The sequence below is a fragment of the Cydia fagiglandana genome, chromosome 3, assembly GCF_963556715.1.
Source record: "Cydia fagiglandana chromosome 3, ilCydFagi1.1, whole genome shotgun sequence".
NCBI classification, from domain to species: Eukaryota; Metazoa; Arthropoda; class Insecta; order Lepidoptera; family Tortricidae; genus Cydia; species Cydia fagiglandana.
This window is the reverse complement of record NC_085934.1, coordinates 15,259,506-15,403,684: the sequence shown is the minus strand read 5'-3', so window position 1 is coordinate 15,403,684 and position 144,179 is coordinate 15,259,506. Positions and strand designations below refer to the sequence as shown.

Here is a 144,179-nt window from a genome sequence, read left to right as displayed (position 1 = left end):
TACCTTATGTCTAAAATATAAAAAAAAAATACTTCTAAGCCAGTTCAAATTATCCAAGTCTGTAGAATTAATAATAATTGCGTAGGTATTTCAAAATAAGCTTTATTAATTTGATAACCGATTATCAGAGGTAGAAATGCCAGTAAACAATCTTCCTCCCCATCGCCTTTGTCAGGTTTAAAGCTAATCCGAGACCTTTTTGCAAGAGAAGGATTTCGTTAACACAGCTTTCATCCCACTAAGCCTCTGATACTGCCGCTGGCTACAGCCAGTGGCCTATTTTATAAAGCTACAAATTACAATTTACAAGCGGAAGTCTCGTTCTAACACATAGGGTTAGAAAGAGACTTCCGCTTGTAAATTGTAACTTGTAGCTTTATAAAATAGGCCACAGATGTTACTGACTTGATAGGTATAACTCAACCACAGAATAAATAATAGGTACAGAAAACTCACTCTCTAACAAAACGCGTCTGTTACGATCAGGACAGATATGACCGCTAGGTGGCGACAGCGCCACGCGCGGCTTATGGCTAGCCACCAAAATTGGTGTGGAACGGATGTACTTTTAGCTACCTGTAGCAAAGCGACGAAATCGCGGAGTGAGCCACGCCTGACTCAACTAAATGTCTCCACAAATGTTTACTGCTGCCATGTGTGCGGTGGAATTTTTCAATCTACGTAGATATGCCTAAAATTGCAATTGCAGTAATCCTGTTGGATGGAAAATAGCTGAAGTAGCAACGGTGGTGCAGTCGCCAACGGTCGTGAGCGAGGGTGCAATGTGCCATGAGGGACGTCAGCTATTTCGAGATAGGCACTTCGATTGAATCGTACGGTGAATGCTCACATTTACCTACGGATTCCTGATCTTATCTTTTTCGTTCGGCAGAATGACTGAAATTGTTTTATATTAATACACCCGGAGAATGGAATTTCATTAGTTTCAAATGCATGTATGTTAGTCCAAATTGTTACGTAGGTACTTATTGTTATTATGTATATTTATTTGGTATTGTGGAAGCCAAACGGTTCCGAAGTAGGTACGAGTAAGGACAGATTTTATTGTAAGTACTTGAATTTTGTTTCTTTTATTGTTCTTTCTATGAAATACTTAGATATCGCTTTACAGCAAACTGCTAGATAATTTTTATTTTAACATATACAATGTGTTTATATTAAACAAATCAAAAATGTATTACATTAAAACTATCATAAGTACATAGGCAAAGGGTTAGGTAATACATATGTGGGTAGGGTAGAAAAGTGGTTTCAATCGATGTGTGGAAGGGCGGCACCGTCGTCGAACCCAAGCCACCTGGCGGTCGACTTAAAACGGTGGCGTGTGCCTCGAATACACATGCTGGTGGCGCGTATAACGGCGATACTGATCCTACATCTCAGCCAGCCCAGTATGTGTTTATATTATATTAATATTACTTTATCTTGTTGTAAATTAATATAATATATTTACTTATGTAGGTACTTTTTCTAATTCTATTATATGTAATATCATAATCTCATTATAATAATATGGTTTGAGTTACATGATATAATATTTGAAGCGCTGAGTATTTAATATTACATTTATAAAAGATAAAAAAACTTTGTCTAGACTAATATAATAAACAGTTAAACACTCGTTAAAAATTAATTGACATACCTACTCGTATTTGGAAGACTGAAAAGTAATATTACTTTGTTTTTATTTCACTATAAACGCCATTACACGCGGCCGTCTAAAATGTGCGTGAAATCCAAAAATTATTCAACGAAAACACGAGAAACATTCACTTAAAGACAAAAATGCGCTCTTTATGAGAATAGCTCCGGCCGCCAGATTCTTGAATATATTAGGTAGGTATACAAACAAATACTTCACTCCACAATATAGGTGCCTTCATTCCAGGAGGTGCTTACGTTTTTTCGTTCCTTTTTTAAGCCGGCGTGCGAATAACTTGATTCACTTACTGAACGAAAATGTGTATTTATAAATGCGTATAATTATATGTATTTATAGATGTGGTGAGCTGGTGAGATTTGATGAGTTTCTAATTTAATGTAAACTTCAATATAGAGACTGGTTGTCCACATGTAGAGACCCATTAGAACTTTAATAAATGCAATTTGATTTGATTTTGATGTTCGATATGATGCGAATCAAATTGGGAAGACATATTTATCAGAATGCCGCTTGAGTAAGAGTAGAATAAAATTACGCGTACAGTACCATAGACGTGATAGAAGTGAAACTTTTTAAGGAGTATTCTACGAACTTGTCTACCTACTATGTAAGTACCTACCTATCCCAAGCAAATACGATTTTTTGTGATTGAATTAAAGGTTCAAGTTCATTTCCCAATATGTTTTACCGTTGTTTTGCGAGGTTAGGCAGATTAAGTATACTACCTATCTCTCTATCTATCACTTCTGTAGTAGGATGGGTCCTAGCCTAGGCGTTGGTTTTGGTAACACGTCTAATAAGTATGTACCACCATTGATATGTCTGGTTTTGTTATTCAAAGGTACACTGGTTTGACGACTGGACCCCTATTCGACAAGCGACGTTTGACGTATCGTGTTGATATCCCGTTGATGTGGGAAAAATCATAAGTTCTCGAATACGTACAATGTCAAAATTTGACATTAACAATCCACAGTTAGGGTGACAAGCAAACCAAACCGAACCACCCTTAGTTTAGAGTGGAGTTTTGGTTGTACCAAATGATATTATCCACCGTTGATGGAATCATAACTCAGTATGCGATAAAATCAACTGTTGATTTGACGTGGATGCGAAATCTGACAGTTGTACGTGTCGAATTTGGCCCCTGGTCTGGCCTAGTGGGTAGTGACCCTGCCTGCGAAGCCGATGGTCCTGGCTTCGAATCCCAGTAAGGGCATTTATTCGTGTGATGGACACTAATATTTGTTCCTGAGTCATAATGGGTCTTTTCTATATATATAAGTATATATTTATCTATATAAGTATGTATTGCTTAATTTGGGGCTAGGTTGATCTGTGTAAGATGTCCCCAATATTCATTTATTTATAGACAAAACATGTACAAGTAGATTACCGCCGATCCAATGCGTTTCGGAAGTCGAGGAACATTTTTGCCTATTCGGACAACCGAATCACGCCTGACTGTCCCACTTCCCAATATAATCTCGAGCAAACGCTTTTCACCTTTTTCCTGTTCGAAAATTGCCTTCCACAAACATCGTTCCCTTCGAGTTCCATGCCAATCGAGTTTCCGAAAGTTAAAATGAGGTTTTCCGGCGACATAATTATATCAATATGCTGAAACTCGCCCAGTCATTAACAGCTCGGCCGCGATAAAACTTATTTCTAGTATAATTAGGGTCTCGGCTAAGCGGTCAGTGCCAAATGAAACAATAGCCTGAACTTTTAGGAAGGATAGTTAATGAACGTTGTAGTGGTACGCAATTAAACTAGCTGCCATTAAGTACCTATTTGAGCATGTTAACATGGTACAGTCGATGTCAAAGATATTTGCGTGAAGATATGTAGTTGTTTACTTTTGCGCCTTATTATAGTCTGTTTTTTTTAGCATTAGAAAGAACTTCGCAGAAGTAAGCTTATGGTTCCAAATCGGCCACTTTTAGCGGTAATAATTTCAAGTAAATTATATGTATTGACCATGCTACATTAGATAATTCAATAATTATTAACAATTAAAGAGCCTGATAAAAACTGCACGCTTGCTTCTGCGGAGTTCTTTCTAATGCTAAAAAAAACGAACTATAAAAGGAGGAAGGTTCGACTGTACCAATGTATTACGTTTTTTTTATTATTTTGACCATTTATTAAAATTTTAATACTTGGACTCGGCTAAGACTTCAGGTGTACAGCAGTATTCTTAAATCAGTTTCAGGTTAGGTTTCAGTTATTAATCTAGAGATACAATTTTGAACCAACGAGGCCGGCTCACGATTGTGTATCGGGTGGAACGCGACTCCGATGAGGTATTGAAGTTTCATCTACGTGGCGGTTTGTTGCAAGTACCTACCCGTATTGTGCTGCGTTGTGGCCCAAGAAATGTGAGAAATTATTGTGGATTTTTATAGGTGAAAAGCATAACAAAACCATGATAAAATTAAGAAAATTATGTGTACCTAATATGCATTACGAGTATTATTATGGTAAAATATTAAATATATCTTGCTATTAATTTTTACTTTGAGTTACGTTAAGTTAGATGTGAAGACGGCGACGAGATAGACGTGTACATTTCTTACTGTATTGTGCAAATTACAAACAAATAATGCAATAACACACCAAGAAATCTTGTGAATTTCCACTTGAAACCTAAAAAACATTAAGACAGGTGAAAGTAAATTCTACTATCAACATTTAGGTAGGTACACCTAACATTATATAATAAATAACACTTAATTGATAAATAACAAAGTACATAAAGAAAAATGGGTTTTAAAATCTACTATTCAAGGCCTTTTTATTACTTTATGCACGGTGCGGTGCCAACCGTATCTGATAAAGAATGTATGCAGTAAACATTTGTTGACATTTAACTTTCCAAGAAGCAATAAAAGAAATGCAACTTTGTGCCCGAGTCTCGGCTCGTTATTCAAGTAAACCTCTAAATTATATACTTATAAAGTTTGTATTAAATTAAGTTGTTATTGAATCAACAGTTGACCTAAGTATATTTGAAATGACTAACAATAGGTACATTTGTAAGCTATTGTTGCTTATGATTTTCTCGAATTTATAATTATTTATTATGAAAATATCTAATACATATATATTTATGACGTTTCACGTTACGTTAATTATGCAGTTTTTATCATACAATAAGTACCTATAGAAAATTAAAATTACCTAGGTATTACGTTTTCTGTCGTGGCACTTTCAGTTTTCAAAGTGTGAACTAAACAAGAAATTGGCACTTTCTATTTTCAAAGGGAAACAGAAAACAGAAAGTGACAATTTAAGTTAAATAAGGTTTCATAAACGATACATTTCTTACTACAGTGTGATTCATTTCACCTGCACCGTACATAAAATGCACGTGAGTCGGTTTAATCTAGGGACGATAAGCTAGTACGGACTGCATTTTGCGTCTTTTTTGTATGTGCTGTGGATAATATAATCCCACCAAAAACATAAATGTAAAAAAGGAGAGCCAAGTTCAATACAAAAATTATGCTTGGCTGTGGGGCTCGCCGCAATAAGAATGGAGATCTAAATGAGTGCCAGTGCCAAGTTCTATGCAAAATCCAAATATGTATTTATAGGAACAAAATAACATTATAAACAAGTATTAAACTCTATTTCTTTGCTTTATTGGATACCTATAACAATTGCTGTTATTTAAAAAAATGTGAGATCTTAAAGTAGGTTAGATTTGACTTGGCCAGTTTTCATTATATCAATCATTTTATATATATTGTAATTCTGATAAAACCTGGCCAAGCCAAATCTAACCTACTTTAAGATCACACATTTTTTTAAATAACAGCAATTGTTATAGGTATCCAATAAAGCAAAGAAATAGAGTTTAATACTTGTTTATAATGTTATTTTGTTCCTATAAATACATATTTGGATTTTGCATAGAACTTGGCACTGGCACTCATTTAGATCTCCATTCTTTTTGCGGCGAGCCCCACAGCCAAGCATAATTTTTGTATTGAACTTGGCTCTCCTTTTTTACATTTATGTTTTTGGTGGGATATCAATACTTTTTGTAAAGAAAACTAGGCAGGTATTGAGATTTAATGTTTTTTCTTGTGTTTCCGCTGTATGGTTTTTACTTCTGTTCTTTGTATAATTATGTGGTGCCGCGCGCCGCCGACGACACACCGTTGGCCGGTTGTTTAGAGCGTATTACAAGTTTTTTGTATGGGGACACCACTTATTTTTTGACTAACTAAACTTTATTTTAATATAGCAAATATAATAATACATATATTGGGGTAGTTTCAAATATCTGCTTGTAACGGTTCCAACGCTACAATAAAAAAATATTTTTTTGTATGGGGACCCCCCCTATTTTATAACTTTTTTTTATTTTTTGATTTTTTCCTACGCTTACACACAATAACCGAGCTGGATTCCAAATTTCATCCTTCTAGGTCATCTGGAAGTAGGTTAGGTTTAGGTACTTATATGTCAGTCCCAATAAAAATGGTTTTTTTGTATGGGGACCCCCCCTATTTTTAAACTTTATTTTATTTTTAGATTTTTTCCTATGGTTACACACAATAACCGAGCTGGATTCCAAATTTCATCCTTCTAGGTCATCTGGAAGTAGGTTAGGTTTAGGTACTTATATGTCAGTCCCAATAAAAAGTGTTTTTTTTGTATGGGGACCCCCCCTATTTTTTAACTTTATTTTATTTTTAGATTTTTTCCTACGGTTACACACAATAACCAAGCTGGATTCCAAATTTCATCCTTCTAGGTCATCTGGAAGTAGGTTAGGTTTAGGTACTATAAGTCATAAGTCAGTCTTAAAATTTACGACTTTTTGACCTTCATACCTTTATAACCGTTTGAGCTAGCTTCATGAAATTTGGGCTTCTAGATATCCTTATGGATATAATTAAACACACGTAGTTTTATGTGTTTACGTCAAAGATGTTTTGAGTTATAGAAGGGTCAAAAGTGGCACCAAGTGGTTCGTGTAATATTACACTCGGCGCTGGCTAGCCAGTTCCTTTGCTTGAACTTGGCTTGACACGCTGCCGCGTGTCTAGATAGTCTAGTCAATGCCTCCACTGGAACATTTCTCTATTGAGTCAATACTCTATTGACTCAATAGTCTACAAAATAAAAACAATGTTAGGTCACTGTCTGTAGAGAAATGTTTGTTTTGTAGACTCTATTGAGTCTACAAAATATTTTGTAGACTCAATAGTCTACAAAATAAAAACAATGCTAGGTCACTGTAGGGGTATTCCCCCTCTCTTATTAATATAGTATCAATCTCTCCTTCTCTTACACAGATTGTGCCCTTTAATATAATCAATTTAAAAGCCAGTAAATAGTTACAAAGCTACAAGGAATATTTAATTTAGCCAACAATATATACGCGGAGACAATACAGCGCCAGTTATTTAAGAGTCCCTCCTGGCCATTAAAAACATAAATTTCTTTGTTAATAGGTTCGGCGTTTTGTTACTTAAATTAGCTTTGGAGATTTCGCTATAAATTGCTACATCTCTTGTATGTTTGTTTATTTTTAATTTTAATCGAGTAAGTACCTATATTATCTACAACTACGCACCTAAGTACTTCCTTTGTTTATAGAGCCTACTTAACCCTTTGAGGTGAGGAAGTCTGAAATCAAATTTGAATATAAAAGATATGTAACTCCTAAAATTGAAATTTTGTGTTAGCTGCCTCGCCTCTTAAAAGTTGAAAATGATTTATTCAACCAACAGAAACATTGTAACCATGAATAGCCGTGATGGCAAAGTGCCAGAGCCCTTATCACTTACTAGGGCTCTAAAGCTGCTGCCAATATGTTTTAGATTTCACATATAATAATAAATACATTCTAGAGTATGACATTATATCACATTTGAGCATGTTTGGTCAAAATTTTAGAACAATGGAATTAAATTTAATAGTAATAGTCTACCTTCTTCTATATCCATTTTTTTTATAACAGAATAACTTTAAATAATAACTTAACTACATACATACAATTTACGCCAAAAAACACAAATCAGTTATTGTATAATTTCTAAGAAACAACTAAAACAAATATAAATATACCTACCTCCCTTCACGAATCACAAGACATGACACAATGGCCAATAGGGTGTGAAACATGCATGTGTAGAAGTGAGTACCTGCGTAGGTTGTCCCACAGAAAACATTGATAGCAAACGAGTTTATTTGAGGTTGTTTCTATACTTAATATAAAAGTTGTAGTAAAGTCAAGTGTAAAAATATGGGTGTAGACAACTTACTCAAAAATATGTCCCATAGTTCTTAATTCACTGACATAAGAGCTATGGGACATATTTTTGAGATGATTTATGCACCCATATTTTTTACCTTTGACTGTACAAGTAAGTATAACCAGGTAAATTGATACCTCTCAGAGTATGAATAAGTAGTCGTTGAAGAATTCTGTACCTTAAATATACGATTGCAATTGGAAACTAATATTAAATAATTATATTTAAGTTTTTAGTAATTTATATACTCGATTGACAGAATCCAATAGAAAATGTTACTGTTAATATGTTTACAATCGTTAAAATTGACACAGTGTAAGAATATAAACATACCTGCGGCAGTAGTGCGGTCGCATTTTTATCGCTTGTCACCATGCCTGTCACATTCTAACAAGTATGTAAGTGCGAAAGTGACGGGCATAGTGACAGGCGATAAAAATGGAACCACGCTGCGCCCGCTGAAGATGAATACACTGCCGTATTCGAACTTCTAGATATGTATTCACAAGAGACTACACGTACTAGATCCGGTTTACCCTTGAATTGCCGACAGACATTTCATCGAATGTTATTTCGAAGACAACGTTTCAAGTATTTTCATTTCATCGACAAGTCATTGCGTCGAAGAATTGATACTAGTAAATTTAAATCTAGGACTTTTAATTGGCACTCGAGTTATTTCGTATATAGTTTATATCGTGGTATTTCTTTACGGGTTTTCTTATTTCATTTTGGATTGCATTTAATACAATTTATTACGCATAAAATTATTTCAAAATGTAATATTTGACTTTGATAGCCGTGCGTTTGTGTGTGGGGTCGCAGTTCTAACCTAACCTAAACCTACTTTGAAAGACGTTCGTTTCTGTGTGGGGTCGCAGTTCTAACCTAACCTAAACCTACTTTGATAGCCGTTCGTGTCTGTGTGGAGTCGCAGTTTTAACCTAACCTAAACCTACTTTAAAAGCCGTTCGTTTTTGTGTGGGGTCGCAGTTCTAACCTAACATAAACCTACTTTGAAAGCCGTTCGTTTTTGTGTGGGGTCGCAGTTCTAACCTAACCTAAACCCACTTTGAAGCCGTTCGTTTCTGTGTGGGGTCGCAGTTCTAACCTAACCTAAACCCACTTTGAAAGCCGTTCGTTTCTGTGTGGGGTCGCAGTTCTAACCTAACCTAAACCTACTTTTAAAGCCGTTCGTTTCTGTGTGGGGTCGCAGTTCTAACCTAACCTAAACCCACTTTGAAGCCGTTCGTTTCTGTGTGGGGTCGCAGTTCTAACCTAACCTAAACCCACTTTGAAAGCCGTTCGTTTCTGTGTGGGCTCGCAGTTCTAACCTAACCTAAACCCACTTTGAAGCCGTTCGTTTCTGTGTGGGGTCGCAGTTCTAACCTAACCTAAACCCACTTTGAAAGCCGTTCGTTTCTGTGTGGAGTCGCAGTTCTAACCTAACCTAAACCTACTTTTGAAGCCGTTCGTTTCTGTGTGGGGTCGCAGTTCTAACCTAACATAAACCTACTTTGAAAGCCGTTCGTTTCTGTGTGGGCTCAGTTCTAACCTAACCTAAACCCACTTTGAAGCCGTTCGTTTCTGTGTGGGGTCACAGTTCTAACCTAACCTAAACCCACTTTGAAAGCCGTTCGTTTCTGTGTGGGGTCGCAGTTCTAACCTAACCTAAACCTACTTTTAAAGCCGTTCGTTTCTGTGTGGGGTTGCAGTTCTAACCTAACCTAAACCGACTTAGATAGCCGTTCGTTTCTGTGTGGGGTCGCATTTCTAACCTAACCTAAACCTAAAATTGTTACACCAGAAAAATGTATAAATGAGTAGTACGACATATAAAAATGTATTAAAGCAATACGTCGAACAAATGAATTGCAATGTTTAGTAGTTGTGCCAATTAAAATAATTTGAAACGAATCAGCGATCAAGTAATATTCGTTGAATAGTATTTCTACGCAGTAAGAAAAATTGAAATAAATAGTATATGAAACAAAATAACGCTAAACAATATTACTAGTACTAACCTTTCGACGAATCGTTGTCGATGAAATAATATTCGATGAAAAGTTTGTCGGCAAAACAAGGGTACACCACTAGATCCATTCTAGATACGTTATAGTTTAGATATCAACTAGTTCCCTTTTGCAGCGCAATTCGGGCAACCAATGTCACTTTTACGTTAGATAGAGTAAGATATCTATTAGATGTGAATTGGATCTCTAGTCATATCCTGTGGAAATCGTTCAAGAGTACTCCAGAATCGCGCAAATGTCAAATTTGACAGGTTAGATCTTAAACATATCGTTATCGTATCTTGGTGATGTCTAAAAGATGTCTAATAGATGTCTATTTCAAAATCCGAATCGGGCCCACAGTCCCTGTACCGAAAAAGGGATTAACGACGTTCATTCACATGACAGATCTGGCTGTAAATTGAAACCGGCATCCAAATGAGAATTCAACTCGACACAACATTACAAACTGTGCGGGCAAATTACTCCCGCCACAATTACACGCAGGTACTTAACTCTTGGGCAAAATAAACCAGAAGTAGAATGTCGACTCCGATTTGTAGGTACTTAGGTAACGACGGTGCGTCTACCTACATTTAAAGGGAATATTCAGTTTTTAATACCGCGAAAATAAGAACGTTATTGTTGAGTTTATACCTTTTTTATTTATTAATTTCCATTTAAGTCGATGTTACATTGAAAAAAAAAAACATTCGGTAAGTAGTTCAATATTTGGTTTATGATACTAACACGATTTTTTAAAATTCGGATTAAGATAATTTCATATAATAATTATCGAAAACCCTCACATCAGGCCGGTAAGCGAACGTGTTTAATTTGTAAAAAATCAGGAGGTAATTTTATATTTATAAGTATTTAGAGACTGAAATCTATTAATATCTTATTTCAATTTCCTACATCGAAAATATGTTATTTAAATATTTACACACGCCGAAAATCCACAAAAAATCGCTTCGTATGAATGTCTCCGACAATTTTTGATTTTCCCTTACTGCTCTTTGTGACCCTTGTATGCTTGGTTGTTATTATTTATTATCAAGCCTTATCTTACATGCGAATTGTTTCAAGGCTGTCACTTTTAAGTGATCAATTGTGATCCCTTGGAGCATTAACGTCATTTATCAGAATAAGGCACTGCCATGGCACAGTGCTCAATTTCATCTCAGTTGGCGAGTGCGTCGGTGTAGCATTCTCATCTGTTGCTTTTCTGGAGCGTTAAATATTTTTCCCGTGGTAGAAAAAAGGAACCAGTGGAAAGTGAAGACACAGTTATTTCCGGCTGCGAAGCGGACTTTCGCACCCTTTCTGTTTGTGGACTGAGCTGTATTTTATATTTGTCGTCGCAAAATACTTCTTTGTTTTGTTACCGGTGAATAAAATTGTTTTAAGTTGACGTAAAATATTAAAAAGTATAAGTTACTAGAAACCCGTTCTAACTTATATAGAAAAAATCTATATTTGGGTTAGTCGCTTAGTTACTTACTCATCTTTCATCTATTGATGCTGCTACCCTATCAAAGAAATTGAAACGTGATGAATTTGATAAATATAGTTTGTCAAAGAGCTGTCTCATTTCAATCAAAGACCTCAGAATCATACTATCTTTGTCTTACACTAGTACTAGCACCCAAAAGAATAGGATAAGGTATAGTTTTCCTGGTTCTTATTGACTGACAAATTGATTTGACCAACTATATTTTTGTTCTATAAAATTGTTGACGAGCAATAGGCAGTCAAATCAAAACTTGTCGCCGGCCGTCTCTTGTGGAATGGCAACTTAAAGTACCCCAAAACTTAATTGTTATGGCGGTGTAATTAATCCCTTTTGGTTTAATTAATGTGGTTTTAATGGTCGAGCGCTTGTCCCAGCAGCCAGCGTGTACAAATAGTTGTCAGTATTTCAATTAATTGATAACTTAGTCACAGAGCATCGGCTCGCTTTCCGTGGTAACGTCGTATATCTACAAAACAATCCGTCCTGCAGAAATGTAACCAACTTTAAATTAGCTGGCGTTTTATGGATGGCTTTATCCATCTTTATCTGCGTGATAAAATAACTGTCACTTTATACTCCGTACTACCGGATAGACAGTGGCGGACACCGTTTTATCACGCTGTCACGTAGACAAGACAAGAACGACCATCATATCCGTACAGGAAGCAACAGTGACATTTATGATTGAAGAAATGCACTGTTGACAGCTGACAGATTATTTCCCTTTCAGGAAGTAGAACTATGGACAAGAGGGGGGGGAGGAAATGATTGAACGGGATGGTATTATGGAACTATCAAAGAATGCGCCATTATTGTTTGGCCTTTTCATAATGTCACTTTCATTTTTTCCTACCGCTAAAAAGTCCCAAATTGATTTGTAATCATTACATTATTTTGGAGCTTAAATAACTATAGTTACTATTGCTTTATCTATATTAGATACATAACATCATTTGAAAAATATTCATAGGTACATATTTTACTGGGACTTGAATTTGGACCATAGTTGTAATTTGTGGACTAAAGTTATCTGAGTTTGCGGTATTTGCTTTTAGGCGTATCCATAATAAATCCAAATCAAATTCTTAACCAACAATACAGGAGGTTTATTACAGTCATAATAAGATTAATAAGCCGCCAGATTAATTTCCACATGTATCTTTGTTTCATTTTTTAATTATCTTGTCAAACATGTAAAACAAAGACAGCTATATCCATCATCCAGAGGCTTGTTACGAGTATCTATGAGAACAGCAGTGGTGGCCTTGCTCATTTGAATAGGCATACCGGTGTGTGAGCAAAGGCATTGCTGCCCGTGAAACCTAGTCTTTTACATACGACTCGAGGCCTGCAATGTTTTAACTAGCTAGTGATGTTTCGTTCGTAAAATTCGAGCGTATCGATAGATGAACAACACACATTTTTTATTCTAAAAACAAAATACGAAATTATGTCCAATATCTGAGTTGGTGGGAGGGATTCACACTGATTTAAATCTTTTTATTTCGTTTTTAAATGTATAACATGTATACTTAGGTAATAGGTGCACTAATGGTGATTAATCCGCAATACACTTAAAATAAAGATATCATAGACTCCAGACCATGTGTCATCCTGTCGGCGCAATAAATAAATAAATTAGTAAGTATCATATCATTTATTCAGCTATAGTCATTAACATATACAATTAACTTAATGATATTTAAAAATAGTTAAAAACGCCCTTGAATCAGGAATATATATAATCCGTGCTGGTCACACAAATAAATGTCCCATACCGGGGTTTGAAACCATCGACTATCATCGACTTCACATGCGAAATCACTACCGACTGTAGACCAGCGGTGGAACAAAAATGGGTTTTGATAACATTAAAGTTTTTTCTTTTTTGATATGTTATTGTAAGCATGTTAAATAACATTCATGTAAAAAGTTAGAAAATTTTAGGTGGAGCGTTCGGCCATATTTAAATTTTCAATTTTTGCTAAATAACTATGTAAATATAAAATTAAAGTTACAAAAAACTTTAACATATTCAATAACACTTTAATTTATTCACACTATTCGGTTTTTAGAAATCTGGAACAGCTGCTTTCTGGTGAACGTAAAAACAGGAATTATTATGAAAATACAGAATTAGAGTAGCTGATATTGCAAAATTACGATATTATCTATCAACTTAGTATACATGTAAAAAGTTAGAAATGTAGACAATGTGCTTGTCTAGATATTGATTTCTCGTTAAGCAGTATAGCCAATATTGAATTAAAGTTTGTAGAGTTAATATTACACGGTCATAATAAAGATCTTACTTCTCACACAAAAGATTAGAAATATAAAATCACGGCGACACTAAATACTGATACGTAAGTATGCATTCCGAGCTTATATTAAGTTACATTTCAAACGCGCGGCGTTTGCGCGCGCCGCGCTGTGCGCCGTGGCAGGAGGCAGCGATCGACGGTCGCGGGCTAGCGGTTAGCGCGGTGCCCTTAAAAATACGCAAAGCGTTTATAAAATTATTATCAATGGTAAATAGTTATTTTACACAGTACACTAATGGAAACTTACCTTCCCTTATTTATTTCTATATGTACTAGGGATTGCCCGCGGTTTCGTTTACGTAGAATTCGTTATCGTGTTAAGTATAGAAATAATAGATACATTTGAAAATTATTTTAGGTGCATTGTCATACAGATAACTACCCTTGTTAAAGTATTCTTCAAATTCAATACACAGGTGTCATTTCAATATAATTTTGCGTAATTTGGCGCTTTTAGGTTATAAATGACTAGCGACATATATTTTTTAAGAGCGATCATCTCCGATAATATTTACTTTATCATAAAATCAATTTCAAACTGACGTTATTCAATATTTATCATTTTAAAGTCAATATTACCAACCAACTGATCCAATTTACCTACGGTAACAACTCAAAATTTGCATCAAATTAAATGCCACTTTTCTTATCCGTTACGAACAATCAAGAGGGCCTTTACGAGCTGATGTGGTGAAAATTTTATTTAACCTTCGTCCCTTGAAACCTTCACTACGCTCAAGGTTCAACTTTACTAACCACTAACTACGCTCGTGGTTCAATTTTAGAATGTTTGAATTTGTGAATGTGCTTCCTGCCTCGCACAGCCAAACTGTGGAATGAACTGTCCGATACGACCTTCAAACCTTCAAAGACCCCCATCTTAAAGGTCGGCAACGCGCTTGCAACCCTTCTGGTGTTGCGGGTGTCCATGGGCGGCGGTAATCGCTAACCACCAGATGATCCGTCTGCTCGTTTGCCTCCTATTTAATAAAAAAAAATGTTTCGCTTGTTTGGGTATCAATATTAGCACGAGCGGTTAATCAACAACTTTTCCCCTTGTAAAACAAATAAATAAGGTAGGTGAGATGCAGGCATATGAGGCCCGGCGGGTAACAAGGCCCAGCATTCAAAAATAGCAGTTGCTCCCTATTATTCCCAATTATTCTGAATTTGTACTTGTTGCTAAGAAGGCCCACTGTCAGTGCAGGTAAAAAGGTCTAGTCCCGGGCCTTATTGAACGTATGAGATGAAATATTAGATTAAAATATTTTAAGATAATTTTCAATATTTTTAATCTCTTATTAATAAGGTCGATTTGAAGAAACTTCTATGAAATTATGACTTATAAATAACACTTGCACTGCGTGGGCTGTCAAAATTGCTGCAGACTTTTCTTGGTCTAACTCTAATAATTTTTCACTTGCTTTATTGACCTAAAGACGTTTTAAAGAATCAAAAAGTCTAATAACATTGAGGCACTTATACTTTTTAAAGGCAGTAACTAATTACAAGTGACTTTTTTTGTTAATACATAGGTAGGTATTTACGATCATCATCATATATTTAAGAGTATGACTCTTGTCGGTGGAGCAATTTCCATGTTTGGCGGTCCTCCGCCTTCTCTTTGACAGCCCGATACGACACGACTTTGATCTTTTCCTTTATTTGATCCATGTACGCTCTCCTTGGTCTTCCCCTCTTCCTGTTTGCTTCAACTTTCCCTTCTATGATATTTTTGATAAATTCGTCGTGTCGTATCAGGTGCCCAAGCATCCTTCCTCTTCTATTGTCTATAGTTCTTAACAAACTCCTCCTCTCTCCTACTACATAGGCCACACTGAATGTTTTGCACTACTGGCCACTGGTAAACATTTAAATTATGAATTGTATATTTAAAAAAAATACAGGCTTTTGATTATGGAATGTGACAAATGTTGGCGACAAATCGATCGTCTTTTGTTTTTAATGGCTTGTCAAAGTAAGTCAGTGCGTTGAACGTGGCTTTAACGCGAAAATATTTTTAGAGCTATGATTTTGTTATGATTTTAAAAGTTCGCTTACTCCGCAAGAGTGTAGTGCTTGCCTTCAAAATGCTTTTGGGATTGAAGCACCACATCTGAGCATCGTGAGGCGTTGGTATGGTGAATTTAGTAGAGACAGTATTATTCTAGATAATGATTTTCGTGAAGGTCGACCGTCCACGGCGATCATTCAAGGAAACGTGGCTACTGTGAGACGACTCATTGAAGAAAACCCACGAATCACCTATGACGAAATTTGAGGACAATTAGGGATAGGTATGAGACAAATACAAAAGATTTTACAAGAATATTTAAAAGTCGGGAAGCCTTGTTGTCTTTGGATTCCTCACGAATTAACTTCAGTCCAAAAACAGGTACTTTTTGACTGGTGCCGAGAAATGCTGCGTAAGTACAAGCAAGAAAGTTCAAATGCTGTATATAACATCGTCAGAGGCAGACATGTGAAAAATACTTTATAAAAAGTATTTAAATACAAAATACAAATACTTCCTTGATAATACTATTTCAAATGCAAAATACAAAATAGTTTTTGAATTTGTATTTAAATACAAAATACGAAATAGGTATTTTCAAAATACTTTTTAAAATACAAAATACTTTGCGATAAAATGTACTCTGAGTAGTGAATACCTAGTCTGAATTAAAAAGTATTACTCGGAATTTCCGAGTTGAAAGGACTCTCTTTATTCTTTGAAATCAATCCTCTATCTAAAGTGCAAATTTCTAGTTGTTTGCTCATATTAACCGGTAGGATGTAGGTATGGGTGATGGTTTTTAACGGCCAACTTTTAAAGCATTAATTTGTAATGTTTTACAGCTAGTATAATACCTCTCGTTAGTGTGATGAAAACGTCTCGTTTGTGTTTCACCAGGGCAGAAAAGTTTGTTCTCCTCTCGTGCCTTGAAACCCTCGCAACACTCAAGATTCCACTTTTTTAACCACTCGCTACGCTTGTGGTCATGTGCGATGTTACTAAACAGATTCAACAGTCCCATGTTAAAAGAATGAGAGAATGAGAGAGTTGCCAGGATTGTAACATCAGAAGAGATTGTAACTCCTACCTACATTACCTACCTACTATAAAGTATTTTGTATTTTGAAAATAGAAAATAGGTCCCAAAAACTATTTCAAATAAAATACAAAATAGTTTTCTTCAAAAGGTATTTAAATACAAAATAGGTATTTTGCATTTTGTATTTGCATTTTAAATACAAGTATTTCAAATAAGTCACATCTCTGGTTAGAGGAGATGAAATCTGGATTTACTGCTACGATCCGGAAAAAAGGCATTAGTCCAGTCAATGGGTCTTTCGAAGGTGACAGGAGGCCCATAGAAGTTCAACAAGCCAAAAGCGTTGCCAAACATTTTGATCGTCTGTTTTTTTTAAACGCGACTTTTTTGTACCGTACTTTTAAATAATAAAAGAACGTTAAATACTGAGTAGTACACTACCATTTGTGTGCCCGCAGTCATTGAAAAAGACCGCGAGAGACGACCGAGAAGCCGCATCCTCCTGCGTCATAATAATGCGTCCACCGATACCGCAATAAAGGCAAAAACATTTTTTAATTACGAAAACGTGGAAAATGTCTCTTATACGGATTATAATCCAGACATTGCACCCTGTGACTTCTATCTATTTCCCAAAATTAAGGATTTAATTTGGGGTTTGACATTTAAGACCCCGGATAAGGCAGTTACTACGTTTCATCACCACGTCGAAAACATGCAGTCAAGTGATTGGGCCTCATGCTTCCAAAAATGGTCTGAGCGAGTGAATATGTGCATAGAATGTAAAGGGAAACATTTTGAGAAGCAATAAATGTATTATTATGGTTATAAATGATTTTATTCAAAAGTTACGCAAAACTTTCAGTGCGGCCCTCGTATGCGTAAAACCTCTTCGTTAGTTTTCTTTTCTTTTACGATAGAATTGCGAAAAATAGATATTTTGCAACGAGTGACGAATTTTAAAACACGGTCAAAGGGAGTGTTTTAACGTGCTTATTATAGCACCGGTCGTAATGTAGCACCAGATGTACTGTAAAAATTATGTTAAAAGATAATACTTACTGTTACGAATAAATATTTTTACTGTAAAAAAATATCCCACCAAACACATTTTCATGTAAATTTTGTTGCTAAGACGAAACCATAAGACTCGCACTGTCAAAAAGTTGTCAGATCTCTTGTCGAGCCAAGCTTCAAACTCTACAAGCCCTAACTTCACTAACTCTACACCTTAGTCAAAATATGTGGCTTGGCTGTTTCGCTACCGCCACATGGGCATAAGGTGAAAAATTTATTAAATTCATTATTTTTAGGGTTCCGTACCTCAAAAGGAAAAATACTGAACCCTTATAGGATCACTCGTGTGTCTGGCTGTCCGTCTGTCACAGCCTATTTGCTCCGCAACTACTGCACCAATAAGTTGAAATTTGGTATACACATGTAAGTCTCTAGCCCAAGGACATACATGTAAAGTAAATAATAGAAATTCAAATAAAGGGGTCACTTTTGAGATGAATGATAAATAGAAGAAAAAAAAACTATATCTTGTTATAATTAATATAAGAGAATTAGAATATGAATTAATATAAGAGAATTTTGTTAGAATTTTAATTAGTATAAGATAGATATGTATATTGTCATGTTATTTTCTCGAACTCCCCATCGGCATACAAACCTCCTCAAGGTTTTGCCCATGATGGGTCTTGTAATAATAATGTACTTTATTTAGCTTATTGTTCAATAAATAAAATATATATATATATATATATATATCAAACGAAGGGGCTCATTGTAAGAATCTCAGATATATTTTTTCGTAATTTTAAAATAAATAGTTTAGAAGTTATTTAAGAAAATACGCAAAAAATGACCATTCCCCCCTCCCCCCTTATCTCCGAAACTACTGGGTCTAAAATTATGAAAAAAATACACATATTAGCTCTCTTCCTATAGATGACAGGAAAACCTATTAGAAATGTGCAGTCAAGCGTGAGTCGGACTTAAGTACCTAGTTTTCCGATACCTACGGGTTTTTTAAAGACTACTCACTTTTCTCTAAAAAAAATATATTGTTAAAAATTGTGTAATGTACAGAACCCTTGGAACGCGAGTGCGACTCGCATTTGGGCGGTTTTTGTATTATACTTACATACAATAGTTCTTGTAGAAACGAAACGGCCAAGCCACACACTTTTGGTGTAGAGCTAGTAAAGTTAGAGGGCTTGTAGAGTTAGAAGCTTGGCAAGAGATCTGATAACTTTTTGACAGTGCGAGCCTTATGGTTTCGTTTGGGCAACATTGTACATCAAAATGTTTTTGATGGGATTTCACTTCTTTTTGTAAGTTGTTTATGACAATCTTCCATCCCCTAATTTAAAGGGTTGGGGGTGATTTACTATTAAAAATCCTGAAATAAGTATCTGGGGGCATCTGTTACACAATGTACTTCTTACTGATTCCCCATATAACCCTTCACCCCGTAAGGGTAAACTTTGGGGTTGAAATCTGCCTTCACCCCGTAAGGGTAAACTTTGAGGTTGAAATCTATTCTATATCCTTCCCCATAACAATACCTATCTATTATCAAACTGCACAACGGGACTTAATCGCGTATTTAAGTTTTAAGATTTACCTCCGACGTTTCGAGGACGGCGTTGTCCCCGTGGTCTCGGAGAAGACTGGCTCAAGTTGACATCAACATCTTCTAGCCGCGCGAGTTTTTCGAACTACCCGCACTTGGTCTTGTTTATCAGTTTGAACGTTTTGCGCACTAGGGATGTCACTCTGTCGACACACAACACTAACGATATTCGATTTATCGACTGTCGATATTCGTTTCCGCTTACATTTACTAATGACTGGATTCCATGTGGATGAGATCTTAAAACCCTCGTCCCGATTAAAATTGCAATGTTTTTTGATTTCAATGGCTTCCCGCACTTTTCTACTGTAGAAATGGCGATCCGTGGAGAGGATTTTAGGGTTATGCAGCTCAATCCAGTGGTTTGGTCCTGACTCCAGCAAATGCTCAGCCACCGCAGACTTGTTGACCTGACGATTTTTGACAGCAGCTGTTAAGGAACATATCGCAGAACAATACCTATCTATTATCAAACTGCACAACGGGACTTAATCGCGTATTTAAGTTTTAAGATTTACCTCCGACGTTTCGAGGACGGCGTTGTCCCCGTGGTCTCGGAGAAGACTGGCTCAAGTTGACATCAACATCTTCTAGCCGCGCGAGTTTTTCGAACTACCCGCACTTGGTCTTGTTTATCAGTTTGAACGTTTTGCGCACTAGGGATGTCACTCTGTCGACACACAACACTAACGATATTCGATTTATCGACTGTCGATATTCGTTTCCGCTTACATTTACTAATGACTGGATTCCATGTGGATGAGATCTTAAAACCCTCGTCCCGATTAAAATTGCAATGTTTTTTGATTTCAATGGCTTCCCGCACTTTTCTACTGTAGAAATGCCACCGCAGACTTGTTGACCTGACGATTTTTGACAGCTGCGATATGTTCCTTAACAGCTGCTGTCAAAAATCGTCAGGTCAACAAGTCTGCGGTGGCTGAGCATTTGCTGGAGTCAGGACCAAACCACTGGATTGAGCTGCATAACCCTAAAATCCTCTCCACGGATCGCCATTTCTACAGTAGAAAAGTGCGGGAAGCCATTGAAATCAAAAAACATTGCAATTTTAATCGGGACGAGGGTTTTAAGATCTCATCCACATGGAATCCAGTCATTAGTAAATGTAAGCGGAAACGAATATCGACAGTCGATAAATCGAATATCGTTAATTTTTTTTTGAATTTATTTGTTGTTTGTGTACTAAAACTATCTTACATACCAAATTTCAGCTTCTTAGAGGACTTCAGAAAGTACCCGGTATTGATGATCATCAAGTGAGTGAGTCAGTGACGAAATCGAAGTTTTTAGATATGAATAAAATCTAAAGTATAAGAGCTATGCAATTGATATGCTTAATAAGTCCGAGAACTTTGTTTATCTGGTATAATCCAACCCCAAGTTATGAGGGTTCCAAAAAACGACGAAGCGCTTCGAGAAAAGGTAGATAGTACCCTTGCGCTTTTCTCGTCTTGGCGGGGGCACTGCCGTGCCCCCAGATGTTAAAAGATGAGACTACTGTAACTAATAAAGATTTATGTTTAGTTACATACTATTTTCGCGTAAACTAGACAATTTTTATATCTTTAGTTATTAAGACCCAAAATAATTATTTTCACTTATTATAAATAAATCCTCCTGTTATGAAGTATCAAATATTGTTATTTGTATATGTATAACTCTTAAGTTAAAAACAATAAAATCTGTTATTACCTACAGTCAAAATGATTATTTTTTGCGGGATTAAGTAATACACTGGTAGTGTTCAATAAGGCCCATAATAGGACTTTTATAAAAGGTATATTTTCCAAGAGTATCGTGATATTTTTATAACTATTTTGGTATAATGAAGAAACTTAAATAAATGAGAAAACTATTTGAGTGAGCTTTCATACTTCATATCCTGTTTATTAAAAAAAACCATTTTAATTTAAGGTGGGCTGTATATAGGCATATACGGCCCACACGGAATATACAATAAGGTAAGTGAGGCCACTTACCTTATTGTATATTCAGGATGTATACCGTGTAATATTGATCAGTTGGTTTATAATATACATATTATGATATTGACGTTGAATAGGACAGGACATGACAATAGGAACCAGAAATAGGTATAGTTGGTCAAACCAATTTGTCAGTAAATAAAAACAAAAAACTATATTCATCCTTTTCTTTTGGGTGCTAGTACTAGTGTAAGTCAAAGATAGTATGATGATTCTCCCTGTCTATGTTTGAAATGAGACAGTCCTTTGACAAACTATGTATAGTAAAAAATAGTTGTGAATATCTTGTACATTTTTATTACAATATTAGTCAAGATAATGAAATATAGCTGGTCAAGCAAATCTTGTCACTAAAAAAAGGCGCGAAATTCAAATTTTCTATGGAACGATATCCCTTCGCACCTACATTTTTCAAATTTGCCGCCTCTTTCTACTGACAAGATCTGATTGACCAGCTGTAGGTATTTTTACTTAATAAGATATTTTAATTTCACGTAATGTCCGCATCTAATTTATATATGTGCACGGTAAACAAACAAATGAATGATAAGAAAAGACAGACAGTGTTACTGAGCGGGAGGTGGGGCGAGGGGCGAGGTATAGGTAGGCTATGATAGGCTCTCGAGCGCCGCGCCGGCGACTGACGGACCAGCGCGGCGTATGTATGAATTTCGCGCCTTTTTAACTAGATTTTACTATTACAATGCAAGCTACACACAGAAATTTCTTACTTTCCATAATATGGCTGCGTATATTATTTTATAGTAATAGACTTATTTTTACAGACTCTAATTCAATATTAGATCTTATAGGACAAAAAACGTATATTAATTCTAAAGCATATATCTTATTCTTCTAGCTTTTTAGCTTGCCTATTAACTTATAAATTTAGATATGTTGTTGTGGATTTATTAAACTTTAATTCAATATCGACAAAATAATAAGCTAATTGTAGTTTGACAAAGAAGCACGTTAAAAAAATTTCTAATAATTTTACATTATAAAGCGTCATACATATTATAAACAATGGAACTTAAACATTGCACTTTAATTCAATATTAAAAAATCATTACTAAAAATATATAAATACCTAATTTATATCTAACGCTCGTTCTAACTTTTCATCATATATAGCATATATGCTTAAAAATATGTCCTATATCAGATAAGTATCACTTTTTCAACTTTAGAATTATCAAAACTTTTAGTGCAAAAATCCGGTCCCACTATTGAGCTACTGGGCCAGACAGGTCGTTTGAGTCTTGACTAACCTTAAATCTTGATTGACTGTAAAATATAATATGTTTAAGTATAAAAACATCATTTTTAATTTTAGGTAGTTTTTAATTTTAGTATTTATGTTTAGTTTTTAATCTTTTTGATGTTACTTATTATACTGTATTATTTTTGCTGAATAAAAAACCAGAATCAGCAAAAAAAAAACATCAACATAAATACAAAAAACATCCATACTTCTTTGTAAGTTTGTAAACCATAATTGAGGGCTATGTCCATAAAAAATATAGGAATACTAAAAACTTACATACCTACTTAAATAGTTAACTTGCTTCATCATCATATAAATTTTTAGTGATTCTATAAAACTCGCATATTACATCGATAATGCACTTGTAAATTAGTACGTAAGTGTGACAGGGAGGCAACACGTCGAACGTGGTTCGCGGTAGGCCCTCAGACCTGAAACAACGGCTGGAAACTATACGCGTCATTCGCTCGTTTCATTCATTAGCCGCTGAAAACTATACTCGTATTTCAAACTGACAAAACTCTGGCGAAAACCAACAGCATTTCGTACTAGTGCTCTTGTTACTACACTCGTTATCAAATTCTATAAATTAGCCAACTAAGACTGGAGGCGATTGAAATATGTAGCAATTAAGGGAAATGGTTCCTGAGTCCGCCGGGGATTAGGTAGGCGTAGGCGTTGGAGACAAAATACGGTATTAACGAGACTCATTCGTTCATTGATATCTAATGACCCCATGACTACCTACTTGATCCCTGACTTGCTAATCCAATTGCTCTTGTTTTTGTAATTAGCGCCGGTCTAAATGGAAAGAGCACTAAATGTTGGCCATTGGCAAAATAATCCTTTTCCTGATAGGTAAATGAATGATAAGTAATTGTTTTAGAATTCTTATGAAGGTAGAGTCTAGTTCTTCGTTTCTAAGTGCGTGTTCTATGGTAGAAGTTATATCTAATTTGTCAAAACTTGCGCGACACATACATTTCTTCAAAACTTTAAGTGTTCACATTCAATATATAATAATAATCAGTATAGTAATAGTCAGTTCAGTTTATAATTTATATAGTAGTGTTTCTACTTGATAAAAACAAATTGATAAAAATATTTTCAGAAAATAATTTAATTTGTTCAAATACTTCAGTGTTGTTCACATTCGTTCAAAAAGTCAATGACTAATAAAATTGTTAAGGGTTTTTTTTGTAAAAACCAACCACCTTACATACTTAAGTAAAAAAATCTGGGCATAAAAGAGGAGAAAATCACATTTACACCTGTTTCCGCTTAATTTTTTTTGTACTTTCATATGTAGTTTGAAGTTTCGTATGCAACATTAATTGCAAGAGCATCCTAGTTCTATCTTTGTATCTTCACATACAAGGAAGGATAACTACATCCTAAGTTCATCCCTGATTTAACTTTTATAATCATTATTCCGGGAAGCGTCGAAACTACAAAAGTATTTAAAGTGGAATCTTAACATTATTACTACCTGGAGTCTCTTACGGAGGGAGCTTAATTTGATTTGAATAGATACATAATTGTAATCTCGGGTGCTTTTTCTTCAACAAAAGACTCCCTTAATTAAATATTCTTATCACGTTGTATTTATAACGTGCTAAATTTTAGATCATATTGAAATTCTTTGTCCGTATTTCTCCATGAATCCGTTCAGATTTGTACTTATTATCACAATAGAATGCTTCGGGCTGAACTCATTATACCTAATTAAAAGGCCTGTTACATAAGGTACAATATTTAATGCATCTGATGAAGATACTCTAATCCCTGTAACCTAATTCTAATTCTATTTTATTCTATTCTAATTCAGATTTAATGACTTGTTACTGTTCTGATACGACGACGATATTATTTTGATACGACTTTAAAAATCGTTTACGCTGATAGGAGCATGCAAAATGAAGTGAAAGTCATGCGTGATATACACGCCAATCTCTAAGACAATCGTCAAGCTCGTGTCAAAACCAGTTCAAATCCGTTACAGTTCTTAATTCCGAATCGGGAACTTGTACAGGTCAAAGCCGGATTAAGTTCTAAGAACTTTATCCCCTTCCACTTACCTAGAGTGTACCTAAACAAATAAGGATAGGTACTGTGAGATGTACTATTTATTTGATTTTTTTAAACACACCACAGCACTTTACTTAAAATGAATAATATTCTATTTTATCCTTTTTAAAGGCGGTTTTCTTTATTTTTAACGTTTTTTTGTTTGTTCCTGATTTCTGGCTTTATTTAGAGGGATCTTAAGGAAAAATATGTACATTGTAAGAAATTGGCTCACGATGTGAAACCTTCGTTTCGGAGCGCGAATTTGACTCACAATTGGCCGATTTTCCGTTCTTCAAACGCTTTTATGATTCTAAAGTCGATAAAATGCATTTGTTTATGGAGCTAAAGGGAAATTGTTACTTACCAGAATCCTGTAGATGTTCTGGCTCGCATTTAAGATAAATTTGATGAGTTCGAATAAGGCAAATAAAGCGACGCCGCGAGGCGCTTGCCTTTCGCCACAACAAAAGCTTGAATTTTCTATTTATTTTTCGACAAAAGCTTTACTTGATTTTTCTACACGAATATAAGACGCTACTCTTATTTTCGTGATTTTGTACACTACGTTTATAATAATTGAAATATGATCATCAGGTGAGACGATACATGCATAATTATAATTCTGTAACATTATACTTAGGGCATACTGAAAATTCCTGGACTTGCCACTAAGAAAAAATAAGTCGTCTCTTATATATCAGAATCCAGAAACTTTCAGTATGGCCCACGTATTCATTATTTAAATCAAATTTAGCAAGTAAATACATAATAATGTACCTATACTAAGTATCTACTTTATGAATATCGGAAGAATTTATATTTAAAATACAAGGTCCTAGTTAAAAGGTTTAGGCTACGTTGTTTAACAGTTTCTATGTAACGGGACGGTTTATCTAGCATAGTAATTTGCATAGTCACTACAATAAGAAATACTTCCGTCAAATACCGATACTCGTCGGTCTTCACGTTATTCGTGATAGTGTTGATTCTACTTTAGTACCGGAGTATTTTACTCGGACATATTTAGGTGCACGATATATTACTAAGACTCAACAACATTTACAATTGTGTCGCTTAACTTCAAACTTGGGTAAATCCATTCGATCCTCTCAGCAAATACCCAATTACCTTTTCTTAATACCTAAATCGCATAATCTGACGGATGGATTTACCTGAGTTTGTAGCTAAACGACTCAATTACGGAGACTCAGAAACAAATCATATTAAGATCTTATTTTTAAAATTGCAACACGCTAGCTGGACCCCTATTCGACAAGCGACGTTTGATGTATCGTGTTGATCTCCCGTTGATGTGGGAAAAATCATAACTATCATAAGTTCTCGAATACGTACAATGTCAAAATTTTACATTAACAATCCACAGTTAGGGTGACAAGCAAACCAAACCGAACCACCCTTAGTTTAGAGTTGAGTTTTGGTTGTACCAAATGATATTATCCACCGTTGATGGAATCAACACTCAGTATGCAATAAAATCAACTGTTGATTTGACGTGGATGCGAAATCTGACAGTTGTACGTGTCGAATTTGGCCCCTGATATCAGCTCAATTGCATCGCTGAATCTGCTAGGGCAATATTTGTGTTGTGCATCCTACCGAATAAAGCGCCGCCGCCGCCGTCAGCTTGAGAACGGACACGATGTGTTTTGTATACATACTGACACCATTTCAAAATTAACTGCTTGAGAATACGGTAAACGATTATGTTACTGTTCCCGTATTATTCGGGTTAGGGATGTTACGCAAGTTTTGTTTTATAAAATGTGTACCTACGTTACTAACATTATTGCATAAGCTTTACTATGAATGTTAACAGTTAACAGTAGTTTTTGTTTGACACTAGTTTTAATTGATATACCTATAACTTTTCGAAGCTTAAATATAACTTTATATACAGTTCGCACAGACACTGCATTAGTTTATGTAGTTCATCCAAATTCATTGAAATGAATTAACATTTTTGTAATAATTATACAAAGTAGCTTTAGCCTGTTCGATGTTTGTTAAGTGTTCAATGTTTGTGAGTGTTTGTTATTCTGTTGTAACGCTACACACATATTACACATATGATACATTACCTTCTGTCGCTATTTTCTTTTCATTGCCCTTTAATTTAGGTTTTCCGCGGTTGCTACCTACGATCAAAACGAATGTGACTAGTAAAGTTAACCGTCGTATAAAGTAGTCGTCCTGAAACATGTTCACATATTTATCTATATTAACTAAATGAAACATGTTTACGGAACTAAAACTTTTTGATAACTCATTTATTTAGTAGGTATTTATTTTTAGTCTGGGTTCTTAGCTTGTAACTTATACGCGCAGGTACCTACAAAAAATAGGAAGTAAATATAATTCATCATTTATTTTAAACATTTTGTTACCCACTTGTCAGTTTTCGTAAGACGTGGCTGTACCATCGAAGGCGGCTCTTTTGCTGTTTATGTGGGTCACAAACATGAAAGCTGCCGCAAATACCTACCTGAGAATAAGATTTAAATGAATATCTACACTATGTACAGTACCTATGGCCTAAAACTATAAATACAAATAGAGTTAAAAGACACGACCGACTTTATTATAATGCGTCTAGACGTTAACTAACTAAAATTGTTTGGCTATAAAGTCGGTAGTGAAATAAATCTGCCGTGCGCAATTTCCCGTGGGCCAAGCAAGTATCCGGAGGATCCGGTCACCGCAATAAATAACTACTTAAATTAATTTGGTACGAGGCTATAATAAGGCCAAACAGATACAGGACAAACAAATGCGGGTAGGTAATATTTTGGAGCGGCTGAATGCGCACCACCGCGGCGCCGTATTAGCTTACGGCACATTGTGCGTCGCGACGCCTAACAGCAATATTTAATCGTACTCGTATTTTGTTTTTAAGTATTTACTTATGTTATGTCGTTAAGTATAAAAAGGCGCATTCATTTTTATTGTGATAACGTCTTTATCGATAAACACCGGTAGCATGCATGAAAAAGTGTCACGTTGTGGACAGATCTCCATGGTAACGTTGTGGACAGATCTCCACGGTAATGTTACGTAATGTAACGGTAATGTTTTCTTATGACGTTATCACGCAAAATTATCGTCCGTAAACCGACTTTACAGACAACCATATTTTTACATCTGTAATTTTTCTTTAAACCAATCGGTAATATACGTTACAGGCAAAGTGCATAATTGAAACTATTATGTATTTTTACATCTGTAATTTTTCTTTAAACCAATCGGTAATGTAAGTTACAGACAAAGTGCATAATTGAAACTATTATTGAAACGTATTTGTCATGCTACTTGAATCAACCTCAGTACTTTTTGTACAGAGACTGTCTGAAATGGTAAATCTCGTTCGTACGTTTCCGTGAAAATATAATGGAAAATAATTATGCACTAAGTATATCTGTAGGACCATTTCCATTATTAACTCTACATTTTTCAAAACGAATTTTCATTTTCATCCAGATCAAATTTGTAACCAGTTATTGCAATCAGAATACTGTATCTAGACACGCGGTAGCGTATCCAGCCAAGTTCAAAGAAAAAGGAACTGGCGACGCAGCAACCGTGTGTAATACACGAACCGTGTGTAATACTTTACCTATACAAATGAAATTTGGCACATGTATTCAAGCCCCTTAGCTTGTCCAAAATACAAAATTTCATAAACATAGCTCATATAGTTATTGATAAATCAACGTGTAAAACCGGCATTTTTGTGACTGACTGACATATAAATCAAAAACCTAACCCACTTCCAGATGACCTAGAAACTTGAAATTTGGCATCAAGATAGACTATTAGGTGTATATAAAGGAAAAAATCTGAAAACTGGAAATTATTGATATTTCGATGGAAAAAAAATAATTAATACATATAGACCAAAAACCTAACCCACTTCTAGATAACTTAGAAACTTGATATTTGGCATCAAGGTAAATTATTAGGTGTATACAAAAGAAAAAATCTGAAAACTGAAACTTTTTGACAATTGACCGCGTGTTAGCGAGGGTCTCCTTTTCAGCTTAGGCAAACTGCTTTCATGATGAATAGAATACTTACTATAGTAATTTCTCTACAAAAAGTAATGATATCCCAACAAAAACATAAATGTGAAATGAGAGCCAAGTTCAATATTAAGAATATGTGACATTGTTGACTCGCCGACAAAAGAATTGAGATCTATATGGGTTCCAAGTTCTGTGCTGTGTAGAAAATCCTGAAATTATAAAGGATATGTCTTGGCTAGTTTTTACCAACAAACCAAATTTTAGAAAAGTAACGTACCTAGTCAAATATAATAAATAACCTATACGTAAAAACTAGCCAAAACAAATCCTTTATAATTTCAGGATTTTCTACACAGCACAGACCTTGGAACCCATATAGATCTCAATTCTTTTGTCGGCGAGTCAACAACGGCACATATTCTTAATATTGAACTTGGCTCTCATTTCACATTTATGTTTTTGTTGGGATATACCTTACCTATCTACGGTACTTTCTAACTAGCTTTTGAAAACTGGATCAGCATAATGTAACAAACCCAAGTATGTACCTATGTATTATTGTTATAATTTATAATATTTGCTTACTACACTGTTGGTACTATAGGCTGAAGTAACTGTTTGTTCTTCGGATATTTTAGACACCGGGTTAGACAAAGGATTATGTTAGGCCATACTTCGAAGCTCCATTATTTGCTCGATATTCTATAAAGGTATATCTTGCAATTTTAGTCCGCCATAAATGGGTAAAAAAATTGTAATACTACTCAAGAAGTAATGTAATGAATGATTAGTACAAAAAAAAGGTTTTATTATTTTTATTGTAAAGAAAGTTGGCAGAATTTGCTTCAATCTAGACTTGAAAATTAGAGTATATTTTAAAATTAAGTAACTTACCACAGACGGAGAATCTCAGAAAGTCAGTCACAGGCACAGCTTCTAAAATACAACTAAATATGCACATAAAAAATGTACTTTACCAATTTACGTAACATAGCATCCCACTTCGTCAAAGTACTGTTGAAATCCATGTAAGTATAAAGCGAATCTGTTAAAGTAAATCCTAGCTTTCAAGAGCAGCCCGGGCAAGTTGTCACAGTACTCCCAAATAATTGAATAAGTTTCAATACATGACTCACGGCACGGCAGTTGCTCCGGTACAACCAGCTGACGTCGTATCTAGAAATCATATCATATTTTAATATCATACCTATCATATCTTTATATTTAAACTATTTTAAGTAAGCATTCAATTCTATCTCTAGTTTATACTTTAGGTACTACTGCCATGTTAACTGTAAAGTTTTACGTTAGTCCAAACATTATTTGATTCTATTCCAAAATATATTCAAAAGTTTACCGAAAATTGTAGAAATGTAGATTCATAATTGTATATTTCAGTTGTTGCAACATAACTGCAGTGTACAAGTTGTAACTTATCTGCAACTCTTAATCTTAACCACGTCAGGTACGGCACGCATTTGGCAAGAATTTCCACTAATTCTACTCACCAGCCAAAGCACGTAACATCACAAATCATCTGCGCAAAGTTTCAAAATTTCATGACATTTAATTTTACCACTTGCATTTTTATATTGCATATTATTCAAGAAGTACCATCTCTCGTCACGTCAGTTTAATTAAATTTTATTCGGTTGACATAAATTTACGTTCTAGAAGATTGTTTAAATTTGTGGCATTTTATTGCACCAAAGAGAAGTTTTCTCATCTACAAAGTCGTGATCAGACCAAGCCATTAATACTCGTAAGAAACAAGTAAAGGGCTTTAGAGCTTTAATCGGGCTTTGGTATTTTCACGCTCTTCCTCTTTTTTTTAGGAGTCGATTTGAATAATCGAGTAGGCTACTTACTTGCCTACCTATACATAGGCTACCCAGATGCTACAAAGGATTCGTTTGTCACTGAATTCATCAAAATCGACTCATATCAGTAGTTACAGATGTTACCGTAAAAAACATTTTAAGTGAAAATACATGTTCCCTAGTTAAACCTAATTTTCCGCATCGACTCAGTGAAAACGCGTTTCCACTAATTAAAATAGTCTTCCCTCAGGCCTCGGTGAAGACTTATTTTAACTGGGATTTTTAGTCAAACCTAGTTTTGCCAACGTGTCTTGGTGAAAACTAGTTGTGACTAATTGTTCATTAATTTATTTCAGTGAAAACTAGTTTGCACCCAGATAAAACTCGTTTTTACTAATTTTGACGATAAACGAAATATAACAGATTGAATAACAACACTCAAATAATATCAATAAATTTATTTCTCACTTTTTACACTTAAAATACAATAACATATTATTGTAACTTTCTTAATCATACTTATTTACACTTTCGTTTTTAATTATCTTATTTGGCAACAACCTTGAGCATACACTAGTTTTTATAATATTATGTTTCAACAACTAACATCAATTTCTAAAGTGTCTCCACTGATTATCAATATAATCTTAAAATGAAAACTAATTTGAACAATTATGAGTAATGTCAGTGATTGCATTGTTTGTGTACTTTGTTGTTTGTTAATTGTGTGATATGATATCTGGTAAGTGTATTTACAAGCTAATATAATGGCGAAGATTCAATATAAGATAAATCAAAGTATAAACAGTAATAGCTAGCTTTAATGCCATCGCCTATAACATACAAATTTTACACTATTCAACCTAATGAACATTTAGTTAAATAATTGACATTTTATAATATTGGCACAACTCATTTTACGGAAAGTAAAATGATAAACGTTTTTTACACATTATTTTAATAAATCGTGTACATCTTGTACTAAATCTTTAATATTTTTTTGTCAAAAGGGCAGATAAATAAAACAATTTAATATATTTTTAAAGTTAAGCCAAATGTTATCGATATCATGATTTGGCCGATGTTATAGTAAACGTTTAAAACTTTAAGTTGAATCGAGGATTCACTTACTTGAATAAGTTATGAAAATAATCATTGGCACAATTTTGACCATAGGGTAATAATTATTCGTTGGCACAAAAGTTTGTTTCCGAAACATTTGAAATTGTGTTCTAAGTGGGTGGTTTCAAGGGCGTGTTTCCGACGTGCAGGTTGGTGAGCTGGGGCAGGAGGATGGCCGCCGTGGATATGGCAGTCACCAGCACGAACACCGCCAGCAGCGCCCGGTCCGCCACCACTGCCACCTGCCAACAGCCGTACCGTACACATTACGATTATATTTTCTATAAAGGTGTAAGATAAAACTGTTCTAATAAGAGCCAATCATTTTTAGTGTTCCGTACAAAACTTTGTTTACGGAACACTTATGGGATCACTTCGGTCTTGCAAATCAGTTAAATACGTTTTTCTCAGAGACCGTTTGACATAGATACCTAAAATTTGGAACAGTTATAGCAATTACCACCACTCATATTGTAAATAAGTCAAAACTGCTTATTTCTTATTAAAGGGGGAAATTTAGGGGGTTGAGAGGGGTAGGCTGAAAATTTTTTCATTTGTAAGAATCGTGTGGGGTACCATTAGAAAGCTTGCAAAAAATTGAGTCGATGGACTGATTTTGACTTCATTTTAGACTGCAATAGTTTCGTCAAAAAATGCATTTAAAGTTGCAAGTTTTCATACAAAAATTTTCACCTCTGTCCTGGCGATTTTCGCGAAAACTATAGCTAACAGGCAGCTGACCAGTCAATACCCAACTTAAAGAAGCATGGAGACGGCGGGAAAATTATCAGCTTAACTTTATCTTTATTAGTTTTTCAACTACAGCTTGACCTTTGGTTGCTTAGGGCTAGCTAACTGATGCTTACACTGGTCAATTCATATTAGGCGAGAAACATCCTAAGTTAAAACTTTGGCATTCAAATTTATGACTTATGTCTTTGACACAAAGTTTAATTCTGCTTGCTTATTTTTGTGGGATATTTAATTTTATCTCAATAGCCTACTATAAGTATGAGAGAGATCTACAAAATACGACCTTATTATATTGCAAATAAGTTTCAATTTCGCACGGGCTTTCCAACCAATGGACTAGGCATCTCACGAATCTGAAAAATTCAAATTAAGAATTCCGTTCTTGACTGTCGTTGTGTTTTTTTTTCCACAATAGGACACATAGAGTTAGTAAGGCGTATAGAGATAATAAAGTCATTTAATATTTATGAACAGCTTTGGCCTCATGTATAGATTTTATTGAGAGTATCTGATTCGTCGAAACAATATACACAATATACCTTTTCATTAAGTACCATTACATTTCTGTATCAATTGTATAATTATAATAACTATTAATTATATTCAGTACTTATGTATATTTTTGAACGGATCGGTGAGCAACAAGATTCAGGGCTATAACCGCGAAAATAGAAGTTCGCAAATTGCGAGCATTTTTCTCTGTCACTCTAATTACGCCTTCATTGGAGTAAAAGAGAAAGATCCCCGCAAATTGCGAATTTCGGTTTTCGCGGTAGCCCCTCAGTCCTGTTACGAGAAAATAATTTTGGAAGGCATTAATAGTACGTATATGACAGTTAAATATCACAGTTTTTAGAAACAAAGGTAAAATTGACGAAATATTTAAAGTAAGCCGATCTTGTTTTTTAGCAGTTCTAAATAATATTAAAGTCTATATATATGGCATAGAACTAGAAACAAAATCAAATAAAATATAATAATGAGTTCTAAATTCAAATTGAAGGAGTATACATTTAAGGTATTATAGGCCAAGCGCGCACCACGATATTATTTTTTGCGACACGATTTTAGAATCGCGCTGTAATATATCGCCATAGATTTATAAGGCGTAGATTCCTAGTTCGTACACCCCCAGTGAAGCCATTTGAAGTGCGACGTCACGTGTCACGTCACACTCGTATCATCGTATTCGAACGGCCCTCGCAGTACTCAAAGTCAAATCGGTATGTGTACACCTCCCGTTTAAAATTCAAAAACTACAGGAAAGATGGTTGTTTGTACAGTGAATGGGTGTCACAACACATCATATAATAAAAACAAACCGCCTGATATTGCATTTCACGCGTAAGTATCGAGATTAATGTGATATTTTTACATAATCGTAAATACAAAAATCCAAATTTTCGTCAGCCGCCATTTCTTCTAAATGTTGCCAGTGTAGTGAATATTTTTTCCTCCAAATGGGACATGGCGTCTACATTCTAAAATAAATACGCTCAATTAAATTTCATTGTATAATTATAGAAAATTATAATTAAGCTAATTATTTAGGTAAGTATTTACTTTTTTCTCATTTTTATTTTGTGTCATGTTCGTTTCAGTTTATGACTGATCGGAATGACGCAATATGGAAACATTGGAAATGGACTAAACACAGTCGAATATGCTCTGTCCTATTTAAATTTATTCTTATTATTTTATGCACATTTGTTAAATAAATAAAAATAGTAAAAACTTATCAGCTATTTATTTAATCCTTATTTCACAAAGTACAGAAATGCAACAAATCCCGAAATAAACAAAAAGCTTTTGCTACAAAACCGAATCTACACACTTCCAAATTATTAATAACCAAGTGTGGATGTTGTTAAAATTCCTCTACTTTGAGAGAAGTAAATGAATACTGGCAACATATTTTGTATATATGTGTGTGTTTGCTGAGCGTAAAACACGAGCGTTCCACGCACACATCGATCGTGTTTCGGCTTCACTTTTGGCAGGTTAGCCGTATGGGGACTATCTGTCTATGCGTTATTAGTTTAAGGGTCTCCCCTGATATATCGACGCGCATTCGGCAAAAGCCGATAGGAAAAAGCTTTATGTCCACGCAATAAGAGCGAAAAAGTCGTCGTTCGGCTCGGCTCGCATCGGCCGGCGCCTGCCGACGCGTCGACGGCTTTTTCGCTCTTATTGCGTGGACATAAAGCTTTTTCCTATCGGCTTTGCCGAATGCGCGTCGATATATCAGGGGAGACCCTAAGTATATCGCAGAAAATTCACTGCGCGCACTGCGATGAAAAAGTCGACGATTTGTTCATTCTCAACATGGATTTCGTACCAGTCGCTTGTCATGAAACGTGATGCGTTGCTGTATGACTTTGAGCATTTATAACACAAAGGTGATCCCCGTCTATTTCCATAATTAAATGGTCAACATCTAGCGTCTCATTTTGAGACTCCATTGGAGATGCAGGTGCCGAGATGTTGGGGTTTGGAGAGCGAAATGCCGACTGAGGTCCGGCCGGGGTGCGATTTTATTATCATAGTGCGCGCGGGGCCATACAACTCCGCATGCTGCAATCACTTTGCGACAATCGCGGAAAAATGTGACAAATCACAATTTTAAAATCGCTGCAATTTTTTTGTCGCATATGCGCGCACTAACATATAAACACATACGTTGCATTTCTGCGACAAAATTATCGCAGGACAAAAAATCGTGGTGCGCGCTTGGCCTTACTCTAAATTATTATAATACATCAAGCATTCGCGAGATGCTCGACTTCGGTATTCAAACACAAAGCAATAGTACAAGAATCTAACTAAATGCAAAGGCCGAAGGAGCGATTCGAAGATCCGAAGCGTCCGACAGACGCGCGCCTCCCGTAACTTTTCCAAGTATTTTTAAGTACAAGTGTCTAAGTCGCAAGATCCAAAGGCTGAAGTCGCAGTGGGCCGAAAGCCCGAAGCATCCAGGAGGTCAGTTCTAAACACAGGTAATTAATACAAGTGTCTAAATGCGAAGGCCGGAGGCCGAGCTCCGCGTAGGGCCGAAGGCCCGAAGCCTGCAAGATGTCAGTGGTTAAACACAGAACTGACAGCCTGGACGCTTCGGGCCTTCGGTCCTACGCGGAGCTCGGCCTTCGGCCTTCGCATTTAGATACTTATACTATTGTTCTGTGTTTAAGTACTAACATCCTGGACGCTTCGGGCCTTCGGCCCTACGCGGAGCTCGGCCTTCGGCTTCCGCTTTTAGACACTTGTACTATTGTTCTGCGTTAAAGCACTGACATCCTGGACGCTTCGGGCCTTCGGGCTACGCGGAGGTCGGCCTTTGGCCTTCATATTTAGACACTTGTACTATTGCTCTGTGCTAAAGCGATGACATTTTGCTAAAGCTCGGCCTTCGGCCTTCGCACTTAGACACTTTGTACTATTGTTCTGTGTGTGTAGTTGAATACGGTATCCTAAAAACAGGCAAACAACCCCTGTAAAATGTAACGATGCGAGCAGTACGGCTACCATCAGTTTGGCATTGACATAAACGCTACCGTGGGCGTGAACGTAATTTACTTTCTATGCATCTCGCTCGTACTGACATATTAGTGCGAAAGAGATATACCTATAGGAAGTAAATTACGTTCACGATATCGTTTATGTCAATGCCAAACTGATGGTAGCCGTACGGAACACTAAATGCCTCGAGTTATCTCGGACTTGGCCAAATTATTCCTATTACAATGTTTTGTAAACTGAATGAAATGTTTCTGTGAGCCACCAATAGTAGTCCAAAAATTTATTACATTAAAACAATCATAAGTACATAGGCAAAGGGTTAGGTAATACAGCAGATTAATATATGTACTATGAATACTATTATATTATACTCGTGATACTGGTGATTGAGTGGGTACCGTCATATGCGACTCACACAATTTTGGGTAAGATCACCATCAACAATAGACAACAATAGACAACAGTAAAACTGTGAATTGTCATTTTTAACTAATAATTTTTAATTATCAAGTTTAATAACAATGATAAATTACACATTGAATAAAATTAAGTATCTTAAATGCGGCAACTTAAATAAAGTAAGTAAAATCCGTTTTAAGCGAAAATGCGTTTTCCATGGTTAAAACTACCCAACAAACAATTAGGCGACACTTAGCACTTATTTTATCACCTAAAGACATATAACGGCTGTAGAATAGCTATATACTCTAAGCTTACAGGCTCTGGTGACATCAAGGTCTTTAAGAGGTCCATGTATAGCTTTAAGATCCACAGTAGCCGTTTTGGCCGCTATAATGGATCTTAAGCAGCTAGTGTTATAGCTCAAGTGAATTCTACCACCTTAACATCTATATGAGTAATAAGCAGCTGCAATTTTCACTTAAGGTTCTAAACAGGCGATAAAAACTCTTTTATAGCTCCGTTACTCGCAATCGCTTCTTAACTCTCTTGTCTCACTTACGGTCGAAAAGAGAAGTTATGAGTCACTTTTATAGATCATGTAGTCGCAGACGGGCGTTATTCAATACCTTAGTACATCTTATCTTCGTGAAGGGAGGGAGGGGATGTAAGGGAGAACAAATATCACCTCAGAGCTCCCACCAACCTCACCTGCTCGTGGTGCATCCTGCCGGACAACAGACGAGGCTCTGGACCGACTGATGGCGGTATAACCATTTGTAAACAAGCGTAGCAAAATCCAACAGACCAGTGTCGGGCAGCAGCGACACTGGTGCGATATGTTACGCTCTGCGATCGCCAACCCGCCTGCCCAGCGTGGCGATTATGGGCAAAGCCTCCATGGAAGCACACCAAAAACCACGGCCCCCAGTTCCCGGTCGCCCTGTCGTCCGGGACCACGGCGGCGGTCTCGGTAACGGTAGGGTAGGGGGTGCGAAGAATCGCCGGGTGACGGAAGGCCGCCACAAACAACTGACCTTGGCGACGTACAACGGACGCACGCTACGGCTGGATGAGCACCTGGCACAACTCGAAGAAGAACTCGGAAGGATAAGGTGGCACATTCTGGGATTATGCGAAGTCCGAAGACAGGGGGAGGACACAGTAACCCTCGAATCGGGTCACCTTATGTACTTTCGAGAGGGAGACCAGCTATCCCAAGGTGGCGTAGGGTTTCTGGTAAACAAAGCCCTCTGTGACAACGTCGTGGAAATGTCGAGTGTGTCGAGCAGGGTTGCGTACCTCGTAATTAAGCTCAATGAGAGATACAGCCTCAAGGTGGTACAGGTTTACGCACCGACCTCGACACACACGGACGAAGAAGTGGAAGATATGTACGATGACATATCGAAGGCCCTACATCGCACCACCAAGGCCCACTTCAACGTTGTCATGGGTGATTTCAACGCTAAAGTGGGAGTACAGAATTGCAGCGAGTCGGTAGTAGGATCCCATGGTTTTGGTAGCCGGAATCATAGGGGGCAAATGCTTGTCAACTTCCTCGAGAGAGAGGGGCTTTTCTTGATGAATTCGTTCTTCAAGAAAAAGTCCCAAAGGAAGTGGACATGGCGGAGCCCCGATACTATGACAAAAAACGAGATCGACTTCATCATAACCGACAAAAAGCATATATTCAGAGACGTCTCAGTGATCAACAGGTTTAACACCGGTAGTGATCACCGACTTGTTAGAGGCTCTCTGAATATCAATTATAAGCTCGAACGTGTCCGTTTGATGAAGTCCAGGCTCCGACCTAGCCTGCTCCAAACCATGGTAGGATCTGAAGCATTCCAGTCAAACCTGGAGAACCGATTCGCTGCCGTGGAAAGCACAAATGCCGTTGATATAAACCAGACCCTCAAAAATGTGGTTGGAATCCTCAGGGATGAAGGTACGAGATTTTGCGAAGTACGGCGTAAAGCCGGGAGGTCGAAGCTTTCGGAGGAAACCCTCAGGCTTATGAAGGTACGACGGGAAGACCCACCTGCCACTTCGTCACAGCGACGGGCTCTAAACAAGAGGATTGGCAAACTAGTACGACGTGACCTCCGGTGCGCCAATACACGCTTCATTGAGCAAGCGATTGAGCAGAATCGGGGGTCAAAAGTTTTTGTCCAGTCCCTTGGAAGAAGCCACCTGACGAAGCTGACCACAACCGGTGGGGCTGTTGTATCGTCCCGGTCGGGGATTCTCTCTGAAATCGAATCCTTCTATGGCCAGCTATACGCTTCGCATGCATCTCAACCAGATTCCGAAAATGAGGATTCGAGAGCCACATTAATCCGCCACTTTACCGAAGACTTGCCAGAAATCAGCACTGACGAAATCGAGATGGCCCTCAGACAGCTTAAAAATGGAAGAGCCCCAGGCGAGGACGGCGTCACAACTGAGCTTCTGAAAGCGGGAGGCAAACCTGCACTGAAGGAGCTCCAGAACATCTTTAACGCCGTTCTCTTCGATGGGAGAACTCCAGAGGTGTGGAGTAGGAGTGTTGTCGTGCTGTTCTTCAAAAAGGGAAATAAGTCCCTATTGAAGAACTACCGACCTATTTCGCTCCTAAGCCACATCTACAAGCTGTTTTCGAGGGTCATCACGAACCGCCTAGCACGAAGACTCGACGAATTTCAGCCACCGGAGCAGGCCGGATTTCGAGGAGGATACGGCACCATAGACCACATCTTCACAGTGCGGCAGATCATACAGAAGACTGAAGAGTATAATCGGCCCCTGTGCTTAGCATTTGTGGACTATGAGAAAGCCTTTGACTCCATTGAAATCTGGGCTGTTCTGGATTCCCTGCAGCGATGCCAAGTCGACTGGCGATATATCCAAGTGTTGAGATGTCTGTACAACGCAGCTACCATGGCCGTCCAAGTCCAAAACCAGCAGACTAAGCCTATCCCCATGCATCGTGGTATGAGACAAGGGGATGTGATATCCCCCAAATTGTTCACAAATGCTTTGGAGGATATGTTTAAAACGCTCGACTGGAAGGAACATGGTATTAACATTAATGGCGAATACATCTCACACTTGCGATTTGCCGACGACATCGTTATAATGGCTGAGACGTTGCAGGATTTAGAGCATATGCTGACCGGTCTAGCTGATTCTTCTCAACGCATAGGTCTCCGGATGAATTTGGACAAAACGAAAGTTATGTTCAACGAACGTGTTGCTCCGGGACCTATTGCAGTACAAGGGGCTGTTCTCGAGGTTGTTCAGGAATACGTCTACCTCGGGCAAATACTGCAGTTAGGACGGAACAACTTCGAGAAAGAGTCGAATAGAAGGATACAGCTGGGCTGGGCAGCATATGGGAAGCTGCGTCGAGTCTTCACGTCGTCAATCCCACAGAGTCTGAAGACAAAAGTCTTCAATCAGTGCGTCCTGCCCGTGATGACATACGGAGCCGAAACGTGGACACTCACGGTAGGACTGGTTCATAAATTCAAAGTCGCTCAGCGAGCTATGGAAAGGGCTATGCTCGGAGTCTCTCTGAGGGATCGTATTCGAAATGAAGTCATCCGTCAGAGAACTAAAGTCGTCGACATAGCCCACCGGATTAGCAAGCTGAAGTGGCAGTGGGCCGGTCATATTAGCCGTAGAACCGATAACCGTTGGGGTAGACGAGTTCTCGAGTGGAGACCGCGCATCGGAAAGCGTAGCGTAGGACGCCCTCAGACTAGATGGAGCGATGACCTTCGCAAGGCGGCTGGCAAGAGCTGGATCAGAGTTGCCGCAAATCGTGCTCAATGGCGTGCAATAGGAGAGGCCTATGTCCAGCAGTGGACGAGAGTAGGCTGATGATGATGATGATGATGATGAATTAATTTAAATACTCGTAAGTCTGTGGTTGAATGAACCGATGTTTTACAAAATGTAAAAATGAGAAGGTGGTAGGTACCTAACTAGACGCAACCGCAGTGATATTTCCGAGCTAGGCCATAAAATGTCGTTCAAGGCTCTATTATAGATTTTTTTATGAATAAGGCCGTAAAAATGCTGTAAGCACGTAGTTTCACCATAGACAAACATGGATTCTTAAGAATATTGGCATGTTAAATGTGACGTCCCACGGTTAAAGGTATAGCGGTTGGCGCTTACGCTATTATTAACGTCGCTCCAATATTATTGCAGCGCTATGCGACGTAAGCGCCGGCCGCCATAAGGTACCTTTTGAAGTGGAACGTCACAAATTAACATCTTAGATTAGAAAATTATAGGTACATATATACAAAATTCTATAATTTCTATAAATACTTACCTACCCGCTTCATATATTCGATAGCATGATGAAATTGTGTTAATTGAGGAAGCTTATGGTAACACGATAATTTGCACAGCTTTAAATATCCTATAATGGCCCTGAGAACACGAATAAATAGATTGACAATTATTGAATCGGGATTTTCTTCCTAATGCCAAATAGCCCCTTAAAGACAACAAGGCCAGATCGGGTGGTGTTATTTGCTAGGCCCATCAATTATTGAACGCTTCCCCGGATTCAAATACTGTCTTCATTTTCATTTAACTTCGTGTTCCAATCCAATTTAGCAGATTTACTTCACAGCTTGAAATAAAACGGTTACGTGTAAAAACGACTGGTTGCGTTTTAGTCAACTTTTTTCGAGAAGTTGTTCGAGTTTCGAACATTTTGCAGTACCTACCCTAACTCCGTGGAGTGTTCCGATTAATCAAAATGTCAAGGATAGATTTTCAAGCGAGGGAGTCAAACGTCAATTACTACTGAGTCACGTGGGGGTACGCATCTACTTGTACTTAGGTATACTTGTATATGGTATACTTGTATTTAGATCTATCCTCTTGGTTCATAGTCGTTTTGATACGTGGTTTTTAGAAACTAAATAACTATACGGCTTTTGGGGGACCTTATATGAAAGACGAATGAATGAACTCGAAATGTATACTTCCTTTAAGTATTTCTGTATGAGTTCAAAACTCGAAGTTCATTTGTGGGTACTTGTACGGTCAGCCAAGAAAGTGGTCAACCACTTTTCGACTCTATCAATCAGGTGATAGAGTCGAAAAGTGGTAGACCACTTTCTTTGCTGACTGTACATGTAGGTCAGGTAAGTACACGGGGACTTACGAGGTCAATAAATTAATAATTTTATGCTCAAGTAGCTTTTTATAAATATTTAACTATTTTATTTATAGCCAGGGATGTATGGTAGTATTGATGATTATTAAAGCCATATTATGGTTCATTAACTTACCAAATCCTGATGGTAACATTCCATTTCTAACCGCAGCTGCACTACCGGTACTGAACTAGTCGCTGTCATTGTCAATTTCCATAGTAAAATTGACAGTAATGCAGCTGCGGTTAGAGATGGAATGTTACCCTAAGAGTGACATTCCATTTCCAACTGCAGCTGCAATACTGTTCATTTTACTATGGAAACGCGTCGCTGTCATTGTCAATTTCCATAGAAAATGAACAGTATTGTAGCTGCAGTTGGAAATGGAATGTCACTTTAACGCTGCATGAGATCTAAATTTTCATGTTTACATAATTTTTCGAGTACAAATCGAACTATATTTTTTATAAAACCAGTCCTACTAGGGTTTACTTTCCTAAATACCGTTATGTTAGATACGGTTTCAAGATGATAATTAGTAAATTTACAGCTGTCGTGAGTACCGTGACGCGCCGGCAATATCCGACGACGCTGTTCATTAATTAAGTGCGACATGCATAACCGTCAATTCCTGCTGAAACGTCGTGTAATTGATGAAGCAGATTCAGGGCTGCAAAATACTCAAGCTGATTGACTTGCGTTTAAGTTATTGAATAAAATAAGGGTGAAATCCACTGAAATCAGGGGTGTATTCAGATATCACCCTTGTCAAACTTTATTACTGCATCGGGAAATTATATTTTGTCACATTTATGAATTTTGAATTATTGTGTATGTGACGCCATTAAAGTGTTGTTAAAAATATACGCGAACCTAGAAACTTATGTTTTTGATGTGAAAAGAAAAATAACTTTAAAATACAAATATTTAATACCTACAATAATAATACAAATTAATGGGATTGGATCAAGGGTCAGATGCAGAAGGCGGTAATTTTGGACACGGCGCGTATAGTACGTCGGTTCCTCACTCTGCAGCCCTGACCACCGGCAGCTTGGGCCCTACCCCGCTGCCGGCGGCACCCTAGGTTAGGTATTTTATAATGTGTTTATATGCATTTTTTATTGTTTTGTAAGTGTTTTTATATTTTACTTTTATATTCATTTTATAAATAACCTAACTTAAGACGAAAAATAAATAAAGAGAATACAAATTATAGATAGGTCGGAGCACAGTTTAATATTTTTCGTTTCAACTTCGTCTCCCGTTATATCTGGTCACCACCACAACTTTGTCCCTGAATATATTTAGCAGGAAAATTCGCTACACAATCTTATCAAAGGTCTTTATTTCTTTTGTGACCACTATTGTTATTATTTTCCTTATATCTCATATTTACGTTAAAAGTAGTGGACTTTATGAAAACCTCCCCTTGTTTCAAGAAAGCAAAAGCAAAAGGTTTGAAGTATTCAGTAAGGAACCATTATTAATCTCAAATAAAACTTAGGTACTTTAAAAATAAAATATTGCAGCTTCTTTGCTTATGCAAAAGTAATATAAGTACAAGCACTTAACTACTAATGAAATAAAGGACCCGTTGTACAAAGTCTTATTAAAAAACTATCGTGACTCTGCATAGATTCTGTCCTAATTTTGTCAATCAAGTTTGCTTTGATACTTACAAAAGTTTGTTCATTATATTAATTTATGTTTCTTCAAGATTGCAATTTCATTAAAATTTATAACATGTATATATCTCATAAAAACCGGCCAAGTGTTACTCGGACTCGCGCACGAAGGGATCCGTACCGTTACGCAAACAACGGCAAAAAAAAATCACGTTTGTTGTATGGGAGCCCTACTTAAATATTTATTAAATTCTGTTTTTAGTATTTGTTGTTATAGCGGCAACAGAAATACATCATCTGTGAAAATCTCAAGTGCCTAGCTATCACGGTTCATAAGATACAGCCTGGTGACAGACAGACGGACAGACAGACCGAAAGACAGACGGACAGCAGAGTCCCGTTATTACTCTTATCCTATTAGTAATAGGGTCCCGTTATTACCCTTTGGGTACGGAGCCCTAAAAAGCGTATTACTTTATTATAGTTTCTAAACAAGAAGCAACGTAGCAAAGTATAACTTTTTCTATTATCCACCCACGTTATCGGAATGTATGGGAGAGCAATATGACGTTAAGCTGTGTAAAGATCATCCTAAATATGGGTTTAACTGACGTTTTGCGAAAACCAACAAAGCGCCTTTGTTCTTTTTGACATCGACTACCTCTCTAAACCCACGTTTATTTTACTTAATAGTTTCATACGCATGTGGTAGATAACGAAGTATATGTCCATACCTAGATAACGATCAAATGAAACCTGTAGTAACTTCATAGACTCCAGCGATGAGAAAACATTCCCATGCAAGACTTGTATCGACCAGGATATGAACCGTAATTAGGCACCTTTTGTATATCCCGGTCGATATAACTCTGGTGAAACTAACCGTGAATAATTCAAAACTGTTCCCATGCAAGATTTACCTACAATCAAATAAGTAGCTGACCCCTGGCCTAACCAAGATGACAATCGATTGCAGAAAACTAAACCAAATAAGATAAACTCAAATAGTTTATGAAAATCGTAGAGTTTCGTTTCGTTTTCTGCAATCGAATGTCATATTGGCTAGGCACCCTGTTTCCAATCAAGATGGATGCGTTCAAGGCACTCGTTGGAAGCGACCCAGTGTGGTGGTGCGCAGCGGCCTCGCGTAGTACGCAGTCTCGGCATGTGCAGCGAACGCACGCTGTTGGAGGCCCCGGTACTACGTCTCTGTGTTGCTCGTTAGCGGCGACCCGCTGCTCGTGGCGCGCGGCGGCCTCGCGCAGCGTGCAGCCGCAGCATGCGCAGCGGACGCACGCTGTCGGACAGGCCTCGGTGCTCACGTCACTCTGTGCACCCATCGCTCCTGCTGTTAAAGTAAGTAGCTGACCTGTTTCCACTCAAGATTGGCACGTTCGAGGCGCTCGTTAGCGGCGACCCGCTGCTCGTGGCGCGCGGCGGCCTCGCGCAGCGTGCAGCCGCAGCATGCGCAGCGGACGCACGCTGTCGGACAGGCCTCGGTGCTCGCGTCACTCTGTGCACCCATCGCTCCTGCTGTTAACCACATTGTTAGAAAATGTGTGCAAATAGTGGAGATAAAGGTACATTAGGATGATTGACCGCAAATATTGAATTCGCCCGTTCCGAACTCGTTAAACTGGTCATTTAAGCCCATAAAAGAATATACCCGGTATAATAAATATCATATAGGTAAGTTACATAATAAAATTTTCACCAAAATATTCAAAACTACACCTTTACCAAAAACAACATTACAACTTTACTATTCACTAGAAACATACACAATTTAAGCGAAAATAAAAATAGCCTAGAACATTGCGATTATACCCTTATTTCAACACGTTACATCAATATTGGAGTGGGAAGAGGGCTGTTTTCACAGACTGAACACATAATTTCCCTCTCTATTAAAAAAAACAAGTCTTTCCATAAGCGAGGTCGCAATCAATCAAGATATGCTGGTATTAGATATCAATGAATGCTTACAATATAAGAGAGGAAATGAATGGTAGATACAGCACTATATTTTAGTAAAGGATAGTTTTAGATATTATTTCTAGTCTAAATTCTTCATTAAAATCAAACGAACTACCGAACATACACTTAGTTTGTGTGGAAATTAGTGCGTCACGGCCTATACTTTGATAAGTTAAATAGGCCCCATATCATTTGATATTTTTAGAGACAAGTAACTAGTGTCCGTGACACTGCCACTAATCAAAAATGCATCGAATTAAATGGCTACCACGTCGCGTGTTTTTCTCCCGATAAATTGGATCCTTGTTATGTTAGACACGCTTTGGGAAAGGTAAAAAACTTACACACGGGATAGTCGCCTAATCCTTAAATCGTCTAAATTCCTCGTGCGTGCGTCTGACTTCCGGGAAGAATCGAAGTTAAGAACAAATAGTTACACAAATTCTTTCAATGCTAAACAATAAAACTAACAAGCAAAGTTTAGGGTTAAATGAGCCTCGATGAAACTTAATGAATGTTAAGTTAATGTATACATTCTTCATTAGCTCTGGATGAAGCAAAACTTCGCTGTCGGTGAATTAAAATTAATTAAGATCTTCTGCAAGGTGGGTACCTACGTCATTAAATGGATAAAGGAATAAACCCACGAACTATTATGAAAATTGTTTCAAAGAGTTCTTTAATAATATTGGTTAATGAGTCGTGACTAGAATAATGGATTAGTTCGAATTAAAAATATAAAGAATAACGACTAAATTATTCATACAAACTATTTTGTTAGGTCTAAGAAAAATGTGTGTCAGTAAGGAAATAAATGTCGCTGTATTGTGCCATACATTTAAAATGCGGCGTCAAATATAATGCGGTTTCAGGTTACCGCATTATATTTGACGCCGTATAATTATAGCGCAATTAGTTTAACTATCAAAATACTATATATAGCTTAAAGCTGTTTGGCCTAAAGGTTGACTGGTAGAAAATGCCGTGTGTTATTAAGTCCGCCTTTTGTCATTGTATATTTTTTACTGTGCAATAAAGTTTAAATAAATAAATAAAAATACGACGTACGATTTTGCTTAAATTACTACTTTTCTATAATAAATATCTCTTTAATAAAATACTGATCAACGATATTACCAATCAATTGAACTGACAAACAACTGATAAAACTTGAAAGTTAGCAGTTTGTCTTCTAGCTTAAGCTATCTATCTACCTAAGAATTCTTGCAGTAACTTTTATTTCTCTGGATGTATAAAACTTTGATACCTTTAGCTTTTCAGATAGATATGATTATCTTCGCCAGCCCTCGGCTAATAACGGATTAATTTTGGCTGTATTTGAAAAATATGGGATATTCCTATGTTGCAATATCTGAAATCGGTTGATCGCCTGTATATTATCCACGGATAATATATCAGTTTGTCTCCGTAAAGATCGTCTTCTCAGCGGTAAGTGATTAAACGTTTATGGTTGATGTATCGGCCGTCATGGGGCCCGTTTACCGATTATGTTGTTTTGCCGAAGTTAAAATCAAAAACAACTATTTTTAACGCGGAGCTCACAGAGCTTTCTGGATCTACCCTTGGGTCACTATAGAAAGGTAGTGGAAGCATGCTAAACCCATAACCAGAGAAAAATTTACTCCATGGATGACGGGCTGCGAGTGCTATTTACCTACGGCTACGACAGATATATAAGTATATTTCATATTAAGAACATATAACACACACTAAGGCAGGGGTCGGTAAACTTTTGAGAAGAATTGCCAATGGTTAATTTTATGGCTGACTTACAGAGCCGCATATGTACCTCTAAAGACTACGCTGTACGCATGTGACTCGCGAGCTGCGGTTTGCCAACCCAGGCACTCGACATTCAGTACAACCGATTGTGACCTTTTCAACAACTTTTAGGCGAAGCGGTGGCGCTGCGTAAAGTTTTGTAACGCGGTGTAGGTGATACGCCACGACTGGGCGCACGATTCTTCGCCTAACCAAATCCGCTGTCATGGTTTGTTTTATTGTCACCTGAACTTACCCATGTGGTTGTGGTTGTGCCGGGCGAAGCGCGGCGAGGGCGGCGGCAAGGGCGCGCCGTCGCAGCTCAGCTCCGCCTTCAGGCGCGAGCCGGTGCGAGGGTTCACCTGCACTCCCACCGCTACTGGCGTGCTGTCACCCTGGTAAAAACATTAAAGGTTTGAGTCACCTAACACTTGTAGCGATACACAGCACGAACTCACTATGTCCGAAACATGGCGCGCGAGTGACTAAAAACAAGTGAGTCTAAACCGTAAAATTATTCAATCCGATACTGGTTCAGATGAGTACCGTGTTCAGTTATTTAAAAGTGAGCATTATGAATATGGATAATAAATGTATGTACCTTCTTACTTACTGAATTTAGTTTATAAGTAGGGAAGCCTAAATCCTCATTTATGTATTTCCCGTACGAAGTACCTACTCCTTAAACTTAAATTTTAAACCTTTTTATGGTGTACCTATTCCCATCTGTCTCCGCCCCACGTGACCCCTACCATACACGAGACGAGGACAACAAAGGAAATGCTTTATTTATATGAAGCGCCTATTTCCATCTGTGCCCGGCTAGGAAACAAAAAGAAATACACACACCTTATAGCCATATGAGTATTAGGTTTAGTACCTATTTCTTCCCTTCATTAGATATGATATCAAGTGCTATTAATTTCTTGTAACTCTAGAGCAAATTCAAATGGAGATCCAGTGTAATTACCCTACCCATCCAACGGCCCCATTTTTATTCAATTACGAATTGCTGGAAAGTTGGGCTGTATATTTCCATTTCCAATAAGACTTTGAATTTCTTTTTCAATTCAGAAAAAAACATAGGTACCTCTATATCTATTGTATATTCAAACAAAAAAATAGGTACATACATATTAGATATCTTATCTACACAAAGTTTTTGAAACAAGTTAAAGACTTTTTTTAGATTATGTCTAGATCAATCCGAATTCCGAAGGGATAATAGAAAGGGATTGAACAAACTAAAAAGTTAAAGGAAAGGGTTACATACAAGAAAGGGTTGTTTGGCAAAAAGGATAAGCACTTTACTTGCTGCTTCGCCCAACCTCAACGCATTAGCTAAAGCGTTTGCTTCGAATTAAATGTCCCCCATTTTAATGTCCTAAATGTTTGCATACCATCCAAGTATTTTATGTTTTGTTCCACCATTGTATTTGTTTATTTTATTGCATTTGTTTTGTAAACGTAGGGAAACATGAATAATGCCCCACTTTCATCGTTTTAATTATTTTGTGTAATCAAACGATGAACAGTATTTACGTTACGTGGCTCCAAGGGTAATCCCAGTAAATGGGTTATAATAACTCACAAAAGAAATATAATCTAGTGTTCCATATTACGTACACTTACGGAGTACTCGAGATAGAATATGTATGAAAGATAAGCAAACGTAATTGTATTCCACCACATCAAGTAAGTAAGTACAGTCGTTAACAAAAACTGTTGCATGAAGGGAGAAGTTGTGTCTCTAGTTAACTACATTTTTTAATAATTAGCAATCATGTATAAGGTTCATTTATTTATTTTTCTTCTTAGGCTAGGTCATTTATAACACGAATATAAAAGTAAAATACAAAAACACATAAAAAACAACAATAAGTATAAACACATTATAAAAAATAAGGTTTATTCTTCTTCTTCTTGTCCTTGCCCATATTCCCAGTTCATCTGGGGTCGGGCCTCCTTGTGCAGCGGCGCCAGGACCTTCTGTCCCGGGTTGTCATTGGCGAAATGTCTTGGGCCTTTAGATCCCTCTCGACAGTTGACCACCACGTGGCTGGTGGCCTGCCTCTTCCCCTGGGCTGTGTTTTGATGTTGAGCACAGTCTTTACAGAGTAGCTCTCCTCCCTTCTCATTACGTGGCCATACCAGCGGAGTCTCCCTTCTTTCAGCTTGTCGATTATTGGGGCTACCTTAAAGGATCCTCTGACGTATTCATTTCGGATTTTATCCAAGCGTGTTACCCCACCTGCCCATCTCAGCATCTTCATCTCTGCCGTATGCACTTGTTGTTCGTGCTTCTTAAGTGCAGTCCAGCACTCCGAACCATACAACATGACCGGTCTTACGGCAGTCTTATAGATTTTGCCTTTTGTTTTAGTGGGCATTCTGGTATCGCAAAGTACTCCAGATAATGATCGCCATTTCATCCAGGCTGTGTTGATCCTATGGCTTACATCTTCATCGACTCGTGCATCCGTTGTCAGGACCGACCCGAGATACTTGAAGCGAGTGACTCTGGGTATTGCGGTATTTTCAATGTTTATGTTGCAGCAAAGCTGTTCTGTTCCACCCAGGTCACACTCCATATATTCGGTTTTTGTACGGCTGATTCGCAACCCGTGCCTCTCCAGTTCCCTGAGCCAAATATCCAAGGTTTTCTGTAGTTCAGCCGCCGTTTTCGCTATAAGCACGATATCGTCCGCATACAGCATACACCAAGGTATTTGTGCTTGAAGGCTTCTGGTGATGTAATCCATGCTCAAATTGAATAGCAAAAAATAAGGTTTATTATTATTATTTTATTCATCGTTTTTCTTAGGCTAGGGTTTTTATAATATGAATATAAAAGTAAAATATAAAAACACTTACAAAACAATAAAAAATACATATAAACACATTAAAAAAAACCTAACCTGGGGTGCCGCCAGCAGCGGGGCACGGCCCAAGCTACCGGTGGTCAGGGCTGCAGAGAGAGGAACCGACGTACTATCCGCGCCGTGTCCAAGATCACCGCCTATTATTTATTATTAAGAACATAATTATTGACGCCTCGGCCTCAGCGCACTTCATCTGGCATCGAACCTACACTAAAGCCGAATCATGTGTACCTAGGCGAAAGTCAAAAAAATAAACTAGCTTTCAGCTAAAGTAGGACTCGATAATATTCTAAATTTGTTTGTTAAAATTAAATTTAAAAGTGATCTTTTTCCCATTTATGATACTTTACAGGGTTCCATAGTCTACATATAAGTGTATATCCCTCTGTCTATCAATCATATATAATTTGATGTGGGTATATAATCAATCACGCAGACAAGGAAGTAAAATAAAAACTTAGGCTGCGTTTGATCAAAGATGTGCGATGATGCGTTGCGAGTGTTGCGACTTCTCGCAAGTTGCGAGGGATGTATTTGTTAAGAACTTATAGAATTATCTCTTCATTTGTTTTCCTCGCTCAGCGTGCAGTGATTTTATTGGTTGGAAACGCAGCCTTAATACCTCATAAAAATTAGGGCACATCTCTCGTCACAGCTCAACCATAAAAATTAGGGTAGATACCTTCTCTACATATAAAGTGGAGATGATAATTTTTTTTCGCTTCAATCCTATTATGAAGCTTAGTAAAAGCTTTCAATAGAACTAAAACAAACGTGATCGGTTAAGCTCATTTTTGAGTTTTCACAAAACTCTTCTCTTTTTAGTAAAAATACGTACCTAGAAGTGCTGAAATGTATATTATCTCATACTATATCTCAACTGAACTGAGTTGGGAGCCCATACATTAAAAGTACCCAAATGCAGTTTGGTATACGAAATCTTATTTCAAGAATTACAGTCGACGAGTAGAAAAAGGTATCTTCTCTACTCCTTTTGTTTGTTATGTTATGTTTCCCGTTCAAGGTAGCCTATATTTTTGACGTTCGCGTATATGTGCTCAAATGTGTACAATTGTACATAATGTGGAGTGGGTAACCTAGTGTACCTACGCACTTTGCAGCCAACCTTTGATTAGGTAACAGCTCTCAATACAGCAATTGGTATGTAACAAATAATTTGTTTATTTTAAAGTAACATGATCAAGACAAAAGGAACAAGAAACAGTTTTCTGACTGTACCGACATACTCAAAGTGACTATTTTCATAAGGTACCAATTTCATATAAAATGTAGGGCGAACTACGGGAAGGGTCTAGGCCGCAAGGGAGCCCTCTGAAAATTGTCATAAAGCATGCCGCCACTAAATAGGAGTGTTCTCTTTTGTATCTTTTGTATGTCCCGTGTAATATTTCTCTGCTCTTGTGATAACATTGTGTATCCGGATGTATTAACAGTATTTGTAAACACCTACAGTATCATAATTTAGTTAAGTGTATTTAGGAAGGCACAAGTCGAAATTTAATTAGTCACTCCTCGTGCGTGTGAAGCTCAGTCAGACGAAATCAATCCCCCCGTTAAGGACTTAATTGAGCATTATTAGCAAACCCTTAAAAAGTCGATTAAGAATTTACCTACGTTGTTGTGAATACGGAAGATCGTAAAGTATGAACGTATAGGAAGGAGAAGGGTAGGAGGTTTTAGGTACGTTACCAAAAAACACAGATTTCCATGAAAATCTTGTTGCTTAATTCATGATGCTGATCAGCAGAACTACAAAAACCTAGAGGCTAAACTCAAAATGCAAAATTGAATGCCATACGAATAAATAAATAAATTTATTAGAGGTTCAAAAAAGAAGCAGGGAAAACAGATGATGGAAAATAATATACATATAATGTACATGGGGAAATCCGATTTCTTCCGCTACATTTGCCGCGGCCACTGCAGGGGGGATATCACGAATGTCTCTCGCTCAGTGCTCCTTTGCAATTAAGTACGGATCCTGGATAGCGTACGGATCATACGCCGATTCCTCCATTGCAGTAATTAAGAGGCAAATAGTGAATCCTACTCGCCACCACCACCGTCAGATAAGTATGGCGAGTAAAAGTGGTATAAAGGCGTTATCATGCCTTGAGTTCTTATTTTAAATATGATTCTTGTCGGTTTTCAATGATTCACTGTTAGTTTTATTAGACTTATATCGACCGGGATATGAACCGTGATTACTTTTTGTATTGTTTTCGAGCTCCCGATATTTCGACGCAGTTACATGCATCTTATTCACGGGTAACTCCGTGGAAATATCGGGAGCTCGAAAACAATACAAAAGGTAATCACGGTTCATATCCCGGTCGATATAAGTCTGAATGTTTATTATGCTTAAACCTTACCTTCTTTACCTATAGACCGACCGCTTAAATGAGTCCTTGCCTGCGTGGTACGGGGCGACGGGGTAGGACGACTAAGGGTGGCGGGGAATGTGCGAGCGGCAGGCGTACGGCGCCCGCACCTACCCCGCCGTCCTTAGTCATCATACCCCGTCGCCCCCGTACCGCGCAGGCGAGGACTCATTTAAGCGGTCAGTCTATAATAGTCGTTATACCTTACCTTGGCGTCCACATCGAAGTTGATGCAGAGCAGCCGCGCGAGCCGCTGCAGCACGAGCTCGCGCAGCGCGGCCGGCACCGGCTGCCCTCTCACTCCTCTACGAAAAACACACGACTTTACACACCAAGGACACCACAACTATTTACAGGTATTTAATCGTGCCAACCGATTTCACTCAACAATATCATATCATCAAATTAATCCAACCTTCTTAAGGATTACTCACACTACACCGGGTCGGGCCCGGGTCGAGGCGTCCGACGTGTCATTTTCTGTGACGGCTGATCGGTGATCACGTGGTGCTTTCTTTAGAAAACTAAGCGCCGAAAGCTCCGGCCTGGACACGGCCTGATCTAACGTGAGACATCCTTTACTCACGCTAGACTGGGTCGGGCCCGGGCCGAAGCGTCCGACGTGTCATTTTCTGTGACGGCTGATCGGTGATCACGTGGTGCTTTCTTTAGAAAACTAAGCGCCGAAAGCTCCGGCCTGGACACGGCCTGATCTAACGTGAGACATCCTTTACTCACGCTAGACTGGGTCGGGCCCGGGCCGAAGCGTCCGACTTGTCATCTTCTAATGACGACTGATCGGTGATCACGTGGTGCTTTCTTTAGAAAACTAAGCGCCGAAAGCTCCGGCCTGGACACGGCCTGATCTAACGTGAGACATCCTTTACTCACGCTAGACTGGGTCGGGCCCGGGCCGAAGCGTCCGACTTGTCATCTTCTAATGACGACTGATCGTTGATCACGTGGTGTTTTCCTTAGAAATGAAGCGCCAGGAGCTTAGGCCCGGCCCCCGTCTAGCGAGAGTCATCCTTTATGTAAGGATAATGGCATGGCATCAGCTTGTCACACATGTTGGTAACAAGGATGCATTAGGCTAACTTAATATTAGTTAATACGTGTACATAAAAAACCTCAGCATTTTTTTCGGCCGACCGTATACTATAATAAGTTATCATAGCAATATAAATACGGTCTTATAAATACGCGTTGTCATGTTACAACAAGCCGCGGTCTGATGAAGATCGGGTCTCTATTGTTTCCCAAAAAGTTTTAAGTCATAAAGTATTGTTTGCCCGCATTATCGTTAGTCATAATTTATTTGGTTCAGAAACACCTCACTTTTCATGATTGCCATAAAACAAACCTAACCTAACCTATAGGATAACCTTACGAAAATCCTAAAAAGTGAACGGTTTATGACTTAAAAACTTTATGGGAACCATAGGGACCCCGATAATGATTAAATGTTTAACAGGTTCTTCTTTTTCTTCTTAGTCGTGCACTCTTGACAGAGTGGTCGTGGTCATGTCACGGTCGATTTCTGCGCCACCGCAGCTCTTGCGATCTGTCGCCATATGGCTCTGTTTTTGGTGGAGTGGGAGCAATCGTTGACTGAATTTCCTGTGATGGACTTAATGAGGTCTGTCCATCGTGTTGGGGAGCGGCCACGAGATCTTTTGCCCTCGACTCTCCCTTGCACTACTAAGCGTTCCATGGAGTCCTCGTTACGAGAGATGATGTCCGATGTATAACAGGTAGGTATGTGTAAACGTGGCCCTTGGAATATCTACGAAACATCTTCAACCAACATCTTTATCTTTGCGTTCGTAGGTAGAAACCTAGTGTTAAAATTAACATCCCGAGTTATTACAGGATTATCTCCGTGGCTCACTGCTGTTTACACTACATTTATGCTTCAAAGGGCAGTGAGCCCTTAAACGGCGCTCTCTCACTAAATGCAGAGACCCGGAACTAATAATGATAATACATACGCATCAACGCTCTGTAGGACAAATATAATTTACTTAATGCCGACATTTGGGGAACGATATTAAACGTGAAGGCTGAGTAGGATATACATTCATGCTTATTTTTACCAGTTATCTTAGTTACCTATATTACGTAGCCTTTCGACCGAGTAAAAGTCTAAATTTATTTCAAAAGTAACATTACCAGGCCCTTACAGGTTTACGTGTGTTAACAACATTAAAAGTATTGTTATATAAATCTACTAGCGACCCGCCCCAGCTTCGCACGGGTTAACAAATTATACACCTAAACCTTCCTCAAGAATCACGCTATTGATAGGTAAAAACCGCATGCGGTTTTCAGTAGTTTTTGAGTTTATCGCGAACAAACATACAAACACACAAACAGACAGACGCGGCGGGGGACTTTGTTTTATAAGGTATAGTGATAATGTTAACTTTTCCATGGAAAATCTCTTCTGAACCGTTACAAATGATATCATTTTCTGGTAAGTATTATATTTTTCCATCAAGATCTATTTTTTCATACACAGTCCGCGGTGCTGCTAACGCGGAACCAAATTCAATTTTAACAACTTGTTAATACGCTTTTCAACTGGTTTTGATACGACCTTAACGATCATCTTGGTGATTGGGGCGCATAGACACAAGTCAACAGAAGACTTAAGGTGACAGTCCATTTCCAACGACAGCTGCATTACTGTTCATTTTACTATGGAAATTGACAATAACAGCGACGCGTTCAGTACTAGGAGTGCAGCTGCGGTTAGAAATGGAATGTTACCATTAATCACAACCTACATACAGCACGCATACAACACACAACTCTCTCTCGACTTCATCTCTTAGGCACCAATCCGCGTGAGCGATCTTCAAGGTCATATTAAAATAAGATCAAAACCGTAACAAGTTGATAAATCTAAATTGGACTCCCAATTTCGTGCTCCGATGTTCAACCAATAAATATAGCCTTCGGATTTTAGTACAGGACATATGTTGTACTCAGGTGTGTCGAACGGCTAGGCATTTTTTATCACATCCGGTGCTAAATCATTAGTGACATAGAAAATCCCTCACGTGACATGACGTGACAGCAAAAGAGATAAATGATCCGCTTCTAGGCCGCGTCGTATCTACTCGTAATGTTGGGAATAATGTTATGCAAATCCTTTTAGTGATAGACCTTTTAGGGACCTTGTCTTGAAGTACTACGAAAGAGGTTATAAACTTTCAGTGGGAACTGCTTACATAGCTTAAACTTCATCTTTGTTCGTACATATGTAATCTAAATATTTCTTGACTACATATAATATTAGGTACCTATGATGTAGGTGCATGCATTATATAGTACATTACGTTACAGGTGCGAAAAGTAGGAAATTCGCAACGAGTGGCTATATATTGAAACACGATCCAAGGGAGTGTTTTAAACGACACGAATGCGAATTATCTTTTCGCACGTGTATTGTACAACGTTTACATAATATTATGGCCCTTTAAATTTTCGACATATGCACGTATTGTGCCAATTACCACACTAGGGCGGTAAATTAGTTAATTATATATACTGTAAAATTACTTATGTACGTACAAATAAAATTATTTGTACGTACGGAAGCGCTGGTGGCCTAGCGGTGAGTTCAAACCCCGGCTCGTACCAATGAGTTTTTCGGAACTTATGTACGAAATATCATTTGATATTTACCAGTCTCTTTTCGGTGAAGGAAAACATCGTGGGGAAACCGGACTTATCCCAATAAGGCCTAGTTTACCCTCTGGGTTGGAAGGTCAGATGGCAGTCGCTTTCGTAAAAACTAGTGCCTACGTCAAATCATGGGATTAGTTGTCAAGCGGACCCCAGGCTCTCATGAGCCGTGGCGAAATGCCGGGATAACGCGAGGAAGAAGAAGTACAAATATAATTATTTACAAAGTCTAAATTATATCATTTAGTGAGATTGAGTAATTAATTACAACTCCAAAACTATAGATACACATCGTAATAGCTAATTACCGGGCGCGTTTAACCCGCGTGAGTTTAATAGAGTTGAATTTAGTTCCTGGTTCCTAAACGTTTGCGATTACACAAAGTCAAACACCGTGTATAATTAGATGAATGAAAGTAAGTAGGGACTACTAGGGAATATTTAAAAGTTTATCTAATTAATTTCAAGGATTTGCTTATTACTTGCGCTAGACAAATATAACATGTGTAATTAATAAGGTCAAAAAGAATAGATAAGCTACATACTTGTTTTTTAGACTATCAGATAACTAATCGAATTCGTTTGTGACACGAGAATTATAAAACTAACTAAATACCTCCTTTTTTTTTAATAAAAAATCATTTATTTACATACAATATATATACAGTGGTACAACTAAACGTTATACAGTGGTCAATATTAAACTTGAAAGGTCCAGCCTGATGAAGTCTACGCTCCGACCTACTCGAGCCCATGTTCAAAACCCCGAAAGCTTTCAACTCGAGCTCTCTAACCGCTTTGCTTGCCTAGAGAACTTGGCTTCAGTGGACGAAATCAACGACGGGCTAGTGGAAACTGTCCACACAGTAGGGTCTAAGTTTTTTAGACCCCGCCGTAAAGATAGACCTCAGAAATTGACCGAGCAAACCTTAAACCTCATGGCTGAACGACGCTCGCTAAAGTTGCAGTCTCCCGATGACGCGAAGTCATATAGGCAACTCAATAGACGTATATCTAAGTCCTTGCGACATGATCTGCGTCTCTTTAATACTAACCGTATTAAAGAGACTATTGAGCGAAACCAACGCTCCAAAGTGTTCGCAAAGGACAAGTCTATTGGGCAAAGCCAGCTGACGAAGCTGAAACGGGAAGATGGCAGCATAGCGTCGAGCAAAGCGGAGGTTTTAGGCGAGATCGAGAGGTTCTATGGACAGTTATACACTTCGATCGCAAAGCCCGTCGACAGCTTGGTAGGAGATCCAAGAGCCAAGCTGTCCCGACATTATACCGAAGATATCCCGGACATCAGTCTGTACGAGATTAGGATGGCCCTGAAGCAGCTTAAGAACAACAAGGCGCCGGGCAAAGACGGAATCACTTCAGAGCTTCTGAGAGCGGGTGGAACACCGGTACTTAAAGTCCTCCAGAAGCTCTTTAATTCCGTCTTGTGCGAGGGCAAAACGCCTGAAACATGGAATAGAGGCGAGGTGGTGCTGTTTTTCAAAAAAGGTGATAACAGCCTATTGAAGAACTACAGACCCATCACGCTTCTCAGCCATGTCTATAAGCTGTTTTCAAGGGTCATCACGAACCGTCTCGAACACAGACTTGATGACTTCCAGCCTCCCGAACAAGCCGGGTTTCGAAAAGGCTATAGTACCATAGACCACATCCATACGCTGCGGCAAGTTATACAGAAGACCGAAGAGTATAACTTACCATTATGCTTAGCGTTTGTGGACTATGAGAAAGCCTTCGATTCGGTGGAAACATGGGCGGTGCTTGAGTCTCTTCAGCGATGCCATATTGACTATCGGTACATCGAAGTGTTGAAGTATTTGTATAGTAACACCACCATGTCGGTCCGAGTACAGGAGCAGAGCACGAAGGCGATTCCATTGCAAAGAGGCGTAATATTTCATATATTTCATATTTCATATATTTTATTCATAATAGTTCGTATTACATGTCAAAAATATTGTTTACAAGAAATTATTTACAAAATAAGATTTGTAACATTTTACATTTATAATAATATGATATACAATTAAAAATTAAATATAAATCTAAGTTTGGGTACTTATTTTGTACTCCATAAACTCATTAAAGCTGTAAAAAGTGTGCTCGATAAGCCATCGTTTCAGTTGTATTTTAAAGCTCATTAATGACGGCGCATTCGTGACATGACTCGGCAGTCTGTTGTACACAGTCGGCCCCATCACGTGGGTTAGTTTCGCTGACTTGGCTAACCTATGCTTAACACCCAGGAGCCTGTGGGCATTCCGCAAGTTACGACAGTGCACGTCAGCTCCTCTCGCGTATTCATTAAGGTGGCATCGCACATAGACAGCTACTTGGTATATGACTACAGAGGGCAGCGTGAGTATCTGGAGGTCCTTAAAGAGTGGTTTTGCAGATGTATTTTGTCCTACCTGTACAATCGCTCGGACGGCTCTTTTCTGCATTCGGAAGACACGCTCCCATTCGGCAGCGCGGCCCCACAGCTCCGCACCGTATTGGAGGATCGAGTGCACAGTGGCAAAATAGCAGGACCTCACCACATCCCTGGGCACCACCCTTGCCAGGCGTCGCAGTGCGAAGCAGGCACCCGCCAGTTTGTTACAAACTTTCATAGTGTGTGCTTCCCACTGGAGGCCCCTATCAAGTTCAATGCCCAGAAATGCGGCGCTTTGGACCCGGTCTATTCTGACACGGTCCACGAGTACCACTAGATCTCTAGGATCTCTTCCAGCAAGATTGAAATGGAGGAAATTGGTCTTTTTTAAGTTAAGTGCTAAGCCGTTCACACTGAAATACCGCGATACCTGACTAGCAACTTCATTTAGGCGCTGCTCGAGTTCATCTATATTGGGTGCGGATACTACAACAGCGACGTCATCGGCATACATATAAGCTTCTCCCGCTGTTATTGCTTCCGGAAGGTCATTTAGAAGCAGCGAGAAAAGTATATTCGACACCGACGACCCTTGTGCAACTCCCATTGCCGTCGATATCGCTTCCGATCTCACTCTGCCCCCGTCACCTACCACTGCCTGGGACCTACCATGAAGCATATCTGTTAAGAGTGCGTGCGCTTTACCTCTAATGCCATAGTGGCGCAGTTTGACAGCGAGCACGCTGTGGTCAGCAACATCGAACGCCTTCGACAGGTCACAGCATAACAGAGCGACCTGCCGGCCCTGTTCGCGAGCACCCACAACACAGCGCACCAGCTCACGCGTCATCCCGCAAGTCGAGCGGCCCGCGCGGTAGGCATATTGCCGCGCAGACAGAGCGTCTGTAGCCGTAAGAAAATCCGTTAGTCGCGAGCTGAGGCCATTTTCGAACACCTTAGCCACCGCTGGAATTATGGAGACGGGTCTGTATCCATCAATGTTTTCTCTTTTTCCTTTTCCCTTAAACACAGGTGAAATTTTACTTGTTTTAAGGGATGAGGGATAGACTCCTTCGAAAATGCATTGATTATACAGATCCGCCAGCACAGGTGATAGGGGAGTGGCAGCGATATATATGAGCTCCATAGAAATATCGTATAGATCTTTAGTGGCTTTGTGTGGGATGTTTTTGGTGATTATTCGAAACACCTCAGCTACAGAGAACGGACGGAGGAGCAGGCTACAATCAGCCGGCGCGCGGGCAAGGCTCAGCGCGGCGCTCACCTGCGGCAAGTCGGCGCTCGGTGCTCCACATGCCGCCGCCGCGGACGCAAACCGTTTGTTCATAGCACTCGCAGCGTCCTGTTTCGATGCAAAACTGGTCCCGTCTGAGTCTACGACAACATCAAAAAAATCTGCCAGAGGGCGTGAGGTTCTGCCCCGTTCCTTATTTACAATTTGCCACATGGATTTGGAGGCACTTTGGCTCATTTTTATAGTATTTTTATAATGGTCGTATTTTGTCTGCCTAACGAGCTCGTTATACCTCTTATGTGTACTGTCGATTATTTGTTTTAGGCGTTCATTATTTGGAAACACATTGCCAATTTTAATAATATCAAATAAAAATAGTTTTAAATTGAGAATGTCATCTGATACCCAGGATTGATTCTTACGATTATACAATTTAAATGGAAAGCAACTGTCAAAGTGATATTTAATAATATTTATAGTAGATGACGCCATCTGCGCAGCCGTGCGTCCACGGCGATTCCACAAATCGTTCCAGTTTATACTGAATAATGCTTTTATGAAGGAAGTTCGGTTCGCATGAGTAAATGCGCGTGCCAACCGCGCCGGCGCCGGTGGCGCGCGAGCCTGGTACATCACCTCGCAGCGCACCGCGTGATGATCACTAATGTTTGTAGCCACAGGAGACGCATGCGTTACATCGGGCCGGCAGTTAGTATATACATGGTCTAAACACGTAGCCGAATGACTGCTAATCCTAGTATAAAAATCTACAATACATCTAAAATTGTATACAGCTAGTAAATCAATCAAATTATTCCTAGAAGGGTCATCATTTAAAAAATCAATATTCATGTCGCCTACAATAATGCAATCCTTATCATAATCCGCGATCTTAGCGAGCACACTTTCTAAGCGAGTCATAAATTCATTGGCGGTTATACTATTTGTCCGATAAATACACACAACAATAAGATTTAGGTCTAGTAATTCTATCGCGGATATTTCGCAATAAAGTTCGTTTGAAAGTTGCTGTATGTCTGTTATTTCGACTGCTTTGACGGAATTTTTAACAAAAATGCACGAACCACCGTGAATTGCTTGTCTTCTACAAAAATGCGATATTAAACAATAGCCATCTAAATGTATACATGCAATTTTATCATCCGTCAGCCAGTGCTCCGTAAAAGCCACTATGTCACTATTTAGGTCAGTTTTCAATAGCACTTCCAATCTCTCCGTCTTATTGTTAAGAGATTGGACGTTTTGTTGACTAATCACAACCTTACTGTAAGGCAGGGAGACGTTATCTCTCCGAAACTGTTTACTGCCGTAATGGAAGACACCTTCAAGCTTCTGGAATGGCAAGGACTTGGCATCAACATCAACGGCGAATACATCACTCACCTTCGGTTTGCCGACGATATCGTAGTCTTGGCAAAGTCGATGGAGGAACTCAGCATGATGCTCGATGACCTCAACCGAGTTTCACAACGGGTGGGCTTGAAAATGAACATGGACAAGACGAAACTTATGTCAAATGCCAATGTTGTGCCCATCCCAGTCTCTGTTGGGAACTCGGTACTCGAAGTTGTTGACTCGTACATCTACCTAGGACAAGTAGTCCAATTAGGTAGGTCCAACTTCGAGAAGGAGGTCAACCGCCGAATCCAACTCGGTTGGGCAGCGTTCGGGAAACTACGTAATGTCTTTTCGTCCGACATACCTCAGTGCCTCAAGACGAAAGTCTTTAATCAATGTGTTTTACCAGCGATGACTTACGGCTCCGAAACGTGGTCTTTCACTATCGGCCTCATCTCAAAATTCAAAGTCGCTCAACGAGCTATGGAGAGGGCTATGCTCGGAGTTTCTCTGCGTGATCGAATCAGAAATGAGGAGATCCGTAGACGAACTAAAGTCACCGACATAGCTCACCGGATTAGCAAGCTGAAGTGGCAATGGGCAGGCCACATTGCGCGCAGAGAAGATGGCCGATGGGGTCGAAAAGTGCTCGAGTGGAGACCACGGACTAGCAAACGCAGCGTAGGACGTCCACCCACAAGATGGACGGACGACCTTGTTAAAGCCGCCGGAAGACGCTGGATGCGGGTGGCTTCCAACCGGTACGAATGGAGGTCCAAGGGGGAGGCCTATGTTCAGCAGTGGACGTCTTATGGCTGAGATGATGATGATGATGATGACAACTAAACGAAATTAATAACTACCTACTTAATTCCACAAACTTCGATATCTAAGTTCTAAGTTCTATACAAAAAAATCGAAGTCGTGCAACACTCGGCAGGTTAAATATAATTTGGGAAACCTAGTACAACTTAATGAATATTTATTTTATTTTATTTTCAGCATGTAGTAAAAGTGCATACCCAATTTATGAATAATTTTAGTGGGTATACACGCTTTTGTAGCTGCAGATGCAGATGTACATGTCGCTCGCAAGAATCGTAAGTAAATATAAAATCAATTTACATATATGTTCCATATATCGTTGTCTAATACAAGTCTTATTAATGGTGACAGTCCATTTCCAACGACAGCTGCACTACTGTTCCTTTTACTATGGAAATTGACAATGACAGCGACGCGTTCAGTAGGTACCGGTAGTGCAGCAGCTGCGGTTAGAAATGGAATGTTACCATAAGTTTATTGTTAAGTTGTGTAAGAATGCCCTATACATATAATAATTATTTATTTACATAAAGACCAATCAAAGCTTTATTCATTATATTGATGTGTATTCATCCCATAAATCTGTTTTTTAGGGTTCCGTACCCAAAGGGTAAAACGGGACCCTATTACTAAGACTTCGCTGTCCGTCCGTCCGTCCGTCCGTCAGTCTGTCACCAGGCTGTATCTCACGAACCGTGATAGCTATAAAGTTGAAATTTTCACAGATGATGTATTTCTGTTGCCGCTATAACAACAAATACTAAAAACAGAATAAAATTAAGATTTAAATGGGGCTCCCATACAACAAACGTGATTTTTGACCAAAGTTAAGCAACGTCGGGAGTGGTCAGTACTTGGATGGGTGACCGTTTTTTTTTTGCTTTTTTTTTTGTTTTTTTTTGCATTATGGTACGGAACCCTTCGTGCGCGAGTCCGACTCGCACTTGCCCGGTTTTTTCTTTTGTTAAAAAAAACATTATTGAAATCGAGTGCGAACATAAAATAGTAGTAGCATAGACAAATTCAACTCGCCTGTAGGATATATTTAGAGTGACCACGGAGAGGGAGGCCGAGAACGATACTAGACACGTACTAACTCCGTAATACAGACCTGAGAACAAATAAAGTCCATTAAAACTTGTGACTTTTTTATTGACATCAAGTGTTTGTGGATTCCGCTAGATCCATTGTGTCATGAGTTACTAGTTCATTTTAGCACAAAAGTAGACTACTTACTTAGTTCTGTTCAGTATCGATTAGTTAGGTACTAATTTACCTCAAGCTTATTAAAAGTTTTAACTACTTACTTCAGACTTATAAATGTGTTTGCATTGAATTTATTACGCAAATACTATTTGACAAAAGTTAATGTCGAATAGTTATTTTCTTTCGAATTAATCTTCAAGGATCCTAGCCAAGATGACAATCATACATCGACAAACGTCAACCGAAAAATACATTATTTACTTAAGTTTCGACTGGCGTTTTCTATCGTCGATTGTTTCTTAGCTAGGAATCCAGTACTTACTAATAAGTGGAGTCTTCTCTGTTGGTGGCAAGGTGTCCCTGATGGTCATGAGAAACACCGTCATGGAGAGTAGTGCACTGATCCCCAAGGTCACCTTCTCGCCAGACTCCGACGGTACGTAGAACACGAGAAGAGCTGCCAGTAAAAAAAACCTTAGTTCTCAGGCAAAAAAATCTTACGCTAGTTTATAGTATTTTTAAAACTGTGTAAATACGCTGAAAAGTGTCAATTCAATACAATTTTGTGAGATTTAGCGTATTTAAGTTATAAATTATATGGAAATTCGAGTTTGAAAAACACTATAATGATCGCCACTGTTTGGCAATTAGCAGTTAAATATTTAAGCTCTTTAACCGTAAAACTATCATGTTGGTCCAACTCTCTAAAGTAGTCTAAAGCATTTTCAAACTGCCACATAAACATTAAAGCTAATAAAATATGAATGTGTCATAAATACGCTGCCTAACAAAAGTTACCGCTTTTGTTAATAAAGTTAAGGATATTCACCTGATTTTTAATAGTAAGTATCTTAGGACATCGGTCAAAACTATCTCAGCTGTAGAAAATCGTTTATAGGAAATTCTAATCGACATTAAACATGTACGGAAATGATGATGTGACTTGTTGACCGATCTGTCGTCTCGATAAGTATTTTTCAATTGTTGTTTGTCCCAGGATTTTACTGAATCACAATGCGTATACCATGACTCTTTCTGGCACGAAATGTGTTGAACTGACAAGTGTCGCAAGCATTTTGGCTCAGCGAAAATCCTGCAGTATGAAAATTGTGGGTAACGAAATACCCCAATATTCATAACATTCGGGAACAGAAAAGGCGAAACAAAACGTAACTTGTGTACAGAGTACAGAATGTTTTATTTACCAGGTGTGAAACAAAAACTATTAAACTAATATAATTTATGATATGATTTATTGATAGCAGAAAGTTTGTAAGATATGTACAAGTACCTTCACAGATTGACAGATAAATACCTTTGCCCGCTTCAACTCACCCCAGCCAATAACCCAAAACTTTGTTTACCAAACGATTTGTTTCAATGCCACTCGTAAAACTTTCCAATAAATTACACTTTCGCAAAAGTAAATTGTATCAATCCAAGTATGAATACGTTTGAATTATGGATCGGGATCTTGAAACTGACTCAAATTTAAATCGTTACTCGTAAGTCCGCGGATGATTTTACTAACGTAAGCTTGGATCAGGTTTAAAATATAGGTAGGTACCTGCCACGAAAGCAAGTTTAAGGGGCTTACGATTCAGACTAGACGAACCTCTCGCACTAAACAGATACGGGTATGGGTATGGTCTCAGAATAAATAATAGTACTAGGTATGTACAGAAGACTCACTCTCTAACAAAACGCGTCTGTCACGAACAGCACAGATATGGCCGCTAGGTGGCGACAGCGCCACGCGCGGCTTATGGCAAACCCCAAAATTGGGGTCGAACGGATGTATTTTTAGCTACCTGTAGCAAAGCGACGAAATCGCGGAGTGAGCCACGCCTGGTATGGTTTCTATTTTTTCGTGAGTAGAATAAAGTCTAAGAAGAATAAAAACGTAGGTACGCTGTACGCTACACGTAGGCATAAAACTGCCGACCCTAAAATTTAAACTGTCTGGTTGTAACGGAGCCCCCAACAATTGCGTACTTCTTTTATTACCTACCCTGATCTAAAACTGCGACCGTCACTCGACTGCCTACTTCCATGTTATGTATGGTCAGTCAAATTGAACTCTGACCCACTGTTGGACTATATAACAATCCTATGGTTTCCCATTCACATATCTGTGTACTATCACTAAACAACCAAATTATAATTAAAGTGATAAGTAGGTAATCAGAATTAAAAAAGAATAAATCGGTATTTATATACATAAGAAGTATAAATATACATTTTTTATTAGTAGTACCTATCATAGGGAAATAATACATATATGTATAGCCAGTGTGCCCAGGTGTGGGAAAAAATTCACTGCTCTGTCTTTCTGAAGCATGCGCTGGAGATTCATAGTGGAGATGTCATCAAATCCCGACGATTTTTAAGGTAACATCTTTTAAAAAAACGTGTTGACAAATTCAATTAATAATCAATTGTACCAATAAATAGAGCACTGTTTTAAAAATATTAGTATTACTTGATACTGTAAATCAATTACCTTCTGCTGGATATTCCCGAGCCTGGTTCGAGCAGCGCCTGATGGAATGATGCGTTTGTACGCGAGCGATGATTAATGATTTGTAGTCGTTACATTTATTTTCGAGCTTAGATACCTACACTAATGCTTTTTCTATATTATATACTCAACATAATATGAAAAACTCTTATACATAATTTACTGGAACTTGAATTTGGACCATATTTGTAAGTTGTGGACTAAAGTTACCTGATTTTCGGTACCTATATTAGTAAAATCCTCAATGACGCTTGGTTTAAGACACTCGCAAGTAAGCGAGCCAAGCGTCATCAGCAGTGGCGGATTTGCAGTCTTTGCCGCCCTAGGCCCCAGGCTCTGTAACCGCCCCTTTCTCAGCACCCATCATATTGACTACATTTTGAGTTATTTTTTGTTATCATTAGCGAATTTTTTGTCGCTCCAAAAAACTTGCCGCTGTAGGCCCGGGCCTACTTGGCCTTAGGGCAAATCCGCCACTGGTCATCAGCCCGACATCAGTTGCCACGGCCAAATTACACCTGTCTGTTATGCGGTCGTGGTTGCCGCTCCCGTATTGGCTTATACAGCCATGAAAAACGTTGTCGTCCTGCCTGACACTGTTTGTATAATCTGCAATATACTGACAGGCCTATGACGATGATGATATTAGGGTCAAAAACAAAACTGTGTTCGCGTCTTTCCTGTAGACATACACAAGAGTTAAGGGCTATAAAGGTTAATTTTCTTATTTAACCCTTATCCACGTGAAAAGGTCCTCCTTTTATTCAGAGAACTGTGATAAAATCATAACTTACATGCCCACAAGCTGTTAACTATTGCCCACAGGAGAGAAAATGTACAGTTCGCGCGAACACGCTAGTTTTCTTTCCTGTGGGCAATAGTTAACAGCTTGTGGGCATGTAAGTAATGATTTTATAATAGTTCTCTAAATAAAAGGAGGACCTTTTCACGTGGATAAGGGTTAAATAAGAAAATTAACCTCAATAGTCCTTAACTCTTGTGTATGTCTACAGGAAAGACGCCAACACAGTTTTGTTTTTGACCCATTAGTAAAATCAATTATAACTTACCGATCCCATTAATAAGCAAGCACGGGAGAATGAGGTTAAACACGTAGAACATGGGCCTTCTCCGCAGCTTGATGATGTACGTGATGTCAGGGTAGGGCTCCACGCAACAGGAGTAATACTTCATGTGCTTGTTAGCCTCGAAGCTCACTAGGTCGAACTCCCCATTCGTCTGGTAGTTCGTTGTGTCGCCTTCGTCGAATTGTTTTATTAAGTCCAACTGTAAACAAATATATTGATATCACTGATATCAAAAATTGTGTAAAATATATGTAGGAACATCTTACGGCTCGGCCACGACATTACGCAATTGGCGACGGCGGTAGCGATAACCATAGGTGGGAACGAAAAGTCCGATGGCTATGCTGCCCTGCTTATTGTATGAGCAGTACTTGCATGAAAATCATCGTTTAAATAAAGAACTTATTCAAAGAGAACAAGATAAACAATTGCATGACTTTTCAACTGCGATTACTGCGTATGTTGTTAGCACGGCAGTATGGTTATCGCTGTCGTCGTCGCAAGTCGCTCAATGTCGTGGCCGAGGCGTTAGACCAGGCCGTGCCCGGGCCGGAGCTTCCGGGGCTTACTTTTAAATGACATGACAGGTGATCACGTGATCACATGCTCCGGAAGCTCCGGCCCGGACACGGCTCGGTCTAACGAGAGTCATCCTTTATGCAAAAAGGCTCAACGAGTGAGAATGTCACAAAAAATGTTTTTTTCAAATTCATAAGTAAGTATATCGGATATACCACGCTAGAGTCAGACCAAGAGTAGTCTGCAGTGGATTTGATTTAATAGGCAAGCTAAAAAGCTAGAAGAATAAGATGATATGAGCTTTAGAATTAATATGCGTTTTTTGTCCTATAAGATCTAATATTGAATTAGAGTCTGTAAAAATAAGTCTATTACTATAAAATAATATACGCAGCCATATTATGGAAAGTAAGAAATTTCTGTGTGTAGCTTGCATTGTAATAGTAAAATCTAGTTAAAAAGGCGCGAAATTCATACATACTTACGCCGCGCTGGTCCGTCAGTCGCCGGCGCGGCGCTCGAGAGCCTATCATAGCCTACCTATACCTCGCCCTTCGCCCCACCTCCCGCTCAGTAACACTGTCTGTCTTTTCTTATCATTCATTTGTTTGTTTACCGTGCACATATATAAATTAGATGCGGACATTACGTGAAATTAAAATATCTTATTACGTAAAAATACCTACAGCTGGTCAATCAGATCTTGTCAGTAGAAAGAGGCGGCAAATTTGAAAAATGTATTCGCGAAGGGATATCGTCCCATAGAAAATTTGAATTTCGCGCCTTTTTTTAGTGACAAGATTTGCTTGACCAGCTATATTTCATTATCTTGACTAATATTGTAATAAAAATGTACAAGATATTCACAACTATTTTTTACTATACATAGTTTGTCAAAGGACTGTCTCGTTTCAAACATAGACGGAGAGAATCATCATACTATCTTCGACTTACACTAGTACTAGCACCCAAAAGAAAAGGATGAATATAGTTTTTTGTTTTTATTTACTGGCAAATTGGTTTGACCAACTATACCTATTTCTGGTTCCTATTGTCATGTCCTGTCCTATTCAACGTCAATATCATAATATGTATATTATAAACTAACTGCTCAATATTACACGGTATACATCCTGAATATACAATAAGGTAAGTGGCCTCACTTACCTTATTGTATATTCCGTGTGGGCCGTTTATGCCTATATACAGCCCACCTTAAATTAAAATGGTTTTTTTTAATGAAAAACTCTCTCAAATAGGTTGCTCATTTATTTAAGTTTCTTCATTAACCAAAATAGTTATAAAAATATTACGATACTCTTGGAAAATATACCTTTTATAAAAGTCCTATTATGGGCCTTATTGAACACTAGCAGTGTATTACTTAATCCCGCAAAAAATAATCATTTTGACAGTAGGTAATAACAGATTTTATTGTTTTTAACTTAAGAGTTATACATATACAAATAACAATATTTGATACTTCATATCAGGAGGATTTATTTATAATAAGTGAAAATAATTATTTTGGACCTTAATAACTAAAGATATAAAAATAGTCTAGTTTACGCGAAAATAGTAGGTAACTAAACATCATTTTTTATTAGTTACAGTAGTATCATCTTTTAACATTTGGGGGCACGGAAGGGGCCGCGCCAAGATGAGCAAAGCGCAAGGGCACTATCTATCTTTTCTCGACGCACTTCGTCGTTTTTTGGAACCCTTGGGGTTGGATTATACCAGATAAACAAAGTTCTCGGACTTATTAAGCATATCAATTGCATAGCTCTTATACTTTAGATTTTATTCATATCTAAAAACTTCGATTTCGTCACTGACTCACTCACTTGATGATCATCAATACCGGGTACTTCCTGAAGTCCTCTAAGAAGCTGAAATTTGGTATGTAAGATAGTTTTAGTACACAAATAACAAATAAATTCAAAAACTTGAAATTTTTTATCCCTAAGGGGATGAAGAGGGGGTTTAATTTTGTATGGGGAATCAATAATCGCTGAACCGATTTAGTTGAAATTTGGTATGTAGATAGGTATTGTTATGGGGAAGGATATAGAATACATTTCAATCTCAAAGTTTACCCTTACGGGGTGAAGGCAGATTTCAACCCCAAAGTTTACCCTTACGGAGTGAAGGGTTTATATGGGGAATCAGTAAGAAGTACATTGTGTAACAGATGCCCCCAGATACTTATTTTAGGATTTATAATAGTAAATCACCCCAACCCTTTAAATTAGGGGATGGAAGATTGTCATAAGCAACTTACAAAAAGAAGTGAAATCCCATCAAAAACATTTTGATGTAAAATGTTGCCCAAACGAAACCTTAAGGCTCGCACTGTCAAAAAGTTATCAGATCTCTTGCCAAGCTTCTAACTCTACAAGCCCTCTAACTTTACTAGCTCTACACCAAAAGTATGTGGCTTGGCCGTTTCGTTTCTACAAGAACTATTGTATGTAAGTATAATACAAAAACCGCCCAAATGCGAGTCGGACTCGCGTTCCAAGGGTTCCGTACATTACACAATTTTTAACAAAATATATATTTTTTTTTAGAGAAAAGTGAGTAAAATGTCTTTAAAAAACCCGTAGGGATCGGAAAACTAGGTACTTAAGTCCGACTCACGCTTGACTGCACATTTCTAATAGGTTTTCCTGTCATCTAGGTATAGGAAAAGAGCTAATATGTGTATTTTTTTCATAATTTTAGACCTAGTAGTTTCGGAGATAAGGGGGGGGGGGAATGGTCATTTTTTGTATTTTCTTAAATAACTTCTAAACTATTTATTTTAAAATTATGAAAAAATATATCTGAGATTCTCACAATGAGCCCCTTCATTTGATATACAACAAGATATAGTTTTTCTTCTATTTATCATTCATCTCAAAAGTGACCTCTTTATTTGAATTTCTGTTATTTACTTTACATGTATGTCCTTGGGTTATAGACTTACATGTGTATACCAAATGTCAACTTATTGGTGCAGTAGTTTCGGAGCAAATAGGCTGTGACAGACGGACAGCCAGACACACGAGAGATCCTATTAAGGGTTCAGTATTTTTCCTTTTGAGGTACGGAACCCTAAAAATAATGAATTTAATAAATTTTTCACCTTATGCCCATGTGGCGGTAGCGAAACAACCAAGCCACATAGTTTGACTAAGGTGTAGAGTTAGTGAAGTTAGGGCTTGTAGAGTTTGAAGCTTGACTCGACAAGAGATCTGACAACTTTTTGACAGTGCGAGTCTTATGGTTTCGTCTTAGCAACAATTTACATGAAAATGTGTTTGGTGGGATATTTTTTTACAGTATAAATATTTATTCGTATTATCTCTTAACATAATTTTTACAGTACATCTGGTGCTACATTACGACACCGGTGCTATAATAAGCACATTTAAACACTCCCTTTTGCCGTGTTTTAAAATTCGTCACTCGTTGCAAAATATCTATTTTTCGCACGTCTATCGTAAATACCTACCTATGTATTAACAAAAAAAGTCACTTGTAAATAGTTACTGCCTTTAAAAAGTATAAGTGCCTCAATGTTATTAGACTTTTTGATTCTTTAAAACGTCTTTAGCTCAATAAAGCAAGTGAAAACTTATTAGAGTTAGACCAAGAAAATTCTGCAGCAATTTTGACAGCCCACGCAGTGCAAGTGTTATTTATAAGTCATAATTTCATAGAAGTTTCTTCAAATCGACCTTATTAATAAGAAATTAAAAATAATCAAAATTATCTTAAAATATTTTAATCTAATATTTCATCTCATACGTTCAATAAGGCCCGGGACTGGACCTTTTTACCTGCACTGACAGTGGGCCTTCTTAGCAATAAGTACAAATTCAGAATAATTGGGAATAATAGGGAGCAACTGCTATTTTTGAATGCTGGGCCTTGTTACCCGCCGGGCCTCATATGCCTGCACCTCACCTACCATATTTATTTAGTTTTACAGGGGGAAAAGTTGTTGATTAACCGCTCGTGCTAATATTGATACCCAAACAAGCGAAACATTTTTTTTATTCAATAGGAGGCAAACAAGCAGACGGATCAACTGGTGGTTAGCGATTACCGCCGGCCATGGACACCCGCAACATCAGAAGGGTTGCAAGCGCGTTGCCGACCTTTAAGATGGGGGTCTTTGAAGGTTTGAAGGTCGTATCAGACAGTTCATTCCACAGTTTCGCTGTGCGAGGCAGGAAGTACTTTCACAAATTCAAACATTCTAAAATTGAACCACGAGCGTAGCGAGTGGTTCGTAAAGTTGAACCTTGAGCGTAGTGAAGGTTTCAAGGGACGAAGGTTAAATAAAAATTTCACCACATCAGCTGGTAAAGGCCCTCTTGATTGTTCGAAACGGATAAGAAAAGTGGCATTTAATTTGATGCTAATTTTGAGTTGTTTCCGTAGGTAAATTGGATCAGTTGGTGGGTAATATTGACGTTAAAATGATAAATATTGAATAACGTTACTTTGAAATTATTTTTTTATGATAAAATAAATATTATCGGATATGATCGCTCTTAAAAAATATATGTCGCTAGTCATTTATAACCTAAAAGCGCCAAATTACGCAAAATTATATTGAAATGACACCTGTGTATTGAATTTGAAGAATACTTTAACAAGGGTAGTTATCTGCATGACAATGCACCTAAAATAATTTTCAAATGTATCTATTATTTCTATACTTAACACGATAACGAATTCTACGTAAACGAAACCGTGGGCAATCCCTAGTACATATAGAAATAAATAAGGGAAGGTAAGTTTCCATTAGTGTACTGTGTAAAATAACTATTTACCATTGATAATAATTTTATAAACGCTTTGCGTATTTTTAAGGGCACCGCGCTAACCGCTAGCCCGCGACCGTCGATCGCTGCCTCCTGCCACGGCGCACAGCGTGGCGGGCGAAAACGCCGCGCGTTTGAAATGTAACTTAATATAAGCTCGGAATGCATACTTTCGTATCAGTATTTAGTGTCGCCGTGATTTTATATTTCTAATCTTTTGTGTGAGAAGTAAGATCTTTATTATGACCATGTAATATTAACTCTACAAACTTTAATTCAATATTGGCTATACTGCTTAACCAGAAATCAATATCTAGACAAGCACATTGTCTACATTTCTAACTTTTTACATGTATACTAAGTTGATAGATAATATCCTAATTTTGCAATATCAGTTACTCTAATTCTGTATTTGCATAATAATTCGTGTTTTTATGTTCACCAGAAAGCAGCTGTTCCAGATTTCTAAAAACCAAATATTGTGAATAAATTAAAGTGTTATTGAATATGTTAAAGTTTTTTGTAACTTTAATTTTATATTTACATAGTTATTTAGCAAAAATTGAAATATTTAAATATGGCCGAACGCTCCACCTAAAATTTTCTAACTTTTTACATGAATGTTATTTAACATGCTTACAATAACATATCAAAAAAGAAAAAACTTTAATGTTATCAAAACCCATTTTTGTTCCACCGCTGGTCTATATGTCAATATTATGTTATGTACTTAAACTAAAATTATACATCAAAGGTATTGCTTAGGTACTTATACTAATTCGGATATGGCTCAACGACACGGATCGCGATAGCTTATCCTATAATCGAAACGGAATTGCGTAACTACTAAATGTCAAGTGTAGGTATGCATAGACCCGAAATAAATTATTTAGTTTCAGTTCAACACAGAATAAATAATAGTACTATCGTACAGAAAGGAAACTTCCTACAAAACCGAAGTTTGACAGTGGTTCCGGGTCGACCGGCACTATCCCTTTCGGCTATTTAGGGTTGTCAAAATTCAAGTGATTATCTTATCTGTGGTCGTGCACGCAAAAGGAAGTCAAGTGGTGCCAACCCTAATAATTGCTCGGAGCAATGCTGAGCCGAGCGGAGCCGAGTTTGGCCGATCTCAGAAGTTTCGCACCCCTGGTAACCCTGGTTCAAGTATTTTTGGGCCAATCTGTATCATAACCATCACCATCATCGAAATGAATGCTTTCCGCTGTTGGGTACCTACAAAGTCTCATTGAATAAAAATTGATTTTTCGGATCCTATCTTGGACTACTTCATACACACAATTAAATTTCTTCGCAAACGCTCTTAAAACTATACAAAGCAAAGCCACAAATAAGAACTTAGTCGAACAACTCGTTTCGCGCCCTTCCAGACACACTTACCTACCTGAATAATCTGATAAATAACGTAATGACAAAGTAACGAGAAATTTAAGCCTTTAAACCTTCAATTTAGAAGCTGTCTGCCTTTACGCCTTACCAATACTTTCAAAGAAACACTACAATTTTATTGACTATATAATTCGTCTCTCTCTGTTATAGTAAAAGCTAAAATATTTTTCCCAAATTATCTTTAATTATAGAGTCTTTTCCGACATTTATTTCTATTAAAAGGAACGAAATTAAATTATTTTTGTATGCCCACGCTGTAATGACACGCGCCATTAAAGATTTCCGCGCAATTTTAATTCAATTTGAAAAGACAAATTGAAGTAGGTAAGTTCTTTTATGTCGGTGAAATGGCGTGCTCTTGTGTCGGAAGCCAAGACTCATTTTGGATCATGGCGCAAACTTACTTGTAAGTGTTAGTTTAAGAAATATTAGGTACCTACTAATGGGGTTATTCATAAACGTTTATCAAATCTAACATACTGTTGATAATCGTTTAGACATTTCTGTTAGTTAGAAAGAGACGAAATACCTAGGAGATGGGTTAACAGAATTTTGTTAAAGGTAACTAAGTTTTATGAATAAGGGAGTTAGGAGTTTAGGACTTTATCTCTTGAATTATACTAGGTGTAGATATCTAAGCTGTATTAAAAGAAAAATCTAAACGATACGAAATATTTTTATGTTTTTTATAAGTGATACTTGTCCAGGAATAGTTGATTTATTATGTAGGTTTAAGTCATTGTCCCTACCCAAGTACCCATCTAATGCTCAATAAATTCAGGTATAACACCCACGCTTCTTGGAACACTTTTATGAGATGCTCATACCTAACAGAATACGAAATAGGGAGTAAAAATAATATACCTCTACACAATGTTGTGTTTTTATTTTGTTTGGACAAGGGCTCCCCTCAACCTCACTCCTCAGCATACCCTCGCAATTATCAAATATTTCTACAGATCTAACATTAAAAAAGACATCAACCATTGGTATGAGTAACAATACTCTTTTCAAGGGAACAAGCAACAGAGATGAAGTGTTTCATATAGAAAACAAATGCATCAACGTGTTTTTTAATCGAGATACTAAATGTTTCTTATATCTATGAAGAGTCCCAATTTTACGTCATGTGTATTGTTTTAAATTTTAAAGGGTTTATTATATACCTCCATTAAAACTATGCAAAAGCATGCGGTTCCGTATGTGTTTTAACAGCGCTTTTTGAGTCATTTAGTAGGTAGCTGGTCAGAAAGAAGAAATCCGGCACAGATCAGTTTCTACCCAACTATACATATTCTTACACACCTAAAAAGTCAGATCAAGTCAATTTTAAAGTGAGAATTCTGATTTAAAAGTCAGATGGCAGCGCTGAGAAGTAAATTTAAAATCTGGAGAAAATCTACACCTGAATATTTTATGGCCCATAATCCTTTTAGTACAACTTTTGTAGTAGGCAGTAGTTCTATTTTTAAGAACATCCTTTTGCGTGTAAAGGATTGGCTAGGGAGTTACATGAAAAAGATTTTACCTTGATGATATACTGTAGTAGCTGTAATGTAAAAGCTTTAGTTAGCATAAATCCTTTTTCGATAGTAGGTTGGAAAGGAAAATGTGAGATACTAGTGAGACGTACCAGCAAATCGGCTTATAGACGGCATTGATGTTGTAAAAGCTAACATTTAGTGCCAATAGATGTAACGTTCTAGGTGACACCGAGATCCTTATCCCCTGGAGAAAGTGTAGAAATGTGATTGGTACCTACTTATACATATTCTATTTTTATAATGTTAAGAGTCGGAACCTAGCCGCCGTTATACATATACAATTGAAAGAATGCTGTCATTATAAATTACATTCTGAAATAACATGAATATTGACATGAATATTCGAGTAGCATACACAATTTACTAGCTTTCGTGGCTAGAAATTGTAATACAAAGAAATTGGGGTGAATAGAAGTTTTACATATACATTTTCTACTTTTTATATGACTCTTAATCTTCTTCCTACCTAGCGTTATCCGGGCCTTTGCCAGGGTCCGCTTTCCTACTTGCCTTTCTTTCTTGCCTTTTGTTTATATGACCATTAATAAATTAAAATTTCGGAAAATAGTATCTCGCTTCGCTTGGGAACATCTAAAATGTGTTTTCCTAGTCGTCGACTATAATTCTTGAATTAAGATTTCTTATACCAAACTTCTATTGGGTATTTTTAATGTATGGGCTCCCAACTCAACTATAATATTTATTACGATACAGTTTAGTCAACTATAATGAAATTGACCAATCACAGCTCTCCGCGATCAACAGGACGAAACAAAACCAAAGCTCAAATTAATTATTTATTTTAGGTTGTATAGTAGAAACAATTGGTTCATAAATCAGGAACGCGCATGTGACACCCTTAAAATAGCAACATCCATAGACTACGAAAACCACTTAGTGTTGCTTGTTAGTCTCCATAGGCTACGGTGGCCAAAATCGAGAAAACAACTGTCTAAAAATTTAACTTAGCGCGGAGCAAGTACCAGGGCCTCATGAGTTACGAGAAGATGTCGTTGACCAACGCGCCGGGCGCGGCGGCGGGGGCGCGTACCAGTATGAAGGTATCGCGGGGACTTGCGTATTTTAGCTGTGTATACTTTTGGTTTGGTTTGTTTGTATGATTCTACTAGTTTAAAGTATTATTTATGTTGGCTCGTAGAAAAAGTATTGTATACAATAGTGATATAATCAAGCTTTTCAATCTCGTACCTGACTTAGGCAACTCAGCAAGCTTCGTTGCCTAAACACGGTACTCGACTGAAAAGCTCTCTATTATATCACTGTTAGCGACGAGCTCAAAATGGGTTTTTTGGTTTATTTTTAATTTTGTTTCTTATTGTGGTACTCCGATAATTACAACTTTAGTTTTAAGCTGAAATTTGGAGGTAGATATACGTGTGACGCAGCGACAAGGTTCCAACGGTTTTTGTCTTTGACCACGGGTCAGTCGGCTTGTCTATCCGCGCGCGACACACGTACATACTGCTCTCGCATAAAAATCACGTGGTGTCTGTAACTTTCGAGATTAAACTGTTTTTCGTATCCCGTATTTCGAGTTTCTATTGTGGAACACCTTCAACATCAACACAGTGGTCACTTCGACCGGATTTATGTTCCATACTCCGCCTGCGACGATGGTTAATACTCGCAGTACAACGCGCAGGGAACGCGAGAGAAAAGCAGAAGAGGATAGACAACTTCAGCTACAAGTGCCTTCTCAGCCAACTAATGGAAATAGTGCTCAGAACAATGACGAAACAAAGATTATCGTCCCCGAGTTTAAATTATCGGGTAGCAGCGTAAAATCGGAGCATCGCCCGGTGCCACGTACGCCCGCTTCACTAACGGGGGCAAAGTCCATGTCGTCATCATCGTCTGTGCTGGCTCGAAGAAAACAGCTGGAACTAGAAGCGGCTCAACAAAAAGCGCGTATCGAAATGGCCCTCATCGACAAGAAACTTGAGGCTGATTTAGCCAACCTGATGGATGAGGAACACGAAAATTACAGTCCACATGATGATCTGCACACTAACAAAGAGAGTGAAGTGGAGAAGTGGTTGGAACGAAGCCAACGTGAGCTGGAATCCGCCGCGCAGCAAGTCCCCGATCATGGTAACCAGCCGGACCTGCCGTGCCCGCCGCCGGTCGTTGACCCCGGCACCTCTAATGGAACGATTCAAATGCTCGCAAGTGCACTTCAAAATCGAACTGCAAGTACCGCTAAACAAAAGAGTGACAAAAACCTGCTAAGCCGATTATGTACTCCCAGAGACCTACCTAGCTACTCTGGCGACCCTTTGGACTGGCTACAATTTAAGCAGGCCTATGAAGAGTCTACCGAAGTGTGCGGATTCAGCCCGAAGGAGAACCTATGGAGACTGAGAAAATGTCTACACGGAACTGCTAGGGAAGCAGTTTCGGCTTTAATGGTTACTGCTACATCGCCCGATATAGTTATGAAAACCTTGGAATTGGTGTGTGGAAATCCTGAAAGCATTTTAACTCGTATCATGCAAGGATTACGCAAGCTACCATCTATGTCGAACGAGTACAGTAAGGACATAGTATCATTCTCAGTCAAAGTGCAGAACTTCATCGCAGCCGTACATGCAGTCGGCCGCAAAGAGTACCTACACGACGTAAACATGGCTAATATTATCCTATCTAAATTACCGACCGTCATTATATCGAAATGGTCTGACTACAGTTTTCCTATAATAGCCGAAGGCAAGAAGCCACGTTTGGAGATACTTGGAGACTTTTTAAACATCGAAGCAGTGAAAATAACTACTACAGCGAACATTCACGTCACGGATCAGCGCAACAGTTATCAACATCACTCGAGAAACAAAAGTGATAATAATAACGCTAACCGCCAGCAAACTGTTTTATTACAATCGGCGACGACGGCGCGCAGTGACAATAAGTGTTTATTTTGCCGCGGTGCAAAACATGAGTTAACTGAGTGCAAGATGTTCAAAAAGGCGTTAAGAAAGGACCGCTGGCGTCATGTGAAGCGCCACGGAGTATGCTTCAAGTGCCTAGTGTCATGCCACGATCGCGAGAACTGCCCCGCGCCCGCATGTGACAAGGATGGGTGTGGCGAGGCGCATCATCGACTATTACATTATGTACAACATCGCGATACGGATAAGGATGCTACGTCGGAATCTCCGGATACAAAGGAAACAGCTGAGTCGAGCCCTACTAAGGAAACAGTATCCTTTATAAATATAAATGACCAAAAAGTGTTTTTAAAAGTGGTGCCGATAAAAATACGCGGACCTAACGGTGTGTTTACGTCAAGTGCATTTTTAGATGACGGAAGTAGTATCAGTCTTATCAGTAAATCGCTCGCCGAGCGCGCCGGGCTGCGCGGGCGCACTGAGACAATTCGAGTGACCGGAGCGTGGAAAGATAGCGATTTAGAATGTACTTATACAGTTGTGTCTATCGATGTATCTAGTTTAAATGGTAGTGAGAATTTTAATATCAGTTTACGAGCTGTAGATAATTTGCATATTGCTGAGCAGGACTTTAGGTCCATCGATTGTAATAAATTTGCCCACTTACAAAAGTTAAAAGACAAATGGTCACCTAATGTAATTTCTTGTAACCCTGAGGTTTTAATTGGGCAGGATAATTATGATTTAATTATGCCGTTAGAAATATGTAAAGGTAAACCCTTTGAGCCGTTCGCTACGCGCACTGTCTTAGGTTGGTCCGTCCATGGGAAGATGCGCGCCCAGCACGGCCGGGGCACCCGCGCCGCCCTGAACCTGCTGATAGCGGCGGAGGGCGCAGGCGCGCCCAGCCCGAGCGCTCACGAAGACGCGCTCCACGACCTTCATGAGGAAGTAAGACGTTATTTTTCTATTGACTCTCTAGGTGTGTGTAACAAGCCTCGTCAGAACAGCGATGACGTCCGCGCCTTAGCCCAGTTGGACCGCACGACGACCTTCGCTGACGGCAGGTGGCAAGTTGGTCTGCCGTGGCGCGACGAGAACAGCGTGATGCCTGACAGTTACCCTAACGCCCTAAATAGGTTAAAGGGAGTTGAAAAGAAAATGGCGGCGAACTGTGAGTATGCTCAAAGGTATACGGATCGAGTAAATCATTTGTTCCAAAATGATTTTGCCCGGGAGGTCAGTGACCCTCGATCCACTTTCGCTCACACATCCCATATAACCATTCCAGTCGCAGAATCATCAAAGTGGTAACTAAATGTCAGATGTGTCGTAACAGAGTCCACACAATGTGTCTAGAATTGTTTCGAAACAAAGTGTCGTCGCCGTGTGTACACTTTTCCGTAACAAGGTGTCGACACATTTGTGTGCACTTTGCGTGCGGTTTGCGACTAAATCTGACAGAAAATTTGTGACAGCAAATGTCAATATAAAATACCTCTTGAAAACCAAGGTTTGTCAAACTACTATTAGTGTCTCGTGTGCTCGTAAGTAATTCTAGTAAGTCATCATGGGCGATGCAAATGAAAACCATATAAACACCCAACACCCGTCAACCTTTTACAGAAAAGTTTTTAAAGAAATGCAATAAGCTACTTAGGTCAGCCAACGAATGCTCCAAAACGTTGTAGAGGGAAATGCTCGGAACACAATTTTTGACTCTGTAACTTGGTTTGGACAAGTTAGGAGGTGAACATATCAAAAGTCCCCGGCCGTAGCCCTTGAGCAGGGGGAAGAGAGGGGGCTTTGATGGTCCCATTTTCCGGTTTTTCGATTATATCTCGGAAACTATGCATCTTAGCGACATGGCCACTTATACAAAATGAAAGTTAATTTAATTTGTTACAAGTTTATTCAGTCAATTTTTTCGATATGTTGAATAGTTTTTGAGATATCCGCTCTTGAAAGTTTATTTAGGGCTCTCAATATTATCTTGATATATCTACATCAGTGCAGGTGCTAGGCCGTGTATGGTATCGTTTTCGTATAAATATGGGTTGCTGAATCCATTTAAGGTATCACATTGACACCATTCCACAAAATTAAAAAAAATCTTTTTAGGGTTCCGTACCTCAAAAGCAAAAAACGGAATCCTTATAGGATCACTCGTGCGTCTGTATGTCTGTCCGTCTGAATACACAAAATAGTTCTTTACCTATAGATGACAGGAAAACCTATTAGAAATGTGCAGTTAAGCGCGCGTCGGACTTAATGTACGGAATAACGGAACCCTTAATACGCTCGTCCGACTCGCACTTGGCCGGTTTTTTTTAAACTCCTCTTGACGCTTAACCGCTGAATCGATTTCGTTGAAATTTGGTATAGAAATAGTTTGCGTCCCGGAACAGGACATAGGATAGATCTTATAACCAAGCAACCTTTTGAAGGTGTGAAAAGTGGCGTGGAAATTTGTACGGGAAATCAATAACCGCTGAACCGATTTATATTAAATTTGGGATGGTCTACATCTTTGATTTAGTTAAAAATGATAAAAAAAACATGACTTCAAACCTAAACTTAAACAGTATTAACTTCAAGAAGTCAATTCTGAATTCCCCCCTACACCTCATTTCACACCTTTAAAGGATGATTTTTGAGATAACTTTTTATGTCCTGTCTCGGGACTCAAAATATATGTGTACTAAATTTAAATTAAAACTGTTCAGCAGTTTATGCGTGAAGAGGAGTTTAAAAGAAAGTAAGTTTATATGTTTTTACTTTGGAATGGTGTCAATGTGATACCATAACTAAATTTGGTACTGCGCATTTATACGAAAACGATACCAAACATGGCCTCGTAGCTTTACTGTTGTAGAAGTCAAAATAAAATTGAGAGCCCTAAATTCTTATTACTTGACCAAACTTGTGTAGAAGGAAAAGGAAAAATAAAAGTCTTCGGCAGGAATATAAACACAAATATATTTTTTTTTTGCGTTACTATTTCAATCATCAAATATAAACATACCTTGATTATATTATTCTAGTGAGATCCTCATAGATAAACAAAAACATTTACTTAAAAAATTACAAGGTCGAAATGTCACGGAACTTGTGAGAGTAATATGTGAAAAATAAAAACTTTTATGACAAAAAAATCTGGACACAATTTAAGAAGCATCCAATTGCGTCGAGGAATCATCTGTATTTTTGCTTAATTCATTACCTCCTCGCTTCTTTTTTTGTCCTTTGTATTCTGTAGCAATTTGTTAGATCTGAAAATAAAGATAACTTGCGTCGTCACGGATGTCGATTTATAGGTTTTAGGGAGTGCAGAATTCGAAAACTATGATCATTTTATATTCCAAGATGGCGGCTACGTATTTTGTCATAAAAGTCGTCATGGATATCGTTTTATAGGTTTTAGGGAGTGCAGAATTCGAAAATGATGACCATTTTGGATTCCAAGATGTCTGCCGTGCACTTTGTCATATAAGCCGTCATAGATGTTGATTTATAGGTGTTAGGAAAAGCAGATTTCGAAAATGATGACCATGACCAACAAAACGACATCCATATCGACTTTTAACATAGTGCATGGCCGCCATCTTGGATTCCAAAATGGTTATTATTTTCGAAATCTGCGCTCCCTAAAACCTATAAAACGACATCCATGACGACTTTTATGACATAGTGCATGGCCGCCATCTTGGAATCCAAAATGGTCATCGTTTTCGAAATCTGCGCCCCCTAAAACCTATAAAACGACACCCATGACGACTTATATGACATAGTGCATGGCCACCATTTTGGAATCCAAAATGGTCATCATTTTCTAAATCTGCGCCCCCCAAAACCTATAAAACGACACCCATGACGACTTTTATGACATAGTGCATGGCCGCCATTTTGGATTCCAAAATGGCCATCATTTTCGAAATCTGCGTCCCCTAAAACCTTTAAAACGACATCCATGACGACTTTTATGACATAGTGCATGGCCGCCATCTTGGAATCCAAAATGGTCATCGTTTTCGAAATCTGCGCCCCCTAAATCCTATAAAACGACACCCATGACGACTTATATGACATAGTGCATGGCCACCATTTTGGAATCCAAAATGGTCATCATTTTCTAAATCTGCGCCCCCCAAAACCTATAAAACGACACCCATGACGACTTTTATGGCATAGTGCATGGCCGCCATTTTGGATTCCAAAATGGTCATCATTTTCAAAATTGGAGCCCCCCAAAACCTATAAAACGACATCCATGACGACTTTTATGACATAGTGCATGGCCGCAATTTTGGATTCCAAAATGGACATCATTTTCGAAATCTGCGCCCCCCAAAACCTATAAAACGACACCCATGACGACTTTTATGACATAGTGCATGGCCGCCATTCTGGATTACAAAATGGTCATCATTTTCTAAATCGGGGCCCCCTAAAACCCATAAAACGACATCCATGACGAATTTTATGACATAGTGCATGGCCGCCATTTTGGAATCGAAAATGGTCATCATTTTCGAAATCTGCGCCCCCCAAAACCTATAAAACGACACCCATGACGACTTTTATGACATAGTGCATGGCCGCCATTCTGGATTCCAAAATGGTCATCATTTTCTAAATCTGCGCCCCCCAAAACCTATAAAACGACACCCATGACGACTTTTATGACATAGTGCATGGCCGCCATTCTGGATTCCAAAATGGTCATCATTTTCTAAATCTGCGCCCCCCAAAACCTATAAAACGACATCCATGACGACTTTTATGACATAGTGCATGGCCGCCATCTTGGAATCCAAAATGGTCATCATTTTTGAAATCTGCGCCCCCCCAAAACCTATAAAATGACACCCATGACGACTTTTATTACATAGTGCATGGCCGCCATATTGGATTTCAAAATGGTCATCATTTTCTAAATCGGGGCCCCCTAAAACCTATAAAACGACATCCATGACGACTTTTATGACATAGTGCATGGCCGCCATCTTGGAATCCAAAATGGTCATCATTTTTGAAATCTGCGCCTCCTAAAACCTATAAAACGACACCCATGACGACTTTTATGGCATAGTGCATGGCCGCCATTTTGGACTCCAAAATGGTCATCATTTTCAAAATTGGGGCCCCCTAAAACGTATAAAACAACATCCATGACGACTTTTATGACACAGTGCATGGCGGCCATTTTGGATTCCAAAATGGTCATCATTTTCGAAATCGGCACTCCCTAAAAGCTATAAATCGACACCCATCTCGACTTTTATGACAAAGTGTTTGGCTACCATCTGCATGCAAGACATTTCTATTATTTTTACGTACATAAATGGCCCCCTGTCAACTTCCAACCGAGATTTAATCGATAATTTATTCGATTAATGTTCAGATTAATTCAATTTCAATCTATGTTAGGTCGACTAAACTAATCGTGATTAAAATTTGAGAATTAACTTTTTTTATTCCATTAATTAGTCGAATAAACAGTTAATCTATTAAGTCCCATCTCTGACCACGGCATTTTTACACTTTGAGAATATCTGAAAACAAATGAACACAAGGAGCCATTTTGCAAATCCAATAACTTTGTTATTACTTTTGACAGCGCGTGTCATGTGTCTACACAGAGTCGACACAAAGTCGAAACATTTGCGACTACTTTGTGACTGCAATATTTCTCAGCCTTAAACCATATTTATACATCATAATTAACAAGTTTCGTAGTATGTAAAGCGTTATTTCTGTTATTTAAGTATAGTATACGCATCGAAGTACTAAAAATGCATCAAATAATATATTTATGAACACAGGCACTGAGAAGTAAACAATTTCATTTCCGGCTAAACTAAAACAATTTGGTGGCGCGTTGATTATATTACACTTAGTTTATCAAATCACTCGAGCAGTTTAATTCCCCATAATAATTTAAGTCCTATTGTAATATAAATGCAAACAATATATAATTACGTCTTGTAATCCGTTTTAGAGATGGCGTATTAATGTCACTTATTTTTATTTAACTATTTTTCCATCTGACAGTTTCCATTTGACAGGAACAAAATGAACGAATGAACGAATGATTTTGGCATAAAGTAGTCGCAAACTAGTAACAATGTGTGCACACGGCGACCACACTTTATGTCACTTTGTGTCATGTGTCGACCCTTCCCCATTTCTGGTAACTGTGTCGACACGGCGACGACTCTGCGACTGGAATTGTGACCGAAACAGACGGTGTCGACACAAGATGTGTCTACACCGCGTCGTAACGGCGACTGGAAATGGTTGTATGGGATGGTACCTACCTCATCATGCGGTGAACAATTTAAACAAGAAAAAGCTTCGTCTTGTTTTTGACTGTGCCGCAAAAAGTAAAGGTACATCGTTGAACGATTACCTACTTCAAGGTCCCGACCTACTCGCGTCCCTATTCGGCATTATGGTAAGATTTAGAGAGAATAGGTACGCTGTGGCCGGGGATTTGCGTGACATGTTCCTAAGGGTCAAAATACGACCCGAGGACCAGGACGCACTTAGGTTTTTATGGAGGACTGACTCTAAACAGCCAGTCAAAACATATGCTATGACGTCACTAGTGTTTGGCGCTAATTCGTCCCCCTTTATCGCCCAGTACGTCAAAAATAAGAACGCACAGCGTTACGTGTCCACCATGCCTGCTGCCGTTGCTGCCATCTGCGAGCAACACTACATGGACGATTACTTGGACAGTTTGCCGGACGAGGCCGCAGCTATAAAAATGGTAAAAGATGTTACTTTTATTCACAAACAGGGCGGGTTCGACATGTGCAACTGGACAAGTAACAGCGGGGCAATATTGGACAGCGTGCCAAAAGAAGCCTTAGGCACAGCAGCCTTAAGGTTCAAATTAGATCGACAGCAAGAAGGTGAGAGAACACCTGGTACCCCGCTACCGACGAGTTTGGGTTTGACTTGTCACTCAAACGCATACCTAGCGATATAGTTAGCGGTAAACAAGTACCTACTAAAAGGACCATGCTTCGTGTAATAATGTCGATATTCGACGTGTTTGGTTTCTTATCTCCATTCACTATTCAAGGTAAGATAATGCTACAGTCCTTATGGCAGTTATCTATTGATTGGGACGAAAATATTCCAAATAATATTTTCGTTAAGTGGAGCGAATGGATTAATCTTTTAAAAGAAATGCGTTACGTACGTATACCTAGATGTTACTTAAGTCCCATAGGTACAAGCGGCTTAGGTAACCGAGCGACGGCAGAGCCGCCGGGCAGTGCTACGACGTGCGTAGCAGAGGACTCCTTCCCCGCGCGTCCCGCGACCGCCGCACCGCCTGCGCATACTACGCCGCCACCTACTTATCAGCCGCGTAGCAGTGCTACGCCGAGTGCGCCGGTATCGGCTACGAATATTTATTATGGTAATAATTTAGAGATGCATATTTTTTGCGACGCGTCTACAAAAGCAATGTGTGCTGTTGCTTATTGGCGCTGGACTTTTAATAATGAAATATATGTCGCCTTTATAGCAAGTAAGTGCAGAGTCTTACCCGTGAAACCTTTGTTGACTGTACCTCGTGCAGAGTTACAGTCGGCTCTTATGGCAGCGAGACTGGCGGACAGTCTACAAAAGGATCACAGGTTAGTGGTACAGCGCCGTTATTTCTGGAGTGATTCAACCACATTCCTTCACTGGGTTAAGAATGACGCGCGCAATTATAAAACATTCGTAGCAAACCGGCTGGGCGCTATTGATGAGCTCACGCGCAGTAATGAATGGCGGTACGTACCTACCAAATTGAATGTTGCGGATATTGCAACGCGCGAGACTTATGACGACGCTCTCTTCCAGAACGAGTGGTTAAAGGGCCCTTCGTTCTTGAGAAGTGACGAGTCATCCTGGCCGCGTAATAATGTCGGTCCTGCAGCTGATGAACCTGAAAGGTCAGAAATTATAAATATAATTAATGACTTACCTGCTACATACTTACCTGTACTTGATCCGGAGCGCTTCTCTTCGTGGTTGCGGCTATTGAGAGTACATATCATGTGTTAGTATTCGTACATAAATGTCGAAGGCAGACTTACGATGACTCTGAGTTGATGCAGCGAGCCGAGCTGCTACTGGTGCGTCAGGTACAAGAAGAGTGCTTTGGCGCGGAGTTAGCTGCAATTAGAAAAGGTATGAGTCTCGAACGAAACAGTCGAATACTTACCTGGTCACCTTACCTGGATGATTGTGGAGTCCTTCGCTGCGGCGGCCGTATTAATGCCGCACAGGGTGTTAGCACCGATACCAAGAACCCTATCATTTTGGACGGGCGGCACCATGTGACGCGATTGCTGGTGAAGCATTATCACGTCAAGGCTGCTCATGATTACCAGGAAACGGTTGTGAACAATCTTAAGGAAAAATATGCAATCACGAGGATAAGGCCAACGGTTAAACATGTAGCAGCTAAATGTATGTATTGTAAAATACGCAAGGCGCAACCACATGTACCCGTAATGGGTGAGTTACCTCCTGGTCGAATGGCACATCACCAGAGGCCATTCACACATTGCGGCCTTGACTTGTTCGGCCCAATGGAGGTGGTGGTCGGCAGAGGACGCCAAAAGAGGTACGGGGTAATATTTACCTGCCTTACGGTAAGGGCAATCCATTTGGAGATCGTACATTCTCTCACCACCGACTCCCTCATTATGGCGTTACGGCGTATGGCGTCGCGTCGAGGATGGCCAGACTGTTTCTACTCGGATAACGGTACCAACCTACGGGGAGCTGATACCGAGTTGAAACGATCTGTGCAGGAACTCGACAACAAAGCTGTCAATGACTTTGCATTGACCAATGGTTCGTGTTGGAAGTTTATACCTCCCGCGAGTCCCCATTGGGGTGGGGCGTGGGAGCGCCTCATCCGCAGCGTTAAGAAAAGCCTTAGCGTTGTCCTTAAAGAGCGGGCACCGAAGGACGAAGTTCTCAGCACTCTGATGGCGGAGGTGGAGAACATCGTCAACAGCCGCCCGCTAACCCACGTCTCCGTGGAACCGGGTAGCGACGGCGCTCTGACGCCGAACCACTTCCTTCTCCACTCTCCTCCTAACACCCCCGCTTTAGGTGCCTTTGACGATTCCGATTTGTTCCTTCGGAAGCAATGGCGGACCAGTCAAAGGCTGGCCGATATGTATTGGCAGAGGTGGGTTAGGGAATACTTACCGGAGCTACTTCCTAGAAGGAAATGGAACCATGAGCAAACTCCACTCAAGGTAGGAGACTTAGTTTTAGTTGTAGATCCAGGAGCACCACGCAATGTGTGGCCGAAAGCGGTCGTCCAGCAAGTTTTCCCAGGTAGGGATGGTCGGATCAGGCTAGTGGAAATAAAAACCAAATCTGGTGTCCTTAAACGGCCTGCGGCGCGCGTCGCTAGAATCCCTTTGGTTAATGAGTGCTGAGCCAGCACTGGGGTGGGGCGTGTTAGCGACGAGCTCAAAATGGGTTTTTTGGTTTATTTTTAATTTTGTTTCTTATTGTGGTACTCCGATAATTACAACTTTAGTTTTAAGCTGAAATTTGGAGGTAGATATACGTGTGACGCAGCGACAAGGTTCCAACGGTTTTTGTCTTTGACCACGGGTCAGTCGGCTTGTCTATCCGCGCGCGACACACGTACATACTGCTCTCGCATAAAAATCACGTGGTGTCTGTAACTTTCGAGATTAAACTGTTTTTCGTATCCCGTATTTCGAGTTTCTATTGTGGAACACCTTCAACATCAACAATCACGATTGTATAAAATACTATTAAATACTGATTGAAGACAATTATAATTTACCTACATGACGTGTGGTGTGAATATTAAAAAGCTAAGCTTTAAACAACGTATATGATGTCAAATATTAGGCTTCAGTGTCACATCCCTTTTGAGCTTAATTAAACATCACTCGGATTCCACGCGGGTTACTGGTTTAGGTACCTTTTATGTAAATAAATATGAATTTCAGAGTTTCCATCTGTTAAACACACATCGCGTCTGAGTGAGAAACATTAAAAAAAATAATTTGATAAAATCTAGCACAAAATGCCAAATTAATTTGATAATTTACCAAAAGTAAATTTGCCAGGGGCCTATTCGAAGTTTAAAATGTCAATTTTCTTTGATACGTATTGTTTTTACATTTTACGAGGCACATCACTAAGTACGAGCGAGGCGCAGTGAGTGACATAGCGAAACTACCCATATAACCATTCCAGTCGCAGAATCATCAAAGTGGTAACTAAATGTCAGATGTGTCGTAACAGAGTCCACACAATGTGTCTAGAATTGTTTCGAAACAAAGTGTCGTCGCCGTGTGTACACTTTTCCGTAACAAGGTGTCGACACATTTGTGTGCACTTTGCGTGCGGTTTGCGACTAAATCTGACAGCAAATTTGTGACAGCAAATGTCAATATAAAATACCTCTTGAAAACCAAGGTTTGTCAAACTACTATTAGTGTCTCGTGTGCTCGTAAGTAATTCTAGTAAGTCATCATGGGCGATGCAAATGATAATAATCGACCAAAACCATATAAACACCCAACACCCGTCAACCTTTTACAGAAAAGTTTTTAAAGAAATGCAATAAGCTACTTAGGTCAGCCAACGAATGCTCCAAAAAGTTGTAGAGGGAAATGCTCGGAACACAATTTTTGACTCTGTAACTTGGTTTGGACAAGTTAGGAGGTGAACATATCAAAAGTCCCCGGCCGTAGCCCTTGAGCGGGGGGAAGAGAGGGGGCTTTGAAGGTCCCATTTTCCGGTTTTTCAATTATATCTCGGAAACTATGCATCTTAGCGACATGGCCACTTATACAAAATGAAAGTTAATTTAATTTGTTACAAGTTTATTCAGTCATTTTTTCGATATGTTGAATAGTTTTTGAGATATCCGCTCTTGAAAGTTTATTTAGGGCTCTCAATTTTATCTTGATATATCTACATCAGTGAAGGTGCTAGGCCGTGTATGGTATCGTTTTCGTATAAATCTGGGTTGCTGAATCCATTTAGTGTATCACATTGACACCATTCCACAAAATTAAAAAAAATATTTTTAGGGTTCCGTACCTCAAAAGCAAAAAACGGAATCCTTATAGGATCACTCGTGCGTGAGTATGTCTGTCCGTCTGAATACACAAAACAGTTCTTTACCTATAGATGACAGGAAAACCTATTAGAAATGTGCAGTCAAGCGCGAGTCGGACTTAATGTACGGAACCCTTAATACGCGAGTCCGACTCGCACTTGGCCGGTTTATTTAAAACTCCTCTTGACGCTTAACCGCTGAACCGATTTCGTTGAAATTTGGTATAGAAATAGTTTGCGTCCCGGAACAGGACATAGGATAGATCTTATAACCAAAATCATCTTTTGAAGGTATGAAAAGTGGCGTGGAAATTTGTACGGGAAATCAATAACCGCTGAACCGATTTATATTAAATTTGGGATGGTCTACATCTTTGATTTAGTTAAAAATGATAAAAAAACATGACTTCAAACCTAAACTTAAACAGTATTCACTTCAAGAAGTCAATTCTGAATTCCCCCCTACACCTCATTTCACACCTTTAAAGGATGATTTTTGAGATAACTTATTATGTCCTGTCTCGGGACTCAAAATATATGTGTACTAAATTTAAATTAAAACTGTTCAGCAGTTTAAGCGTGAAGAGGAGTTTAAAAGAAAGTATTTTAATAAGTTTATATGTTTTTACTTTGGAATGGTGTTAATGTGATACCATAACTAAATTTGGTACTGCGAATTTATACGAAAACGATACCAAACATGGCCTCGTAGCTTTACTGTTGTAGAAGTCAAAATTAAATTGAGAGCCCTAAATTCTTATTACTTGGCCAAACTTGTGTAGAAGGAAAAGGAAAAATAAAAGTCTTCGGCAGGAATATAAGACACAAATATAATATTTTTTTTGCGTTACTATTTCAATCATCAAATATAAACATACCTTGATTATATTTAGAGAATGCTCCCGGTACTGAGTTTGTATGAAGAGAACCGGGAATTCCCGGTTCCGTTACTGTGTTTGTATAGAAAACCAGTACCGGGAGCAGTCCCTAATTATATTATTCTAGTGAGATCCTCATAGATAAACAAAAACATTTACTTAAAAAATTACAAGGTCGAAATGTCACGGAACTTGTGAGAGTAATATGTGAAAAATAAAAACTTTTATGACAAAAAAATCTGGACACAATTTAAGAAGCATCCAATTGCGTCGAGGAATCATCTGTATTTTTGCTTGTTTCATTACCTCCTCGCTTCTTTTTTGTCCTTTGTATTCTGTAGTAATTTGTTAGATCTGAAAATAAAGATAACTTGCGTCGTCACGGATGTCGATTTATAGCTTTTAGGGAGTGCAGAATTCGAAAACGATGATCATTTTATAATCCAAGATGGCGGCTACGTATTTTGTCATAAAAGTCGTCATGAATATCGTTTTATAGGTTTTAGGAAGTGCCGATTTAGAAAATGATGACCAGTTTGGAATCCAAGATGTGTGCCGTGCACTTTGTCATAAAAGTCGTCATGGATATCGTTTTATAGGTTTTAGGGAGTGCAGAATTCGAAAATGATGACCATTTTGGATTCCAAGATGTCTGCCGTGCACTTTGTCATACAAGCCGTCATAGATGTTAATTTATAGGTGTTAGGAAGAGCAGATTTCGAAAATGATGACCATGACCAATAAAACGACATCCATGTCGACTTTTAACATAGTGCATGGCCGCCATCTTGGATTCCAAAATAGTTATTATTTTCGAAATCTGCGTTCCCTAAAACCTATAAAACGACAGCCATTACGACTTTTATGACATACTGCATGGCCGCCATTTCGGAATCGAAAATGGTTATCATTTTCGAAATCTATGCCCCCCAAAACCTATAAAACGACACCCATGACGACTTTTATGACATAGTGCATGGCCGCCATTATGGATTACAAAATGGTCATCATTTTCGAAAGCGGGGCCCCCTAAAACCTATAAATCGACATCCATGACGACTTTTATGACATAGTGCATGGCCGCCATCTTGGAATCCAAAATGGTCATCGTTTTCGAAATCTGCGCCCCCTAAAACCTATAAAACGACACCCATGACGACTTTTATGATATAGTGTATGGCCACCATTTTGGAATCCAAAATGGTCATCATTTTCTAAATCTGCGCCCCCCAAATCTATAAAACGACACCCATGACAACTTTTATGACATAGTGCATGGCCGCCATTTTGGATTTCAAAATGGTCATCATTTTCTAAATCGGGGCCCCCTAAAACGTATAAAACGACATCCATGACGACTTTTATGACATAGTGCATGGCCGCCATTTTGGAATCGAAAATGGTCATCATTTTCGAAAGCCCCCCTAAAACCTATAAAACGACATCCATGACGACTTTTATGACATAGTGCATGGCCGCCATCTTGGAATCCAAAATGGTCATCGTTTTAGAAATCTGCGCCCCCTAAAACCTATAAAACGACACCCATGACGACTTTTATGACATAGTACACGGCCACCATTTTGGAATCCAAAATGGTCATCATTTTCTAAATCTGCGCCCCCCAAAACCTATAAAACGACACCCATGACGACTTTTATGACATAGTGCATGGCCGCCATTTTTAATTTCAAAATGGTCATCATTTTCTAAATCGGGGCCCCCTAAAACCTATAAAACGACATCCATGACGACTTTTATGACATAGTGCATGGCCGCCATCTTGGAATCCAAAATGGTCATCGTTTTCGAAATCTGCGCCCCCTAAAACCTATAAAACGACACCCATGACGACTTTTATGACATAGTGCACGGCCACCATTTTGGAATCCAAAATGGTCATCATTTTCTAAATCTGCGCCCCCCAAAACCTATAAAACGACACCCATGACGACTTTTATGACATAGTGCATGGCCGCCATTTTTAATTTCAAAATGGTCATCATTTTCTAAATCGGGGCCCCCTAAAACCTATAAAACGACATCCATGACGACTTTTATGACATAGTGCATGGCCACCATCTTGGAATCCAAAATGGTCATCATTTTTGAAATCTGCGCCTCCTAAAACCTATAAAACGACACCCATGACGACTTTTATGGCATAGTCCATGGCCGCCATTTTGGATTCCAAAATGGTCATCATTTTCAAAATTGGGGCCCCCTAAAACGTATAAAACGACATCCATGACGACTTTTATGACACAGTGCATGGCCGCCATTTTGGATTCCAAAATGGTCATCATTTTCGAAATCGGCACTCCCTAAAACCCCCATCGACACCCATCTCGACTTTTATGACAAAGTGTTTGGCTACCATCTGCATGCAAGATATTTCTATTATTTTTACGTACAAAAATAGCCCCTGTCAACTTCCAACCGAGAATTAATCGATAATTTATTCGATTAATATTCAGATTAATTCAATTTCTATCTATGTTAGGTCGACTAAACTAATCGCGATTAAAATTTGAGGATTAACTTTTTTTATTCCATTAATTAGTCGAATAAACAGTTAATCTATTAAGTCCCATCTCTGACCACGGCATTTTTACACTTTGAGAATATCTGAAAACAAATGAACACAAGGAGCCATTTTGCAAATCCAGTAGCTTTGTTATTACTTTTGACAGCGCGTGTCATGTGTCTACACAGAGTCGACACAAAGTCGAAACATTTGCGACTACTTTGTGACTGCAATATTTCTCAGCCTTAAACCATATTTATACATCATAATTAACAAGTTTCGTAGTATGTAAAGCGTTATTTCTGTTATTTAAGTATAGTATATGCATCGAAGTACTAAAAATGCATCAAATAATATAGTTATGAACACAGGCACTGAGAAGTAAACAATTTCATTTCCGGCTAAACTAAAACAATGTGGTGGCGCGTTGATTATATTACACTTAGTTTATCAAATCACTCGAGCAGTTTAATTCCCCATAATAATTTAAGTCCTATTGTAATATAAATGCAAACAATATATAATTACGTCTTGTAATCCGTTTTAGAGATGGCGTATTAATGTCACTTATTTTTATTTAACTATTTTTCCATCTGACAGTTTCCATTTGACAGGAACAAAATGAACGAATGAACGAATGATTTTGGCATAAAGTAGTCGCAAACTCGTAACAATGTGTGCACACGGCGACCACACTTTATGTCACTTTGTGTCATGTGTCGACCCTTCCCCATTTCTGGTAACTGTGTCGACACGGCGACGACTCTGCGACTGGAATTGTGACCGAAACAGACGGTGTCGACACAAGATGTGTCTACACCGCGTCGTAACGGCGACTGGAAATGGTTGTATGGGTATACGGGTTCCTTTTCAGTCATTTTGGCTACCCACGAAATCCTAAAATAAAAACTGCCTAAAAATGAATTTAATCACCATGCAAAATATGTTGGCAGTCACTGTTTGTTTTCGGTGTAAAAATGAAAAAAATGTTGTAATTTAAAAGGCAAACAGGCGGCCCATTGTATTCACAAGGACCTCTTTCGCCGCAGGGCTGACGGATAAAAACTTTTTTCTCCAATATGCTCGGAAATGTTCACCTTACTGTAGCAAAAATACTACGGGAAGTTCTTCGTTAATGTCAAACTCTAATTAAAAAACATCAAACTATCGCTGTCCTGTTCTAGCGGACGGGAAGTAAAAAACACTACAGTAATAACTTATTACTGTAGTGTTTTTTACTTTTTAATAATAAAAAACGCAAACGGCCAATTATTATTGCCGCGAGCCGCTTCTACACGACCCGATCAGCTATCATTTCACGTGTATGATCGTGCGAATACTGCTTAATAAAATCAAAGATTATTTTTATATTTTTTTTAAATCTCATCCGTGTTCATAAAGCTTATATAGTTTGTCAAAGGACTTTCTCATTTCAAACATAGACAAAGAGAATCATACTATCTTTGTCTTACACTAGTACTAGCACCCAAAAGAAAAGGTTGGGTATAGTTTTCCTGGTTCTTACTGACTGAAAAGTTGGTTTGACCAACTATATTGCACAATTATATTGAATGAACGAATACTGAATGGCAGAATAAGTTTGTAACTTTAAATTTTAAAAATGAATTAAAGAGGGAAATTGTTTTTGACATTTTGGATGTGAAGGTTTGATTTGAGTGATGCTTGATGGTTAAATAATAATTATTTTAGCTTATTTCCTCGCATGTTTGGAGAAAAGCACTATATATGCCTCGGCAGGAATAGCAATTCGTGGATTCGTCTTCTTTGTCGGACTCCGCTTCGCGTCGTCCGACAAAATCGAAACTCATCCACGAATTGCCCTTTCCCGGCCTCTGCAATAATGTACTATTATCTCACATTTTTGGTGATAAACTCTCCTTTCATTAGCTCTTAATCTTATATTAATTTTGTTAACCCATCTCCTATTTGGAGTATTGATCATATTTTGGCAAACAAGTATACCTACGGGTATATTTATGGTAAGTGTTCACCGTAGCCTATGAACGCCTGCTACACCATGTGTAATACTAATACATGGGCTTTGCTGAGCTTTTAATAAACTGTTAAGTGTTCACGCCTTAAAAGGGTAAATAATTAATTTTTTTCGTGACATTAATTATGTTCATTTTGTAATTACATTTATAAACTTAATCAAGCGTAAGAGTAATGGAAGCCCGCGCTTAGTTCAGCAACTCGATTCAAGGCACGCACCAACGTACGCCGCGTGTAATCAAGGCTTTAATGGTGGGTCTCCAAATCCCGGCCCGCGGGCCAAATTCCGCCCGCGACGTATTCCAATCCGGCCCGCTGACACCCAAACTGTCCGGCTCGCGGGAGCCAGGCTCCAGGGGTTCAGCCCTAATGGCTCCTCTACACGATGGGCCAACGCCGGCCACTCCAAGGGACGCAGCCATGTGGTAGAATGAGATAGCAATATCACTTGCTCCCTCTAACGCATAAATGCGTCCCTTGGAGTGGCGGCGTTGGCCCATCGTGTAGAGGAGCCATAACAGCAGCAGCCAGACACGACGTTACCCGCGCGATGTTTCAGGGGCGCAATATGGCCCTCAGGTAAGTTTGGAGACTGCTTTAAACCATTGTGATTCCCTTATTGCTGCACTTTAGATGTAAATGTCGGCCTTGACTTTCGTTATGATCCGCCAGGTGGCTTTGGGCCCGATTCGGATTTTGAAATAAATATCTATTAGATACCTATCTTGTAGACATCACCTAGATACGATAACCCTATGTTTAAGATCTGCAGCCACAGAGCGTACAGTTCTCGATGCTAGCGATTAGCGCAATTTACACAAGCTGAGCTCCATTAGGAAAATAATAGTTAGTTTAAATTCAACCGTATCACGGTAGAGTTTTGTGATTAACGTAGTATCAGTATTATCAGAATAGCATTTGATTGCTTTAACTAAGGGCCCGATTCGGATTATGAAATAGACATCTGGTAGACATCTTTTAGACATCACCAAGATACGATAACGATATGTTTAAGATCTAACCTGTCAAATTTGACATTTTCGCGATTCCTGAGATACTCTTGAACGATTTCCACAGGATATGACTTAGAGATCCAATTCACATCTAATAGACATCTTACTCTATCTAACGTAAAAGTGACATTGGTTGCCCGAATTGCGCTTCAAAAGAGAACTAGTTGATATCTAAACTGTAACGTATCTAGAATGGATCTAGTACGTGTCGTCTCTTGTGAATATCTTGAAGTTCGAATACAGCAGTTTGTCTGGTAGACATCTTCAAGGCGGTTTCCTATATGATACAAGTTTAGATTCGAAGCACGGTCACACTTCCGTGATACTACCTATACCTACTTACATGGCACTTTTGATTACTTTGTGTCGTATATATTCTCGGTGCAATGGCTCAGGCCGGGTATGAAAGAAATGTTCGTTTCGAAACTTCATTTCTGATTTCTTTTATTGCTTGTATTAAGCTGTGAAAGTTTGTTTTTCTGCATGTTAAGGGTCAAAATTCACTGTTATCTCCATTAAATATTATATCACACTTATCTTTTTTTTTTTTAATAAATAAAATTATTCGGCTCCGGAATCTTTTGATTAGAAGTAAATAGGTAGGTCGCTTTTTAGTGATAAGGCCGCCTGTTGTTTACCTCTGTTTGTATTTCTGTTTTCTTTTATTGACGTGTGAAATAAAGAGTATTTGTATTGTAAGTAAATACCTCAAACTCTTTCGGGCCAAGGTTTTTCGTGGCAAACTTTTTCCGAATCTCGGCGGCTCAAGTTTTCATAGGTACATCCATTCATCATTTGACTGACGCGTATATACGTGTCATGGGCACGCTTGTCGGGATCACAAGCCAAAAACAATTTATGATTACAATGTTAATACACTATTATTTTGCGTGATTCATGATCAAATCAATATAGAAGAAATATCGTGCAAACGTAATACTTATTATTATGCACACACGACACATCTTATATATAAACACTCGTGTTGTTATCACTGCATAGGTAATAAATACAAGATAAAGCTAAAATAAACACCCGAGTAACATGACTTTTAGAGTTACATTACTCTGATATACCTACATGTTATTTTAACGGAATAAGGTAATTTTGAATTTCATGTAATAAAGACTACTTATCTTACCTTTTTAGGGTTCCGTACCCAAAGGGTAAAACGGGACCCTATTACTAAGACTTCGCTGTCCGTCCGTCCGTCCGTCCGTCTGTCACCAGGCTGTATCTCACGAACCGTGATAGCTAGACAGTTGAAATTTTCACAGATGATGTATTTCTGTTGCCGCTATAACAACAAATACTAAAAACAGAATAAAATAAAGATTTAAATGGGGCTCCCATACAACAAACGTGATTTTTGACCAAAGTTAAGCAACGTCGGGAGGGGTCAGTACTTGGATGGGTGACCGTTTTTTTTTTGGTTTTTTTTGTTTTTGTTTTTTTGCATTATGGTACGGAACCCTTCGTGCGCGAGTCCGACTCGCACTTGCCCGGTTTTTATATTTAGTTACTTATTACACAAGAAGATACAACTTTTTTGTTAAGGACAATGCTCCACAAAACTACCTACATTTTATTTGACTGTGGAGTCTCCTAATACTATACTTAATACTTAATTAATATTTTAATAGGTTTACATTGGGATTTATATAGGTACCTAACTAATTAACTATTTTGGCTCAGCAATCCAAAGAATCTTGGCCTCTGAAACGAGAGCGTGCTACCTGTCCCGATCCTAATTAATACTAAACTACCTACCTAACTACTTACCTAACTAGAAAAAAATGGTGCTGTAAACTAAAACTAATCAGTGGTAAGTACATAAATAAACTCACTTTCTCAGAGGTAAATATGACTATTGGCACGCCGTATCAAATTTGTGCAGCGCTCCGTGAAATTAAAAATTTCCTTATTCATGATAAATCATGACCATGAAAATCTGTATACATTTGCATTTTCGGGAAACACATGGTAGGTATTACTATAGGTAGGTACCTATACAGTGTGGAAAGATAAGTCGGGCCCTAGAGGGAAACTACCTTAAATGCTTAACCTGGCTTATTTTACTTATTTTTAAAAAGAAACAAAACTACATTCAATGATTCTCTAAAACTCGTTTGCCTCGCCCGGGACTCGAACCAAGTAAAATAAAAAAAAAACACTCCCCATTTTATTATACTAATCGATATTATTATTATTCAGGATTAAATTTCTCTAACAAACATTTGTTCTACTGGTACACTGTTCAGATAGATGGTCGTTGTCGTTGTAATACGGGTATGCTCGGAAAATGATACGAGAAAATCTTTGTACTCCTAATAAGTAAACTTAAACAATAGGTACGGTCAGCCAACAAAGTGGTCTACCACTTTTCGACTCTAACAATCAGATGATAGACTCGAAAAGTGGTAGACCACTTTCTTAGCTGACTGTACTAGTAGTTCGCCCCGAACTGTGAAATCGCATTTCGCCAAAATCGTTCAAAAGCTAGCCTTTTGGCCACAAAATTAAATTATAAACTTCTATGAAATCATGACGTTTAGATAACACTTGCACAGTCTGGGCTCTCAAAATCACTGTCAACTTAGATTCTCAAAACCAGAGAAAGATGAATGAACGATGAAGTGATAAATGAAAGCTGCTGTGCTGAAAAATATTCTCCGTGACATTTTTTCAGACAGCGATTTAATTTAAAAATTAATAATAGACATTGTTTCCGAGGCCCCATTAATTTCGAAGTGAAATCTTTGTAGATATTTCAGAATATCTACTAAGTAAGTAGATTAGATTAGGTGAGCCCCGTGAGGCCGAGTATCATGTGTAAAAATGTATTATTCTATTGAGCGGTTAGGTAATGATATAGTTTGAATATTGCCTTAAACATACGAGTATATTGGTTACAAGATGGTCAAAATATATGATGGCACGCACGTGGGTACACACGATTAATTTTGTTTGCTTTTATTCAGATTACTGTGAAAATCGGATGAAAACGATTTTGTTAATCATAAGATTATAGCTCCTTTTTACCCGCCGCAGACCAAATAACAAATGAATCCAGTTTTGTTAAAATAAATAATGTCGTGTTGACATAAAACGTGGGTATATCTAATACCGTCAAAGAAAAATTAATGCGATTTATCTCTCTCTACCCTAACGATCTCAACTCAACCCACCACTCTTTAAATAATTTTTATTTCAGTTTCATACTCGTGTCACTGATTCAAATACAAGTAGGTATGTACTTTAAAAGCGTTTGCATTTAGTTTTGCACAATGCAGTTTTATGCAGGATTAAAATAATATTTTCCAAGAAAGTCGTAGCGGTCGGCCATGCAACTCACCGCAGTAGAAGGCAGTGATTTACTGCTAACATTAATATCCTCGTATCGCGGTATTTCTAATTTACTCGACACCGCTTCTTAGCAATTAGAGTTTAAACAATATTTCGTCTCTTAGCTGGCAATAACGATTAATTAATTTTATGAGCAATTCAATCACATGGGTCCATATGGAATCAGGCAGGTTCCACTTTAAAAAATACTTATATTTTTAGTAAAGATTACACTTTATGAAAAGGTGTTTCTGTTCAGTCGTTAGGTACCTACATAACCTAATTGTATAGGTAAATCGCTAGAAACATGTTGATTATTTCATACGAGATAAATAGAGTCATGTATGTGTATCCAACTGCTGGTATTCATAACAACAGAATATCAGTTGTGTACCTAAGTTATACAAATTCACTGCACCGCTTCGCTTAAAAATAGATTTCATGCCATAACCTTTTCAGCTCAGTCCATTTAAATGAGGACACAGCTTTTATTCATGCATATTTCCAACAAATGAGGAAAACATTTTGAATGTAAAATTTACCTCTTCAGGTATCCCGCTAAGCCTCGGTTTTGTATTGTTTTACTTCACAAAACTGAGTTAAAAACTCCCTTCTTTCGTAATTAAAAATGTAAGATAACACCTTTCTCGGTATTAAGTGCTATCTCGTGATTAAAACACTGAATACAGCAGATACCTGATGAAAAGGGGCCATTGAACGATTTATTAAAGGATTATTTATTTCTCCTAGGCAGAAATATATTACCTACATTATTTACTGGTGTAAATCACTCTCGTTGATGAATTTCATTTCAGTATTTCGTTTATTTTACTTTAAACTACACCAATGGTAATATGCTTGATGATGATGATGATGATGTACACTACACTACATCTACGGTAGCCGGTATTACCATATTTTACATCATCTCGCCCGCGAGACGAACTACCATGATCGTGTAGATCACGTACTTGACCTTATACTTAAATTTGATATACCTGAAAACCATCGTAAGTCCATGAGGCCCACTTCATGGTGCACAGCTGCACGTCAAACGGGAACTGTTCCACGTTGATGTCACACACAGACACGTAGATGCCATGACTAAGCCACGTCACTTCGCCCGTGTGACGAACGATCACGTTCGTGTTGATAACCGCGGAACGGTAGTTGGGATCCGCGCTGGAAAATTAACACTGGATTTAATACTTATTTTCACAGACGCACTACCGACTAGGTTAGGGTACTATTTATAATGCGTAATTAAGCAATGAAGGTAAATTGTTGCGTTTATACATTTTTTCCAACCCAGTTACTAGAAAAAAACATGCGTAAAAAATTTATGATAAAATTCAAACCATACCATGATATTGCCATCACTGTTTTTCAATTAACGCTGTCCTTTTTATCTTTCGGCCTTTGATGGTAATAGCAAACAATCCGAATTATAAGCTTGTTTAATTTTTAATTTAAGTAGATTTCCGTACAAGATTGTTGTTCATAATTAATAAAATAAAATACTGTTTGATTATTAAAAACCTTCCAATAACTTGTTTCGGCTAGACTAAAATTTGGATTGGATTGTGTCTTTTTTGTTCCCGTTTCATCGCCGCTTAAATGTTTTTAAATACCTACCGGTTTTCAGAAATACTCGTTAAGGTTATAAAAATTCTAATAGATAAGTATTTGTTTATAAACTCGGATATTAAGTGGCGAGTTGGGCAATAAAATTCATCTACCGGTACATTTGATACTAGTTTTGTCACCATGGCAATTACTAGTGTGTTTCAAAGGTACTTATGGCAAATTTCAACTCCATTGTTGGTGTGGTATGCAAATTTTGAAGACAAAACTCAAGGAGCGTCCGTTCGTAAAATGCCTGTAAAATGATGAAAATTGCCGCCGGCCACGGGGCCGATTTTTGAATTTCGATCGCTCGATTTCGTCACTCGAAAATCGGTGGAAAACGGCGAATTAGTTGGCCACTCGATTTCTATTATATTAGTAGAATTTAAACGCCTAGTAGTGGAGATATCATTAAACGGGGCCAATTATTGAATTTTGGCCATTCGATTTCTTGTATATCGATCAATAATATTTCCACTACTAGGCATTTCAATTCTACTAATAGAATCGAAAACGAGTGGTCAATACCACTCGATTCCCAATTTCTATCGCTCGTATTTCTAAAATTAGCATTTGTCCGTTTCCCACAGATTTTCGAATGACGATTGCGATTTGCGGCCAGAAAGCTGGGCGTCCTAAATAAGGTGAAGCGATACTTCACACCTGGACAGCTTCTAACACTTTACAAAGCTCAAGTCCGGTCGTGTATGGAGTATTGCAGCCACCTGTGGGATGGCTCAGCTAAATACCAACTCGCCGCTTTGGACTCAGTGGAGCGCAGAGCCAGGAGGATGATTGGCGACAAGAAGCTAACGGCTAAGCTTCAGTCTTTGGCCCATCGGCGGAAAGTCGCCAGCCTGTCGGTATTCTACAGGTTGCACTTCGGGGAGTGTGCCCAAGAGCTACACGAGCTCATTCCACCGTCCCCATTCTACCATCGGACTTTTAGACGCACGGCCGGTTTCCATCCTTACTTGGTAGATATTCCACCAATTCGCACGAAGCGCTTTGCTTCTACTTTCCTTATGCGCACTGCCAAGGAATGGAATTCCTTGCCGGCGTCTATATTTCCGTGTTCTTATAACCCGGCAACCTTCAAATCAAGAGTGAACAGGCACCTTCTGGGCGAGCTCGCTCCATCGTAGGCCACGTCTACGCCTCGGCTAGTCTGTGGCCATGAGTAAGCCCATTCATAATAATAAAAAAAAAAACGAAATCAAGCGATCGAAATTCAATAGTCGCTCCCCAGTACCCGAGACAAGCTGGTAGGGATTCTCGCTAATAATTCCCGATTTCACTTTTGCGGTGTCCTATTTCTTTAGTTAATTTTGTCTATTTAGTGAAAATTGATACAGCTTCTTACGGATTATTTATGTAAATAATACGGTAGAATTTCTCTAGCGGATTTATTAAAATACAAAAGCATTATGGTACTGTGAAACTAAAGCAATATGGAGCTTCACTGATTTAACAGAAACTAAAGTACCTACTCACAGTTACAAATAATTACCTTGTGATAATATTGATTTTTGATTATAAAATTTAATGTAGGTGCTTTCTTTGTTAGAGACAAATTAGGTTGAGTCAGCTATAACTTCAGTTTTATTTTAATTCTCACATTTAGTAACGAAAATGAGCGACTTACTTATTGTAAAGAATAATGTCAGGTTTCCACACCCTCTCGAAAGGTATCCTTATGACGCCGATTCCGTCGAAGTCGCTCGTATTCCATCGGAGGTGATAGTCCATCCATACTTGCGTGATCCAGCAGTTTGTTGTCAGCAACTGATCTTTTTCTTCCTGTTATAAACAACAAAATGTGAAAACAAATTCATAGCTACATTTCAATTCATACGAGTATCCAGTGCCGGATTTACCACTAGGCTGAGTAGGCTGAAGCCTAGGGCGGCAGATTTTAGGGGGCGGCAAATTTTGTTCAAAAAAATATTTTATTCGCTGTTCAGATAGGGTTGACCAGAATTTTGCCGCTCCCCTAATTATTTGTAAAATTTAAATAATAGGCTTTATTTGTCGATTTTGCCGCCCTCTGTCATGTCAAGACCCTTTATATTGATACAGATAAACGGCCGGACGGACAACAAAGTGATCCTAAGAATCCTTGGAACCCTAAAAATGTACCATGTTCATGGACGCCGGCAGCGGGGTGCAAGGGGGTGCACTTGCACCCCTCTGGCAGGAAAGAAAACACGTAGGAAAAAATAGAAAATATATATTTTTTACCTGACTGCGCCAGCATTATTATGTTATTTTTTGAATAAACTTGCATATTAAGTATTATTAATAACATTGACACGTAAGTACTTAAATGACGGCATCGAGTGCTTCTATTACACATATGCACCTCCCTGAAAGTAATCCTGGCGGCGCCCATGACCATGTTCTATCAAATTGCGCTATTTCTACCGAAAAAATTTCGCGCTCGCTACGCTCGCATTTTTATTTACGAGCATTATTGATGGGATCTTCCACTCGTCCCGGTTTTGAGCTACATCTGGCCAGTCTCTCAAAGAGTCTAAGTTATCCCGCCATTGCCGACGAGGTCTACCGGTTCCCCGGTTTGGCTCGTGGGGCACCCACTTTGTGGTTAACTTGGCCTACAAGTTGTTCGGCATGCGGCAGACCTAACCAGCCCAGTCCCACTTTAGCTTGGCCGCTTTTCGAGCTAGATCAATTATCTGACTTTTAGAGCGCACCGTGGGGTTCCGGATGCGATCCCTTAGTTTCACACCTAATATGCTGCGCTCCACAGCTCTCTGTCAAACCCCGAGTTTGGACTTCTGAGCTTCCGTCAAAGACCAAGTCTGAGCACCATAAGTGAGGACTGACAGTAACACTTAAATATGTTACCATTTTCTATCAAATTGCACTATTTCTACCGAAAAAATTTCGCGCTCGCTACGCTCGCGTTTTTATTTACGCCCATTATTTGTGGCCCATCAATATAAGCCATTTCGAGAGCATAGTCCCTCGAGCACTCGATGCCAGACCCGACCAAACTCCTTAGCTGTATCCAGCCTGACTGCCAATGCCTCACCTTGATTCTCAATGGCTAAAACCCAGCAGTACCCACCAGTATCAGATCAGTCAAATATAACGAGGTTGCATCGTCATTGGCTGACAAAAACGGCTCATATAAACCTGTATCTAGACTAGTGACATCACCTTATATGCATTTTAATATGACTATGGTGCGTTGTACTATCAAATTAAACGCCTTTGATTGGAAAGTACTTTAAAAAGCTATAAGCGAGGTGGATAGGGGCGGCAAAATCGACATAGCCTACGGGCGGCAAATGTCTAAATCCGGCACTGCGAGTATCACAATAGTATCATTTGTTTTGCTACACACGGATTATTTTAATAGGCTGCCTGAGTAATACCAAAGAGAGTTTAGTATAGAGGATTGTCAAAGTAATTTTTGTGGCCACAGTAAATTTACTGCCATCTTTCGACACATGATTAAAACTTTTTGAACGCCATTGGACTTTGATCCTTGTTCTTTCACTGATATGTGTTAAATGTCAAAAAGTGTCGCCATCTACACGAGGATAGGCCAAAAGTGTGGCTAAGGTATATCTTTAAATGCCATTGGCATCATACCTTTGGCTTAATCATTACCTTTACACCAAATACTTACTTTCAATCACCTCTCTCTATTCATCATAAATTAATTATACTTTATTATGAATTTACAATTCGATTATGGCAGATACTTTTAGCGCGTTGTTTCAATACGCTACTATTGATGCTGACTGTGCATTATTTTTACCGTTTTATTTAATTACTAATTTACTATCGTATTTTAATAAATAATCTGCCATAACCGAATTGTTCTACAGAGACTTGTATAGAGACAGATCTCGTTGAGTTAAGCTGTTAGTGAATGATAGATACTTTTCACGCACAGTCTCATCCGTTACTTTTGATACTGTCTGTACCTAATCTTATGTTCGTTCGACAAACCCCTTTCTTATAGAAGCAAACTTACAGAGAGATTTTATATTGCGCTTAGTCGCTGGTATGACATGATCATATTAAAATGAAGGTAGGGAAAGGAACGCAGTTGTTTTGCGAAAAATATTCTTTAGGTACGATAATAATCATATTCCTGGAACCCTACCTTTCATTAAGTTTTCAAATTACAGTGTGATGAGGATATTAATGTCGTAGGATATGGACTGTTTGTTGGTATTCCATATTATTAACTTATAAAAGTATGAGTACCTACTTATGTTTATTGATCGTGTAGTACCTATACCTTATAAAGGTTAAGTTCCAATTTGTAACTGTATTGCTGCGAGAAAAAAGAAGCCAAAAACACCTTACGTGATTTGTACATAATCCCTTACATGATTTAATGTTCAATACAGAATAGCTGATTCTATCCGCGAGAAAAATAACCTATTATAGAATAGCGTTTTAGTAGACTCATTAAGGAAGTTTATTAAAAAACTTCAGAACTAATTGCGGGGACCGAAATATGCGGTGAAAATGATAATAGAGACAGTTTAATCAGTGGCGATGAATGCATGCATTGTGCTGTGTTGCGCCGTTTGGCATACGTGCATTGTGCCCATTCAGGGCATTCATTATCGTGCATATAAGTATAATTTAGAACAACACATATGTATCTATATCTATAAAATAAATCTAAAACATATTTGTGCTCACTTTTGTGACGAAACCGTATGAGTACGGGTTCTAAAGCGCGCCGTGGTTTTGTGCGGTACCTAAAGAGCGACCAGCGGAATGTAGGAAAAATTTCATTTTACATTAGATACCTAATTCAATGACGCAATGTTGTTTTACACGGTAAACGTAGTGGTAAGCGCATACAACAACCGCGCGCTTATGTAGTTTTAAATAAACAAACACTTCGGTGGTCTAGCAGATACGATGAAGCGTTGATATCATGCAGCGTTGGCTTTCAGCAATCAATAATTTACAAGTCTTTAGACTGCTTCAGAGCTTTTAACAATTGAACTTTTTCATAACGATTAATTACAAAACGGCTTAGTTTCCCATCGGGTTAAAAGGTCGAACGGCAGTTACTTTCGTAAAACTGTATAAATACGTTAATTCTTGGAATCAGATAGCCAAGTGAGTCTCGCGCTTCTGTAATAATCCCACCAGAAAAGTCTTGATGAGGAAAAGCAGAAATAGAAATATATAACGAATCTATAGGTATCAAAATTACACCAATATCTTTCAATTAAACTTGTTTTAGTAACCACAATTTTAGTGAAAATTACTTCTTACATTATTTTGCCTTACTTACAATCGATGAAAATAGAAATTGAATGTTGATTGAATGACATCTTGATGTGCCAACTTGCCCTATAAAAGGCCTCGAAGAAATTGCCTAAAGTATAAAAAGAATTGCCACCTTATTCCTATGAGTTCGCTCCAAGCAATATATTATGCTTATCTCGAGGGACAGATGAGGTGAATGAGATGTTTCCTATGGGCATATATATCTCCATATTCATGTGAGATACTTTTAAAGTAATCGAAAAAAAATGCATGTATAGGAAGGAAATTCCGTTTGACGTACCTACTACATGAAAAAAAGCATATATTTAGGTATATGAAATTCCGTCTGACGTACCTACAACACATCACACGTACCTTGTAAAATACAGATAAACAGCATACACAGCAAATTTGGTATACGAAATTTAAAAAAATATAACTATACATGTTAGCCAAGTTTCGTTCATTTCACTTTTATTGCACTTAGCTAAGAATCATCTACTACATAAAATAAATACATAGGAACTTACGATAATCGGAGATCGCGGAAATGAATATCAGATAAATAATTATTAAGTACTTAATTATTTTTAATTTTGAGTAGGCATGACATGTTTCAGCTTGTTGTACCTCCATGAGTGCTACCCCTAGACAACAATCTACTATAGGCATTTTTAAAAGAATAATGTTCTTATTAGCGCAGGAAAACTGGAAAAAATATATGAAAATCCTGGACTTTTTCATTTGGGATATATAGGTACGTTATAGGCTGAAGTTATACTAACAACCCTCCCCCCTTTATTCTAAATATTTATTCTCCTATCCGATAATCCTCAACAATTTTCTGTAATAGTCTTATATTTTCGAAGTTACCAATAAGAAAATGAGATTGACGTGGTAAGGCACCTATTTCATTTAATGAGACGCTGGCGGCGGAAATTCATCATTTCCCTTCCAACTTCCTAAAATAGCTAGCAAAGCGTGTTCTACTTAAACCAACATTGTCATCGCGTTCAGTGACAAATTGATGAATTTAATTTTTATTCAAATTCAGTTCGCTAGTTGGTCTCATTTGTAAACATTTAGAGTTTACAAACACATTTTAGCTCATATTTTGTTTAAAATAAACATTATCAAACACAAACTTGAATCAACACCTCCTAAAGGTTAAACCGATTTACATCTGAAAATGAGTATTAGCAAAAATATAAATGCTTTTATTTTAACAGAAATGATAACGTGACAAAATAAATCAAGTCTCCAGAAAATGCTGCACTAGTAAGTGTGGTAATCAAACTACTTGTATACAATTTAAAAATGATTTTATTATGCTTATTGTGTTTAAATTGCGATGTAGGTACAATGTAAAATGACACTTTTTATTTTTTTATCACAATAATAACTTTACTACCAAAAAATTATAATACAAACTATATCTAAACTAAATAAACTACCTAAAATATATGGTTTTCCCGAACTTGGCCCTTTTTTGCCTAAACGCGTTACCATTATTTTCCCATTTTTTGTGAGATCCCGGAAACTACCATAAGGTTCTGATCATATATTCATAACGCAATAACATAAGTAAGCCTAAGCAACCCAACCCGCATATTTAAGTTATACATCTAAATAACTGACAGTCTTTTATGGCCATTGTTGCCATGGTGTCAATTATTATCATATATAAAAATGTGTTTGATAAAAATAACCTCAAATATTATATGTACTTAGAAACATTCTGCAGCCACTCAGTAGCTATCCCTTTACCTATGTATCCACTATCGAGTAGCGATGCAGAATCATGTTTACGTGTTGTGTGGAAGGGTATATGACCAGCGACACTATTGCACCTGTATCGCGGCTGCATCGCTGTAAAAAAACCGCTGTGTGTTACCTCCTACACATGTATAGCCGTATTAACCGTGTTTCTTGCAAAACTAGAGTGCAAACTCAGACAAAAAGTTACCTGTCTTCAAAGGAATCACCAATAACTTAGTTGTTTGGAATATATTTAGATCTTGGTATGGTATTAAACATGCAACTGGTTATTTACCTCTGACTTTTAGGTATATTATACGTTTGTAAACTTTATATATTAATTGTAAACTACAATTTTAATTTAGGTATTACTACTTGCAAATTATCGTATGTGTAGCCGCCGTGCAGGCCCCCTAGCCAAGGTTACAATCGCTATCGCTTCGACAACGAAAAGCATTATGTATCTCTATCACTCTTCCCCATTAGTGTGACAGTGACAGTTGCGTTTCGATCGCTACGGAGCGTTAGCGATTGGCATCTTGGCTACGCGGCCAGGTCAGGATCTCGACGACTCAAATAAAAAGCTTCGATTTGAAGTAAACTATTATAATTTTCCAAAGTTTCTGGTTTACAAGGGTTCCTTGACTAAAATAGGTAAATGTAGAAGTGGTGTGGTTATTGTACAGAGGCTGATGAAAGAGTGATTTGTATAATTTGAATGTACGAAATGGTGGTTAAGAGTTAGGTGCCTCTAATTGGCCGCGATACAGTCATGGTATGTGGAGCGCTCCTATTGGTGCTTTAGAAAAAGCTTCCAAATACTAGCCGAGCCCGACGGCTGCGTTTAGCTACTGCATTAGTCTTATACAAATAAAGGTTGCGTTCGCAACAGTATGTAAGTCAGAAAAATTATTGGGTTATATCAAAAATTTAATTGAATTTATTGGTTATTAATTGACAAGTGACATAAAAATAGTTCTAAAAAAAACATTTTCCTTTGTCTATCTTGAATACAGAATTTCAATTAGAAGGGTTCTGTTGTGTTACGTTAAGCTCGTTCATTTATTTATCGTATCGATCACGTTCCCAAATTTTAATCTAACGTAAATAACTAAGCTCTAAACAACGGGCGTGGTAACCTCATATCGAGCATTACTTGTTTGTTTTCCAACAATTCATATACCGGGTGTGGCCTGTAATATGAGCAAAAAATTAAACTTTAGGCTGTACTCCTCACACTGACTAACATTTCTTCAGCGACTTTTAAAAATATCTTGTGGTTTAATTTTTAATACACTTTAAAGTTTATTCTAAGATTCAATGTATTGCGAATTTTATTTTGTTTAAGGCGTGATAAGCAACGTCAATCACAAAGATATGGCGTGGCAATGGCGTCCATTGAAGATAATATTTATTTTGTATGAAAAATAGGGAGTCTATATAATTCATAATTTTTAAAAGTTGTAGAACAAAAGTGTCACCGTTTGAGGAGTACAATCTATGTTTTAATTATTTGTTACAGGCCACACCCGGTATATTGTTGATAAATGGCTCAAAGCGTACGGTGCGGGTCCGCCCGCAGAAACAAATGACCATTGATAAAATGTCTACCGAACGTTGATCTACTCTACAAATTATGGCCTCTTCAAATGTCACCGATAATCGAAGAATTGTAATACAAAGCGGGATTTGATCGATCGATTGAATTAGTTGCGCCCACTTAACCAGCATTTGTCCAAAATAGCATTCCATTTGTTTAAAGGTCTGTAGAAAGTGTAGAATAGTTTAATCAACATAGATTACTAGCTGTTGCCCGCGACTTCGTCTGCGCGGAATTAGTGACGGCAGCTAAAGTAGGTAGGCCTGGATAATGCTAATAGCAATCATTCAATTCGCGCATTGCTTACTTCAATTATTAGGCAATGCATTAACTCTTTCAATTCCACCCCCCTTTGTACTCTCTTCAGTGATGATTTCCGACATAAAAACTACCCTATGTCCCCGGGACTCAAAATACCAATTTTCAACTAAATCGGTTCAGCGGCTTAAGCGTGAAGAGGTAACAGACAGACAGACACACTTTCGCATTTATAATATTAATTTCTAATTTATAATATTAATAATATTATATATATTAGTATGGATAGTATGGATTTTTACCCGACTGACGAACCGAACGTCGATATGTACGCTAAATCGCGGTGTCGGCCTGTCAGTTAGAACAAAATTTTGACAGTTCCAAACAACTGACAGGCCGATACCGTCCGGTGGACTGTAAATCGGTGGGCCCCTTAACGGGGACAAGAGACTAATGTTGATAATAGTATTCTCAATAGATGATAAGAATTTATTAATCACATGAAAAAGTTAATGCTTTATTCTGCAATTTATTTCTTAAACGAAAAAACATCTTTTTAAATAAAATAAACCACATTACCCTCATTGCATTGTCTGGTAAAAAGGTCTACCTACGCGAAGGCGAGGCGTTCTGGTATTGTAGGTACCTATAGTCATCCCGTGAAAATTCTGCAGCGATTTTGATAGCCCACGCAGTGCAAGTGTCATTTTAAACGTCAAACTTCTATGAAATTATGACGTATACATAACACTTACACTGTGTGGGCTATCAAATCCGCTGCAGACTTTGTTTGGTGAGACTATACCTAAATTCTAAGATACTCGTAATGTTGTCTACTTAATATTTTTATACATAATAAACATAATGCGAGATTCAAGAACTTGCCTCAGGGTAAATATATACACATTCCTTAATTAAGGGGTGGTTATGTACTGAGGTTCACAGACGCGTGTAAATACTTAGGTACACTGATCATATTCACCGGATAATGAGGCTCTTTTTCAAAATCTTCTTTGATCATTGCACAGGTTTTTTCGGTCTTGATAAGCACCCTTTTTTCGTGTAATTGATAGCAATTCTAACATTGATATTATACCAGATAAATCGATATATATTATATATTGTGTAAATTATATATTGTGTAAAAAAGGAAATACGTCGATATTTCTTAAAATAATAATAAAAATAAAAGATTCTACCGGGTGTGGCCTGTAATATGAGCAAAAAATTAAACCGTAAGCTGTACTCCTCATACTGACCAACATTTGTTCAGCGACTTTTAAAAATAACTTGTGGTTTGAATTTTAATACACTTTAAAGTTTATTCTAAGACGCAATGTATTGCAAATTTTGTTATGTTTAAGGCGTGACAAGGAACGTCAGTCACAATGATAATGGCGTGTGTCGATGGCGTCCATTGAAGATAATATTTATTTTGTATGAAAAATAGGGAGTCTAAATACTTCATAATTTTTAAAAGCTGTTGAACAAAATGTCACCGTTTGAGGAGTACAATCTATGTTTTAATTATTTTCTCGTGTTTCAGGCCACACCCGGTATAAGGGTATCCAAAAGCACGAAATGTAAATAACATTGATCTCGTGTCGCACAATATGGCACAAACGTATACCTATATGTACAATGTTTCACCGTAGCAGTGGGAGGAAAATACACAATAAAACACCAAAAAAAAGAAAGAAATTCTAACGAAATAATGATATGGAAATAAGGAACTTCAGTTTGACAGTTAAATCGGGAACTTTTAAGGAGCGTTGGGAAATACTTTATACGTCATAATTTCATAGAAGTTTGACGTTTAAAATAACACTGGCACTGCGTGGGCTGTCAAAATTGCTGCAGACTTTTCTTGGTCTAACTTTACCTAGGTATTTGCTTACTATTTTACCAAGATATTGCACGTTTAAATTGTAATTAAAATAAGATTATATATGTATATTTTATGCGTGATAATCTAAAAATATGAATTTATTGGGGCCTAACTAAGGTACACCAATAACCGTTCGCAAAAAAAACGAAACGTTATCTGTCTGTATCGCACTAATATGGAAAAGTAATAGAGAGACGCATCCTTTCGTTTTCTGCACAAAAGATTCTCATACTTGGCTAAGCCCCCTGAACGATGCGTCCTGACTTTGTCGGGGGTCTATTATGAACCGTTAAAATACGGTTGAGTGACGTTTGAACGTTTTTTGTCTCAGGGACAGAGGACAGAACAAATGGTATATAAGTATTTCAATTTAAATAAGGCCGACAAATGACATTTAAATGTAAATGCCTCTTTACTGACACTTAGTCTCGTGCAGAAAGCAAATTCCAATTTTGCTTACTGTTTAAGAGCAGCGAAGAAATACCCCTTTTTGAGCTGATGAGATGAAACTTGACACTCTTCTCACACTCCTTGGTTAGATTTTCGTACAAATAGGCCGTATAGCAAGGCCAGTAACATAATTTAGGTCTCAACCTGTATTAATTATGCTGTCCCGACAACAATGTCTGTTCACCAGCCAGACACCAGACGTGCTAATCACTCTAATCAGGGCCAACAAATATGTACTTTACCTACCCACAGATCTAATCGTCGGATGAGAATACGTTTGTGCCATATCCATTTTTGAGAAAATCGTTTTTTAGTGATTCCTAAAATAATCAAAAATTAGCTATAATTGACACTAATCGGTTTATGAAAAAAACTATTTTTGAAAAATGTTTTGCCATATCCGCATTTTACTATAGGATATTTACACTTTGTTACAGAAAATTATCACAAAAGTGTGACATATCCACAACTTTTGTGTCATATCATACATTAGTCATACGTTTAACATTTACTCATCAAAAACGGATATGGCAGTCATAAAAACGCTTTTATTTCATGATTACCACTGTATTCACAATATTTGTTTGGTACTTTAAATAGTAAACATATGTGCCTAACTGATAAATATGTTCAATATTTCCTAAATGTAAAATTTTCCGAATTAAAATTTTTTTTTGCTTGTTTTCGCTCTTCTGCAAACCATGTAAGTATTGTAAGTGGCGTATGGTACAAACGTATTCTCACCCGACGCTATCATGACCTACACTAAGTAATTGAAGTGTGAAAAAGGTATAAGGCTGCATTCAGGAGAAACGGTGGGTGATCATATTTTGGAATATACTGTTACAAAAGCAAATAAGTTTGAGTGCCGTCCGATTTCGATTCGAGTGTGATTATTCCGATTTTGGTAGCACTTTTGATATTTGAGATCTGGAGGCCTATTTTTGAATTTTGTGCGGTCGATTTCGTCACTCGAAAGTCTGTGGAAAATGGCGAATTGATAATTTGACATACGAGATAGATATTGATGGTATTGACCACTCGTTTTCAATTCTATTAGTAGAATTGAAGGGATGTTTACAAAAACAACATAACTGCTTAGAGCGGTTGACACTTTTTTAAGAACATTGTTAATCGTTTCAGGCTTAGAGGATATAACCAACGGAGACGCCATGTCTATAATTTTCGGTACCTACATAATAGTCTGCCGTTTTTTGCGGGGGAGGGGCACATCAAATGTATAGGTACGTCATGTCAGATAAACGTCAGTCCATATGTGTGGTTGACATGTGGTTGACCATTGGCCGCCTATTTTCGACAGAGGGGAACGCCTGTTAATGGCCACTCCGTTTGGTTATATTCTCTAAGGTTTCAGGTGTCAACCAGTGTAGTCAGTAATATTGTTTTTATAAACATCCCTTCAATTTAAGTAGTAGTGGAGATGAATTGAAGGGAAAATCGCGAAATCGAGCGTTCGAAATTCAAAAATCGGCTCATGTGTACTGTGTACATACCACATCAATAATGTGATGGAGTGAGACTCCGAAGGTAACGAGGAGAGGATGCGAGGAGTTTTCCACGGGGCGCACTGAAGCGTCGTAATTCTGCATAAGGTGACGCACCAAGCGATACTCTTCATCACAGCATACACCACCTAGATAACATACATAGATAAGATAACATTATAACCTAACATAATAAAAAACATATATATTATGGGACAATCTTACACGAATCGACCTAGCCCGACAGTTAGCTCAATAAAGGATTACTCACATTAGACCGGGCCATGTTAGAGCTTCCGGCGCTTACATTTCTATTAGCGATAGCGGTACAACCTGAAATTCGGGAATCAGCTGCAAATGGTGTTAAAGGTATGAAAATCGGCACGATTAATCTTTAGGCCATTTGAATCAATTTGACCCGTAGCACCAAAAAAAAAAACAAACGAAAAGGAGTTATGACGTCATCTTTTTTTCGTATGGAAAAATAAATAAAATTGTTCAGAAACCTATCGTGTGTGGTATTAAATGAAAGGGCATTTTGAGCCGGTTCTAAAAATATATCACATTATTATATTTCCGTCACTTGCATTCAATTAAAATAAAAATAACTTTCAAAACATACCAAGTTTGGGCTCCTCCAGATACGAAACCGTTGAATTATTTTTTTCAAAATATACCTCAAGTAATACCCAATATCCTCATATCTAACCCCAAGAAATTAATTTCGAAAATATTTAGTTTCAGTATTATTTTAATTTTTTTTATTATTACAAATTGTGATCTATCAATCTATCAATGAAATTGCCTCCTAGCCTAGTCAATAGTGACCCTGCCTATGAAGCAGGCAGTCCCAGGTCCGAATCCTGGTAAGGGCATTTATTTGTGTGTTCATCATCATCATCACACAAATAAATGCCCTTACCAGGGCTTGTATATATTTGTATATGGGCATTTATTTGTGTGATGATGATGATGAACACACAAATAAATGCCGTTACCAGGATTCGAACCTGGGACCTCTTGCTTCATAGGCAGGGTCACTATCGACTAGGCTAGGACGCCGTTTCATTGATGGATTGATAGATTACAATTTGCAATAATAAACATTTAAAAAATAATACTAAAACCAAATATTTTCGAAATTAATTTCTTGGGGTTAAATATGAGGATATTGGGTATTACTTGAGGTATATTTTGCAAAAAATAATTCAACGGTTTCGTATCTGGAGGAGCCCAAACTTGGTATGTTTTGAAAATTATTTTTATTTCAATTGAATGCAAGTGACGGAAATATAATAATGTGATATATTTTTAGAACCGGCTCAAAACGCCCTTTCATTTAATTCCATACACGATAGGTTTCTGAACAATTTTTTTTATTTTTCCATACAAAAAAAGATGACGTCATAACTCCTTTCCGTTTGTTTTTATTTTTTGGTGCTACGGGTCAAATTGATTCAAATGGCCTAAAGATTAATCGTGCCGATTTTCATACCTTTAACACCATTTGCAGCTGATTTTGGTCAACCACTACTACTATATGACATGACAGGCGATCACGTATAATGTTTTCCATAGAAAACGATGCGCCGGAAGCTCCGACCCGGACACGGTCCGGTCTAACGTGAGTCATCCTTTACCAGGATAGAACTCGGGACCTCCAGCTTCGTAGGCAGTCACTAGGCTAGGAGGCCGATAAATCATAAAGATTGCATTGGTATTGTTAGTGTACGTACACAACTACACAGTGTACCTACACACAGCTGCAAAAGTGCATAACCATTTTATGAATGGGATTCATTCATTAAGTGGGTATGCAGTTTTGCAGCTCGCTGTAGATTTAGTAAAAACGAATAACTATCGAAACATAATTAATAAATTATAAGTGATGAAATTTAAACTGGCAACGGGTATATTTTGAAAGCTCTTTTAATAATTAATTCATTTCATATTTTAGCTTTATAACTCTCTCAATGAGCGTAATCAGGCGATCAAACCAATTGAAACAAGAGTTATAATGAAAATATTTATCGAAGTAGAAAGCATTATTACACTTATTGATTGAAATATTATAAAACAGTACTGTTATTTTTTTACTGTTATATCAGCTTTATTATCTTAATACCTGTTAAGTAACTTCTAAAGTGGTATTAAGGAAAAACATGAAATTTATTCTTTAAACGTAGGGGCATACTTATCCAACACACATAGCAGAAAAGTAGGGACTTAGTTACATGAATTTATTTTTTTAAATTTACCTAATCATTGATAAAAAAGTATCAAAATTAAAAATACGCCTAGTATATGTACTTTAATTAGGCAAATACCAATTCCTGAAAACACTATCCCTAAATGTTTGGCACGAAATTAATTCTCGTTGATCCAGCTGGCTTTTTTAATTCCCATTTATATTTGGACGACTTCTTGCTTTCATCCCAATTTTCAATCAAAGATAATTCGATTTCTTATTCGTTGACATCAGGGAACTTTTGACACGTTAATCAAAGACGGTGGAAATCTTAAAGAGACGACGTTTAGATCACTGATAACTTCATACAAAGTGATTAAAATATTAATCTTGTAAGTCATTTTCCGCGAACAAAATCTTTAAACACGGTTTAACTTGCTAAGCTTTGTTCCAAAAATTAATTTTATTAAGTGGTTAAAATTCCTTTGAGTCCAATGTCTATGAAAGGAAATGGTAAAATTGAATCCCATTTATACCTAATAAATGCAAATGAGAATGACCTACCATTTTGCTGCGAGATTATACTCGTCAACCTTCATAATGTTCGGCATCTGTTTCCTAGATTACTCTCATATGTAACGGATAAATTAGGGAGAGGCTGTGTTATGAATAATTTTTGACCAAATTAATTTGTTTTATCAAGTTGTTTTTATTGATATGTTTGGAGAGATATTTAGCTGTTTTGTACCTATCGTGATGATTCCTCTAAAGCCCCCCACACTCCTGCCTTGTAGTCCGCCTCGTAGTCCGCCTCATTGGGTAGGATTGTGTATGGGGGTCGCGGACTACGTGCCGTCCTAAAATACCCAAGTAGGATGCCTCTTGGGTACTACAAATCCTACAAGCCCCGCCCACCGCTGTAGTCCGCCGCGCAGGATTGTGTGTGGGTTGTCGTCCTACGTTGCGGACTGCCGTGTTTAACGTATGACTACAGTGCGTGCCATTTTTTTGAAATTTATAAAGAAAATCGCAGTTTGTGGGACCAAAAATCACCCAATCACTCCAAAAAACAATGGAGGAATAGGCATTGCAACAATTATTACCAATACTTAAGTAATATGACGCTCTCTGGCGAATGTTTAGCAGTTTCTTTTCCAACACTCTGTTTTATTTTTATCAAGTAACAAAAAAATTGCATAGAAGAGCTATTTTCTTTTTTTTTAATTGCACGTAACATTTTCAAGAGTAAGTAGACCGACACTTGTGAGAAACGAAGCAGTACTGGTGATAGTGGTGATAGACGGCAAAACAGTACCGTGTGTGAGTTATTTCTTGCTCCGTAGTCCTGCAAGGCGAACTACAACCGTAGGAGGGTGTGTGAGCTGTATCCTACGCCGTAGTCGTGCGAGGCGGATTACAAGGTAAGGAGTGTGAATGGGGGGCTTAAATGATTATTAAGAGCACCGTGAAGAGAGGTCTTTCTGACAGCTGCTGTCAAAATTCACCAATAAAAAAAAACATGGTTAAACATGATTGGTGGATTAAGACAGCTAGAACTCTCGCCACGGTACCATGACGGTGTCATCTAATAAAAAACTCGATCGCGGAAACCCTCATTGGTAAGCACTCTGTTTCTCTTATGTACGAAGAACATTCACCAAACTATAAATCGTTCTAGAAATCGTAATTCAAGAACAGGCAAGCAATTGTGGAGTTTATTTTGTTCAATAGTGGTTACTTGTGGTGCGGCTGTAAACTCAACAGTGTTGTTTATTTTCACTTGAGATGTCAAGCTCAGATATAAACCTTAATTGGTGCTTCGCTGTCGTTTCACAAGAAACATTTACGGAGATTTTCTCTTGCATTGCATGTTGTGTAACCTTGATTTAACTTCTTATGTTATATAAATCCATATGTAACAGTATTTGAAAGGTAACAACATTCTGTTTTATAAAAACAAAACATAATTTTGAATCAAATCCATTCACCTATAATGCTTAGGAAGAAAGGAAAAGTAGAAAACAAAACGGCAAAAAAATCACGTTTGATGTATTTAGATGGTTTCCCTCTCATAAAAACCACAATCCCTTATTTCTATATGTTACTTTTATTTAGTGAACGGACGGATAGTAAGCATTTATTTTCCTTGGTTTTGTTTCTATATAGGTACAGTCAGCGTCAGAGAGACGTGACCCCCCTAATAGCAGCATACAAACTGTACAATAATTTCGTCATCCCACGTAATGTTTGCGTAGCTGTGTGGTTTCATAAGCGGACTAAAGATCCCGAGAAACCGGGTTCGAGACCGACCAAAGTTTTAGAATCTTTTTGTTTTTTTCTTTGTTAGCATACCTGTGTTATTAAGTTCAGAACTATTGAAAACTGAATACGGGTAATATCAAATATTATAGTAGAAATAGGAAAAAATTAAATAAAAACAATCTTAAAATCACTGTATTTTATTGGTATTTTATTAACGTTAAGCACAAGCCATTACACCAGTTTATTTTTTCGAACTGTCAAAACGATTTGCCGCTGTGGAATTTATATGAAACATTATAAAACCTACTCTTTATTTTATAGTTCTATAAGTTTTATAAAATAGAAAGTGTGGCTAAAAATAACTTAAGTCTACGTTTCATAATTATTGTTCTGGTGCTTTATTTCATACATGGTTGTGTAATAATTTATTTTAAAAACAATCAACATCCCTATTATACTATACCGATATGCGTTTAGTTTGGCAGATATATGTTTGATACTTCTATTTTCCATTATATAAATTGAACATTTATGTTGCCTAACTATCAATAACTTTGCGTAACAGCTGCATTGTAAGCATAATTGTCTTTTAATAGTAAATAAACAACAATATTATAGTGTAAGTTAATCAAAATTGTGGTATGTTACATGGGCTGCGATTAAGTATAGCTGTCTTAATAAGTAATAGCAAGTAATGCAGTTGCATAACAGATAACTATATGTAAATATTGGGTTTGATAAATAATGGTTATGTATAAAACGGGAAGATATTCTAACCTTGCGAGCCATGAACTACGTTTCAGAGAGAAACAGCATGTTATCGGCCAGCGATAACAATATTCATCTCCTGTCACGTTACCACAGTTTTAGGAAACACAACACTTACTACCTATACCTTGCTTTTAGCATTAGAAAAAGGGTTAACAATCTTGACAAATCTTGTTATGTAATAACGCTTCTAACAAAAAGTAACTATTACTTATGAAACCAAAATAATGTAAAACCTATATGTCCTTGCTACATATCTGTAACGTATTTACTATGACTTATTTTTCAAAAGTGTTTTAAATGTAAAGACACGTTAAGCTTCCTTGTAATGCTAAAAACACAAGGTATAATCTGGAACAATATCAGTAAAACTTTAGCATGCCCATCAAAGAACAATATATTAAAATATTACACTATATTTCACTAGCTGTATTTTTTTTCTAATACTGGAGAGGGTAACCGTTATTCTCTTCTATTTGTTTTAGCCTACTTTTCATGCTAGCTACCAAGTTTGAGCATATGCCAGTATTCCTCATATCATAAGTTCCCACGTTCTATAGACTTCTTCATCAAGGTTTCGTTTTGATTTGACCTGATCGGGGTCCCAGTTGAGCAACATTTGACCCCATAAATTTTCAATTGGGTTCAGGTCAGGGCTCTTAGATGGCCAGTCGAAAACTGTAATGTCTGGTTGAGATTCTAACCACTGTTGGACTATCCGTGAGCGATGCACTGCACTATTGTCTTGCACAAAAAAAATTGCCCTTCAGGATATGCGACACGAACTGATGGTAGCATCACGTCCCGTAATATTTCCAGGTATCGTTCAGCTGTTGAGCGAGTTGTAGTAAATGGAGCGTCGGTATGCATTTGCACAATACTACGGTGCCGCTGAGATTCCTCTGTGTAGGCAGAAGGACAAGGGCCTTGCCGATCTTCTTTACGTCACCCGTTCTTTCATACCGCCTTAGCCATTTACGAACCGTGCTCCTCTGCAAATAAAAAAAACACAATTTAAACTTAATAGGTCTACTAACAAAACATGGCCAATGAAATGGAGGAAACTCTAAGTAACTCACCGCTATATTCATTTCTCGTGCAATTTTTTTAATACTCTGGTTTTGTTCCCAAAGCACTACAATTTTCGATCACATAAAAGGGTTTAATCGAACCATTTTAAAACTCAGTTGGCACGGATTCGGACAAGTCAAGAATAACATGTATAAAACAACGTAACGATGACGGTAATGATTTGCGGCGGATGCGAATTATTACAAAGTTACCCTAAAACTCAATTGTAATTTAAAAAATACGAAACGGGATAATCATACCAAATTCAACCTAAACACATATTTAGTTAAAGATGTTGTTACTCACTTTCGGATTCGGATATGAGGGTAGAGAAATAATAATAAACAAAGACAAGACTATATTAAGTATCTATGACTAAGACAAGGACGCATCGACATACGAGTAAGTAACTTCCACCTTTACGATTTGACGATAGTGATTCATATTTTCGCAAGTAATAATATGTGTTCCGTGGCTCAATGGTATAAGTGACGGACTAATGTAAGAACATGTAATCTTAATAACAGCCGCGAGGTCCGAGGATCGAGTCCCAACAACGGCGGTTGGGAGACAAAAGGGAAAAATGACTTTTTGAAATAATATGATGCTTGATACGGCTGTGGCGATGTTGAACTAATGTTTCGACGTTGCCGTGTGAGCTATAGTTTTAAAACCAGGGGGGTCACGTTTCTCTGACGCTGACTGTACATAGTTATATCTTGGTCGCCAGAGTTTTATTGATATTTCCCGACTTAAGCACCTAACAGCGTCTAATTAGTTAATTACCATTTAATTGCACGTTACCTCACAACATTAATTGCTAACAAATAAGCTGCCAATTTTGGACGACTCGCTGACCGGGTTTGGAGGTCCCATGATCTTAAGCTAGAGACGAAGATTAGCGTTTACAAGGCGCTAATCATCCCGGTCCTATTGTATGGCTCAGAGACATGGTGCCTTTACAAATCTGATATAAAAAAGCTAGACACCTATCACCTAAGGTGTCTAAGATATATACTCAGAATCAAATGGCAAGACCGGGTTCCAAATTCTGAGGTCCTGCGTCGTTCCGGGCTCTATGGTATGGAGGCTCTGCTAATGCAACGACAGCTAAGGTTGTGTGAGCATGTCCTCCGTATGGATGACCGCCGCTTGCCCAAAACCGTATTCTACTCTGAATTGGTGGAAGGCAAGCGGAAGCATGGCGGTCAGCATCTGCATTATAAGGACGTGCTCAAAAAACACCTTAACGCTTGCAATATCGACCCTGAACGTTGGGAGGAGCTTGCTACGGACAGGTCATCTTGGCGGTCGACCATCTTTAATCGCATCAAACTGTTTGAGGAAAACTGCCTCAACATCTTAGATGCAAAACGCCAACAACGTAAAGAGAGACCGAAACCCTCTTACACGTATTACACATACAACGCGTCTGGCCAACTCTATTGTAACACCTGCAGAAGAGTCTTTAAGACCAAGTTCGGCCTGGCCAGCCACATTCGGGCCCATAACAGGCGTAATCCGTAATTTTTGAGGTCGCCGTCATCGAAATCGATGAGGAGGACTATAATATATATTACAATTCACAGCCATGGGCAGAAGAAATTGGTTTTCGTATGGTACCCCAAAGGCATAGAAAGTGCCTCTTTGTAACACACGTGAAAAAAGGTACGTCGCCTGATATGAACTATATGCAGGCGAAGAGTGGTGCTGTGTTATCTGGTGAGCTCAATATTATTATTTGTACCTACTTATTTTTTTATATTCTCGCATAGTTCATTTTAGAACTTTATGTAATAGGTAAACAAGTCATGTTGAAAGACAATTCCAAATTCATGTCCCATTGGCGGAGATGCAAAACACGACTTGGTGGCTCGATTGGAGTTGGTGAAGTGTAGAAATTACAAATAAATACCTATGTATAACTATTACAGTATACTGTATAAATATTGGTAGTTAGTAGTAGAAATTAATTACAGAAGTAAGATTTCTCTACAACACAATAACTTGACAGTAACCCAGCCCAACCCAGCACGACCCTTTAAATGCACTAAAGTGACCAGTAACTTTTGAAGTTAACTGTAAATATCCCGCACATATTCAACTACTATAAAACCAAAAAGGCCTTCGTGGAGTTCCTCACAAACCCTCGACTAAATTTCTCTCCAATTTCTGACCAACTTCTAATTCAGCCGGTCATAAACCACACCATAACAGCTGCAAACTTTTTAAATGCTTTCACACTTTGATTAATGTTCTGCAAGTCGGGGTCAGATTCAATTAATTTGCCATATTGAAAATATCTTGGAAAGTACTGCTTTGAATTAAAACTTGACAATTAAATGAAAAAACCGGCAATGAGCGTGGCCGGCCATGCTCAATGTACTGGCAATGGTTCCTTGAACGGAATATGCGTTGAAATACCTACATACAGGAGAATTGTCATTTTTTCAGTGTCTATATTTTAATTCAATAAGATTAATTCTACGAGAGCCTGCTTGCAAATTTAACATGTAAATATATACCTATAGCTCAAACCAGTTCCGTTAACGTGTAGTAATTAAGTTCCACGCTATACCTACGGCTCAAACCAGTTCCGGACTAGGTAGGTAACATACGCTAGCATTAGGATTTAAATAATCTTTTCACCACACCAGCTCGGAAAGAATTACTTTGCACTTCAAAAACGAATAGCAAAGTTGCATTTTATCCACATGTGAGGCCAAGTAATCAAATGCAAATTTTGAGTTGTTTTCTTATGTTTGCTGGTAGAATTGACTTTTAAATGATGATTTTGGATGATAAATATTTAATAACATTCATTTGGATTTGATTTTGTTTGATATTTAACATTTAATATTTGGTTCGGGTTGGTGTGGTGAAAAATTTTGTGTTTCACTCGGGGGCAAATTTTGTTTAACCCTCGTGCTTTGAAACCCTCGCAACGCTCAAGATTCCATTTTTCGAACCACTCGCTACGCTCGTGGTTCAATTTTGGAATCTTTCGCTTGCTCGGGTATAGCACGAGCGGTTAAACAACAACTTTGCCCCCTTGTAAAACAAATAACTATTTACGGGTGTTCGTTTACAATCTCAACGTCTCACGTTCCGATACGTGTTACAAATTCTAATGAATTGATGCCTAAAATACTTAAATCCCTCGGAACGTGTTTGTTACTTATAGCAATTTACTGCTCAACTCAACAATGATGTTTTAATCCAAGATTTATTGTAGATTAATTTCGTATTCACGTTTGACAATAGATAGGCACGGTCGACGTCAAATATGTTTACACTTTTTGGCCTTACGCCTTTGTAATAAGGCGAAAAATGTAGGTAAACATATCTTAGATGTAGACTGCATAATAAAATGAACAGAACAAAAACACTAACACAAACAATTGAACTATTTAGGTATAAGAATAAATCTTCCCTCAGATCTTAAAAGCTATTTAAGGTGAAAGCCACAAATACGAAGCTAATATTCTATCGGAAGTCTATACTCGCTTTCTTTTATATTGGAAACGTCTAGAATTTTAAACAGATTGAAGAAGGTAAGTTTGCATTATCAGTACCTATGCCTAGTTTTCTCTAAAAAAATAGAATTGTACCTACTTTGAACCTATCACGTAGGTACTTGTACATGTACGTATCCTATTCGACCCAAATGCCAATACTCACATGTTCAGAAAACTGTTTTCATCTATGTACCGATAGAGTAATTCTTGAGGAAGGTTTGAGTGTAATAATTTGTTAACTCGCCCGTTAGTGTTAAATAAATAAAACCTACGCAGTTATTTTTTAATCTGCAATCATATACGATCAAACAAATATGCATAAATTATATTAAGGTGCAGGGGACTATTTCGAGTGCGGGGTAATTTCAAGTAAGTAGTCGAAATATCTTCCATGTTTTACATTATGAACTAGAGTCACAGTTCGATTACCTAGTTTAAATTACCCCGCAGTCGAAATTTACCCCCCGCACCTTATATCATTTTATTTTGATGTTGTCAAGTCACAGGAAATAATAAAAAGTGGTTTATTAAATAAAATAAGTACATTAAATCTGCGTTCCAACGACATATTAAGAAAACCCGAGATGAGATTCCTTTCATATTTTGACGTGTACCGCAAAATGATATATCCTTTCCCTGTTCTGTGATGTAACGTAATCCGTTTTCAAACCACTGTCATATAATACAGGGTGCTTCCTGTAACAGAAGCAATAAATTAAACTAAAGGCTGTACTCCTCAAACCGACCCACATTTGTTCAGCAACTTTAAAAAATTATAAATCCTTTAGACTTCCTCTTTTACATACAAAATAAATATTGCCTTCAATGTACGCTGACATCAGTGTGTTTGACGTTACTTGTCACGCTTTTAACATAACAAAATTTGCAATACATTGCGTCTTAGAATAAACTTTATAGTGTAATAAAAATCAAAACATGAGTTTTTTGTAAAGTTGCTGAACAATTGTTGGTCAGTTTGAGGAGTACAGCCTACGGTTTAATTTATTGCTCCTGTTACAGAAAACACACTGTATAACATGCTTATATTTACTGGAACATTAATTAAATATTTACAGGGTTATATTATATTTATAATGTACAGTCACCGGCAATAATATGTTACTCTTCGAAGGCCGCAAAAATATCTGACACGATCTTATTTGTAGAGCCATAAGAGCGTGTCACATATTTTTGCGGCCTTCGAAGAGTAACATATTAATGCAAGTACATGGAATGAGAACTCATGATGATTTTTATACCCTCAAAGCAAAACAAATACAAGGACGTTATACATTTTTTTAGTGTCTGTATATACGTGGTATCTCCAAAAGGATATTTATTTCGATTTATTTTACTTTTAGGCCCCCCCACATCTGGCGTCTTTCGAGCGTCGGCGTCTACAATTCTATGGCCGACGTCGACGCAACGTCGACGCAGCGTCGACGCAACTGCGCAGCGACGTCATTTTCCATAGCGCTGGACCGACGTCGACAGACGCCGACGCTCGAAAGACGCCAGATGTGGGGGGGGGGCCTTAGTAACTATATAGAAAACCTACTGGAAGTTCTTAGAGTTAGACCAAGATAAGTCTGCAACGATTTTGATAGAGTATAGATATAGAAATAGTATAGTATAGAGTATAGACATATAGAGTAGGTACCCACGAGTGTTATTTAAACGTCATAATTTCATTGAAGTTTGACGTTTAAAATAACACTTGCACTACGTGTGCTATCAAAATCGTTGTAGAATATTTTTTGTTAGTGCAATTTTTATTCTTGTTGGGATGATTTGTATTATATTCTGTAGGCATTCTAGTCTAGTTAACAATCTTTGTCTCTCCACGGGTAACTAATCTTTTTCTACCTTTTAAGGCTCATAAGCCTTTGGAGGAGGCCTTTACCCACAGAGGGGTTCTTGCATAATAGGTAATCAAAGAAGAGGAAAACCTAAAATAAGTGTCTACCTAGTTATTTAAAATAATATTTCTTAAATTAATTTTTATTTTTGAGCACTCTAATATGTGTAGAAAATAAAGAAAAACTTAGATTCACATTCATATGCCTATATATTAAATTGTAAGTACTTAGATACACTACTGTCATACTTAAAAAAATATTTCCAACCTTAATTTCTAAAAATTGATGCAAGGAATAAAAGGCTTTTTTTAAGGCTTATAATTGACTCATAGTAGGTCGTAATTAACTGAGACCGTAAAATATCACATATTTTATTTAGAATTTTATTGCTGACATAGAAAATCACTATGAGAAAATTTCACGTCCATTAACTTTACAAAATTATTACGACATAAAATACAGCACACTGACATAGACTGACTGACAGCGGGAGCTTAGTATTGGCTTCCGTTTCCGATTGTCACCCTTTGGATAGAGAGTCCCAAAAAAGGCGAACGCCGAGACGAGATAAAACCGAGATAGTGATAAGTTTGGATAAAAGCAATAAATCCGTCAACCTGAGGATCTGTAATTGAAATCTGTTGAAGTGGCTCAATCCAATTTTTGAGGGATGCTGTTAGAAAAAAGGCAGTTTTTTATGTTTCAAGTTAATTTTTAACTAAGTGTTCATCAAAGAAATATCTTCATTTTTACAGGAAAATCCATTTAATATAAGGTACTACTAGTGCTCGACATGCTAATGCCCAATAGATGACACCTTCCTTTATTGACAATGATTTAAGTTTCAAGATGACATGTACTGGGACCGCGTACGTTTACCTTATATCTTTATATTTAATTTCAGGATTCCGTAAAATATGTGTGACAAACCAGACCAAATATAATGAAGTCTCCGCTGTCTGAATGTCCATCATTCGTAGCCAAGTAAATAAATCAAACTATTTATGACTTTTTTGTGAAAATCCCCAACGCACATTCTGAATACGTTATTTGACTGAAGCTTAGGAACATATGGATTTCTTTATTGCGATTTCATAACAACTCAGTAATATGAGGATTATCTCAAACGTTATATTTGATTATTTCAATATTACAGTGTTTTGCGAAAAGATAAAAACTTCACTCTAATCTTACCACACACTTGAATAAAATGATGAAGTTTGGATCGTTAGAGTTAAGCTAAACTTAAAGAGAAGTAGCTTGAATAAAAAAAGAAAGTTACCTTTTATTAAGAATGAAACAGCTACACAAATTAATACTTTGGTGACTGAAGAATAAAGCATATCAGAAACATGGCACACGCGAAATTTCATTTTAAAATTTGGCACTTTTCACTTTTACAAAAATACATATAAACATATTTCTAAACATGGCAAATTACTAAAAGTCCATAATCACACTTTACAATCGCTTAATAATGGACCGACACAAAGAGTGCAAAAAAACCTTGTTTATAATCCGTACAGATTTTTACGGAGTCGATTTGAGTTGTAAAAATGTTTATAACGTTCGTAAAACGCGGTTAACGGCGCGTAGAAGCTGCGTGCTCGCGCGAGCCGGCGGCGGGCGCGGCGGTCGTAGCACTGATGCCGCGCCACCGCTCGCTACGACTGCTACGGGCCCAACACTAGCTACGAACCTACGAACCGCCTCGATTGTAGATGTAGATTAGATGTACAGTGGCTGTGATGCCTGTGATTGACTGTAATAAGTGGCGTGCCAACAAAAATCTTATTACTTAGTACAAATATAAGCTAATTTGATCTCATTTTGACATTAGGTACTCGCTCGTTACGAACGAGATTCGACGAATTGAGTTAAACAAATCAATAACAACTGAACTGACAAGTCTTAAAAATTCGATTGTCGCTCCAGTTTTTAAAGTTTTGAACCGAAGATTTATAAAGTGAATTTATTTCCGTGCAATCGTAAACACTTTTGTATAGGGGTTCTCTGAATTACATTGTTCCTACTTTGACGGTTTAACTACGTGGCCTTATCTCGCCCGTTTCAAGTTCTCTTTAGAAGCATGTTAATCCGACAGCAGTGTCAAGGGCATTCTTGTACGAAACTTGGAAAGACATATGTACGAGTATGTATTGCTATAAAGCAAGTTTGTTAGTTTCATGGTTTCAGTAAAAATGTAAGGAGTATCTTGTGTGTCGCAATAAAAGTTGGTTTTAGTTTATTAACTAACACTTATTTAAATTATATTGACTAATTGCTTTTGTCATTTTGGTAACCGCGTCATTAAAATTTGAACGAACAAATAGTAAATTTTCAGGGAAAAAATTTAAATACCACTTAAAAGTATTCGTGATTCCTATTTGAATTCTTGTCTCCTACTTAGAAAAAATCGGCAGACTTCCAAGTTGTCACGATAAATGCCTAGATACTAGATATAAATAGGTAATTGTCTGAATACGTCAATTAGGATTGTCGCCGGAGTAAACCCACTTACCGATTTGGTGCGGACCAGGACGCGAGTGATTGTGGGCAGCCGACCGTTCTGTGCACTGCCAGAGATGGAACGTATGGCGTACATGGTGTATTGCTCCTAGGACTAGATTAAGTTTCCAAAGTGTAATCGGAAGCTATTTGTATTTTCCACAGACTGAAATATTTTATACAGGTATGTTCCTATTTATACGTGGTAAATGCAAAAGTTATTATTAAATTAAATTAAGGGTATATATTTGTCAACTTTTCGGCATTATGCAATTAGTGCATCCTTTTTCCTATGACACGGAAATATTTTTAGCTATAATTAATTCATTTTCATGTCTGGCTTAAAAATTATACACACTAATTTTTAACCACTTTCCCGCCTTGCTTAATCTTATGCCTTGCAACCATCCAAAGCCAAAGATAACGAGTACCAAGTAGGTACACACATTATAATATGGTTACATCATTTACATGAGTGTAAAAGTCATGACATCGCACGGGAAACTCACGTAAACCGATTCATAAATCGTATTTACGAAGTTTTATTGTTCTTTTATCGTCTTATCCAGGAGAACTGCGTCATTTTATACGTAAAGCAAATACTTAATGTGTAAATACTTAATAATACTATGTTTGATTTACCCAGCCTGCTTGATTTTATAAATATATATTAGTTACTACGCTATTACTTTCGTGAGAGCGTGCGACTTGCAATCTGGAGGTCGCGGGTTCAAACCCCGGCTCGTACCAATGAGTTTATCGGAACTTATGTACGAAATATCATTTGATATTTACCAGTCGCTTTTCGGTGAAGGAAAACTTCGTAAGGAAACCGGACTAATCCCAATAAGGCCTAGTTTACCCTCTGGGTTGGAAGGTCAGATGGCAGTCGCTTTCGTAAAAACTAGTGCCTACGTCAAATCATGGGATTAGTTGTCAAGCGAACCCCAGGCTCTCATGAGCCATGGCGAAATGCCGGGATAACGCGAGGAAGAAGGAAGAAGGAAGCACCCTAACACAAAATACCTATACTAAGTATTGTTTTGTCCATACACCCATGATGCTTGTGTCGACTAAGAGTATAAGCTTGTTTCCATACTTTTGGCCTGGGGTGTACATACAATCAGTAACGCCTAAAGTCGTCTTATTATTTTTTAGCTTGGATTTAGTACAAGTACTTATTGCTTTTTAGAAGTGTATCAAATATCTGAAACCGCTTTAAATGAAGCATGCTAGCGGAGCCAAGACGCGTGAGATTGCAGCAGCCACAGAGCGTACAGTTCTCGATGCTAGCGATTAGCGCAATTTACACAAGCTGAGCTCCATTAGGAAAATAATAGTTAGTTTAAATTCAACCGTATCACGGTAGAGTTTTGTGATTAACGTAGTATCAGTATTATCAGAATAGCATTTGATTGCTTTAACTAAGGGCCCGATTCGGATTATGAAATAGACATCTGGTAGACATCTTTTAGACATCACCAAGATACGATAACGATATGTTTAAGATCTAACCTGTCAAATTTGACATTTGCGCGATTCTGGAGATACTCTTGAACGATTTCCACAGGATAGGACTTAGAGATCTAATTCATATCTAATACATATCTTACTCTATCTAACATAAAAGTGACATTGGTTGCCCGAATTGCGCTGCAAAAGAGAACTTGTTGATATCTAAACTATAACGTATCTAGAATGGATCTAGGACGTGTCGTCTCTTGTGAATATCTTGAAGTTCGAATACGGCAGTAAGAGTGCGCTTTTAATACTTACTTAATTGATGTCACTCGGGGGAAAATTTTGTTTAACTCTCGTGCTTTGAAACTCCCGCAACGCTCAAGATTCCATTTTTTATTCCATTCCAGTTTTAATTTTGGATTCTTTCGCTTGCTCGGATATCAATAGCAGCACGAGCGGTTAAACAACAACTTTGTCCCCTTGTAAAACAAACACCTATCTATTATTGCATATCACTTAGTCCAATATTTAACACCAATCAAAACAAAAACATGTCGATATGGAAAGGAAGAAACATTTAAAACAACAGTTTGCTCCAGTAACACTTGTACAATAAAATAAATCCTATTTCATTTTAGTGTTTTAATGTAAAAAAATATATGCTATAACGTTATCTGTACCCGTTTAGATGTTAACTTCAACTACGCTTCGTCCGTACAACAGGTATCTAATGCAAAACTTTTTAGTTGATAAAGTTTCTCGTGCAGCGGTGAATTTTATTTTTAAATTATATTTTGCTGAAACGTATTTCACTAATTTATTTTAACATTTTTGTTAGCTTTAACGTATTTCCTTCAAGATAATTATGTTATACACATTTTATCATTTTTAATGTGTATTAATTAAACGTCGTTAGATTTCTCTTTCGCAAGTACGTAAATAAGTACAGTGACGTGAAGGTATCGGACTATTTGTGGGACAAGGAATGATTATATAGAGCCAGACCAAGATAACTCTGCAGCGATTTTAATAACACAGACGTGCATGTGCTATTTAAACATCATAATTTTATAGAATACGACGTTTAAAATAACACTTGCACGGCACGTCTTTGATATAAAAACGCTGCAGAGTTATCTTGGTCTAACTCTACCAGCTATACCTTTTAAAATAGAAAATGTCATACATATGTATGACGTAAACATTCCGATTCTTTTTTGAGGAGTAAAATTGTTATTCGTTTTTTGTTATTAACTTGTATGACGAAACCTTTTTAATTTTGTTATGATGCCCCTTTGTTGTCTAAAATAAGAGAAACAACGATCAATTTCAATAAGCGGCACTGCCAAAATTACACTCTGGAGAATAAAATGTAAGGCTTGAGTTTCAATTAGCTAAAACACATTATGTAAGTTTTTAAGGTTACTTAAAAGTAACGGCGTGTTTTAAATTTATTTTACCAGTAAATTATTAAACACAAAACGCCAGACATATTGATTCAAGAGACACCTAACATAACGTAACATATAGATGCGAGAATTACGTCACATCTGTGCTTATGTAGGTATGTAATACTTACGACTAATACGTATGTAGGTATATAAAATTATTAATATAAACCATGTAGGTTGCAAAGAAGCATACAATAGACGAAATAGCTGTACAGATAATTAACTACCCTCCTCAGGTTACCCTACCCTTAGAATTTCCTTGGAAGGGAGCTACATAAATCTAACTATGTATATACAATCGATGGGGATACACAGGGTGACCCAAAACACATAGATAAAAAAAATTGGAGTATTTTTCTTAAATAGGTACATAACTTTACAAAATTTTAATTTTAGCTTTGATTTTAGAACTTTGCCTTTGCTTTCATTTTAAAAACTTAAAAAACTGAAGTTCTCTCATTCTACATTGAAATCCACCGACGATTGCGACGAATGTAGAATGGGTGACGAAAGTAGAATAGGACTAATTTAAGAATTTGACGAAAAACGAATGGGACGACCCAAGCGATACCCTATTTTCTAATCAAACCTGTGTATGAATTCATATTTTATTCGAATGTGACAAAGTTTATTTGTTTGATAATAATGACATTTGATTGTTTGCAATCAAATCAAAAAGGGAAGAAAGGACATGTTTGCTTAAACCTCCGTAATGGTTAGCCCTTAAATCGACAAGAAACATCTGTTATCAGATGTTATTGGACATTTATTAAATATAGACTACAAATAACCCCCCCCGACACCGGTCCATATTGAATTTATATGGCCCATTATTCTTCGCCGAAACCTTGGCAATGGGATATTGTGATGAGGCGCGGGCGTGTGCTATGTAGCGTGGCGAGCGGTCGAGTGTGAAACCAATCAATTACGGCATGGCCAGCCGGCCCGCTTGCAAAACTACCCACGATGTTACAAACGCCATAAAATTTCAGGAAATATTGAAAAATATGACGGTTAGGCTGGAGGGAATGAATGATGACGCTATTATTGGTGGCTGCTAAATGTTCCGCAAATGAAACGTACACGACGGCGACACCACCTGGCGCCTTTGGAACCTATATAATATGAGACACATTCATGCTACAACTCGTAATCGATTTTACATAGGTAATTCTCTCATCAGCTAGTTCGCACATAGTCAGTGCTTATATAGATAGACCGAGAAAAGTCTGCAGCGATTTTGATAGCCCACGCAGTGCAAGTGTTATTTACACGTCGTAATTTCATAGACGTTTGACGTTAAAAATGATACTTGCACTGCGTGAGCTATCAAAATTGCTGCAGAAATTTCTCGGTCTGACTCTACCTGTACCTATATGTCATAACTAACAGGTAAGTGTATCATGGGGTAGTTAGCCAGGGAGTTCTGACACGCCTTAATCAGAATGAGCATTGAATGACTTATTTATTTAATTATCTTTCAATCTTTCATTGACAATTCATTTCAGGGCCGTAAAAAATTAATGAAAGCCTTTATATGTTAATATTCTTTGATAGTTAATATAAGATGAAGTGGATAAGAAGGTGTCTACTGCGATAATTTGGCCCGCATAAGTTTTGCACGCCACTCACTGTCAGATCCCACTCACCTCCAGACAGATAGGTAGCTATTAAGGTAATTCCTGGAATAGCCGTATACCATTACTGAATGTCTAATTTAAAGGTTAAAGCAAAAGGAAACGTTTGAATTGTGTGAATAATTCAAAAGTGAAAATATGTAGAGTTGGAGCAAGAAAAGTCGGCAGAGATTTGATAGCTCACGCAGTGCCACTGTTATTTATACATTATAAATAAATAAATAAATAAATAAATAAATATTATAGGTACATTTTTTTTACACAAATTGACTAAGCCCCACGGTAAGCTCAAGAAGGCTTGTGTTGTGGGTACTCAGACAACGATATATATAATATTTAAATACTTAAATACATAGAAAACAACCATGACTCAGGAACAAATATCTGTATCATCATACAAATAAATGCCCTTACCAGGATTCGAACCCGGGACCATCGGCTTCATAGGCAGGGTCACTACCCACTAGGCCAGACCGGTCGTCCGGATTATAATTGCATAGAAGTTTGACGTTTAACATAACACCTGCATGACCTGCATTGCGTGTGCTGTCAAAATCTCTGCAGTCTTTTCTTGGTCTAACTCTAATAAATAATTAATATTGTCTATTGGAGAGGAAAACACCATGTGTGACATGTGTCAGGTATTTTTCAGGAAGCAGGCTGAAGACGTAATAAATGATAGCTTATCCACGTGATAAACTAAGTGTCATTTTTAACACCGCGCGTATTAAAGTGATTGACACTTTAATAATCACGCTGTCTCTTATCACAACCATGCTTATATGAGGAAGGGACGAAATAAGTTTTTATCGAGTGACAAAAAACAACGCGTAAAATCGCGTTCGTATAGAAAAAGTAACCTATACTAAAATTATTGTTTGATATATAGGTACATTTAGCCTAATATGTACCTACATATTTAATTAAACTTCTGCATTTAAACCAAAAGTAGGTTATAACATATACCTAAACCACCAGACACCATATAAAGGTACCTAATAAGATTAAAAAATATCTTTTAAACCGAAATATAACGACGTGCTAACTACTTGTTATTTATTTTGTTCTTATCTCCGAGTCGTATTATGAAGGATTCATAAATAAAATTCAAAAACATTATTTATTATCTTTTTCTACAGGTTAGCTTGGGTGTGAATTCTATGCATTTTACATTATTTTAACATCGCATTGAATAATTAACTTTTTGTCACTGTGGAACAATCAGTATAAAATACTTACCGAATGCTTGTTAAAAAGCATTCAAGAACTAAAAAAGTAGTCAAAAAGTTTTGAAAATTGCATCTTAAACACCTGTGACGTGGCGTGTAAAGTATTTTAATTAATCACGATTAGCGAACAAGAGCAAAATTAATATCGCAAAAGCAATTAACTTTTGAAAACATGTTTACACGGGCAGCCGCAGGCAAGCGGCTTATCCAGAAAAAAACTTAAACATCGCTCTATCCCTGAGAAATACATTTTATTATGTAGTAACTTTTTTTATTATTTTAATTCAATAATAAGAATCTCGACATTATAAAGATCGTTTTTAGATTAAGAGCTTTTTAATGCTCACCACCGCTTTGTCGTTTGTGTTAATAAATAAATTATAATTCGAAATGTCTTAAAAAGAAATTGTCATTCTTCAGTTTTTTTATATTGTTTGGTTGTGTCATTGATGTGATTTTACTCTATTATTGTAAATATTAAAATTAAACTAATATCGAAATTCCCCTTTAATTATTCCATCCCATTCCATCTTTTTTAGCAAGGTTCAAAAAAGGGTAAAAAGTTAGAATTAGATAAAGCCATGCCTGCATCAGCCTAGTGGTATAATATAAGTAATAATTGCCTGTTTTAAATCCATGGAGAGTCATGACTCTCGACCTTATCCTTCTATATTTTACAAAGCGTTTACGTACCTACCTAATCATCTATGTATACCTAACCCTAAGTGGGTAGGTTTATCAGGAGTAAAACAAAAAAAAATACATAATAGGTATATATGTTCACTAACTCACAAGAAAAAGGAAAGTCAATCTATAGTTACCAAATGGTTAAAAAAGTGACAAACAAAGTTTTGACATGGGTAAAAAGGAAAAGCTATCTTTATTTTATTGATTACAGAATTACCGCTAGTCCTCCTATATATGTAAAATAAAACAGTTCAACACAATAAAACATACTATTCTATCGCGACACTCACTCGCTAAGAGCAGAATCTGTAGAAATGTATGTAGGGAGAAATTTATATAAAGTCAGACCTAGAAAAGTTTGCAGCGATTTTGGTAGCCCACACAGAGCAAATGTTATTTATTTATACATCATAATTTGATAGAAGTTTGACGTTTAAAATAACACTTGCACTGCGTGGGCTATCAAAATCGCTGCAGACTTTTCTTGGTATAACTATAGCTATTCGAATGTTTGGGTCATTTTTGCAAGAGATGGAAATAAGCACTTAGATTAGTCTGAGGTGACAGATTTCGTGTGGCGGGAGCCCGCGGTCATCGATTTGTGTGATAACCATCCAGACCATTTTTCAAACACTGCGTTCAATTTATCTATTGATCGATCACTTTTAAAGTACATGTGGATTGCTTCTTTGAACCATCGAACTTATGTTATAATTTAATATCGGAAATCATTTATTTTTAAATTACGAGTATACAACAATCGTTACATTGCGCTATAGCCTAAGCAAATTAGAAAAATCTGCGGAATTAATTCGTGTAGTTTTGAAAATTGGTACAAGTATACCTTGTGGTATCCAGATAAACATACTAAAAGTCCTCGAGGGTAGGGGGTGTGCTGGGGGTGTAGAGGGGGGTTGAAGGTACTTTTTTTCATATTTTTGCTCATATCTCGAATATCTGTACGAATAGCATTATAATTACTTAAGACAAAAGTTTTAACATAAAATTTACTATAAATTTGGTTATGTTTATTTTTACTCTGCGATCAATACTTTAGGGGCTACAGGCTGTTAAAGTTAAATAAGTAATTAAAAATAGACGGTTTAAGAAAACGTCGTTTTTTTGTAATTGTTCATCACAAATAAAAAAATTAGCTTAGAGTAAGCAAGCTAAGCAACCTGCTGATAAAATATAAAAAAATAGGCCATATGCATGTCGGGCCATGCTCAGTGTAGGGTTCCGTAGTTACCCGTCTGTCAAAATAGACTATTTGCCATAACTCAAAAACAGCTGTACCGATTAGGTTCGCTATATTTTTTCTTGAAAGTATTTACTAAGTTATGTTTTCACGATTTTTTTCATATTTTTTGGACCCATGGTTCAAAAGTTAGGGGAACTAAGGGGTAAATCAGAACTTTTTTTCTTTCAGATCGATTATTTCCGAAAATATTAAGTTGATCAAAAAATAGTTCTTGAAGACCCTTATTCGTTTTAAAAGACCTATCCAACGACACCCCACACTATAGGGTGGAAGCGAAAAAAAATTTCATCCCCACTTTAATGTAGGGCAACCACCATAAAAAAATTTTTTTTCTAGTTTTCATGTTTACATTTGACACGAATATATAAATCAGTTACGCTGACAAAGTTGTAAAATATAAATTAGAAAAAATATTTTTTTAGGGTGGCTGCCGTACATTAAAAAGGGGATGAAATTTTTTTTCGCTTCCACCCTATAGTGTGAGGTGTCGTTGGATAGGTCTTTTAAAACGAATACGGGTCTTCGAGAACCATTTTTTGATCTGCTTAATATTTTCGGAAATAATCGATCTGAAAGAAAAAAAGTTGTGTTTTCCACTTTAGTTCCCCTAACATTTGACCCATGGGTCCAAAAAATATGAAAAAAATCGTGAAAGTAAAGCTTAGTAAAGACTTTCAGAGAAAAATATAGCGAACCTAATCGATTAAGCAGTTTTTGAGTTTTTGCAAATAGTCTATTTTGACGGACGGGTAAGTACGGAACCCTACACTGAGCATGACCCGACATGCTCTTGGCCGGTTTTTTTATATTTTATCAGCAGGTCATTTAGTTTGCTTATTCTTAATTAAAATTTTTATTTATGATGAACAATTATGAAAATACGACGTTTTTTTAAACCGTCTATTTTTTATCTCTTATTTAACTTTAACAGCCTGTAGCTCCTAAAGTATTGATCGCAGAGTAAAAATAAACATAACCAAATTTGTAGTAAATTTTATGTTAAAACTTTTGTCCGAAGTAATTATAATGCAATTCGTACACATTTTCGAGATATGAGCAAAAATATGAAAAAAGGTACCTTCAACCCCCCTCTACACCCCCAGCACACCCCCTACCCTCGAGGACTTTTAGTATGTTTATCTAGACACCACAAGGTATGCCTGTACCAATTTTCAAAACTACACGAATTATTTCCGCAGCTTGCCCAAATTCGGCTTAATTTGACGTGGCTACTACGGCAATAATCGGAATGCGAATTCGATGCACTTATGTGGAAACTTTAACTTTTACATGTATTTAATTACCTACATATAAAATCAACATGTTGGTAGAATAATAAACTCGCCCACCCACTTGTCAACATCTAATTTCACAATCAGCTACTTATCATGAATAGTATAATAGGTATATTTTATCTGACACAGTTTCACAAAATGTCACCAGAACCCTCAAGTATCATTCCACACCCTTGTAAAGAAGGCTGTGAAGAACCTATATAACTGTGCTCTCTGATTACTTATAATTGGTTCAAGTTTCAAGACCCCATTATGCTGGTTCTTAAAGTACTCAACACGCACTCTCTCGCGCACGCAATGGCAATACGTACACGGCCAAACAGCCAGTAATCTTTGAAACCACTTCAATTAGAACAATGGCGGTGTCGGCTTAGGCCAAATCTGGTCGAATTAAAGATGAACTCAGCCTCTTCGAAGTCTTCGAGTCACTAATCACTACCACTAGTCAGTTCCGCCATTGTATAAGTCTAAAACCTTTTTTATTCATCGTGCGAAATTAATGGTTTCCGGTTTTATTGCATAGCATGTCGATGAAAGGCCCTGATAGATTAGGAGGGTATTGTACTACCCACAGTTTTGTTGGGGATTTTGCCCGATGAGAAACGGTAGAAACATATTTTATTCAGATTTAGTAACTAAATGTTAGGTACATTTCTTACCATTTTCTCTGCGTTCTCCATTATGCACACGTGTCGAGTTTACACGTGGGTTGTAAAATGCACGTGTACTGCGCTTAGGGACAATTACTACCAAACAAATAAGAGAAGGACTTATGTTCTTAAACATCTTACTTTCTTAGTCTCTTTAGCCTTAAACAACACAGCAGCATCAAGAAAATATCATTTACGAAGAATGGGAGAATGGGTGTCGCAATATTATCTTATTTTCTCTTGTTAATCAATTAATTTATTACCACATGTTACAAAAAAGCTACCAATAGTAAAATTTAAACCTATACAAATACCATTTTTGGGTAAAAATATTCGCGTAAAAAGTTACAGTGATTAATTATGTTGTAGTCCAGCATGAGTGACCAATAATGGCCATATTTGATATTACTCGTACAGGTAAAGTCGTATTTTGGTAATAAGTAATTAGCCTGAAGAATTTTTACGTTGGAAATCATCATACATATAAAACATACAGCAAGTTATGATTAATATAATGTCATGTACCTAATCACAATCATTCTTAGCTATTACAGTAAGTACCTATAATTTTAATATTTTATAACACCATTAGAGCTCTACTTGCGGTATTTGGCCTTTCCCCGACATTGACTTTTGGTTTAATGGCCATAAAACCTTAACTGACTTTCCAGGCGATAACAACGTCGCAGTAAATAATATCGTGAACCCTAAAATTTGTATAGCCCATTGCAAGACTTGCGAGAGGTTACTCAACTATTTTTACGTTACTCTTAACTAAAAAATATAATATGCGGTTTGAAGAGTCGCAATTTTAAAACGTAATTGAACGTCATATTAATAATGCGCAATGTATACTACACATTGCTTTAATAAAGTACCTACTTCGCCAAATTTTCCGGTACTTATCTTTTCGTTAATTTGAGGTAAAGCGCTACAACGTGCAACTATGCTATGCTATGTACCTACACCTATGTTTTGATTTAGCACAACCGAGCCACTCACTCCCAATGTGTTATAAAAATAACTACAACATCACACGTAGGTTTTACCGCTTTGTACATAATAAGATTTACGATTGATCAGTAAATTGTGGACATTACCTATGGTACCTACATTCATAAACTACTAACATGCCTACCTGCCATTTCTTTTTTGATTTGCCGTACTCTGGCAATAAATTAGCTACACCTACTGTAAATGGTAACAAAGATATACTATAGATATAGAGATATGGGTATATAGGTAATTGATGGCCCAGATCTTAATTATAAAATTCGGCAACTAACCCGAGAAGGACCTTCTCTTTTTAAATTATGAGCTTTAAGCCTCACCGCGTATCAGTTGGTCCCCACATATTACTATGTATTAGGTACAAGTTATTAACTTCACACAAGTTCATCGCGCGAGTCACAAGACAGATTTTATAACAATTAATATCAAGCCTCAAATTAGATCACAATGATTAAGTGCCTCGGACAAATCCATTAAGAAATGAAAGGGTTTAAGAGGTCGACGGTCTACAACTTCGTGCTGGCTTTAGCCTGTTTTGTGTTCTTGCTGAAATACAGTTCCCTCATTGTTATCTGGTTCAAAATAGCTATTTGATTATCTCAATTTATACTGGTGAACCGTAATTTGTTAGTACTTACTGAAAGAACGTAATAACGTGTTTGATTATGTCTTGTCTGTATATAGGTAAGTGCTGAAATTAGCTTAAATAATTACTCGTATTACCTAGGCCTACCTACATCCTACATATGGTTTTCCTCACATAGGTTCATATTACCTACGTATTACTTGATTGAAGTACCAAATGGTTGGTGGTTAATTATGACGGACTAAGTATCTAAGGGATTCGGTGAATAAGGATCGACTTCTATAATTGATAGGTTTTTGTAATAAAGGAATTATGATTTGTATAAAAATGTAAATACCTAGTAATCATTAATTAATTTAGGCTTGTTACAATAACTCGTTAATTTGACTAGATCAGTGCCCAAACGCGTTAGTTCCGCGTAGCATTATTCCCGATCGCATTTTTCCCCACCAGCGTTAGTTCCGCGTTCCGCGTAGCGTTAAGGATGAGTCACGTTAGACCGGGCCGTGTACGGGCCGGAGCTTCCGGCGCTTACTTTTCTATGACATGACAGGTGATCACGTGATTCTTTCCATAGAAAACGTTGCCCCGGAAGCTCCGGTCCGGACACGGCCCGTTCTAACGTGAGTCATCCTTTAGTTCACAACTTAGCTAGACGGAGCCCCGCGAAAACCTATTTCTGGGCGGTTTGCCCTTCGGGCATCTGAAGCTACCTAACGAACCTAACCTACCTAACCTATTAATTTAGTGTGACGTCCATGAAAAGTGGGGAAAAATGCGATCGGGAATAATGCTACGCGGAACTAACGCGTTAGGAGCACCAATTACTACTCGTTAATTTGCCTTTCTTAACCTTTTTAAGAGCGTACTTAACATTAATTTTGTATTTAGCTACAGCAAATTATTTCAATTTTGGTTTACAGCACATAAATATTTATCATAATAATCAACACATTTTGATTTATGTACACCGAACCTGAAACAAATTAGATACCGTCTTCAGTGTAATTAATTTAAACTCAATAATCTGTTGTAATGGCTCGTTAGATGGATTTATTACTTACTCAGATAATTACACTGTATTAATACGTATTCATGTAAATACCTTTAGGGGTCAAACAGAAAATTGTGTTCGCGTCTTTCCTGTAGACAAGTTAACTCTTGCGTATGTCTACAGGAAAGACGCGAACACAGTTTTCTGTTTGACCCTTAGGTATCTTACCGTGGTTTCATAAATATGGAAGGAATTGTTTGACCTGATATGGGGTCATCCATTAATTACATCACACGTTTAGGGGGAGGGAGGGGGTCAAGAAAATGTGACATATTTTGACATGGGGGAGGGGGGAGACACAAAGTTTGTGACGTCACTTTAACTTCATCAGTAACCGTAAATTTATTTAAATTATTTTATTCGCTGTAGATTTAAATGACAAGTTTTTAAAACGATAATCGTTTTTATTCGTTTATTTTTCTTTCCTAAGCAGTTTTGGGTTATAAAATTACTAATATTCATATCGTCAAAAATATTTTGATAAAATATTAATAATACTTAGGTACCTACTTGGCACACTGCCCCAAGGCACAGAGTTGGAGCCAGTTTTTTATTTATAGGTTATTTTAGTTTAGTAGTTATTTTAGTTGTAGATTTATTGTAGTTTTTAATTTTAGTTTATAATTGTTTTTTTTTGTTTATATTACATGTATTTCTTGTTTGAATAAATCAGCGGTACCTACTTACTTAATTCGATTTGGCGATTTCGTAGAAAAAATGTGACGTCACACTAGGGGGGAGGGGTTTGCCAAATGTGACCAAGTGTGACAAGGAGGGGGGGAGGGGTCAAAAAACCTAGACTCTTCGTGTGACGTAATTAATGGATGACCCCTATCATGTCTCGGCAATTCATTTCAACTTTATCATACTTTACATTCGTGCTACATGACTACATGAGTTATTATTGCAGTAAATAAAATTAAAATTGTCAGCTCAATCAGCCTATTGAGATGCTCCGTAGCGAACGAAACGCAAACTGTCACTGTCACACTACTATGGGAGAGTGATAGAGAGAAATGAACTACGCTACGCTACGGAGCTTTAAAAAACGCGTTTAAGATTGGCCTGTTGGCTAAGCACCCTGGTGTTGCGTTGCGTGTGTCCATGGGCGGCGGTGATCGCTTACCACCAGCCAATCCGTCTGCTCGAGACTCAAATCCAACAGAAAACTTGATGATTACGAACTCACAACTTTTTTAATCTTAGCAAGATGTACCAAGTTAAAAGTTACAGACGGCACAATAAAGTATGTTAAAACTTTTGAAGGTACCTTATGAATATGCTAATATGTATACGATAAAGTATGGTTTTATGGTAATGGCTCGACATAAATTAAGTAATTGGGAAGATACCTGTTTACCTGTTTTATTTATTTATTTATTTATTTATTTAATCTTTATTGCACAAAAGAAAAATCTTATAGTACAAAAGGCGGACTTAATGCCATAAGGCATTCTCTACCAGTCAACCTTAAGGCTAAGCAGAGAGATTGTGAGCGGATTGTTGATTATTTGTATTATATAAAAAAATCCAGAGCACACAGTCGATAGACCCGATTCGAACTTTAAGTTACTTCAGTTCATAGATCTAGAAACGATATGGATTAGATATGTCAGTGTCAGTTGTGACGTTTCTTCAAACAAAAACGTCACTTTTGACACATCTAATCCATATCGTTTCTAGACCTATTAATTGACGTATCTTAAAGTTGAATCGGGCAGGCTGTGGCCGGAATCGGTCAGGAGAGCATCATCATCATCATTATATGTACCCTACCTTTTGTTATTAGCAATTTTCGTATTGGGTAATTTTATCAAAAAAGTAAGAAAGAGTAAGTTATATAAGCTAAGAACATATTACAAGGTATTAATTTCAGTAAATTAATCTCCATAGCGGAAAACTAAATTTATCAAAAGGCAGACTAAATGACATTAACTTCCAGTTCATAACAACGTTCATTCAATACCAACAACCTGCACAATTTCGATTTTTACATGAATGCAGGAAACCGTCGCAGTAGGTAAAAGGTGCTAAAACTACTTATACAAATTGTATTTCCGCCCCAAGTTCCAATACCTACGGTTAAATTGAATGTGCCAAAATTGCCTACTCAGTGAAAGTGTTTTTACTGACTGAAGTAAGTAGGTACTTATCTTCACACTTTGAACCTTCTTACCCCTGAATGTTCAAACTATAGTTCGTTTTTTTTAGCATTAGAAAGAACTTCAAAGAAGGTAAGCGATCTTGACATATCTTTTAATTGAAAAACGCTTTTTAAAAATCAGTAACTATTACTTATGAAAGCAGAAGGATATAAATGATCGTAATAGATTCATAATTGTTACATATTTGCCGTAACTTATTTTAAAAATGTGTTTTTCAATTAAAAGACGCATCAAGATTGTTTACTTTATTTCTAATGCTAAAAAAAACGAACTATACACACAATTACATTTACTATACACAATACTTTAATTAGATTGACGTCTCGTCCACATTCCTGACGTTAAGGCGCCGTAGTTTCAGAGAGCGGAGTTTTAGAAAAATCGTACCTACCGCTTTATTAGATTACAACAAAATAGAATTCCAAAACATGATATCCGCGGTCCTGAGCACGCACATCCGTCTCGCTGACGCTTACGCTCAGTGAGAAAGAGAAGAACACGAACCTACAGGGTCTTAAAGACTATACAGCCTTATTTCCTGATTCAACCCTTATCCGCATTAAAGAGTAGGTATTAAATTTATGTTGGCAGTACCTATCACTGCCGACTAGGCTAGAAATCCGTTGTAATTAAATGCACATTTAAGCTAAAGTCAGACACTATTAATATTTGTGTTTAAAAGTCCTAAATATATAATTTAGATTTATTTAACACAGGCAAAAGTGACTGACAATGTTAACAAAAAAAACGAAGGGAAATCTGTTCGAAATAATGGTTAAACCGTGAACGAATCCCCGAGGCGGTGGTAAATAAAATAAGCTTAGGTTATTGGTTTACGCGGGCTAGTTTCCGCAACTCGGTGTTTCATAACACGTTTAGGCGTACAGTCAGATCCAAAAGTAGCGTATGAAACAACGCACCAAAAGAATCTGCGACCCTTAAATAGATTTTTCGACAGTTTTCGTTCAAAGGTATGATCTGGAACAGTTTGTTCTGCATAGAGACTCTTTTTACGAGTATTCTTTATTCAGGCAAACACTAAGTATAAGTTATAGCTACAGCCAAGACACTTTTACTGTTAATACATATGTAGTCAGTATCATAAAATTAGTACACTTGTATTACACACATTATACACTTTTCAAACAAATTTCTCAGTTCTCTAACAAATTTAACACATTACTTGAACACTTACGCTACATTCGCCTTTACGAGTAATAGTATGTAATTGTTGTACAAGGGATCAAAATTGTTGTAAAACCCTTCGTGCTAAAATTAATAGGATTTGCGAGCGTTGCGAGGTTACAATGCACATTTTGCTACCGAGTGATCACAACATTTTTCACCATCAACAAAAACTAAAACATTAGGTACACTTGCAGCGTCTTCAGCTTAACGTCATGACCAATAGACCACCCGCCTACGGCGTTACCCGTCCCAAATTCTCGAGTATGTCTGCGGAAAATTTGGTGTTATCGATACAAACTAGTTAAATCTAATACAGGTTAGGTGCTTACCTTACCTGTAATTTATGAAAGCACCTCAGACTTCACGGGAAATCAGCATAGTGTAGCGTAAGTAAACCTACAAACTACTAGGAACTATAAAACCACGTTCTACGGTATAATGGCAAGATGCAAAGTAAACATACATAACATAATGCACAATATATACACCTCGAGTACACTGTTTTGTCCAAGTGTTGATTTATTCAAGCTTCGCCTTTAATTTCCCGCGCCCGTGGGTCCGCCCGCAAAGTTTCCGCAAGTCACAAGTCGCCGGACAAACCGAACTTGTAATCCGGCGGCGAATCACCTTTCACCGCCGGCGCCGACCCCACAACTATGTCTACTTAAACGGATCCGAGGTCTTCAGACGTACAATTTTACTGGGAAATTCATGTTTCTATTTTAAATCAAAACAAAACGTGTATATAAGTCTATTTTCCTTTTATTAATAGGCCCACTTGCACCATTCCACTAAAATTGGAGTTACCATGGTTACCAGTACAATTTGACACTGAATTAACGGTTTAACCGCTTAACCCCGGGTTAGTGGGATGATGCAAGTGGGCCGATTAGGTAATTTACAAAATAATTATAGTTACTTAAAATAAACAAAATAACATAACCTAAAAAGTAGCTGACCTTTGTTATAGCCTCCTAGCCTAGCGACTCGCTAGCTTAAGATCTTGTTCGGGGACTACGTTGTGCGACTAGCAATGCACGCACGAGAACTTTCCAAAGTTGCGAAACTTTCCACATGAGAAATTCTCGGTAACTTCTGAGAATGTTCTCGAGAAAGAGAATTTATTTATTTATCGTAGTTTATACCATGAATATTCACGATAGTTTAGGTGTAGTCCTTAC

General features: G+C 37.7%; 1 protein-coding gene and 2 long non-coding RNA genes across 3 annotated transcripts; 1 reads left to right on the top strand and 2 right to left on the bottom strand.

The window, feature by feature from the left end:
* Nucleotides 1–31,870: 31,870 nt before the first annotated feature.
* On the bottom strand, nt 31,871–113,292 carry LOC134680197 (neuronal acetylcholine receptor subunit alpha-10-like). The gene is made up of 10 exons (XM_063539278.1): nt 113,159–113,292; nt 102,062–102,216; nt 99,789–99,972; nt 66,662–66,878; nt 63,393–63,527; nt 62,897–62,975; nt 52,546–52,642; nt 47,310–47,448; nt 44,664–44,827; nt 31,871–32,075 (listed from the first exon to the last, which is right to left on the bottom strand). Exons 1-10 carry the CDS (start codon nt 113,252–113,254, stop codon nt 31,944–31,946), a joined length of 1,398 nt encoding a protein of 465 aa, XP_063395348.1. The 5' UTR covers nt 113,255–113,292; the 3' UTR covers nt 31,871–31,943.
* LOC134680199 (uncharacterized) lies at nt 76,327–87,633 on the top strand. Its single transcript, XR_010100437.1, has 2 exons — nt 76,327–76,367; nt 87,474–87,633. It is a non-coding gene; the product is annotated as an uncharacterized LOC134680199 (long non-coding RNA).
* Nucleotides 76,368–76,547, bottom strand: LOC134680200 (uncharacterized). Its single transcript, XR_010100438.1, has 2 exons — nt 76,444–76,547; nt 76,368–76,402 (listed from the first exon to the last, which is right to left on the bottom strand). It is a non-coding gene; the product is annotated as an uncharacterized LOC134680200 (long non-coding RNA).
* Nucleotides 113,293–144,179: the final 30,887 nt, after the last annotated feature.

What these genes read in the sequence shown, in the direction of transcription:
- LOC134680197 (XM_063539278.1), bottom strand. Translation starts at nt 113,254, where the DNA reads ATGCAGAATTACGACGCTTCAGTGCGCCCCGTGGAAAACTCCTCGCAT. An exon ending in TCCATCACATTATTGATGTG is followed by an intron (nt 102,217 to 113,158) that starts GTATGTACACAG and finishes TGTTTATAACAG; the next exon opens with GAAGAAAAAGATCAGTTGCT. An exon ending in AGAGAAGACTCCACTTATTA is followed by an intron (nt 62,976 to 63,392) that starts GTAAGTACTGGA and finishes ATTTGTTCTCAG; the next exon opens with GTCTGTATTACGGAGTTAGT.